The sequence below is a fragment of the Dryobates pubescens genome, chromosome 5, assembly GCF_014839835.1.
Source record: "Dryobates pubescens isolate bDryPub1 chromosome 5, bDryPub1.pri, whole genome shotgun sequence".
NCBI classification, from domain to species: domain Eukaryota; kingdom Metazoa; phylum Chordata; class Aves; order Piciformes; family Picidae; genus Dryobates; species Dryobates pubescens.
In genome coordinates this window covers 23,521,678-23,665,856 of record NC_071616.1, presented here as the reverse complement: position 1 = coordinate 23,665,856, position 144,179 = coordinate 23,521,678, and the positions used below count along the sequence as shown (strand labels likewise).

The following is a 144,179-nucleotide window of genomic DNA, read 5'->3' as shown; positions in this document are numbered from 1 at the left end:
CCCCCAAATCCCATATTTGTGCGAATTCTTTCATGGAAAGAGGTGATCCCTGGCACCTACAGGGAGCCATGACTCCCATAACAAACAGTGCAAGCTTCTTATTCACGTTACAAAAGCTGTTACTCATATGCACTTCTTCCGCTACAAATTAGAGCAGGGCGTCTTTCTTCCCTTTGTCTTTGAAAATACCTTGTGGCTTTCATTTCAGAGATATTAACCCTCCAAAGTTTAAATTAATTCATTTTTTTTGAAACTAGGATTTTAACAAAATGTTTGTTTTTCTCTCTTCAAAACAAAACAAAACAAACAAAAAAAACCCCAAACACAACAACTTGAAACATTAATATGTTGCAATTTTCCCTTAAGAACTCTGATAAAATATTTTCTTCCATTTTCTCCAACATTTTTACCATGAAGAGTCCAAAACTACCACATCTAACTTTCTAACCTTAGCAGACTTCCTTTCTGGAGACCCTCCCCAAGTCCAGCTAGGACAGTGGGCAGAAACAGGGGAGCAGGGGCCTCTAGGGAGGTGGGGACACAGAGCAGAAGCTATTCTCCTTATGCTCAGCTTTCATACCCCAGACCTTAGTGTGCTAAGAAGGACACAGATCTTTTCACCCTGCCTGACGACTCATGCCCACATGCCAAGGGAAATCTGTTTAAAATGCCTGTGATTGCAGTCACTCCAGCCATTAAATGGATGTTTGCAATCAAGCCAGCATTCAGCTTCAGCATGGCTCCTGGAGAGTGACAAATTCTCTTTATGAATTAGTCATTTAATTTATGGAACACAGGTTGGATATTGTCACCCACCCACATGTCCTCCATACCCTTGACAACTGCACCCCCACGCATTACTATTCAGTAGGCAATGAAGCCATATAAACCCCTGGGACTGGGATACTGCTGGGACATGCAGTCTGTCCCAGGAGCTGAGGAAAGCTCCAGATACCATGGTGCTGGAAACCTAAGAATAATTTATTGTTACTGTTAACTATTTGCTGATGATGATTTGAACAGGAAGAAACAGCAGAGGCACCTATCTCATCAACCCAGACTTCTATTGGGTTAGCTCTTCAGGCTGGTAAGGTCTTGAAAGTACAGAAATACAACTGAAACACAAGGGCAAACCAAAATAAGCTGAACATGGGATGAAAAAACAGCAACTCTTATCTTGCTGATACAGATCTTTAACTCATAGCTTGGGAGTGCAAGGGGAAGCAATTAGTTGGTTCCCCCCCCACCCATATGACTGAGGCTGAACAGTCTGAGGCTGAGGCTGAAAGATTGAACACAAAAATGGTCTCCACATAGCTGTGGTGTGCACTAGTTCTGGAAGCAGCATGGTTTGCCTAAATCTCAGATGTTCATGTCCATCCTGGTTGGGGTTAATCCGGCCCAGTGTTCCATCCTGGAGGCGCTGGGACAATGTCCCTTAGTGGGACAGGGACTAACCCCACTCCTGTGAAGGGTCCTTGCAGAGAGGGAAATGCAGCTTCTGGTACCTTTTCCACCATGAAGCCCTTGAGGTACCACAGGAATAAGCAGTCACTCCTACCATGCTGAAACCAAATTTGCTCCTCCAGTAGGAGCAAGGGGAAAAAAAAAGATAGGGTTTGGAAGATTTGGTGCTTAAAGCCTAACTGGAAAACATGAGCAAAGGCAAAGCAGCCATTTGACTCCTGCTGGCCTCAGCACCTTCTTTCTAGCTCAAGATTTCTCTTTGGATCAAACTCAGAGCCCTTTGGTTGCTTTAGCACAGGAGCACAGCTCACATTGAGGCTGTGCCTTCCCAAGTGTGATCACAACTGAGAAGACACATCTGAATTCCCTAGTTCACATAGAGGCTAAGGTGCTGCTTCCTATTTATAGCCAGGCTGGGTTAAATAAAGTGCCTTATTCATCCCTGAGGTTTTAAACAAATTCCAGAGAGGACAAAGGGCCTTGTGTTTCTTTCCACACCCTTTTTTTTTCCCCCTGGTTTGTACACGCAGAGCTAAGACTTGTTCCAAGAGTGATTCGAAATGAAATTACAAAATTATTTGCTGGCTCAGCATGAACGACTGTCCTGCTAGAAGTCATCTGTGTGATTTTCATATGCATTCTGAAAAAAATAAGTCATTAAAACAATACATAGTTTTTTACATGTGGCTACAAACCAGCTTTCAGACCAACTGACAGAAATCCTCTAAATTTGCTGGCATTTCTCTGGGTTCACTACAGATGAGGGGTGACTTTGGGTTCTAAGGGGAGGAAAAGAAAATAAAAAAGAATAAAATGAATTTTAAACCACTGCTTTATAGAAATATTCCACAATATATAGAAATAAGCAGAGTAAGAGACAGTGGTTATCACACTAAGCCGCTGTCCCAAGCTAAGCCAGCTCTCTGGGTCAGCACAGATTTTACTGCACTCTTCAGAGTTCTGGTTTCTAACAGTGTCTGTTCCCTTCTCACCATGCAGAGCTACAGTGTGTTTGGGTGGCAGTGCTGCCGGAGGCGCTTCGCTGTTAGAACAATGCAGCAAATTATGTTGCTTAGGTACTTGCATTTCATTTCAGCAAATCATAAAGAACTGATTCAACTCACAAACAACCCAACCGTGTAACTAACTGCCTTGTTTTTGCAATAGGTGATTTTGTCATAACCCAGCAGCTGGCTCTGGTCGTGATAACGACAAACGTAATTGAGCCAAAGCTCTCTTCCAAGTTATTAGATTTTAAACTCTGTAGGGTAGTAAATGCCTTTTAGTAGCCTTTTATTGGAAATACCTGTGCAGAGCCCATGGCAGCAGGTTGCAGTCTACAAGCAGGCAGGTCCCCTGCAGTGCGAGGAAACCAGCAGAAGAGGCCTACAGTGCCTGTACGCACACAGAGGGGTGCCTGTACCCAAGGATAGAGCTGTGCCTGCCCTGTTCTGGGGCAGCTGTTGGCATATCACCCCACTCCCAGCTGCTGCCTGCCCTGCTCCCCTCTGCAGCTCACCAAGGAGGGGCCTGCCAGCAGACACCAGCCATGTGAGGGAGCTGGTTTCTTCTGCATTCTCCATGACCGGTGCCCAGGGCCAAACTGAGAGTGGTCTGAGACCAAAGGAGGCAGGTAAAACGGTCCAAGAGCTGCCCAAAACACCTGCCCCAAAGAAAAACAAAAGCAACGTCTCTGAGTCTTTTCCTAGTTGCTCTTGGGTTTCCAGGAAAAGCATAGACAAATAAACTAATTTGTTCTTAAATGCTCAGATGCATTTATACGAAGACATAAAATGTTTCTGCCATGCAGAACTCTGCCAAGAGCTGTTCTTCTTGTTCCAGATTTACAATAAAAACTGTGTGCAAATAACCTAAGTTCACAGGGTACAGAACTCCAGAGAGGAATTGGCTAAATCCAGCACACATCAAAAAGTATATACAGTATATACATACACCGTGATGGGATCTTCCAGTCTTAATAGATGGGTGTACACAGCATTAATGCTGGAAGCTATCTTTTGTAATTCGTTTGTAACATCTGCTGGGCAAAGGAGAGAACTAAGAGCATCTTGAGATGTAAACTGTGTCCAGTTCTGGGCCCCTCAGTTTAGGAAGGATGTTGACTTGCTGGAGTGTGTCCAGAGAAGGGCAACAAAGTTGGTGAGGGGCTTGGAACACAAGCCCTATGAGGAGAGACTGAGGGAGCTGGAGTTGCTGAGCCTGGAGAAGAGGAGACTCAGGGGTGACCTTATTGCTCTCTACAACTACCTGAAGGGGGGTTGTAGTCAGGCAGAGGTTGGTCTCTTCTCCCAGGCAACCAGTACCAGAACAAGAGGACACAGTCTCAGGCTGCACCAGGGGAGGTTTAGGCTGGAGGTTAGGAGGAAGTTTTACACAGAGAGAGTGATTGCCCACTGGAATGGGCTGCCCAAGGAGGTGGTGGGGTCGCCATCGCTGGGGGTGTTCAGGGCGAGGCTTGACAGGATGCTTGGTTGCATGGTTTAGTTGATTAGGTGGTGTTGGATGATAGGTTGGACACGATGATCTTGAAGGTCTCTTCCAACCTGGTCTGGTCTATTCTATTCTATTCTATTCTATTCTATTCTATTCTATTCTATTCTATTCTATTCTATTCTATTCTAAATTAACCTGATCCACCAGCTCAATGCCTGAACTGAAATAATTTGACCTCTTGTGCCTCAGTCTTAGAAAACTAGATGAATGACTGGTTCTCAAAATGAGAACCAGATGATGCTACATTGGAGCAAAATCTTCCTACTTGTGGAACTATTCTTACTTGAGGAAAATACCACATGGAACAGGTTTTTGTGCCTTGAACACAACAGAATAAGAACTCTTAGAAGAAAGCATGACTGCAGATGGCAGGATAAGGCCCATGAGCAGAACATAGATATCACTATATTGTGATCATGCCTGGAGTGTCCATAAACAACAGAGCTCCTGTAGCAACATATGCTGTAGGTGATGCATTGCAGTAGGTAGGCTTGTAAGTACTGTACCACTGCAGAGCACTTAATTTACACAATATAAACAGGCACAAACAGAAGTAAACATACGGGCACAGAGCATAGAGTGCCAAACATTAAATGTTAAACATTGCCAGATTGACCATCACCTTTGCTCCAGAGAAAGATCTCAGAGGAAACTTTAAGAGCTCACACTCCACATATATTGGATGTTCATGTTGATATTTCAGGCTTTACAAGGCACCACTATTTATTCTGGTTTACAGCATTGCCTTCTTCTTCAGTTCCCTTTAATAAACCTCAAGATCATGACTGGAATTCACAAGAGTTGAATTTTATCAGGGCTATGCCAGCACTAATACAGAAAACTTGCACATACCAGTCTTTCTACAGACTACCAGGAACACGTAACACTCTGTACAATTAATTATTGGTAAACTGGATCTTCTCTGTGGATTTTAATTTTTTTTTCACCTAGAAGATGCCACTGCCCTCTGAGCAATGGGCTGCTACCAGCTTGAAGCAGAATGCTGTGGACATTCAACATATATGAAAAAGCAGGAGACTTTAAAGTCCAGTGTGAAAGCAGCTAATGCACAAAGGTATAAACCAACCCCAGCTGTGTCCATGAGGCTGGGCTAGGTCTGGTGTAGCTGTGCTTATGAACCTCCAACCCAATGTTCCTCTGAGACCATGTATGTACAGAAATAATTCCTTTAACTTTGTAGACCTGCTTCTAGATGGGTTATACACAGAATCTTGGCATTTGGACTCTTACTGGAGCTTACTTTCAAGTGGTTGTGGCCCTGTTCATCCGGTATGCGTTTTTGGTAGCTTTGCTGGGCCTCCACTGGGAACTTCCCTCACATGTCTTCTTGGAGAGGTGAGGCAGCAAAAACAGAGGAAGGATTAAAAAACAGGATGGGATCCCTTACAGTGCTGATGTACTTCCCTCTTCTTTTTGGAAAAGTTTGCAATAGGGCATGTTAGCCCAAGCTGGCTTCTTCTGCACTGGAGTCTGGTGAATATGGCCTACAGCCTGGGATAGAAGTCAGTTAATATGCCCCATCTTTGCTAAGTAACTCATTTTCTGTCTTTGAATTCCTACATGACAAGCACACAAAGAGCATATTAAAAATTAATGCAAAAGGCCCTGAAGATTGGAGCTTTCTGAAAGGCATCCCACAGCAGGTCTTCGTTAGCACACGAGAGCAGATGGACACACTGCTGGGGGGCTGACAGCACATGCAATGCCTCTCCACACTTTCTTCCCCAGTCTAATGCCTCTGAACTTTGTAAGTAACCTCAAAACATCCATAAATAATTCAGAAGAAGACAGATTAACCAGTGGGCAGAGTGTCACTCTGCTGTGCTGTGGGAGTCCCTAGATCGCTGTTCTGGTTCTTGCTTCACCACAAAGCTAGGTGTAGCCACTTCATCTATCTGAACCAAAGTCACACAAGGAGATTTGAATATTCAGTCCCCAAAGTCTCAACCCCTCCACCTTTACACTCTTGGGAATATCTCCCTTTCCTCAGTAAAGTGCTCTGCTACACACACCTGAGGGGTTCACAAACATTCTCTTTGGCAGAGTCTAGTCCAGAAGACAGTGTCCTTACAGGACAGATTTTGTCTGCCTCTTCTTGGGGCAGGAGGAAGGTTGCTGGGCAGTTGTTAAGCATTCCCCACTAAAGGCATGACATGGTGGTAGTACACCGGTTAAAAGCAGTGACATTCTCCTCATTCCCCACCCCCTTTCCACCCCAAACTTGAAAGCAGCAATTCATCTGCCTAGCATTTAAAAAATGTTTAAACCAAACCAAACCAAACCAAACCAAACCAAACAAAAAACCCCACCCTACCAAGTAATACTTCTGATGCCTATACAATGTGACACTAAACATTGATGTTTAACAAATAGGACAAGAATCATTGTACATGATGTAAGAGCAGAGTATAACAACAGTGGGTTTACTTGCAGGTCCTGGAGACAGTAACAGTTTGCACAAAATACAGTGATGAGGCTGGCATGAATTAGGAATTACATCTTCAAAATAAGGGGTGAAAACGTGTATGTAGTTACCAGAAGCTGTTACTCTGCAGTCTTTGACTCTTCTCCTTTTTGACATTTGCTTTCATGTTGGATTTCTGGTGCTGACCTGAGCTTTATACACAAAAAATGAAATAGCTCAAATATTCTACATTCCTATCAGCAGTTGCCTGATGTTGCTACACACCCATCTCTCCTCTCTAGGACACAGCTGCCTCTGTTGGACATAAACAGCCAAGAGAGAGCTGAGGAGCCAAATATGCAGCTGTAGCAATGATCAGCTGCTGGCAGTAACCTTGCTGTCATCCCCAAACAAGTGTCAGTGCTCAGCCCTTTGCAACTGCCACCAAACCAACATCTACAAACTGAACTGCTGCCTTTTCACATCTCACAGGTACCTAACACTTTTCTGCCCTGTGCCCTTTCCATCCGTACCTGCCAAAGGGGCTGACACAATGGCAGCTCCCCATTGCCAGAGTCATTGACAGATGCTTGTGACACCCCTGAGACTCTTCTGGAGTTAGTTTGAGCCCTGGCTCCAGACTACAGTACAGAGGGACAGACAGCAAATCTTGGCCAGTGCTACCAATGGGACATGCCTCTCATTTCTGTGTCCTGTGTATTCATGCTGAGATTTGATTTATGTGGCATTCAGCCTCAGCACTGCCCAGTACCCTGCATGATGCTGTGAGCTCTCCATCCCTCTGCTCTGTGGCAAGTCACCAGAGCTGCAAACTTGAGCAACGCCTGTTTTCTGAGCTTGCATCTAGCTTTGTGTTAACTCTGTGTCTCCCTAAATAATCATTCACCATTTATCTCCCACAGCCTGCAGCATCATGGAAATTATTTCTTTTTTCTTATCAAACATTCAGAAGAAGCCATTTTGCAGATTAAATTGTTTCCAGAACATCTAACAGTCTCCACTTTCTTCAACTAAACGTTTTCAAATGGAGGAAAAAACCAACCAACACAGCTTTGACTACTCACCATAGAAACTATAAACTAAAACAATTCTACTAGTGATTGCAGCTCAGCGGAGCATTTTAGTTAATAGGTTATTTGAGTAAGAGGGATATTCACAAAACATCGCTGCTAATCCCGCCATTTGCTGTATGTGGAAGGGCTCCAGTCAATTTCAGTGAAACTCCACCCATGCACAGTAGGCAGCAGAACAAGGGATACAATGAGCTCTTGCCTTTTATACCAAAATAAACTGTCAGCAGCCATGTTTCAATGTAAACTAATCAGGAATAAACAGGGGATTTTTTTTTTCTCCATTGCAATGTAACTATTTTTCACTCTCTGTCCCAGCAGAGTAGTTTAGGATTTGCTTTCACATCACCTATGTTGGATTGACTGTCACTGGCTGTGGGGGAGCCAAGGTTGGCCGTAAGTCATGTGGTAAGCAGCCTCTTACACTGTCTCAGGCCAGTTTATCATGCTCTTCCCCTGGTCAGTGATGAGAAAACCTCTCTGACTTTCTTAGTACACATGCAAAATAATAGAAATCCTCCAAGCAGGATTTTTTAGCCTGCATCCTATTTGCAGCTGACTCTACTCCTACTCACCCCAGCTCATACAACTTCAAGTGCCACCAAACTCATGGCAGGTCTTTTGTGCACAGATGAGTGAAGTGATCTCGATTCCACAGCAAAGAGCACATCCTTTGGACCAGATTCCTCTTTCTGAAGCAAGCCATTCCATTTAGTGCAGGCTGACTCATACCTACTTGTCCTCTGTTTCCCATGAAAAGTCATAAGCTGAGTTTTAAAGGCAAAACTTTAAGTAAATCTATAGCCTGCATCAAGCTTTTCATCTTGGAAGAAGCAAAACCATAAATTTCCCATGCAAGTCCTTCAAAAGTCTTCCCAGTTTTGATTCATTGTGTTTGAAAGCCTTTCTGAGCCAGAAAACACAGACCTCTCTGGGGTATTCATTTTGAAAGTTGAACAAAACACTGAGGTATCATTTAGGAAGTCTCTTCAACACTCCAGAAGATAAAAAACCCAAATATGCAACTACATATATTATATTCCTTCTGACTGAGCGACAGCAGCCTCTGCATCACACAGGCGCATGAATACTCCACAGGAGGCTAGAGCTTAGGAAAGTGAATGTTAAGTTACCAAGTACCTGCTCAAAGAAACTGAAACAGCTTTAACAAAACACCCTGCAAATTGGAGACACATGTATCAATCTGTGAATCTGTATCTGTGCAGATACTTGCAAAGGCTGGGTGGTCAAGACGCAAGGACCTCTGGGCTGTAGGGTTGTCAACTACAATTGTACAATTGCCTTACAAATGCGAGATTTAAAATGAGTGAATCTGGGTGTGGTGGATTAAAACTGCCACACTGGGCTTGCTAATTGCTTTCTGAAGCAGGGGAAGAGGAGAGGCACTATGTTTTCAATCGTTTCTCTGCAGCACAAAGATCTGAGAACATCCTTTAGAAAATCCCCAAATGGAAATTTTCTGATAGTCTCATGAGTCCAGGCACTGAATTTGCAGAAATAAGATGAGAGTGCGTGATCTAGTGAGCAATAAACCCTATGTTAGTGATACTGCCTTGGAAGCCCATGCTCCCACACCATTCCAAGTCTGCTCTATGATGCTAGGGCAGTTCCTGGGTCTCTCTGTGCTAAACTGTGCAAGGACTTCAGCTCAGGACCAGATTCCTGTGCAATCTGCAAAACAGCAGACTCACCAAAGGAGTCATGGAAACTCCCTGGGAGGCACATGGGAAGATGTAGTGCTTGGGAAATGGGACTCATTACAACCAGTCTGATTTGCGTGGGGAAGACCAAACTATACTGCAGGAAATCCCAAGGAAGGAGGTGGTTCAAGTTTCACCTCTCCCAGTGACTTAGACACTGATGTTGAGGGATGCTTGCCTTTGCTGAAAGCTTTCTGCCAGAAGTCCTCTTGGGGCCACCCCAGCATTTCTCTCCTCCCAGCACACAGAGGGGCATCCCTGGCTGGCAGAGAAAGACATTTCAGGGCCATCTCTCCTCCAGGTTGGTTGAAAAGAACACAGCTCAGGAGCTAGTATCTGGGAGATATGGGATTAAGGCAACATGAGACTCCAGGATTTCAACCCTTGCTCCACTGAATCCACACTCCAAAATACTCCTTCATTAACATTTACCTTCCGGCTGGCTGCCCTAAGCAGTAGTCTACAGGATCTTTCTCTTTTCTTCTCTGATGAGCAGCTGTTTGATGCTGCATGCGAAGTGCAGGAGCCTTTTTGCTTTTTATTGTGTTGAAAATAAGCTGCAGCCTCACAACTCCCTAGTGCAATAACCTCTGAGGCAGGAAATGTGGTCAAATCTCCCACAAGATGTGAAAACTCCTGAGGTTTCCTCACATCCCACTGTGTGCATTGACAGCTGAGCCCCTGGGTTGGAAAGCACTAACTCCATCCTGATGCTGCCTCCTGGAGAAAATACTGAGCTGCTCAGACAGAATGGGGACCATGCCAGTGACCTTTTTCAACTAAGAAAACCTGCAGAATAATTTAGTCTGGGAGGGATCTGTAGACTATATGTGGTCCAACCCTTGTCAAATCATGGCTACCTTTACTGTTAGAGCAGGCTGCTCCTGGCTATGGCCCATTGAACCCTGAACATCGTCATGTATGGAATCACTACATCCTCTCTGGGCTCCTCCTCTCCTGCTTGACCACCCTCTTGGAGAAGTTTTTCTTCCTTAAGTCCTATCCCTTGCTACAATATGTCACTGTGACCTTCTGCCCTTTCACTACACACAGCTGAGAAAAAGTTTTTCTCTTCTCCATAACCATCAACTGGTAATTGCAAGACAGAAAGATCTCCCTTTAGACTTCTGAGGACTGGAAAGGTAGGCTTAATAAAAAGATGAACCATTGACCCAGAGTTGGTGCTCAGGACTTCTTGGCTTAGTGATTGGCACCAACACCAGCCTCCTGGTGACAGCTAGTCAGAGGAACACAGTGCCAAAGTGTCCAGCTTCCGCAGGACTAGCTCCTCTGTGTTCTAGAGGAGGTCAGTTTCTCAGTGCTACCATCTGGACTCTTTAGAGTAGATTTTTTTTACTCACGTTGATCACCTGTCATGAAGATCCTGCTGGAAAATACAAGTGTTTCTTTGACACTAAATAACAATCTTAAAGAAATATGCTGGTTGTGATAGGTGTGGAGTAGATGGTCTGCAAGGTCTTTGTGCTGAACCTTTTCAGCCATCAACAGGAGGTTATGAGTCTCCCTTTCTCTTACCTTTATCTGTCTTCTCCAGGCACACTTTCAAGGATTTTGGGCCAGAACTGTCTCTCTTGAGTCCAGGCAGTTTTTAGTAAAAGGAAATTCTGGTCCTGTTTGGGTCCTGTGTGACACAAACCATAGAAAGCCAGAAGTTGAGACTTCATTTCCATGGTTATTGCTCTAGCAGTGTTACTAGGGACTCACAAATCAATACACTTCACTTCCACCAGGCTTTTCATTGGTAAAGGAGGTGTTTCCACAACACAGATGTGGAGGGAACCATGGAGACAGTGTGTGTAGGAGTGAAGCTCTGCAGGCACCTCAGATGATCCTTGTCACACCAACCACACTGTGCCTTGACATTGCTAAAAAGCAGTGGAGGACAATAGCTACTGATATTTACTTGTTGGGACAAGTACCCTCTTGTTTAAAAGCCCAGAACTCTGTGCACACCTATACAATACCCCAAATCATTGCAATATGTGAACTCAGATCAAATGGGTAATGCAAATATCCCTTTGTACTTGTTAAGAGGTTTAAGATCTCCCCTCCACACACCCACCCCTGTATGCCTCTATACATCTGATACGGGATTATAGAACATTGCTGTTATCCCTGTGGGATTTGATTATTTAACATTGTACTGAGCAAAGTTATCAGAGCAGTCCTGAAGGACCAGAATAACTCTTTGTTTCTGAAGTGGTATTTGCAAAATGGGAGCCAAACCAGCTATTGGCTGGTTGACTTAAAATATTGCTGACCTTTCAGCACACCCAGCAGAGTCAGTCAGCATAGAAATCCCTTTGTCCTGGGTGTGCAGAGTAAACTCCACTCATCTCTTCCATTTGACTTTGCTAAACTTTGGTTTAGTCTCATTTGCTTTCAGTCCCCTTGGGTCATGTATTGAAGGCGAAAGAGATGTCAGCCCCACCTGCCCCATTTCTATGACTGGTTTAGGTGACCCAGAGCCAGTCAAAATTGTAAATGTCTTTTGGTACTGTTTCCTCCTACACTTGTGGAGGCAAACCTGGAACTGAATGCCAGATGGGAGCCAGGAGATGATTCCCAGTTGGCCAGACTGTCCAGATTTCTGACCTATGTGCCTCCTTCTCGCTGATTTGCTCTTCATACTGCTCAGGGCTTTGCTGGCCAACATACTAATACCTAATACCTCTGAAGAGGTAAAGTATGTTATGTCTCAAATCTTAGGCCCATAAAACCCCAGTCCCTGCAACCAATGCTCCACTTCTGTTCCCCTTGTGGTTTAAAAGCCTCCCTTGATCAGAGGTAATTTTATGCTCTGTTTCATGTTGAACCTACAGTGCCATACAAAACAACAAGGATTTAAGAAAGTCCTGCATGGATCTCATGCCCTCTTGTCAGCCATGCAGATGACCATGAGAGAGGTGCCTCCAGCTCTTCTCTACTCAGTGTCTCCTGTCCATCATTACTCCTCACCATTCTCCCACCTCTTTAGATGAGAGAAAAAACCTGGGATGCACAGGAATTAAGGCACTTCACAAATCAGGGGGCAACTGATTGTACAGAGACATCAGGAGGAAATTCAGGTAGTAGCTGGAGAAATGGAGTTCTTGTCCAGGGGTGTTGTAGGAATCCTGTCTACAAATCCTGGATGCAAATCACCTTGTGATTGTATCATGAACTGAGATGTGTCCAAACAAAGGATAAATATTGCTCACCAGACTGCAGCTGCCCGGGAAATAATGGGCAGATGCCACTGCTACTGATACTCTCTGGAATATGCTTAAGACAAGATCATCTCCACCCATCAGGTACCCCAGAAAGGGAGGGTGGTGAGTCAATGGATTCACCACCTGGCCCCTGATGTGTATTATGTGTGCAAGCAGGTAAATGGAGAAGGAGGAGGCAGAGGCCCCCTACTTCCTCCTGACCCCTGTAGAAACCCAAGGAATACACAGGAATATTTCCTGGGGGACAATACCTGGACACATACCTGAGGACTGAAAAAGTGTATAAAAAGACTCAAGTGATACTGGCAGAGGAGAAGAAAGAAGACAACACCACACCTAGAAACATCATGGGGCAACACAAAAGAACTTGGACTCTGAAAACTCTCTCTCCACCTCTGACCGATGGTAATATAATCCCTTTCCTGCTCTCTCCCTCTTCTCCCTCATCTACTTTTCCCTCTCTGCCTCCCTCCTTCTGTTCTGTCCACTTTATTCTGTTAATAAATAGCCTCACTGTTGATATTTTGGCCTTGTTTGTGCCTCGAATTTCATAATATGGGAATATTCAAAAGAACTGAGTCTCTTTCCTTCTCTGGACCGAGACAGGTGTGTTCCTGCCTTGACCCATGAGACTACCAATGGGCAAGTCCAAGTGCCAGAGAAGACCCTGTAAGGCTGACTAAGTCACACTTAGAAAAAAAGCCTTGTGAGAAGCAGCTCCAACTTTTCCCTAACCACCCTTCCCTGATTTGCCACAAGGAACACTCCTCAGTTTAAAGGATACAAAATGATGTAAGAGGACATCCAGTGAAAATCTCTTTGCTGGCCATGTTTGAAGAAAACATCTGCTTATGCTGGATCATGAGAAAAGCTCCAGCATAGACTGGACTCAGAGCTCTGGTAGTGTGCAGAAGTGTCTGCAGGGAACTGGGAGTGTAACGCTGCTTTGATGGTTTTGAGGTAACCATTCCTGCAGTGCACAGAGCTTGTGGAAAGGAAAGACTCTTAAGGAATTCAGCTGTGAAATTCCTGCAAGTCTTTCATGTGCAAACTGTGATTATACTGAAGGTTCACACATTCATCTCCATTTAGGGGAGTTTTCACAGAGAAAGGCAGTTACAATACAATGCACCCATCACATTTCAAATCATTTTTGCAATTGTTTGATAAAAATGGGAACAACAGTTTTTTTGTTCATGCTTTCTTCTCAGAAACCACTTCTTTAGATTCACATTTTTACATGTACAGTAAATATCATATTACCTGTCTCAGAATGTTCTTAGTATTATATGTCAGTACAAACAGGGAAAGGCTACGAACTAAATGAAATAGGGGAAAGGGTCTTATAATCAGAAGCATCAGGCAAGAAGCTTGAATAACAGTGAGCATTATCAGGACAGCCTGTAGCAGAACACTGATGGGCTTGTCTGAAGGCCACATGGCCAGGAAAAATATTCCTAAATGTGCTATAAGAGTGTGACAGAAACACCAAAAAGGAGGAACTTGAACATATTAATCAATTTTACTTATTTGGATAACATTCTTCCTGTAATACTAAAAGAAGTGCAGAGGTTCTGGTCAGACACTGTGTAAAATATCTTACCATGAAGCTGCTGGGAAGGGACTAATCCTACTTTTAAATTAGCTTCTAATGGTGTTGGGATCAGACAGCAACAATCCCACTAGCCTATCTCAAATTTGGGTTTATGTAAAAGAGACAAAACCGGGAGAAAGAGAGCCTGAAAGCAGAAGGGGATTAGCATCTCATTTTTGAAACTCATCCAGTTTTATACCTAGTTTGATTCACATCAGTGCGGTGCATCACAGTGGCAAAGTTGCTACTCCTTGCCTAACACCTCCGCTGACACCATGACACCAATAGACATTCTTCTTGCAGAATGTGAGCAGCAATGTGCTGCAGATAGATAATTCATTACAGACCAGATCCTCCATTAACCCTTTCGAGTGTTTATACCAAATTCTTGCTTTACTGCTTTAGTGGCCAGTTGTCTTCAGGAATTATTCTCATCAGAATCTGGCTCGGACATCACTGATCCCAGATTTGACTTGCTTGTCTTTTGTTGCTTCACATCCTTATTTCATAATTCTTCAAAGACAAATGTATTCTGCCTGTAACAAGACCATCTGTAGGGGGTTAGCATACAAAGGGCAGATTACCGGAGAATCAAGAGCAAAGCCCGTTTGAGACACTTGAGCAAATTGCAGCTGAAGCAGATGGTATTTAAACAGAAAGTCTGGGTACAGTTAGGGAGGGAAGAAGAAAGCCACAGAGGACGTGGAAGACAAACTGACAAGATCTTGTAGCCTTGGCAACACCTTCTCCTGATTGCCCACATCAAATGCAGAGGATAGAGTGTAAAGGAGGTCACTAATCAAGTGCCATCTTCATTTCTGCCACTCTGCTCTGAAGGGCCTTTCTCCTAGCCCATGGAGAAGTGGTGTGAATTTGCCTGGAGGATCAGTGAGCAGCTTAACTACCAGAATAAATAACTCAGGACCTCCAAGATGCTGCATAAAATCATGCCACTGGCAGGACAGAAATATAAATGACACTTGAAGTTTTCAGATGCAGTGTGGTCAGGGAGGCCTTTATCTCTTCCCATTTTCTTTGCTCGCTCCCTGTCCCATGGTGACACACCTTGGCAGCACACTGGTTCCTGGCCACCCACTGAGCTGGAAGCACCAGCGTTCACAGGTGGCCATAGGGCTGGGGAGCAGCTCACAGCACCAGTAGATGCAAAGAGGCTGTTGCCAGATTCACCGCTCTAAGCATCAACAGGCTGGAAAGCTGAAAGTAACAAACTGGAGTGAGCTTTGCCTTCAGCAATTACCTAGGGAGAGACAGAAATAGGCTGCTGTGGGTCTCAGGCCTTATTACCTCCAAGAACATTCAAACATAGTGATATCCTTGGAGACATGGCCCCAAAACTCACACATAGCAAAGCAGAGAAAACCTCCCTCTGGTGCCTTTGGTACAACTGATGGTTGAGATGTAGAGCAAGCCCTTGGAAATCAACTAAACTGAAGCCCAGAGAAAGCAGGTGTCCAGGAAAGGAGGCAACACCCTTGCATTAACTTTTGCACACACCAAGCTATTCTTTTTGTAGTCTACAGAGAAAAGCAGAGGTTTCTAGAGAAGATCCATCTCATCTTTAAGCAGATGTTTAAAATGAAGGGAAACAAAGAGGCTCACTACAGGAGATAAAAAGAAAACTACATGCAAAACTTGTGACATTGGGGTCTTGAGAGATTTCCAAGAAAACTGAAAGAACCACAGATATATTTTCTCTCTGCCCTCTCTTTTATAATCACCTTGGGCATTACATGGAAAACCATTCATTTAGATGACAAAGACATGCCATTTCTAATTTGATGTCTTTAAACTTCAGAATAAAACTTTCTGTGTCGCCTACCAACTTACCTAAAACGTGCAGCTTCAGTATTTTATCTGCAGAAGTGTTTCTAAGGCTTTTTCTGCTAAATAAAGCAGTGGATAAACAACTTGAACAGAAATGTAAGCAATTCGTATTACCCTGGGGTTGTAGGAGGAGTAAATAAACAAGGAAGATCTACTGCAAGGGTAAGTGTTCAGGGGGGGAATGGGTGAACAAGGAGCTGAAAAATCTGAAAGAAAAAATAAAATTGGTTCTTTTCAAAAGCCTCCTGAGTTTACACAAATCAGTCAAAGGGTATGTGGATACAGGTTTTACTTGCGGGCTGCAGTGTTGCAGGACTGAGAAACTTCTGGTCTGTTACTTTGTAGCCAGCACAAGTATAAACCTCTTGCATGAAATTTCCCTGCACGTTTGTCTTTCCTCCTTCAGTGATTTCTGCCTTGACGTGCTCCTCTTCTCCCATAAGCAGCACTTTATTAGCAGCAAAGGGAAGCACATTTTACATTCTGCAACAAGTCCCAAACAGGGAATCTCGGTTGGCATCAGAACTCTGATCTTCCCTGGCACTTTAGGCTCAGCTTCTAGGACTCTCCCACTGCTCAGTTTTACACGTGCCTTACAGTGGCTGAGCACACCTGCAGCCAACATCCCCCACTCACACCTCCACACTACTTTGGTGCTGGCGCCATGCAAAGATTCAAACAAAGCCTTTAAACCTTTCCTAAGAGACAACATGGTTACAAACAACTAATTTCCCCCCCTCCTATTATGGACTATCAACACAGCTGCTCTTTTTCATCACTCAGCCTATGGAGCAGAAGTATAACTTCAATATGAGAAGAACATTAATGAAATTTTCTCCTTACTAAACTGCTCTTCTAAGTCAGTGATGTGCAGTGTTAGATTTGAACAAGTGTCAGCACTCCCAGTGTCCGGAGCTTGAAAGATGAGAGGATCTCTCCACAGACAGAAAGGTGAGGGGGAGAATAGCATGGAAGCAGGGCAGAGAAGGAGCAGCTGGGAACATTTCCTGGAGCCCAGGGCCCTGCTGTACACAGCTTTGAGTGGCTTAACACACAGGGAGGAACCCAGGAGTTGTGTGAGCAGACACAGTCCCTGTGTCCAGCTTGACTTGGGAGGTCACCTTCCTCACTCACAGCAGCAGCTTGGGGCTATGTGAAAATGGAATCAGGATGAGAGCAATAGTGAAAAGGGGGTGTTAACAAGAGGAGTTGAACACAGACCTCTGCCAAAGCAGCAAGCCAGGCAGCTTACCACTGATGGTTACTCCTGTAAGGCTGAACCACTGATATGTTCCTGTAGGTGGAGAATCCAAGAGGCTCCATGCATCCCACTCTACCTTCACTCTCCCAGCAGCACCCTGACGGAGGGCATCCCTTCATTCCCTGGGCAATTCCACCACCATATCTAGTGCCACACCTGTGTCCTTGCCCCCAAAGAAGGGTGACATCCTGGATGCCCCTGAAGAAGTAGCAGGGCTGAGCTAGCAAGGCTTTCTGGAGATCTTGTCAGACTTCTTATTTTTAAAAAAGGAAAATAATATTTCTCTCTGCCTATGTTGGGAGCATTCTGGGTGGGTTTGCAGCACTGCTTCTGGGAGAGTATCCAACGTTCTCTGCTGTGTTTGGAAAGGGTGCCTCCTACCCCACGGCCAGGCCTGCTGTTGATGACATTGGCAGCTGTGACAGATTTGGCCCATGGACCTTGCTGTCCTCATTGATTTTCATCCCACCTGTTGTGCTTTTTCCACCCAGCCTCCTCCCTCTAGGACAAAGACAAATGTCTCTCAAGCTGCTCCTTGCAGTTGCCCTCACTGTTCCCTTCAGGAGCTTGTGCCACACATGCATTCCCGAGTCCTAGCAGAGCCCTGAAGCCACCATGGCTCCTGTTTTCCGGTGTGGCAGCCAGCCGCGGGATGCAACCTGAAACCCCTAAGGAAGCTCACGCCTGTTTCCATTGCTCTCTAGCCAGGAATTGCCTGTTTTCAGCAGCTTTCTGCACTGCAGTGCTGTGAAGGTCAAGAACAGCCTCTCCCCAGCCCAGGACTGGTCCAGGATCCCACATCTCTCTGGTTATAATAGTGTGAAAATACTGATTAACTGGAGGTATACGGCACTAAGAGTAGCCCCATCCAGGCAGCAGTTAGGCAGAGGGAGAGCATTCCTAGGGCTCTGGGAGAAGACAGAGAGCAAATGTTAGTAAAGGAACCTGCAGGCCTGCCCAGGACAAGGAGCAGCAGGGAAGGATGGAGATGAGGTCCCTGCAGGCACACTGCAGTGAAGAAAACATTGAGCGCGCTGCAAACCCCTTGTGAGAGCATAAACATCCTGCCACCCCAAGGGAATGACACTGTGTCCAAGCAAGCATGTACAAGGTGTCCAAGCAAGCTCTGAGAACATCCACACCAGTGGCAGAAGTGGCCTTGCAGTCTGACTGATCAGGGAGGTCCTGGCCACCTGTAGCTGCCTTTCATGGTAGCCCAGCCTCAAATCAGATGAATCTTCAAGGGACCCTCCTAGACCTTTTCCCTACTCCAAGCTCTCTAAACAAACAAAAATTCAAGTCAGGTTTTGTGAGCATAATTGAAGAAGAACACTTCGGCATAGAGCAGAATCAAAATGAGCCAGAATAAAAGCAAATGGTGTTTGCAATTCAGACTGCTGCTTCAAAGACAGATTTTCTCCCAGGTTCCCCATCCCACCAGCTGTATCTCCCTGCTCAGAGACCAGCTCTCTCCCTCTCTCTCAATCATTTCCAAGGCCAAGCTCTGTGTCATCCCTGACCACAGAATCATAGAATTGTTTTGGGTGAAAAAGACCCTTAAGATCATTGAGCCCAACCATTATCTAACTCTACCAAGTCTGATGCTAAGCCACGTCCCTTAGCACCACATGTCTGCATCTTTTAAACACCTCCAGGAATGGATATTCAACCAACTCCAGACAAGTTTGTATTTCTCTGGGTCCTCCTCCCTACCCTTCTTGTAGATGGAGATCACATTTTCCAATCTCCACTCAACTGGGACCTCCCCAGCTAGCCAGGACTGCATACAAATGATAGAAAGTGGTTTGGTGAGCACTTCTGCCTGCTCTCTCCATGCTCTTGGGTGTATGCCACATGGCCCCACAGACTCGTGCATGTCTGTGTGGTGCAGAGGGTTACTAGCCATCTCCTCTTGGATTATGGGGTCTTTATCCTGCTCCCCATCCCTATCTTCCAGCTCCAAGAACTGAGTGCCTACTACTAAAAACTAAGGCAAAGAAAGTATTGAATACCTCAGCCTTTTCCACATCCTCAGCCACTGCATCCCATCTGCATCCAGCAAAGCAGACACTCCTCAGTTCTCCCTTTGTTGCTAATATATTTTTAGAAGCATTTATTTTTGTCTTTAATATCTTAAGCCAGGGACTTTGGCCCTTCTAATTCTCTCCCTCCAGAGCCTCACCACTTTGTGTTCCTCCTGAGTGGCCTGCCCATTCTTCCATAGACCTTAAACTCTTCTTTTTCCCCAAGCTGCAACCAAGTATCTCTATTCAGCCAGGCAGGCCACCTTCCCCTCTGACTCATCTTTTGGCACATGATGACAGCCTGTTCCTCTGCCTTTAAGACTTTATTCTTGAAGAATGTCCACTCTTCATGGACAACTTGACCTTTCAGGACTGCTGTCCAAGGGACTCTGTCAACCAGTCTCTGAAACAGGCCAAAGTCTGTCCTCTGGAAGTCCAAGACGGCAGTTCTGCTGACCCTTCTGTTTACTTCTCCAACAACTGGGAACTCTATCATTTTGTGATAGTTGCTCACACCAAGCCAAGAGAAGGCTTTCTGCTCTGTGTCATCCCTCACAGACTTTATAGCAATGTTACATTGCAACAGACAACTCCTTGTGAAAAGACCATAAATCATTTGTCACATTTTTCCAGCACCTCAGCACAGATTTAGACTGATACCTGCTGGTGGCTGAGCCCCCGTCACCAACATAAGCAGTCACTTGTGCTAGCTGCTGCTTTGAAACCACCTAATTCTAAGACATCTGCATTTCTTATGATAGCAGTCCTTGCTACCTTCTTTCCCTGGTTTGACACTCAAACCTATACCAATATATAGCCCAACGAGGTAAAATCAGCACTGCTGTTCCCCTTATCTTAGGCAGCCATTTCTTGGCATCTTCCAGATGTGACTGTAGCTGCTCTGAGCAGCTCAGTGCCCCCAGGCTCATTCCCATCTGCTGTCACAGATCTGAACTTCAGAATCATTCAAGTGGCTTAAAAAACTCCAGGTACCACTGAGTGTGATTCCAAAATATGTTGAAGTTCTTCTTTATGGTTTCTGTGCAGTTTGGAGAAGTACTTCACAGTATCACAGTATTTTATATTTTATACAATTCTGAGAGCTGGAAATTACTTTTTAATTTGAACAGAAGCTTTTTAATTTGATGCAGAAGCTTCTGCATCTAGGAACTGGGGTTTTAAGAAAGTAGTAAAGATGCAAATCACAAAACTTAACAACACTCATTAGTAACAGCCATTTCCTGAGAATATCAAATAGTTGGGTAGCCAAAGGCCAGGTGTAAAAAAAGGGGAAGTTTAGGCTCGAGGTGAGGAAAAAGTTCTTCACTGAGAGAGTTGTTCGCCATTGGAATGTGCTGCCCAGGGAGGTGGTGGAGTCGCTGTCCCTGGAGGTGTTCAAGAGGGGATTGGACGTGGCACTTGGTGCCGTGGTCTAGTAGTCATGAGGTCTGTGGAGACAGGTTGGACTTGAAGATCTTTGAGGTCTTTTCCAACCTTGTTGATTCTATGAAAGTGTCACCCTGCTCACAAAAACACATACATATGTGTGTGTGCCAGCTGAAAGGGAGCTTTTGTAAGGAGGATACTTACCCAGATTGCTCAACTGCTCAGGATTTGATTTCCAGCTCCTTAACAGATTTTTCCCTTGAGCTCAGGAAACTGGTGTTCAAACTCTGCTTCAGTTTCCCCATTTGAATGCTAAGGAAACTAGTAACCTCTCAAAAGATAATTTAAAGCAATGTATTCTTTTATTTAAGCTTCCAGAGAACTTACAAAAGGTCCCAGAGAACTATAAATTACAAAACATTATTTTTCATATGAACTTTATCTTGAACCAAACTTTTCTCTTTGACTCACTGTCCTTAGTTGACATTGGCATATTCCATCCTCCATGCCTTAATTGCTTCAATATTTCATAACTACAAGACTTATAAAAATTAATTAAAATGTAAATTAAAAGATAACTTGTGGGCAGATTGCAATTACCATGATTTCATCTTCCACTGTTATCTGCTGTGGTACCAACAGGTCTGTGCAACAGGTGTGCCAATTAATAGCACGTAATAAAGATGTCTGCAGTCATTTACCTCTCTGTGGTTCAAGTTATTCCACAAATACCATCTTGTGCAATTAATATACGAGTACCTGTCCCAAGTGTCCAGCTCAATCAGATTGAGCTCTTCATTCAGCAAGAAAAGAAACATGCCTAAAGCAGTGGACAAACCTTAAAGAAACCTTACAAGTTATTTTCTACATGGTAAGCAGGTGGCTGCAGAGATAGTTAAGTGAAATAGCATAGTAAAAGTTTCATTTTGTCACCGTGACTTCACCTCTTTCTAGATGAGAACAGATTGGCCTTTCCATTATATCTGTATATTTAGAGCTGTTGAGTTCAACATATCTTCAGGCTGAAATTACCAAGTATCAAAAAGAATGTCAGTAATGAGCTTGATTATATCACATCTGAAAATAGAGTTGAGGGGATCATGTATTTTCTTGCTTACCTGGAAATGGAAAATAAAACACTACTAACAGGGAGATAAAAAAACCCCACACTATCATCATAGCATTTCCAATGACTCTGAAATAAGGGCAGTTTATCAACAGTCATCATAAAACCCAGCAGTCTTTTTGGGGAAAAAAAAAAAAAAAAAGGTGGTGGAAACTCAAGTTGTTAAGCGTCAGAAAATCCCAGGGCTTGTGATCTTCACTGTCTGACAAGCCAGAGAAACAGCCACAGCAACAGCAGCATGCCTTCAGCAGGAAAACAGCTGCAGCAAAAGAGACCATTTTCACACAGAGCTGGCTGGAGACAATGCATAGGGGGCTTCTGGAGTCACTCACAAAATGGGTGAAGCTGGAAGGGACCCCTGGCAACCATCTGTCCAATCCCCTGCGCAAGGCAGAATCACAAAAGTGGATTGTTTAGGGCTGTGCTTGATCAGGCTTTTAATATTTCCAAGGATGAAGACACCACAACCTCCCTGAGCAACCTCTTCTGATGCTCAGTCACAGTCAAAGCAGGGAGAAATAGACACCTTGTGTGCAAGACATCTTTTGATAGAACACAGAGTTGAAATTTCCTGCTTGTGGGGTGTGGAGAAATGGAGGTTCTGAGTGCAACACGAGCACCGAAGGAAACACTGTCCTGGAGTGCAGGAGATGCAATAGTGAAACAGCAAGAGATTGAGGTATAGCTTTTGGTCACATTGTGAAAGACTAAAGAAATAAGGAGGCACAATATGCAATAGAATGAAAACTGGTGGAGTTACATTATTTTAGGGACCAATGGTCTACTGGGACTGTGTTGGGCCCCTATTACAAATTCATCTGGCCATGGACAAGTAATGATAGCAGGCAGAGACATGCTGGAAGAGTCATTTCACTACGGGAGGCTCTACTGCCCCAGCAGCAGACTGGAAAGTAAGTGCTGATGTTTGTGACTGTCATGGCTCAGAAACCAATGAGGACTGCCAAGAGCCTGGCTGAGTTAAATCTTGCACAGGAAATAATAACACAGAGGTCTTTCAGGCACATAAATAAAAAGAGAAAAAGGACCAAGCTGTTCTTATATGTGGTGAGAGCATGGTAAATTTAAAGTAAATGAAGTACCACCCCAAAACCAAGCAAATGTTTTGCTTGAGTGAGAATACTGATACTAAAAATAACAGAGAAGGTGGGCTAAGTAATGGGGATAAAGACAACAAAATGGAAATCATACCTAAAGTAAAAGCATAAATCTAAGATACTGTTGTGTGAGTGTCAGTAAATGTAGTGGGAGGAATGGACAGCAAATAAGAACAAATATTCTCTGCAGCAGCCTTCTGGCACGTGAATTCTTTGTCCTAGTAGCAAGGCTCCTCAGGGAATTCAGGGCAGTCACACCTAACTAGGCAAGAGTAAATGTAGCACATACCTATCAGGATGGTAGTTCAAAAGGCATGAAAGGTTTTAGAACACATTCTGAAGAAAGGAGCAACTAAATACATGGATAGAATGGGATAAAAATGAAATGAAATTGTTTTGTTTAACATTGGGACAAACTAACCTGACCTCTTCCATTTGTTTAAGATTTTTCAGCTATACATTTCATCAGGCTGGAGAACAGCAAAATATTCTGGCAGAATCACACAAAAAATACAGAAAATGTTTAGGGTTGACAGAAGTCAGCAGAAGAGAGGTCATTTTTGCTGAAAGACCACTTTCTTACAAACTATGTCAATCCACCACAGAAACAATCCCAACTTCTAAAACTGCCTGCAACCAGACTCCTCTTTGTTTATATTTCCTGTACTATCATAGTACAGCATCTTTATATTACCCTGAATCCTGCTTCCCAGGTTTGCAGGAAGATCTGAATAGAGGAAGATGTCTCTTTTGGGGTGTTTATCGGAGCACCTCCTGAATGAGAGAATGAAAAGGGATCACATGTGGATATGCTCAGTCACTTTTTTTTGAGAAGGGTGCAGAGGTCAGTACCGGTAATGGTCTCCTTGAAAGATAAAGGGAACCAGCTTTCTTCCCTTGAGGGATATGAAGGACCTTGCAAAAGAAGCCAGGCAGGTCAGATGAAGTGGCACAACAAAGAGAAAGGCATAGGAAGGATGCCAAGAGTATGGCATACTCAAAGCACTGGTGAGGTCCTGGCATGGCTAGATGCACCCTTTCCTAGAGATGTCTGAGTGCGTCTGTCTCGTACAGAAAGCCACAGTGCTATCTATGTATGCTGCCATTTCCCCGGTTCCTGCAGGCAAACAAGCCCATATTTGTAGGGATGCTGAAAATGTGGCCCTTAATTACCACCTTGAAAGATTAAAAAAAAAGGGGGGGTGAGGGGGAAAGGGCAGATACATGCTTAAGATTGTCTTTTATGCTGTGGTATGGTCACTTAAAATCCTTAGTGTTGCTATGGTATGAAAATGCTGTATTTAGACCTACAGAGATGGGAAACAAAGGAAGAGTGTGCCTGAGATCTGACTGCTCATCAGAGGCACCTCTATGGGAAGCAAAACCAGACTGTGGAGATCTATCCTATCAGAAGAACTTGGTCAGGGCAAAGAAAGGGGGAGAGAGGGGAGAATATCAATGCTTTCCAACTTGTGAATGTGTTTATGCTTAGCCATGCCAGAACAGAACACCTCCACTTCCTTCTCCACCTTTTAATGCATTTTGCTTTGATTCTTCCACTTGTGTCCCTGCACAAGAATGGCTCCATACACATCTTCAAAAAACCAAACCAAACCAAACCGAAAACCTAGAATTTTTGTTTTCACAGTTTTAGGGTCTTTTTCTTCCATTCTCTAGCTTCTTCAAATTGAAGCTTTGAAAGGTTAGGTAGTGGAAAAAGGAAGATTTGGAAAGACTATCTGAACATTGTACTTGGCAAGCAGATGGTGGAAAAGTTAAGGGAAGATGCTGATGAGAGTAGGGAGTGGAAAAGAAAAACCTGACTGAAAGGGGGAAAACAAGTTATTCTGAAAATTGACAAGTGAAGACAAGAATCAATATTTTCATATTTACTGAAATTTCTCATTAAATTCATGGCTTGCCAAAAAGATAAAAAAATAAACCTCTTATGACTTCCCTCCCTCTTCTCACAATAAATTATATTCCCACTGGAAAATATATATATTGAGCCCAGGATGAAAACCAAAATAATCCTGGAGCACTGTGTCCAGGGCAAGTGGTGGGTGCAGTGGTGAGCTGGGCTGCTGCCATGCCCATAGGAGAGCTGGCTGGCACCACAGGGTGGTGCAGCTTACAGCAGTACTCAATGACTATTCTCAACTGTACTCAGTGATCAGTGATTCATTTTGAGACTGGAGTTATTTACAGTCCAAAAGACATCTTTGCAGGGTCCTGCATCCCTCGGTATCTTTGTCACTAGCGTTAATAATGAGATAGATAAGATGTTTATTACATTCATAGCTTCAGCATGGGGCAGGCTGCTCCATGCTGGATCACTAGTAAATTTAAATTAACCTCAGAAAAAATCAGAAAAATACTCTGAAATAGAAGTAGGATGAAATTCCATAAGGACAAATTCAAAGTCTCAGCTGCAGAGAGGAACAGGCATTCATATTTATGGGATGTACGAAGACAGTTTGGTATCAACTGGGTAGGAAAGGACCTGAAAGTTTTAGTGGGTCACAACTTGTCTGTGAATTAACTTCACTGTTGCAAAAAAAGTCAAAATTGTACTGTAGCATACAAACAGGATTGCTGCTGATAAGGCACATGAAGTAATTCTAGTTTGTCCAGCACTGGTAAGATTTTAGCTTGAGTTGCTGTGTTCAGTTTGGAGGCAATTTAAGAAGGTCATGAACTTGCTGAAGGGAGTTCAGAGGAGACAACAGCTATCTGAGAAATGACCCAAAACCACAACTTGCAGGAGAAGGTCAGAATAAGTGGATCTGCTCTGCCTAGAGAAGAGAGGATGAGTTCAAAGGACATAAAGAAAAGAAAAAAAATACACATCTTTTTTCTGTTTCTACTGTGGGTAGGACAAAAATAATGTCTGTAAATTACAGCAAGGGAAATTCAGACAAACCCCACCAGAGCTGTGTGTTAGTAAAAGCAGCAAAGGTGCTGAGCCAAGGTATAAGGGTCTTCATCTCTGGACATTTACAAAGAGATTTTGACAATTATTTTGAGAAATGACACAAGTATATCACTGAAGATAACACATTCCACCCAGTTTCCTGTGATTTTTGTCACAGGTGTCACAGCAGTTCAGCAAGTGATGATTTTTTAAAATAGCTTGTGAAAGGCTTGGAGCTTCTTGAAGGTGCCCAAACCTTCTCTCTTTTGGCAAACTTTTCCCAGTGCCTCAAATTTCCACTGGCTTCAGTGAAGTGAGGGCTTGCTGACTGCACTCTTGGACCACATCAATGACTGCTCATAGTCAAACGTTTAATTTATGTCCCAGCCACACTCGGAGGCTCTAGGGTAAAATGCTATTTTTAAAGCCACCATCCTGCCACATTGGAACATTTGCTCGGCAGTAGAGAGTGTGCTCGAAGAAATAATGAGTGCCTTTTTATCCAAGGACTATTATAGCTAATGTTTAAAGTTCACTAAAAAACATGTTTCTGTATATTTGTATGGAAGGTATATTTAAGGCAAACCTCCCTCAAACTTTACTCAATAAGCAAAGAGCACACAGCAATACTCCACATTTGACATTTTAAAAAGCCTTCTGATGTTCTTTTCTTCTTTTAACAATGGGCCAATTTTCCCTTTCCTGGCTGCCAGCCTGCCCTCACTCTTTCTTTTAGTGCCCCTTGAAATTACCTTGACCTCACCTTTAAGCAGTCTTTCAGAAGACACTGAATTCAGACAGGGTGGGAGGTGCAGCTGATGGAGGAATGAAAGATCAGACATTAGCTTAGCGGTGAGAATATTATCAATGCTCGCTGTTTCCTGTAACGAAGGCCCTGCAGATCTGTGTGGCCACCGTTAATATTGGTCACAGACCTTGCCCTGCTGCTTTGCAGGGCTGCAAATCTCTGATGCTTTCTGCTATAGTTCTCCACAAAGAACTGACTCACAGACTGTCATGTGGACACCTATATTTAGGAGGGGAAAGTAAATGCACCCGGTTCAGTCTAAGCCCCTCCCAGACATCATCTTCATGACACAGCTTACACTCTTGCTGTCTTACTGCTGACACGATAGAGACAGATGTTGACTGCTGCTGCCACATGCTTGTCCTCACTAGACTGGCGTTAGGTGACTCTCACAGCTGGAAAATACGCAGTCTTCTCACTTAGAGGATGAAACACCACTAGGGAAAAGAAATATGAACCTCCTCCTGATAAAAATAGAAACATCATCTACAAAGAGGAGCCCAAAACTGTGGGTGTGTCTGTGCTGGAGGAGTCATGTTCCCAATTCAAGGGCACAAGGCCAGAACAAATCTCCACCCGTGGCTGTCTCACTTCAGGCCAGGTCTGCTAAGAGTTTGTCACGTCCCAGGGACACCTGGGTGATGGACTAGATAATGGGCTTTGATACCAGGAGCAAACAGCTATGCTCTAGATTTAACTGCTTCAGTAGAGCATCACAACGAGGTCATCTGCTCATCAGTAAACACTGATGCTCTGAAAAAAACCCATTGGCTTCTTGAAAAAAAGGCATAGCCCTGAAGCTTGTGAAAGATTTCTCTTTCATTGTCAATGTGAATGAAAACTATGTTTATCTTTCTGACACCAACCACCACCAATCCAGCCCTGTCAGCTCAGCCCCACTCCACTAAGGTTTCCCTCTGGGGCAACCATCTCCACTGGCTCCTGGCCTAACTTTTGGGCCATGTCTATACTTGAAAGGGTGTTATCTGTAAGTGCAATCCCCATTCTTAAATATCTCAACTCACCCACAGTGTGTTAAGCTAGAACAGAAAAGGACATTCAACCTAGAATAAAACAGATGATGCATGAAAACAGATAGCTGCTATGGAAAAAATAGTTCTGAGTTTTTCCAAACAGACAAGTTCTGAGCATGCCACTGAGCTTGGAGAATGGCATATTCATGGAATGCTGTCTAGAATGGAGATCCAGCCCATATTCACTAGACTGAAGAAAATTTGTTGGCCTGGGGAGGAAAGGCTCTGCACCTTGTCATCAATAAGTGCGTTTCTGAGAGCACTCTCTTGAAGGCAACTCCTACCATGCCAGGGCTCAGAAAAATGGGTTATACAAAATTTTTCAACACCCTGGCTCTTCTGAATAATCATCCAGGGACATTTTGTACGCACAAGTCCTACAGCTGGTCCACATGGGGTGCTTCCTCACCATCACACAGAGAAAAACATTCAGTGAGCATGCTAATGAAGGCCTACATGCACCGTTTACCATGCATGAATGTTACCCAGGGCATGGCAGCCTCTCCTTCCCACTCTCTGCAGCATGAGCCATGGCTCCAAGCCCCAGTCCTAACCTTGCTGTGTGTTCTTACTCCCTTTTTTTACAGGTCACAACTGATTCTTACTGGGTGGTAAGATGAACAGCCACAGCGGAAGGTGCTCATCCTCATACAGCTCCTTCCACACCCCAAGGCAGTAGAGCAGACTCCCCTTTCTCCAGTGCAAATCCCCACCATTTTGGCTGCAAGCATGTTCACATCAGCATCTCAGGCCTGTGAAACTCAGTGGCCTGTATGTGATACTGAGATCCTCTCATGATGTTGTAGATCCCCAAGTCCTTGTTGCTGCTTTCTCACCCAGCACTACAAACCATTTTTTCCCCTTCTGAATTTCTAGCGCAAGCACAAGCCCTGTTATTTTGGTTTGTGTCTGTGGCTACTTGCTGCATAGAAGGAAGGAGTGTGATGTATGAGCAAAGAGCTCATAGGAATTGCAAGAAGATGTGAGTGTGTCTGCTTATCACCTTCCAACTGATTCAAATGAACAAGGAGGGTTGGAAAAGCACCTAAGTACACTGCTTCAGCTGGTCCTGCAGCAGCAGTGCACCAGCAGTGAGACCAAGGAATAACCATCTCCTCTCTACGGAGAACCATCTGCACAATCAGCTACCACTGTTTCTGTGTGACCTTTTAAGCCAAGTCAGCTCCAAAGGGTTCATCATTTTGCTCCTAGGAGACAAGTGCCAGCAGCTTGTACAGCCTCTAGCAGTGTGATCTGTGCTGGGCCATAAAGCTATGGAAGATAGGAAGAAGTGAGGAGAGAGGAAGACAGACCTAGAAACTCAGGCAAGATTTTCACAACTGCACACTTTGCCATTCTCTCATCCCGCATGAGGTGCTCAAGATGCAAGGATAAATACAGTCCAACCTGTACAGAGTCAGTAGTCTCACATATGTGGAGAAGGCAGAAGACCTTGAGAGATTGGTCAGACCCACATACAATGTGTTATGCGTGGCAGTGTTGTGCTAGCAGAGATACTATGAGGAGATTTGAGCAATGAAATTCTCTGGCTTGATGAATCATTTTCTTTTCATTAGACTGAGGCAACACCCCACTCCAGAGAGCCCAGGTTAGGGCTGTGCAAATAGCTGACATTTTTTTGGCTTTAATCCCAAATAAAAATATTTTAAGAAATCAGAATCAGAACAACCTGGGGGGGAAAAAAACCAACAATACCATAAATCAGTTATTCTTTTGGGCTAAGTAGCTTGGTTTGAATCACCCATCCCTCTTTCCCTCCAGTGATAATGCAGAAATATTTGTGTATGGTTGCATTCATTTTGAGAAACTTGAAGTGAGTCAAATATTTAAGAAAGAATTTTAGGGCATTCGTTTTGATATGAAAAACAAATTTGAGAGCAAAACTTTTCTGAACCATTTTCCGTCCTCGTCAATTTGAGTAATATCAGTTAGATTATCAAAATACTGCCAGTAAAAAACTATATTTTCCAAAAATCCTTTTTGTCCTCATGGAAAAATCATCTATTGGTATTTTTTTTCAGTTTGATTTAGTGCTAGGAGTTATTTGCTGTTCTGTATGATGAAGCAGTTGATGAAGTGTATGATGAAGGCAAGTGGTTGAGTCACTGTCCCTGGAGGTATTTAAAAGACATGTAGATGTGGCAGTGTTAATGGTTGGGCTCAAGGATCTTAAAGGTCTTTTCCAATGCAAACTATTCTATTAATACACAGCACAGCCATAGGTGTGGTTATTTTTATGAATAGGATGCTGGTAACCTGGTATTTTTTTAATGTTATTAAAACAAATTTCAGTCTTCCAGAAAGCACCTTTTAATCAGCATTTACTAAAATGTGTTTATAGGTACTCCTCTAAAACATAACTGATTTTCACTTCCAAACAGCTTTATGCCCTCCCCTAAAGCAGCTATTATGGTTCCTTTGCACTAGTATCATTTATGGATCCCTTGGGATTCCTTCTAACTGCACATCCATCACCTTCCCTTCTCCTAGGCATTACTATTCCCCTTGGACATCTTGAAAGGTCTGTGCTCCTTCTCCCTTGGCACCAAAATTCCTTCCTGGACATAACTCACCTCACCTGGGACCTACACTCATACTCTGACCAGGCTTGGTTCATCACTTGCTGGTTTTGGGACTGTTGATGGACAGCTGTGGGGAGGGTACAGCTCACCTGGGGCATCTCAGCTTAGCAGCTCCTCTCCCCTCAAGGACAGCCTGGCTCTGGCTGCTTCCTGACACAGGAAGCACATTATGAGTGCCTTTATGTGAGGAGACTACCACACACAGCACCTGCATGCTTTGAATTGCACAGAAAGAAGAAAAATATTTAGCAAAATTATGTAACTGAAGTTTTTTTTAAAGCCTGTTGCCATCTGGTTGTGCTATTTTGAAGACCAAAACCTCCTCGAGTCTTTTTAAAGCCATCTATACTGTTTGCAAACTCAGCCAAAATTTTTACAAGATCTCGAATTCCCCGTGCTTGATTTACCTCTTGTCGCTGGATTTGGTGACGTACAAAGCAGCAAAAATACACACTCATGGCAAGCGGAGTCTAGAGACAAAAGACACCGTCTATTCCAGCAAAGCAACGCATATTTCTGTGTATGTTATTAGTGTGGCTGTGTGTGATTGGTTAACAAACTTTTCTCAAGATTCTTACTGGTTAGTGACAGCATTGCTATGGTTACTTGTTAAGCTAGCCCAGGTGGCTCCTCTATCTCATCTTGCGGTTTCTCATCCTTAAAACATTCAGTCCACTCACTTTCCAGATTCTCAGGGGCACACAGTGATGTTTTCGAGGTCGAACTCTTCATCAGAGCTCATCATAGTTTCCCACAACCTCTGGTGTTTTTTTAACCAACTTTGCCACACCTGGGCATACAGCTCCATTCCACATCTGCCACGTGCCTGACAAAAGCCCTGTCACATTCCTGAAATAGCAGGTGCATGTCACCAGCACACTGCAGACAAGCAAGCAAACAAACCAACCAACCAACCACAAAAAAACCCACGACCCAACACCCAAACAAAACCACACCACTGAAATACAAGCCCCTCAAACACTACAGATTAATCACTTCCCTCCACTGGCCATCAGGAGACAGATATTTTAATAGCCTGAGCTACAATGGAAACATCATTCCCTAGCTATTATGTTTGCTAAAGCAACTGGAAACTGCAGAGAGCCTGAAACAGCAGCCAGTCATGACCTTTCCCATTAAAGAGAGGATAACTCCACACCATTTGCACCCAGCTGAAATATCAGCATGGAAGGGAGCATTGCCCTGAGAAAACTCCAGGCCAGCAGCTCCCCACCACAGGGATGGAGCCAAGCACCCAGCAGTGTGGCAACATGCCAAGAGGTGAGGCTATCCAGCCTTTCCTAGATTAGCTACATATCATCATTCTTACATCTGGTATTCAAATATCCCTACTTATTACTAACTTTACCAACAAATCCCCAGAAATCACCTTCCTCCAACTGCAAATGAATCTCAGAAGTTGTGCATCAGAGACAGCAACTTCTGTGGAAGCCTTTAGCTTTCAATATTGGTTATGTCTCACTCTCCAATATATTGAATAAAATAAAGCAATGCTATCAAATGAACTCTGACATCACCTAGCCTGAACCTGAACCCTGCATCAGGGATGAAACACTCACCTGCTCTACTTTTGCATTTACCAGCACAAATCTGAGCTAGTGACTACCATGGCCAACATACCATGGAAAGACTGTTTCCCTTCAACAGTTTTGTGTGTATTGCCTTTCAGCCTCATTACATAAGGTTAATTACTGCCTGCCCTGATGATTTGTGGTCTTTACTCCTTTTCACACTTGCCTTTGAGACATGGACACAGGGTAGTCCACCACAGACCTTCAGCACACCTCCTCCACTGATGCTCACAGGGGCCCAAACCTGGAGGGAAACTTGGCCTGAAACAAAGCCTGGGACCACCCCATTCACCTCCAGGAGCCTGATTGATGTGCTCCTGCAGAAAGCATGGCCACAGAGCTGCTCTCTTAAGTTGTAGGTCAATGTTGAAAGCAAGTTATTTAATAGTGATGATATTGTCTAACTCTCTTGAAGTAGACTATTAGCTAATAATCAGGACTCCAAATGTTTGTTCCTCCACTGGAAAAATTGAGAGTCAAATTAAAATGTGTCCCAGGTGCAATTCTCTTTATTTATGGTGACTGAGTCAAAAGTCTAGTTTTGTCAAGTACAGAAGAACAACAACAAAAAAGACAGTAACAACAGCAAACAAGCCCCAAAATAACAGCTTTCTTGCAGCTTATAGATAACTAAATGGAGGCTGCTGTCACCCTGCCTCCCTTGCCATCCTTGGTCTCCGGCTGTGCAGGGCTGCCCACTTTGTTTAGGATATGTCTAGGGTCTGATCAGACTACCCAAGTGCACCATGAAGGAGATGGAGAAGATGTTAGGATGGATACCATAGGAATATCAGCTTCAGTCATCAGAAGCTGCACTCCATTACCGGGTCTGGGGTTCAAATCAGCTCTGTCCCAGATGGACAGCTCTCTCAGTCACCTGAAGCTGGGACTAATTAATCTCTATGACGTTGTGATTACAGTCCCAGAGAAAAGCCCTGACACTTACTGCTCTCTGGATAAGGTTCCCACTAGCCTGGGCTTGACTTGCAAGCTGTGCTTGCTAGTCATGTTAGCCATCAAGTGACAGTACTTGGCTGCACCAGGCTCTTGGAAAGCAAAAAAGTTGCTCAGCACATCTGTCACCCCTACCAGCCTGTGGATAAAGATCAAAGACCTGCTTGATCACAGCCATTCTAAGTCTTGCAGTGTGGTGTTTTTTCAGCCTCATTTTCCACATCTCCTAGGCATCCTAACTCCCCACTCACTGCACCCTCCTCACTACTGCTCAGAGCTGGAGGCAGCTATCTGCAGCAACATGCTGGTTTGTTTTCTCCTTGAGCTGTCACGGTTAATTGAGAAACTCAATAAAGTATAAGCACTTCAAATTAATCTTCCAATGAAATATTAGTTAGCCTCTGTCAACACTGAATTTCATCTAAGTCTCATTTGGTCCCTTGCTAATCTAAGCACTGAGTTCTACCAGCTCCATCCTCATCCTCCCTTGGAGTTTACTCATCAAGGTGATGAACATGAGCCCTTGCAGCACTCACTGAAACTCTCCCATCACTGTGAGTGGTAGTCCGCTGTGCCTAGCCACTCTCATCTTGGCTGTTCCAGTCCTTGTTAGCCACTGGATTGGAGGCTCTTCAGTCAAAGTGAGTCAGAAAAGCATTGCTCAGTGAATTGCAAGTTTAATATATTGCACTGCTTTCAGTGAAAATGTGCTGGGTTAATGTCAACAGTTCCAGAAAATAAATAAAATTTAACACAGCTTTATATTGGCATTTCCTGGGGGGGGGGGGGGGGGGGGGGAATCTAAATGGCATTTTTAGTTTGAAACTGACTGGTTCTTTTTCTTCTTGAAAAGAGAAAATCAACAGGTGGAGAACCACATGGTCAGACAGAAGATTCCCTCCTTCCATCTGTCTCCATACCACACCGTCACAGAATCATAGATTTGTTTAGGTTGGAAAGGACCTTTGAGATATTTTTTTAATACTTAAACCCACAAATCTAACACTAGCAAGTCCACCACAAAACTATGTCTCTAAGCATCACATCTATATAGCTTTTAAATACCTCCAGGCATGGTGACTCCACCATTTCCCTGGGCAGCCTGTTCCAACGCTTGACAATGCTCTCAGTGAAGAACTTTTTTTCTAGCTGAACCACCCCAGCCTTTGTAGTACGTCACCCTGTAAGAGGGAGAGGGGAGAATCTGAGCTACCCACTTTAGTTACAAAAAGTAATAAAAAAATCAAATAGTAATAAGGCACTTAACTTGGTTATGAAATACTATCTTCCCAGAAAATTCCACACTATTGATAGTGACTATTAAAGTTCCAGATGAAGTTTCCTCTTCAGCCCAGGACAGAAACTCTTATTAAAGCCAGATGGCTGTGTGACAAACCTGCATTCGAGCTGTTGTCCTCCTGTGGGCATAGAAAATCCCCAGCGTAACCAGGGTATTCTGTGCCCTGAGCTGGCTCCTCTCAGAGCCTCCCAGTCACCTCTGTCTTTAAAGGGCCTTATTTTGTTTCAGAAGAGTATCACATTTGCATTCTGCTTTCAGGCTAGATCCAGTGCGTGTGATCTTCATGGGCTGTAACCACTACATGCACTGATCCCCACTTGGTAAGGCACCATCATCTCTTCCACTTGTAATTAAGACAGATGAGCAGCAGTTAACAGTGCAGAGGTTAATGGGAATGCAATTCACAGGGCACTATGAGCAGCGAAATGGTGAGTGGATGGATGGATCTGTCATTTCCCCTCACCAAGCAGCCATTCTTAGTGAAGGTGTATGTGCAGTTTGATGCCATCTTCCCTTACATGCTTTGAATGCTTTGGTTTGGGCTCTGAGCAAGGTGCTCCAGCCAGAGCTATGCCTGAGTTGCATCCCTTCACAGTTGAGGAGGCAGGGATCTTCTCTCTATCAACTGACTGTACAAGGCAACCCTGCTCTTATATTTGAGTCCTCACTCTGTCCTTTCCCTGCAGGTAGGACAGATCAGGAAACCCAGTCACACAAGGGCTGGATGCAACATTCAAACTGCATCTGTACCGGAGCTGAACTCAATGGAAACACCATCTCACCACTCCTACTTGCTGTCTGGTTTATGCACCAGAGAATTGCATTAGCTCTCAGTCATCAGCACAGAATGCAAGCCCTTCTCTTATTGTCCATCACAACCTTCCCCTCTTCATCTCCATCAGCTTTCAGAAGTGTTGACCTCCCTAAAACTCTCTTCTGTACAATAAGCCTGAGCACAACTCTGCACCTGAAGGAAAGTCTCTGTATTGGGCTGTGCTGACATATACAAACTACTTTCTTTAATTTAATTTACCAAAACAAGTCCACTCAGCATCAAGGTCCTCTTCACAAGTTACCACTCTCCCAGTATCTACACCTCCAAGCTATCAAGATTTGTTTGCAAACTATTCAGAAAGTCAAGCAGAACAGGGCAAAGCTCCAGGACTGACTGTCCTCCTAATGTAATTGTCAGCACAACTTCCAGAGATCAGTCAACACAGGAAGACAGCAGCCACCACCTTCAAGCAGCAAACTGGAGCTTCAGAGAAAGTATTTCTGGAGAGCCTTTCTGACAGGGAAAAAAGGACCTACCACTGGTGTAAGCTGTTAGTGAAGGGGATTTTTTGCCACTGCCTCCTAAAATAATGCTGTTTCTGTAAGAATCTGTGTGCTTAGCCTGCAGATTCTCAGAGTGGTGTCTGACTTGCCCTGGGACACATATGGGAGGTGTGGGAGGCTTGGCAGGCAGCTCTATTGTTCATGGAAAGGTTGCAGAAGTCAGGCTTGAAGCAGGTTTCACATAGCAAGACCATGATATTCCAATGGGTATTTGAGGAGAAAGGAGAAAAGTAGGAGATGCTGACACTTTGTTTTCTATCAGTAGAAGCACTGTGAATTGGACATATACTCAAATCTGATATGAACCAGAACTGTATTCCCTTGCTTACCACATGCTGAAGCATTAATTTTATTTGGCAGCACCTGATCAGGTGTCTTGTTTGATGGATTCATGTCACTTTGTTAAGAACTAACTAGAAGCACTGGTATTTCTTGACCATCAGTCAAACTGTGCTTGCAGCAGCCCCATGAGGGAACAGGAAGAAGACAAGAAGATTGGAAAGTCAATCCATAGATGTTCATCAGAGAATTCTCATGCAGTCAAGCCTCCTTTAACATCCTTCAGGATGTCTTAAGACTGATAATGAGGAACAGGCAAATCCACCTCCCAAGTATATCAGCTTTGAGTTGTCTAGGATTGTTCCTGTAGCTTCAGCTGAGCAGGGGCCAGATGTGCAGTATAAGATGCCAAAACTGCTACTCATTTGTGGCTGGCAAAGGTTGGAAAAGGGTAACAACCTTCCTGGAAGATGCAGTCTTTTAGGTAAAGAAATTTGGGTGGGAAAAAGAGCCTTTGTAGGTTTCCTCTGCCATTTTGGAGCTGACATTGCCTACATACCAATGGGACAGGATTTAACTTCTCATGCATGGTAGGAGGAAAAAAACCCTGGCTGCTGCTAATGGTGGGAACCTGCAGTGAAGTTTCCCAACTGATCAGCAGGTTTTAAGGAAAAGAGTTTCTAGACAGGAAAGCAAAGCAGTAAAGGCTTTTTTTCTTATTGTTTTTTGAAGTAGTTTTACAATTTCCTGCCCCCATCTCTGGCCTGGTGTGTGCAGGCTTCTGCCCTACACACTGCTTGGTGACCCCACACCAGCCAGGATCTAACTGTAGAGAGCTTGCTCAGTTGTCCCAGCTGAGATCTCACCCATGGGCTGGCCAGGAGCCCAGTCTGCAAGCCTTTTCCATTTCCTTCATACTAATTTTGTCCACAATGAAGCAAGGAGATCAGTTCCCAAGGCCTGGGCACAGCCCATTTCACCCCAGTACAGCCTCTCCTCAATGCTGGCAAGTGACTGTGGAACTGATACTCTCTGCCTAACACCTCTGGGCAAGGTTTTGGGAAGCCTGGCCATGTTTTCCTTTGGAACAGAGTCTCCATACCCATAAATTGCATGAGAAAAGCTGCAAAATCAATGACTATGAGGCAGACCCAGAGTCTTCATGGTGGGTCAGTGGCATCACTGAAGAAGAGCTCAACCTGAGCTTCAAAGACAGGATATTGATCACTGCCAAACTCAGGAGCCTGGAAAAATCCCTGCTTTGGTGCCTGCCCTGAAGAACAGGGTCACCTTGAAGATAGCCTTGAAACTGCTTCTGCCAGAGAGCCACAAGGCTGGTGGGTAGAACATGTAGCAGAGTGCCTTGGTTGCCTCTGTGACAGTACATTTTCAGGAAATAGGGGAAGGGAAACAATTGGACTCATGCCCTGTTCTGATTCTTTGTGTATGAGAGGCTGGAAGTATTTTGTTTTCTACTTTTTTCTTACTTAAAAAAAAAATATTAAAAATGAAACATCAAATTGCGTTTTGGCAGAGGTCTCCTCAGAAGATCTAGAGAAGTGGAGTAGGAGGTTTTGCAGCTTCTGCTGAAAGAGGGAGAGGAGGAGGTGTTGAACTGCAAAGATTTTCTCTTCCAACTGTTGGTTAGGAGTGGAGTTAGATAAATGTTAGCTAAATACAGACTGCTTAAAACATTCTGTAGGAAAAGCAATTCCACTCAAAATTCATCAGCTTTTACATGCACTGTCATAATACTATTAGTCCTCCAGTGAAGAAAAAGCAAACAGGGTAGACAGGATCTGAACTGGTAATGTAAAAACAAGAAACAAAACAAGTTTTGCATCATCTTCATACAACAAAGCCCATTTGTCCTTGGCTTTGCACACTTTGCTACTTCTTCCTCTTACCTTAAGAGAAAGGAGCATAGGAGACTTGTACATAATCATAGTGCCTTGCCCTCCTTGTACTCCCAGTGCACAGGATCAGGGGGACTTTGACGGTGCCAGGGGTCTAGGAGGTACAAGCACACAGGCCATGCAAACTGGTTTCTCACACCTAGAAATGGAGATGAGGATTGGTCCTCTAGATGAAGAAGGCGGCTGATAACTCAGTCTCAGAGGACAGTTACCAGGTAGGGGAAAGAGCATGCAGATGGGCCACTTACTGGTTCTCCACTGGGTGGTTCTAACCATGCTGGTTTGGCCTGAAGTCTGGACCTCAGAGAGCAAGCTTGGAGCAATAGACTTATTGTAGATAGGTTTCTAGAATGTACCTACAGAGAGGCTAGCCAGAAAATCTGCTTGAGTCATAGGCAAGATGGAGACAGCAACAATCTGCTCAGCATGAGTGAGTGCAGACGGCCAAGAGTTGGTTTCATCAAACTGAACAACAAGAAAGTGATGAACCTCTAAGGCACCCCGTCTGGAGAAAGAGGGGACAAAGGTTTTGTTACAGCAAGGTTATCATGGCCAGCATCTCACAGACAAGACGGCTGTGAAGTAAGGGTAGACAAGGATGAAATAAGTAACACCAGCAGGCCACAAAGAACTGTTTCATTCATTAGAAATAAAGGCAGAAAATTCACCAACAATCACTGGCAACATCTAAATTTTCTCCCCCCAAAAAGTTAAAAGTGAAACATGTAATACCAGGTATATTTTCTCATAAAGAGCTCATGTGAACCTACAAGGCAGCTCTGGACAATATTGCCAGGAATCCAAATGCTTTTTCTTGCCCCCCCCCCAATTTTATAAAACCCAAACAAATATAACTTCTAAAATCAACAAGAGAATTAGCTCCAGTTCTCAGTAATATTTGCCAGGCATGAAAATGTTAACATTGCAGAGCTTTGTGATTTCCTGAGGATAAGAGGTAAAAGGCAAAAATTATGTCAGAATACCGTAAGATAACCCCTCACAAAAATAAACAGATCACTCTGGATAGTCTCACTAGTAAGAGGTGGGAGAAAAAGACTGATGAAAAACATGTTCCAGACCAATCCTGCAAAAGATCAACAAGAAGAAAGAGCTGAACACTATTGACAAGTTTGCCCTGGAGCATGAGGTGGCAAGCACAAAATGGTATGCAAGATCCCTTCCAAACTTCAGAGACCTGCAAGTGAGCCAGTTGTGATGAAAGTGGATCAATCAAAACCAGCATGGAAATATTCTCTCTATCAAGGACAACGAAAACCTTTGAAGATAATTTTAAATTCATTATGTTGAATAGATAGTACTTGAAACAAAACTCAATTTTATCATCATAAATTACACATTAATCACAAGCAAATACCACCTTAAGAGGTGAGCAAAGACCCACAGAGCAACACACCAGGGTAAAATTCCTGCCATTTCCTTCCAGCAGCTTCAAAAAAAAGAAAAGACCACTTAAAAAAAAAAAAAAAAGCTTCAAAACAAAGCTGTATCTCCTTAGCTGGGCTGGGAAAGGAATCTACCCCCAAGACTGGGAGAAAAGAGGTTCAAAATTTCCTCAGCAGATTTAAACTACTGTAACAATCAGGATGAAAGCATGCTGTTGCCTGTTACAGGGCAATTCTTTTTGCACAACAGCACCAAGCAGAGCCCTCAACACTGTCAAGAACAGGCTTCCAGTGCAACTTGGGGTTTGTCCTAGTCTTTCATTGACCTGATTTTCCATATCATTTAAGCAAATGAAAGAACAACTGCCATCATGTATCCATCTTATGTTGGCTTTCAGAAAGTCTTTGACAGAACAGACTTTCCTTTGTAGATTCTATCCAACACCAGAGCAGTCACACTGGGCCCATCTAGCCCTAGATCCTGGCTTCAACAGCAGCCAACAAGAGATAGAGTAACTAAAAAAAGCCACATATGGAATAGGCATACAGTGATGTTTTATTTTTTCCCTAGATGCAGTTCCCCACCCCAAACATCTGTGACTTAGGGTTCTATTGAGCCAGGAGACCATCATTGTATTTAATTGGCATCGGTGGATTTTCATTTTGCTTAACTACCTACTCTCTTTGTGAATCCTCATAAAATTCTGTCATCTACAACATCTCCTGGCAATGTGATTCACAGCCAAACTACATAGTGTGGAAAACATTAACCTCTTTTACATTTTGAGCCCATCTCCTGCTAATTGTACTTGATGATTTTCAGTTCCTGTAAGGACAGAAAAACGGTAGGATCATCTCACAGTCAACTTTTCCATTGCCTCATGATTTCATAGACCAGTTCCCCCTGTTTCCCTCTTCCAGGATGAAGATTTGTGATCTGCTAGAACTATTTAGTTACCTGAATCTGGAGGATTCACACAGACACCAGATGTGATCTTCATTCATGAATTAAGAAGTGTTCAGTACTACCACTGAGTAACAAAATCAGATGTTTCTCCTTCCCTATGCTGGAACCCATGCTCACTTCTCTGAAGGAATCTGCCTTTTTCATGGCAACTACAGTTCCAGGTCTGCACATCATGGTTGGTGATCTGGGCTTATGTAGCAAACTGTATCTCCTGAGTGTTAAACAGGATGAGACAGCCTAGTTTGAACCAGCTAGCAGCAAATGAACCTTAAAATCAGAGGGAAAAAAGTCAGAAGCAGAATCCTTGTAAATTTCTGAAGCATTTATTTATGTAGGCAGTAGTTTTCCTAAATCTGATGGTTTCATCCATGATGGACAGCAATTTCATATGCAGTGAAATTCCAGCACCTTCTGCACCAAGCTACAGCTCTTCAGCAATACTGCGTTAAGCATAGGTCAGAGTCTTACAAGAGAGGTAAGTTCAGCCAACAGCAGTTAATCAGCTTTTTTTCATGAATGCTTGCAGCAGATGTTTGGAATAAAGTGGGCAGCCATAATGAAAACTGCTGCGATGTTACAGTGCACAAGTCCATCCACAGCTGTACAAACAGCACAGGAGAGACTAACTGTCTTACGTAGGACCTACAAAAGCTGAGCAACAGGGTCTCTAAGCAAACTCTGTTGTAGGCAACCCCCAACCAAAAACAAACAAACAAACAGCTTCAGCAGTGATTTTGTAAGGGAACAGTTTGAGAAAATTACAAGCATTTGTCCATTGTGGAGCTGTCTGGTGGGGACAAACTCTGCTTCCTGCACCTGGCAGGTGAGATGTGCATCAGAATGACTGGAAGCTGCATCAGAACTTACCAGGAACATCAGAACCAAACTGATACCAAATATCATGATCTCTGCAGTATGAGCAAGGCCCTTATAAAGTGCCTGGATTTTCTGGCTTGGTATAGCCTTCTTATTATAGCTCTTGGGCTTCAAGATGCTCTAATAAAAAAGACACTCAGCTGTTCATGCAGCTGATCAAAAGACCTGATTTAGTTTTTTAAGATACATCAAATGTAACTTTCAAAAGTGCATCTCTGCCTTTGAATTGGTGTATTGAAGTTACTTTGACTCTTGTCTCATGGTATGGGGTTACACTTAGGAAAGCGAAGGGAGCCAAGTTTTAAAATATTTTCTATTGCAGGCTTATATAACTTCACAAGATAATATTGCTAGACAACTTCATGTAATAGTTTACAGACTTGTAAGTTCTTTAATAGCATTCCAAATTCATTGTCTGCTAATATCGCCTGACTTTGGAGGAGCCTTGCCAGTTTCCATCAGCCAGGAAATCTGTTCCTTGGGCTCATTCACAGAACATTTGGACTGTCTTTGGCAAAACACTGGCTTGAGCAAGAGAAGAAGAAGTTACTCTGAAATAAACATCAAAAGTAAGTGTATAGATAGCAGTAAGCAAAATTGCAGGCTAATTTCATCTTTATGGAGATGTACAGGCACTAAAATACCCACAACGTGACATTTCAGCATCTTTATATCCTGACACAAAGCAAAATAGAAGGTCTTGTTTTTCCCTGCAAATGGTCTCAGAGGTGACTGAGGAGCAGTGCCACTGGTCTGCTGCAGTGGCCTGAAGAGTACATTTTAAAAACAAAGGCTCCAGCACAAAAATGTTGCTTTGGTGTTCTTTTATTCTTTCCCTGACTGGTAAGACTTTCCTTTAGAATAAGCACATAGAGCATTTGATATGGGGCTTCATAGCCACAGTGCAGTCAGAAACCTACTGTGGTCACAGCTCTGTTGTCACTTTGACAGGTACATGGTAGAGAGAGAAATAACTGCCTGAGATTCTAGAGCAAAGCTGCTTGAAGGCAGACCTCAAAGCCCAGTCATGGAAGCTTGGGGCCTCCTTAAATGATGGGACATGAAGAAGCCAGCAGACCCACAAGATAGGCAGCAAAGGCACCCTTCACAGCAGCCGTCATCTACAGCAACCTGCCAATTCAGGGTTGCAACTCAGGCCCTGCCAGCTCCAAGCACTTCACCACTTCAGGCAGTGCAGTTTCAGTAGTGTCAGCCCCAAGGGGTGCAACTGCCTGGTGCTCTCAGAAAATCAGCAGATTAAACAATTAAAGCAGGCTTCCAGTGCTCTTGCCTAATACTTCAGGTATTCCTTCCTTCCTTCCACAGGGAAGATGCGACCCACACCAGACAGGATCCTACTGGACCACTGCACCAGCACAGCAGCATGTAGACCCAGTCCCAGCTGAGGCTAGAGTAATTATCTCACCCTAAGACCCTCTACTACAGCTATCCTCTCACACAGGGGTTTTTATCAGCTTTGTGTACTCACCCCTATGCTCAGCTCCTGTTTTCCTTCCCTCTGGCTTCTCCTGCCCCTCCAGAGAGCCAGAGGAACAGCTCCCACCAGAGAACAGGCAGGATCACAACCCGCCTCACCCTAACACTACATCAAAGCACAAAGTCGAGGCATCCAAGATGCACCTTGGTTGGTTTGATTTAGCAGTACTGCATGCGGCTGTAGAGAAAAGAGCAGTCCCAGCATTGACAGTAGTTAAGGTTAGCTCACGTGTGGAAATCATTAGCTGGTCAGCAACATTTATTTACCATCTACTTACCAATTACCATTAACATAAATTGAAAGAAAATAACCCTAAGGAGATCTTAGTGACACACAAAAAGTTGTGAAGAGGCTTCATCTGCTCTGTATCACTTCTCACCTTCCCAAAATAATGCAGCTTTACTGATTCCTCTTCAGTGGGGCCCTTTGCTGCCCACTGTCGGTTACACAGTGGTGTTTCACAGATGCCCATGCAAAGAGAAGAGGGATTTCTTGCTGCGATGAAATGAGGTGCAACCCGATCTAGCGTGAGGTATTCCTGCCCATGACAAGGGGCTTGGAACTGGACGATCTTTGAGGTCCCTTCCAACCCTGACAATGCTGGGATTTCGTGAGGTATGAAGTCCCTCAGCAGGGCTGTTTCACCAGTTACCTGCACAGCGCAAGTCCCTGCCAGTACATTATATCAGCAGCCCATCTCCAGCCCCAAGGAGGTGTGACATGTTGCTCACTCCCTCGTTTAGAAATGTTGGGGCTTTGGGCACAAACAGGTTGCCCATGACCTCTTCTCTGCCCTGCGTGTGAGGGGGGAAAATCAGCTAACAGACTCATGGTTCCTTTTGTTTGCCTTCCCTGTCATCACTTTGAGTCACCACAGAGAGAGCGTGTGGTGCCTCCAAGCTCTGCAGTGACATACTGAGCCCCAGCACCGAAGCACCAAGAAGTGCTCACAAGTGGCAGGAAGAGGGACCGTGATGTACATGAGTCACGATTTTTCCCCCTTGCATTACTATGTGATCTTCACAAATGAAACACAGAACACACTTTCCATCCCTCCTTTTCAAGCCCACATTTTTCTCAAGGAGGCCAAACCCACCTCGCTGTGGACAGTGCCTGAAAGTTGCCCCCTATTTCCCACACCACTGCTGCTGGTCCCTTGCTCCTGCTTTATGTGTGTTCCTCAGTGGGGTGATGGCAGGATACCAGGAGACAGGAGTACCTTACAAACACTTCTGGGGATGAGCCAAATGTTAGAAGGTTTGAAACCCATGCAAGGCTGCAAATAGAGCCTGATCACCATGGATTTACAAAGCACATCTAGAAACCCTGAAGCAGCTCTCAGGGAACATTGCTTATTTCAAACTTTCTTCACAGACTGGATGAAGAAAGGAAAAAGGTTGTGCAGTAGCTGCTTTTGCTTTCTGCTAGCCTGTTTCTCCAGTACAGACAAAAAACCCAAACCAAACCAAACAACAAAAAAAAGATAAAGTGACCTCTATAGGGAAGAGATTTGCACTGAAGAGTATTTCTGAGTCACAGTGGCTCAAGGCTACTGGAGCCTAATGGGATCAGCTGCTGGACACTACTATCAGGAGTGGAGTTTACTCATTTAAAACTCACTCATGCTCTTTGGATTGCAAAGGCCGCACACCATCAGTAAGATGTAGTTGTGTTAAGGCAGTGGTAGTCTGGACTGCAGGAAGGAGTGCAGGAAGATGTATCTTCCCTTGTAGCAGGTGGTGTGTCTGAGGAACTGGACAAACTCCTGCCCAGAATGTCTTTGAGTATCCTATGGCTTCTCTTTTTTCACAGTTTTGTTCATTTAGAGAAGGATGTAGCCTGCAGAAGCTGTGGATAACACAAAGGGCTGGTATGTGATCTGTTTGGTACTGCTTAGCTACACTGAATTAAAATGAGTACCCTTAAAGCAGCATAACTCACTTTTAAAGGCACACAGGAATTAAAAGTTTTCTCTCAAAATAATTTCCTCCTGTACATTAAAGGAAACATCTTCTGTCTCTTCTAGCACAGGACTCAGGAGCAGAAAGTGAAGTCTGCTTCAGAAAGAAGCTCAGCTTCAAAACAAGCAAAAAACCTTTTAAAAACAGCGGGTTTTCATAGAGCAGGTGGCTGTATGGGACTCCTTGCTGCATGATGTTTTGGATGCTAGAAGTTTGCATGCATTCAAGAGGAAGCTGGAGAAGGTCCTGGAAAGGAGCCTGCTGAGTGTTGGCTAAATGCATGCTGCAAATCACGTTTAGCACAGGAAGCCCCTGAGCTGAAAATGGTTGGAGGCTGGAGGAGTATCTGATGTGTCTGTTTTCTTCTTACTTTCAGAGACAGGGTGCTCAGCTAAACGGGTCTATGATCAGACTGCTATTGTCAAATTTATGCTCTTTTAATACAAGCAGCTCTGATCCAAATCAAATTTACACCAGCATGACAGTGTCTGTTCTTTGAGACCAAAATAAACTATGTGGGACCTGTGTAAAGGAAGGACTGAGGGATGCAGGAATCTAAAATAAGAAATGAAAAGAGAAGACACCTCCTAGAAGCAGCCATGCCACAGAATGCAAAGCTTTTTCTGGATGATCTCCAGTTCTTTCTCTTTCCTCTTTGGTTCCTGTTGAGGACAGCTGCAACTCACCAGCTCCTGGATCAGGATGGTCACAGTTACTTCACCAGTCCCAGAATGAAACACATATGCAGGTTCATGAAAATACAGAGAGCAGAGAAGCAACTCTTTTTTGAGCTGGGAGATGCCATTCTTCCTTCTCACAGGCAGCCTTGTTTGTTTGCCCTGTGCATTTTGTATTTGTTTGCCCTGGAGTTCCAGCCCGAAGAGGAGGAGCAGATGCTTGGAGTTCAACCATACAGATACTCCCCAGCCATATACATGGGCAAAATAAAGCATCAGTTTTTGTTTCCCTCTGTATTTTGAATACGGCAAAAAGCAGCTTCCACTTCTTCTGTCTCCTTCATTGTCCCTGTTTCCTAAACACTGAGTTCTCCCCACCTCTCCACTCCAAGGTAGTAGTGCACATACCCCGTTTGCAGACACAAAAGGGAACATCATTTGGCCAGTACCATTCTAAGGTTCTCTGTCCTGCCCAGAGAGGCTTAGCAGGAGTGGCAGAGCCTACTGGCAAATACCTGTGTGTGGGGAAGCATGCAGGAGTTCCTAGGGTCCCTGGCTATGCTGGGCAGCAGCACAATGTTCCCACCATGGGCACAGGAGAACTAATTTGCTCAGTTATCAGACCTTCTCAGTTCTAAAGACCTTTCAAAACCCTCCAAAAAAATAACAGTAATTACATGCAAACCACTGGACATGAGGTGGACTAAGACAGTAAATGTGTACCCTGGTGTCGGAGTAGCACAGATCTGTTCCTGCACTGCAGTGAGTATCACCACAGTGAGTATCACCAAGGTCACCAAGTGTGAGTGAAGCACGAAATCCAGTTGGCAATAGGTAGTCAGTCACAAGAAAGCATCTTCCTGGGGGCTGTTGACATTATTATTCTAGAGCAAGGAGCAAATCCTATGTGTTAGTTACTTAGTAGATGAAGTTACCATGCCAACTCATATGCTACCTTTTTTTTATTATTATTATTATTGCAAGAGTAGGCAGTGCTCCCTTGAGATCTCACAAAAGGGGAGGAAAAATGTCAAAGTGCCAAGAATATAATGGAATTTCTAGTCTCAACCTTCTTCCCCATAGATCCGTTTTTCAGCATACATCCCTTTCCTTCTCATAACAGCAGCGAGGCTAAGCCAAGAGACTCACTGAATGGTAATTTAGTGGCCAGGCCACAATATTGTGGTGCTACACATCAGTAATCCACAGCTCTCTGCCCCCGCTTTGCACAATTTTCAGGAAACTAATGCAAAGAGCTGGTGCCAAATGACTGCACAGCCTTCCCTCAATCTCTTCTTGACTTCCCTCCCTGCACTTATTTCTTTGTTCACTGTTTCTCTCCCATCTTTCCATCTGTCCTGTCCTCTACTGGGAAGATTTTTGTTCCTGCTAGTTTTTTTTCTCTTATGTCTTTACTTGTTTTCCTCCACAAAATTATATTCTTGTCTCTTTCCCCACTCAGTGCTGCCCTTTATCCATCACATCTAGGGCCCCCTTGCAGAGCGTGGACCTGACCCTCCAGGGGAGCAGATGTGGGTGCTACCAGCATGGTGCTGGGAGTTAGTCCATACCTGTAACAATTTCAGATAAGCACCAGTTCAGCATGAGGATAAGAAAGCCTTTGATTGTCAGAGCTGCTGTGCCAAACATTGCTGGAGGCAGAGCAGAAAGCTCTAAATTTAGTGCATTTTGCTTTCTGACTTGGGACTAAAATCCATCTGGGACCAAGAAGTGCAGGTGCTGCAGCCACTCCTGTGGAAAATCCAGTGATGTAGGACATATGAAAAGTGAGGGGCTGTGGGGAAGAGATTCAGAAGAAAATGAAACCACCAACTTCTTACACCACTTTGGGAACCTGTGTTGGGTTGGTGTTTTGAGGAGCAACAAGACTCTTGAAAGTCTGTATAAAAATAAGTGCATTCATTTAAAAGCAGTCCTGCCTGGCACTGCCTCCTGGCACAGCCAGGAGTCCTTGGCACAGCACTCAGCTGGATTGGCACAGGAGCCACTTGTGCCCATACAGCAACGGTTGGTTGTGTCAACATTGTTGTTTGTTTGGAAGACACGTAGCAGCGATGGGGAGAAAATGCCTGGCAGAGGCTATGCAGCTGCAGAAGGCAGGTATGGAAGACAGGGGTCATTGAGCTGCGCACCAAGGTGGGCTGAGAGTGTCTGGACATCTGCTGTTCCTGCAGCAAATGTGGGTAGGAGGACACCAGTTACCATTTATATCTTTTATTGTATGAAGACACTTGAGTCCAAGGTTTACATTCACCACAACAGAGCCAGCTCTGCCTCCTAAGAAGGAAAAGCACAGATACTTGAACTAATTTCACTCCTTATGTTCTTTAAAACCTCCATGAGAACCAGAATTATTTGCCACAGGCCTTTACACCAAGGAAATGTTCTTTGACAACTCACCTTGCATCAGTTTACTAGGCTTATTTTTTCACATCCCTGGTCAGTTAAGTTCAAGGATGTGATAGGAGTTGTGAATTGGTAGCTGGCTACAGCCAGCACCAAACAGGATGCATTAGTTTGTCCTGGTCAACATCCAAGGCCAAGTTCTGCTTTTTATCTTATTTAACAATCTTGGCTATTGACTATTGTATTCAAATGTGGTCCAGCATAGTGACATAGGCCATCCAGAGGTGCTCCTCATTTGTTCACAGACAACGCAGCAGGTAAACATGAACGATTAGTGTGATTCTAAGGTTATGCAATGGATGCTGACACAGCCTTTTGTGGTCAGATTTCACACACCTATTTGATCTTTCCTGTTACTACTGGACCCCACAAGATGTGAAAGCCTGACTAAAGGGATTTCTCAAAAGTGCCCAGTGACCAACAACTCTGCTCCCACCAAGGCTGGTGGGCATGAGATAAATCCACATCAACTTCACAGCACCTGCTCCACTCCAGATATAAGAAATAGTTCAGAAGTATCAAGCTCAAGCAGAAGCAATCTTTAGATGCTGGTGATGTTGCTCACAGGAATGAGGACTATCACCATGTATCAGTAATGCTGAAAGGTTGGAGAGATTGGAGGCTGTGATTCAAGAAATTACACCAGTGCAATTACCGGTTTGCACATAATGACCTGAATCACAACTTGGGGGGGGGGGTGTTTTCATCTTGGTGCAGAGCCAGAGCATGGTGGGTTGTACAGCGTGATGCAGGGTGTAGTAAATCTGAAGCTGAACTGCACTTGCACTGAATAAGTTGGAGCCCACAATCACAGCTTGAGCAGAAGGTGAATTGCATTTCAGAGTATGATGCTGAAAAAAACCCCGAGACATTTAACAGGGAAAATTGAAAAGACTTGTTGGTTATAGTCTTTCAATCTGATAAAAGTCAATAATATATTAAACATAAGTATTTAATAGGTCAAAGTAGAGGAGATGACTGACAGTCCTCTGTGATGTGGTGCAGAGATAATCACCACAAGGCCAAATGTTTTTCAGTGTCAGTTTAGCAGATGAAACCAGGGAGAAAATTAAAATGCAGAAGACAAAATGTGTGATAGCTGCAGAAGCAATACAAATTTGCCTTCATTGTTCATCCTCTGATTTTTTTAGTAGGCTGGGAAAGACATTTATGTTTGGATTTAAAATGTGGTTTTTTTCAGTCCCACTGCTATTTTGCAATCGTAGAGAGGAGGGATTTATATACTTTAGCATCATCTTCTCCCATCCCTACTCTCCCCTTCCAAGAAAACATCTCTCGAATGTCAGATTAGAAAGTAAATAACATGGAAAACTGGAGGAACACCCCTGGGCTTTTGCTAATTCAAACACATTTATGTTTGCTTTTGGAGAGAATTGCTAGAAATGGCCTAAAATACAAATTTCTGCATAATAAAGAGCCAAAGCTGACTCATACTGGTACCGCATGGTTCCAGCATGCCTGACAGACACTGACCCAGGAGGAAGGTGCCAGCCTCCCTTTCAGAGATTCCTCTGCTTTACAGCACCAGCAAAGCAGTCCCTGGTGCAAGGCTGCGCATCCCCTTCTGGCTAGGTGACCTTGTACATATCTAGCAGAGGGTCTGGCTGGCCAAGGTGTACTTGTATGACAGGGGACACCAAAGAGGAATCCAAGCTGCCACCTCTTGCCATCCAGTTCTACCCAAAGATAGCTAAAAGCAAAACAGGCAGAGGGGCAGGCAAGATCAGGCAAAATTTGTGCAAAACACTTAAAAAAAACCCTGAAAAATATAAAATTTAGTTGAGTCAAATATTGATTTCCCCCTCAGCCACAGATTGCTTGGCATGGCTGTTAGCCTGGGAAATCAGGCAGGAGGGATGCCCCATGGTGTAGTACCAGCCTGCTGTTGGTAGCGGAGCTCCTTCTGGGATTGCTAAACTCCAAGGCATCCATCCACGTGGCTATGGCAGAGCTCTGCAGCACTGCTCCTTGCATGGGACAAGGCTTTGAAGCAGCTGCATGCCGAGGAGGGAGCTGATGCTTCCCTAAGGGAAGAAGGGGAAAAAGTCCCTCTGGGAAGGGATGATAGTGACAGCCACAAGGAGCTGGGGCCTCACATGGGGCTTCATAGAAACAAGCAGAAAGCTCCCATCTGCTGACTCCAAATTTGTGGTCTTTTGTTTTTCCCTTCCCCCCCACTCCCCCCAAGTTATTTCTTTCCTGCAGTGGCAGTGGGAAAACCACCCAGTACTGGTGGCATTCAGAAGTAGCAAGGGTCCCAGGCTTCCAGGTAGGAACCAAGTCCCTGGGGCTGATGTTGGTGCTGTGGCTACAGCAATGTGCTTGTTGAGGGCACAGGCACAACTGGAAAGTGAGGGGCTGTCTGCAGAGGGCACAGTCTCCAGGCAGAAGTAATACTCCCTGGAAAGCCCAGTTCTACAATGGCGCAGCTGAAGCAGGCTGCATAGACACAGCACCGAGAGCTTCATCCATCTCCCTCATTTCTAACTAGTGCCAGGCTTTCCACCACATCCTGAGCTCAACAGTGACAACTTTGACTTTGTTCTAGGAGGGAAGTGGTTTAGCATAAGGGCTAACCTACCTGCTCCCCCAACACAGAAGTGAGGGGGAAAGTCACACACACACACCCCTCAAGGTTGAGATAAAGAGATAAGAGCTTAATGTAACATACCATAATAACCTTAGTTACCTTAACTAATGATTTAATTAATCTAATAATACAATGCAGAAGCAGCACAGTGAAATACAGTGAAAAAACCCACAGTATAAAACAGAAACCCAAAACCCAACTCCCACCTGTTCTGCTGCTATGCCTGTAGAAAAGAGCCAACATCCAAGAACCTGCAAACCAGAAGCAGCAACTGGAACAGGAAGCCTACCATGCTGCAATCTGAACTTCAAGCCCCATAATACTTTGCTCCAGTTATGACTTTCATTTTTTGAAGCTGGCATGACTGCAGCATGGTATGAATAACAGCAGTAGATTCAACTCAATCCATGACAGAAGCGAACTGAATTTTTCTGCATGTCAAGACTATGCAGTGGCTTGTAGAGCATGTCACATCCTCCCTCAAAACTGTGCCAATGGTGTTAGAGCAAATAAAACCACAACTGCTGACAAAAAGGAAGAAAGGTGGGCAAGGTTTGGTAGTGCAAAATGTGGATTGCTCAGCCTCGGTTGTGCCATGGTGTGTTTGGTGCTGCACAAACCACAGAGGGATCACTCAGAGGAGTTTTCTGTGATCACAGGGACGGAGTCATGGCTGCACCACCCTGACACTTGGCCCCACCTTGGCAGAGAGAGGTGAAAAGCAGGGTGCTGGGTTTTGCTCTTGGCAGTCATGTGAAGACCAGGACGGCAGTAAGGTCTAGGTTGGCAGGGCACAAGTACCCTGATAACTGTTGCCCTCTGAAATCTTTACATTGCCCTCTCCTGCCTCTGCATGTACTGGATTTCATCTCCTTCTAACAGGGCAGAGAAAAAAAGCAGAGTCTTAAGTCTGGTACCATGATTTGCTTCCATTTCTGCAAGATTTACTAGAATGGAAGTAAGAGGCTGACTTTCAAACACAGGAGGAAAGTGTTTCTCAACATTTTTATTTTATGCTCTGAATAATGATTTTGTGCTTTAATTCACTTCTACCAGCACTAGAGCACTGCAGAAGAAAGGAAGCAGAGATGAACATTAAAGGAGTGTGACATGTTCTCTGCAAGGGAGAAGAGAAGATGTGAAAGGGGACGTGATGGCTTGTTGTCCTTTGCTGTCACTCACATATGTGCACATGCATGAACACAACCATTGGTCTCAGTGCATGTGGACAGGTTACAATTACAGCATGCTCTGGAGTGACACAGTGGCACATGGAGATAAGTAAATACTTTTTCCAAGTTCAAAGAAAGTGACTTTTGTCTCCCAAGGTCCAGTTCTGCCTTACTGATTTTTGATGCTGGAGTAGACAGAAGCTGTGATGGCTCTGGCAGGCTTGAGTGCATGCCTCTTTACCATGTCTTTGCACCCACTTCTGCAAGAGCCCTGGTGTGGTGGTTTGAGGCTATGCCTTTAAAATTTAATTACAGATTTCAAGCAGAAAACTACAAAACCATAAATAAATTACTATTGGGTGTGAAAAGCAAATCAAAAGATTACTTTAAACAAATTAATTGGATAAATGTCTGGAATAAAATGAGCTGTACCATAACAATTCTTCCCTTTTCTCTTCTGATCTTGACTGTTTTGCTTCACTCAGGAGAGATCATCTCTGTGCTTTGGCTGGCCTTGGCTAAGTCTAACCCACTGCTTCTCTCTCCACTCCTTTCTCCCTTGGGACAGGGAGGTAGGGGGAAGCAGTGGAATGGCTTCCCTGGTCTCTTGACCCAGGGCAGGGGGGTGGTGTTGGTGTTGTGTTCTTTGCATAAATACCTGTATAATATTTTGAACATAGTCATTGCATTCCATTGCAGAGCGTAGATTTTGCTTGTAAGTACAGCTTTGTTTGCTTCCAACAGAGTTGGCAAAGTTAATGTTGGGGGTGAATCTTCAACCCACCACACCTGGAGAGGAGGAGCAAAATCCACCAGCATATGTGAGCAATTCATTGTGTCCCTGTCACCACTTCAAATCAAATGAAACTCTACAAAAAAGAAAATGGCCTTTGTACAGCAGCATTTGTTACACTACTGTAATTAGCGCTCCATTACAGCCCTGCACACTGAAAGGTTTCAAAACAGGGCTATACAAATCCCTTTGGCCTGACAAAGGAATAAATGGTAGTGAACGATCCCTTTGGAAAGGGCTGCAGGAAAACAGGACTGACAGATGGCTCTCAGGGCTGAGTGCTTTGGGCATACTCAAATTACACACCCAAGTTACTTAACTGCAAGGGTGATGGTCAGCTAGGGTGTGAGCAAGAGTTGTTCCCACTGACATCCTTGACAGCTGCTTGTGCTCCTGTGGCTTTGGGATGGGGGTTCTGGAACCATTTTCTACTGGTCTCCAGTTTTCCACAGGGATTACATATTTAGTGAAATAAAGGACAAACCTCTAGGAATTATTTAAAATAGCATCATTAAATTCACTCTGGTCAACCAGAAGATGTGCTGGATGTTTTTCAGCTTTGTGAGTGACTGTTTTCAGAGCTTAATACAAGCTATGGCTTAAACAGTTCACTCTGAACAAAGCAACATCATGATTTCCATACTGGCCAGATGCAGACCCTGCAGAAAGGTCTAATCATGTCACCATCACCACATACACAAAGTGTTGTACAGCTCACTGTTAATGATGAGCATTACTGTGAAAGTCAGATTAATCACTAGTCACCACAATTCTGTGATTTTCAAGGGAAATCCCAGGTTGTGTCTCCATGATTCTCTGCCTTAAATATGTGTGTGGTTTCAACTATTTCAGCTGCTTCAGTGGGTGCTGGAAAAGAGAGACTTCTTTCCAAATCAAGTTACTTGATTCAGGAGTCTGACAACCTCCAGTATCTTTGTTGCAGGACTCCTAACAGAGTGACCTGTCCTTTGAGGACTTCCAAGGCTGGGACTGATTACACCAGTGCTTACACCAACCACAGCTAGAACAAAACCTGTCTGTCTTTGTTCTTACCTCATGGCCTTTTTGCTTTTAAGACTTAATGATCCTCTCATTATTATCTACCACTGAGGCCAATGCATTTCACTTAATGGATTCAGATACCAGTGAAATATTTGCCTTTGAATATCTTTTACTAATGTCCTGCTCACTATCATGCTGTTTCTGTGGACTCAGTACATAAAGCCTAAGGACTGTTATCCAGGGATACTGTTCTAGGTAAGTTTATAATGTATAACTCTAGACAGGACTGCTAATTCTATTACAGAAATATTTTAAGTCATTTGAAGTCCCTTCCAACCCTGACAATTCTATGATTCTGTGATTCTGGAGGAGCCATCAACTCTCTTCCTACCTAGCCGGGGGGCCACCAGGCCCCCCGGCCTTTGTTGTCACCACCACCATCACCCAGTGTGCACCATAGGCACTCACCAGTGATGAGAGGAGGATCCCTCAGCCCAGACGGGCTCAGCTTGGGGCTGCTGCCTTTCCTGGTGGGGATTAAAAGGGGAGTGGGTGGGGAGGGCCAAGTGGCCACACCTGGGGTGGGAGGAGAGTCAAACAGAACTCAGGTGCTCTGGGGTTTGATGGGAAAGAAGGGGGAAATGGGGCAGGTGAGGGACTTTAAAGGTATCAGGTAATGATAGGACTTGGGGGAATGGGAAAAAATTAGAAATGGGTAGATTCAGTTTGGATGTTAGGAAGAAATTCTTCACCATGTGGGTGGTGAGACACTGGAATGGTTTGCCCAGGGAAGTGGTAGAAGCCTCATCCCTGCAGGTTTTTAAGGCCAAGCTGGATGTGGCTCTGGGCAACCTGATATAGTGGGAGGTGTCCCTGTCCATGGTAGGGGGGTTGGAACTAGATGATCCTTGAGGTCCCTTCCAACCCTAACAATTCTATGATTCTATGATTATACATTAAAGAGTTTGGGGCAAATCAACCAAAGAGAGTGACCGGGTTCAGATGCTTGCCCTGACCGCAGCTCGGTTATAAACCTTTGTCTGCTTCTCATGAATAAGGCCCCTCTGCCGTCACCAAACACCTATCCTTGTGGCAGCAGCGCATTGAGCAAATTAACTCCACACCAATGAGCCTCTGCAGACAGTCATTGACACAATAGATTAGAGCAGTTTCAGTAGATTTATGGATTTAGGGTTTATGGAGTCATTGATATGTCAATTAAGCGCTGACTGTCGGAGCCTAACTCTTCAAATGGAGTCATTATAATCTCTATACACATATAATGATTCCAGTGACAACGTCTTCTGTGAAACCTCAAAAGCACTTATTAAAAAAAAAGGGGAAAAAAAAAAAGGTACAGAAATACCTATTTAAATAAAGTGCTAGCTTTAAGGTTTTCCTAGACACCAAAGGTAAGGAAAATTCAGCTTTCCAGAGGATGGATATTCAGGCTGCTTCTGAGATGTTCAGTAAAAGCTACTATCCCCTTTTGTGGTGCATTGCCGTGTGGGCAATAGGAAAAAGCCACAGACTCACTGTGTTGTGCAGGTAAGAGCTAGCCTGAGCCTTTTCCCTTTCCACCAAACCAAGTGGGTTAGCCCCCTTTTGCAGATACACCACTGGTTCCATCCCACTGAATCCCATGGAGTCACCCCATGGTGATGAGCCGTGGTGTCAGCCTAATGTTTTGGAAAAGTGTTGAGGGTGGAGGCACAATTATGTAAATAATCCATGATCAGTCATGCACAAAGTACTTCTGCTCTTTGAGGTCTGGTTTGGCAGCTCCTGTGATGAATGGGCTGATAACATCCTGCTTGGTAGGATAGCAGCTTCTTTGTGAAGTCAGTGAGCTGTGACATTTCAATCTCAAGTCTGCTCCTAGGGCTGAACTGATGGGCTCCATCCTGGTCTTGCTAATGCTCACTGCTGAAAGTCTTCAACATTTTTGTTATGCCAAGAAAGAAGAAAGCCATTGTGAGAGATCCTACTCACACAGGCCTATTTCAGACCTTTTCTGAGAGGAAAGGATGGAAAACTTTGATGCTTGTCCTTCAAAGGCACTAACAGCTCTCATGGAAAGCCCTCCTGGCCCATCATCCTGCATTGAAACGAGCACTCACATGTTTGTTTCCCAGAGTAATATTTACTAATCCCGGTTGTCCCCTCCCATGACTGTGTACAAACAGTGTAAGACATCATCACACACCCATCCCTGAGTCTGGAGCACCCTCCTCTCCCAGGCAATATTATTGTACTTTGCAGAAATCTATCTTCCAAATGCTTCAAATCAAGCCTGGGAACCAGCATTCCCCCTGCAAAAGCCAACCTCCAAATCACAGCCTGCTTCTTTCCTGATAGCAGACTTTTCATCTTAGTGCTCAACTTTCCCCTACCTATCCCCTACCCCCTAAAACCAAAAAGGAAAACATTGCAGGTGAAGCAATATTTCTCCTTTCACTGCAAACTGCCCTCAGGAGGCAATGGCTGCACAGGCAGATCCAGCCTCAGAGCATGCCTTTGCCTCATCCATCACTGATGATGCTGGTAAAAATATCAGGCCAGCTTCTACGCTGCAATAAATCATTGCAGCTCCAGGGTCTCCTCTGCCCACACAGGCTGAGACTTCAGGCCTACCACAGGGTGAGTGAAACCTGCAGAAACACAGCAGATTGCAGCACAACCTGTCAAGGCCATGCCAGTTGGGATGCTGAGGCTAAAAGTGGGGATCCAGCATGGCTTCCTGCAGGTGTATCAGAGCTCTGACCCCATGGCCACAGGAGTGTTTTTTCCTCCTGGAAGTCTGAGATGGTGAAAAACTTGGGGTTGTGAGTGGTTTGTGGGACCTGCCCCTGCACTTCACCCCCATGATGGAGCAGTGCACCTCTGGAGCTTTTTGCTATGCCCCATAGGTGTTACATGGAAGAAAAGAAACAGACAGTAAGACAATAAACAAGAGTAATAAACACAGAGAAGGGAAAAGAGAGCAAATAAACTCCAAGCTAAATATTCAAAAGGGTCAGCATGCAAAGCAGCAGTGTGAAAGCCTCACAGAGGTTAGTGGATACAGGGCTTTAGGGAGCTGCTGCCCAGCAACACCCCTGCAGATCTGGGCTGTGCATGTCCTTCCCACCATGGCCAAGGAAATCAGAAACCCCTTGAAATATTCTCATAGCAAGAGATCAACCAGCATATCTCATCTATTTGACCCTCTCAGAGAGGGCAAACTGAATACCTGCATTTCATAGACAGAGAAACTAAGGCAGAGGGCACAGCAACCTGCTCTGGAGGTTATACTGCTTTGTCTATTTCAGTTAAATCCAGATTAAGCCAAAGAAACAGCAAGACAAGCAAAAAGAGGGCCTAAGAAATGGGAAAGGAACCCAGCCCCAGAGGGAGGCAGGGAGGGTAGGAGAAAGGAGGACAATGCCTTCTCCTTAGCCACAGGCAGAGAGGTATCTCCCCCTGCACAAGGCAGACAGGACAGCAAGGCAGACAGGACAGGAACCCTGCACCTAAACCATTGCTCACAGATGGTTGTCCAAATCCATCCTGAAGATCTCAGGTGGTGCAGCTTCAACAGGCAGAAACTTCCCATTGCTGACAAAGGGCAAGTTATCCCCATCCTCTTTCCCACAGCCCTCTCCATAGCTGAAATGTGTGGCCCCTCTTAACTGAAACAATCACAATGTGTTCAATTTCTCTTCAAAGTCCTTGGTTTTTAGAACTCTTAAAAGCTGATGTGACCCCCTGTGTGACTGTGGCATTTTCTGCATCTCCTCCATCCCACTTCAACCGTATTTATAGCCATTTTTATGCACCTACAACTTAACAAAACTCCTTGCAAAAGCCACATGGAGAAGTGTGGAGGAATATCACTGGAGGACATCATTGCTGCAAGACTCAAAGCTCATCAAGGGTAACAAGAATTACATTAATCCTGCTTTCACAAGAAGCACCAAAGTGTGGGAGACTCCTGCAGCTTTAGTCAGTCCTTACTTTCAGCTGCACTAAGATGACCAGACATTTCACACTGACCAGACCCTTCTCTTCTAATAAACACCAATGGAAAAACTTTGTTTTGAGGTGGATCAGTTGCAGTGTTACTCACATTTCACCCCTGCTACACCCCTGAGTTCTTGTATGAACTGCACTGGAAGAAAGGGTAAACCAGCATGTCTTTGCAGCTTAGGCTGATTTTAGTGGGTTCCTGTGTGTGCTTCTGAAGTATGCCATGTACTCAGGGCTCTACCTGCAAGCTGGTATGCATCAACACAGCAAAAGCTGGAAAGAGTCCTGCCCCATGCAGGCCACGGTGAACAATTCTGCATGAGGATCCAGCAGGGACATCTCCACATATACATCCTCTGCAACGGAATGGGCCCCAGAGGTGGGCAAGCTGGGGCTATCCCATTCTTGGAGTGAGTGGCAGCTGTGCAAGAGCATATCATAGAATCATCGAATCAGTAAGGTTGGAAAAGACCTCAAAGATCACCAAGCCCACCCTGTCACTCAAGACCTCATGACTACTAAACCATGGCTTCAAGTGCCATGTCCAACCCCTTTTTGAACACCTTCAGGGATGGTGACTCCACTACCTCCCTGGGCAGCTCATGCCAATGGCTAACAACTCTCTCTGTGAAGAACTTTCTCCTCACCTCAAGCCATGGCCATGGCAACCAGGAGAAAACATTCTGGACTTGAGGATGAATTTGTTGCAACAAAGGAAAAAGCAGAATCCCTTTTCTCACAAACTGAGCATAATGAATACATAATAAGGCTGGGTCGCCGTGGAAACCCCTAAGGCCCTGAAGTTGTCGCTTTTTCATACAGTGCAAGGAAAGCCATGCATGCTCGAAAGTCTGAGAGGCAAGAAGCCTCCATTCCACCCTAGTTTTACCCTGGCTCTGCCAACACTTCCAGAAAAATCCAGGTCTTTAGGGACAGGAAGATTGTACATCATTCTTTAATCCTTACTTTAGGCCAGCAGCTCTGCATCCCCATCAGCCTGGCATCTGGATATCAGCAACTCCTTGCCACTAATTTCTATCAGTAATTGAACTAATCCTAAAAAGACAGAGAAAACCCTTTGACACTGCTGCATGATGACATTAGAGCCAGAAAAAGGAACTGAGGTCACACATCCAAGTTGTGGAGTACAAGTCTGATTTTCCTTTAAAGCCAGGCTGCAAATTTCTCATTGAATTTCATTAAATTTTGGGCTCCCCTGTTCAAGAGAGACAGAGATCTGCTGGAGAGTCCAAAGGAGAGCTACAAAGATGATTGCAGGACATGAACATCTCTCATGAACAAAGACTGAGAGAACTGGGGCTGTTCAGTCTTTAGAAGGCTGAGAGGGGATCTTATCAACTTCTGTAAGTGTCTGAGACATGGGTGAAGGTGATGGTCTCTTTTTGGTGGTGCTCAGTGAGAAGACAAGAAACAATGGGTATGAGCTGGAACACAGGAAGATCCACCTCAACACAAGGAGCCACTTCTTTATGGTAAGTGTGATGGAGCACCGGAAAATGCTGCCCAGAGAGCTTGTGGAGTTTCCTTCTAAGAAGACTTTCAAAACACATCTGGATGCATTCCTGTGCAGCCTGCCCTAGATGATCCTGCTTTGACAGGAAGGTTAGACTCAATGGTCTCTGGAGGTCCCTTCCAACCCTTAACATTTTGTGATTCTGTGAATGTAGCTTGCAAAAATTTGCTACTGTATTGCAGCAGCCATTTGCCAAGAAACACCTGAACACAGCTCTGAGGCACTGATGCTTTCACCTCTTACTTGTGATTAATCATCACATTTTTGCCTCCTTTTCTGTTTTCTCCTCCCTGTTTTGGTGATCCTGGTGGGAAGGTCCAAGATCAACTTGTCCACTAGCCTGCTGCTAGCTCAGGCTGAGAGCATCAATATTCAAATCCCCAGAGAGTGATTAATCTGTTCTCATGACTGTGCCTGGAGATTCAAAAGACAATCAAGCTGGTGCTGCTGGGTGGAAGGTAATTTCATGGTGCTTCCTCCAGATGGCCAGATCTTTTCAGGAGCATGTGTTCCCAGTGACAGCAGGGCTGAACAACCGTACAGAGCATGGCAGGAACAACGGCAGGGAGCACCGCATGAACAGCCGCACAGCTCAGCCAGGATGCTGTGAGGCTGTTGCTGCCTCAGTGGGCGGATTAGCAAAGGCTGAGCAGGAGACAATCCAAAGCATTGCTGGGGAAAAACAGTTGGAGGCCACCTACTGCAAGGATTGGCTTTTCTCTCCAGTTCACTCATTTGCTTCAAATTAAGAGCATGCTGGTGAGTTTTTCATCACAGGGCTGCACATTCCTGGAGGTAAAGGAGGAGCACTGTGGGCCTCTGATGCTTGGCAGGGCTGGCTTGGGGGGGCCCACAGCTCACTGGGGACAGAATGGTGTCCACCAGGTACCCACGACACTAAAGACCATGAGCTTTTTAGTGCAAAACTCTCTGAATACTGACCAGCTCCACTGTGGTACTGCTGAGAAAACATACTTGATACTGCAGGGCTGTTAAAGGTGGCGTGTGAAGGACCAGGATTCTTGAACGCTTTTCTCTGTGGGTGCTATGGAGAGTAGGCAGGGATAGATGTATTATAGTATTTTATCGAACTTCATCACAGGCAGTGTTTTGTTTTGTTTTGTTTTTCTTTAAAGCCCTCTCCTGGAGTAGGAGACCCTCAGGTTTCCTTTTTAAAGAAAATTAACCCTCACAACTAGCTTGAGGGTTATGGCCTTCTAGCAAAATTGAAGGGAGATGGTAAGCAACTGCACAAAATAGCAGATTTTTTAATTCTCATGGCCTTATGGGGCCAGACTCCTGAAGTCACCATTGCCCTGATGGCATTTCCAGAAGCAGATGGGATCCATGAGAGCTGGTGTTGGGAGAGAGTACTAGAAGGGGCAGTGGGGAGAGAGGTGACTCAACTGTGGGGTGCATAGCTCCCCTGGGACTTTGTTTATTAGCACCCCAGCGGCACTGGTACTGGCTGTGTTTTGGGGTAGCTGGCAGCTCCCATGGAGGTCCAGATCAGACCCCATCTACATTGGACTTGCTCCTGCTCTGGCTACACCTCAGCAGCAGCAAGCCTGTGAGGCAGAGGAGGGAATTACTGACCAGGATGGAAAGAAGTTTAGTTGGACTTTGTGTCTGAAGGGGCTTTCCACACCTCAGTGTGTGCCTGAGTCCCTCCCTTTGTCTCCACCGTCACCCTGCCAGAGCAGTAGAAGCCTTACTCATGGTTTTCCCCTGCATTGCAGGATGGTCTCTAGCTTAAACATGGCTTTGAAGAGCAAAAAGTTCATCACTGGGCCAGCTGGCTGAGGGAGGCTTTAGGCAGGACACCACCTGCAACACCCAGACCTAAATGACGATTTGCCCAGTCCCATCTCGCCATCAGGGTATTTTCCCACCTGTCTGCACTGTTGCTCCTTCTTTTTCAGTTGGTCTTAATTATTCCCACCCCCCACACTTTCCATTACCTGGATACAAAGTATCTCCTAGCCATAGGGAAGTTATGAACCTCTCTGTTGTGCTCTGTGCAGCACAAAGTCCAAATGCCACAGAACTTTATTGCATCAGTCCCCCGCTAAACCCTCTGATCTCCCCTATCACAATGACAGGTCACCTTCTGGCAGGCTTCTAAAGCAAGTGAATGTTTTTCATGGTATGGTGGCACTTCCTGATGTAGTCCTCTTGCTTTACACCAGGGTCTTGGCCACCTCAGACTGCCCAGTGTGCCCAGTCAGACATCCTGGCTCACAGTTTTCTGGGCACCAGATGCTCCCCAGGGTTCAATTGCTTATATCATTCAGAGACAAGCCAAGTGCCTGTTGTCATGTAAACTTTCCAGATCCCTTTTTTTCCTCCTTTGCTTTGAGCTCCCTACAAAGGGCACAAATACCCCAGAAATGGAGGGATCCAGGGCCAGAATCTCCATGGAAATAAGTGTCCCCAGGGCAAAGCATGGAGCGGGGAGGTGAATATATAAGTATATAACCACAAGACACAGCACTCCCTGTCCCTCACCCACACATGGCAATCATTACTGTAACCAGGCCACCTGTGACCTCTGGAAATGGGGCAGAAAGGGGTGAGTTGCAGCTGTTCTCACATGGCAGCACTGGGGCTACTTTTGAACCCCCCCACAGCCAGATGCCACCCCATTTCTGGGGCTGGATCAGGTGCCAAAAACTTTCTCCTCCTAGCTGCCCTGGCCCAGCTCAGCCCAGCAGCTCACCCCATTGTTGAGTCTCTGGTCTGCAGAGTAAATATTTAACCTTAAATTCTTGGCACTTGTTCAGCGTTTCTCCCCCACCTGTTCCTTTCTTCCAAAGTGCCCAGGTCTAATGAAAGTGAAACAGTGCTGCAGTCTCTTCTCGGAAGCAAACAGGCAAAGGCCTTGAGCAGGGGACACACACATCTTTTTTAGCACTTCCCACCACCCTTTTCCAGAGGACAAAGGAGGATGGAGAACAGTGTCGTTCCTGGAAGGAAGCGCTCAGTCAATACAGGTGTGTGGAATGGTCCTCTAGTCAGCTGAAGTGGACAAACTCATCATGACTTCTGGCCTTCAGAGCTGCTCACCCAACACCACAGCTCCCTGAGATTCCCTGCGGCACCAAGCCTCTGTCAGTTTCTGTGGATCGCGCCTGCATTATCCCAGCTTGCTGCAGAGAAGATCGGTTCAGTCGGTACCGGGGTGTGTATTCCTTCTCTTTCCCTGCCTGTGGGCTCACGTCTTTTTGTCCTTCTTCTCTGGCTCCCTCCGCTGCACAACTCAGCTCTTTAATAATTTCTGATGCTCCACTCTGGCCACAGTGCTCCTATGCAGGGTTTGAGCTAGTGACTCAGCCCACTTCCTACTGAAATCCCTGGAAAATTAGGTGCCCTTCTTTCCCTCCCATCCTCTGCATGGGCTGTGCAGGGTGAGCTCCTGAGCAAGGCAATGAATGATTAAATAGTCCCCTGAGAGGGTATGATGCAGGGTCTGAGCCCCACTGTGCAAGCAGCTCAGCAAACCCACGGGGAGATGCAGTCCCCACACTTCATAGCCTGTGAAGTAAACATGCACAAGGGAGCAAATCTCTGGCCAAACTCAGCTCAAGGGCGAGTGAGATCTGATTCCAGAGTGCCAACATGTCTGTTCACTGCAATCATATTTCAATCACTGGTTTCTGCGAGCTGGGCGTACTTGAGACAGGTAGCTCCTGTCCTGGGTATCCTCAAGCAAGAGCTGATTCTAATGATTTTAAATTATTTAAATTGATTGCTGAGCTGCCTTGAGCCTGCTGTGGGGAAATGTGACATTTCCCATCATCAGAGCTCTGCAATATACAACATTTCCATGAGTTGGTTGTGTTAGCTGGTGACCTGGTGAGAGCCCTTTGCAAGGCATGGAAGGCAAAGCCCCCATGCCAGCTCTCAGGGTAGGCTAGGGGCGAACTAGTCTGTCTGCAGCAGGGCAGGAGCTGAGCAAGTGCAGAGTTTGTGACTAGAGCCCAGAGCAATGACAGGAGCACTTCTGTTGAAATATGAAATCTTCTGCAGCATGCCCTGCAGCTCATGTAGGGGCTGTCTCGGCCCTCAAAATATCCATTCTCAGCATGCCAGGACAGAGTCCTCTGAGGCAGAATGAGTAGTGTGAACTCTTACTGTACTGTACAGCCTCCTGCACTGTAACCATGACAATTCAGAGTGCTGAGATTGCTGTGGGTTTGATGGTAGGGGCTAGAGCAGAGCTCAGTCACCCACCAGGGACCACTCACCCCTGGGACACCTGCCAGCAGCAGTAGGTCAGGTCTTGAGCAGGGCAGAAGCAGCAGCATGACTCAAAGTTGCCATATCTACATCAGAAAGTGGCAAGATCTCAGTGAGACTCAGGAAAGGTTATCATTCCTACATGGCTGAAAATCTGCCTAGCAGAAACAAAAGCCAAAATGTATCTTGTTACCAATCAAAACTCAATGTTTACACAATTTTCAACATCTCTGATGTTTAGTGATTCCTTGACACCGGAGAAAAGCTCTCACTTGCCTCATTTATGCATTAAGTAGAGCTTTCCAGAGCTAAAACCAGGCCAGAGCTTGGTGTCTGTGAGTAGAAACATTGTTTCAGGAGCTACAGGCTAGAACAAATTCCTCTGTCCTTGCATTAGGCCAGATTTTCAGCCCAGGGCTGACTTTGTCAACACAGTAAGAGCCTTTTAGGAACATCTCATCTAATTCTGCCAATTTATGCATTTCAGTGATTACCACCAACCTGCTTGCAAAACCCATTGTTGAAAGGCAAGATGAATGGAAATGCCGAGTTAGTCCCAAAGAGCGTGACCACAGAACCAGTCTCTCAGACAAACAGTGCAAGTGAGGCAAAGATGGAGGTGCCTTCTGACCTGAGCAGCCCAGCTTTCCATGGCAGGGACATTGGGCTCATTGAAAGAGGTTTTAAAACAATGTTAAGCATTCGGAAGTCAAAACGAAGTCTGAACAAAGAGAAAGGAAAGGAAGATACAGGCACTTGGAAAGGAAAACGACTTTCTCTGCGATTCGCCAAGAACTCTGAGAACAAACCCACAATCTGTAATGGCGTGGAGGAGGTTGGTGAGAAGATAGAAGCAGCAGAGCCCATTCTAGGAAAACCTCTTTCAGGTAAGAAACAAAACCACCAGTGTAATTTGCTTGGCGGGTCATATGTAACCTTCAAGTAATATGCACTTTGCATGTCTTGGGCCCAAGACAAACTCGTTGGGGTGTTACCCAGCCCGGCATGGGTAGGTTACCTGTTGGTGAATACGCTGCTCTGTAGCCTCAACAGCATTAGTTTAACCATATCAACTACCTACCTATCAACCTGTCAGATGTGTCACCCATCATATCAGTGTCTCCTGTCTGCTGAACACAGTTTGGGAGCTGTTGTTCTGACAGTATCTAGTACTGTAATGTGGGCTATTCTTACACTATTGCCTGCATTGCACCTCTGGAGTTCAGTCTAATGGTTCCCAGACTGTTCTTGGTAGGTTGATGCAATGCTTTGATGTGGCAAAAAAAATATGGTTTGGATGTGATCTGGTTTGGCATCTCTACCTTGGTTCTTAACCTGAGAAACCACCTTGCCAAGAGACAGCTGCAGATACCTTGCTCTCTTACACTGACTTTCCAGCTGTTCTTCTCACAACAGTGGTTCTGAAGATGTTTGTTCTTTGTTTTCCTCAGGCTTGTTACTCTTATGAGTTTTGTCAGCATTATATAGGTAGGTCTTAGTCAAATCACATTAACTATCTTCAGCATAGCTCTCACCCTTCCCTAAGTGTGGGCAGACTGCAATGACTTTGATCTTGATTTGGGTCCTGTTCTCCTCCACCTTCTCATGGCAGAGGAAGTACAATGAATCCACCAGGAGACATGGGTTGATCCTTCCTCAGCTTAAATTTCCAGAAAGTAGTTCTTGATCTAATGCATAGGATGTCATGGAGATCAGATAGATGGGCTGACATTACCTCACTGCTATAATTTGCTCTCATGGGCCATGAAGTTATTTACTGCTTTGCACTGATATATTGTGAGGCTGGTAAGCTGGATGTGAGACCATCTCATAAACTTTGTTAGTCCTTAAAGGTTCATAGATGAGGAGTGACAGGAAGCATTACCATAAGCCCTTTCCATGTCCTGCAGTAAACAAACTGAAGAATTACACGATAAGGCCCATCCTGTGCCAAATAATTCCTGACTGGCCTAGACAAGAGCTGCTCTGTCAGAAACACATCTCATCCTGAGATAAATATGGCAAGCAATGGAGACTCCATCATGTGCAAGATGAAGCTGCATAATAGTTAATTGCCTTTCAATTGTCTTCCTTCAGCTACCAGCTGGCTGATCTTGTATTGCTAAATTAAAGATCCATTTAGCACCCAATATCACCTCCCTGAATAATTATTCTAGATGGTGATTAAATGATGTTTTCTCACTTTGATAAACAGAACAGAATGTATTCCTTCAGTCTCTCACTGCAAGCACTTGTGCAAACACAGGTTTTTTTACTAATTTATCTAGAAGAGACTAAATTAATTGGCACAATGGCCCTTCCTTCTGAGTGCAGAAGACACTGTAGCTCCATAGAAGCACTCAAAGCTCTATGCACTGTATACTACATCAATAGTTTGATTATTCAGTGCATTTCTGTCTTCTTATAGATACTCTTACACTGCACAGCTTACTTGGTGCATACAGTATAAAATCTGTGTGCAGAGAAGCCCAAGAGCCTAAATTATGGGCATCATATCTTCTTTGAGTGTTCTCAAATTTGCCCATATAATTTTATGTAGGTATGCCCCAGAAGCATGTGCCCAAATGATGTTCATTCCTTTCTCCTCTTTTAATATTTGCCTCATGTCCAGTATCACAGTAGGATCTCCTGTTCAGAGCATCTGTTTTGATGCTGGAGATGATGAGAACTTTCTGGGGCTCCTCAAAAGCTAGCAGTGCTCTTGGATCTCCTCAACACACAACAAATGCTCTTTATATTACTGGCAAATAGGCAGCAGTTCTTGAACCAGGAAGGCTTTGAAAAAGAAACAGGAAACTCAGTAGACCTCAGCCACTCTGGGGGTAACTGTGGGTTTTCCCTGGCCTTTGCCAGCAGCAGCCAGTACTGGTAGCAGATGCCAAAAACTAAGGAGGTCAGAAAGACCAATGTGATACCTGAACACCAGGAGAAAGCAACCACAGGCTGGATCACCTTCTAGTGCACACACTTCCTCAAACCATCCAGGAATGGCAGTGCTCACCACTTGGAAAACAAATGTCACTGGTGAGAGGCAGTGCTTGACAGCCAGGTCATCCACCCATGAACCACAACAGGTAGGTGAACTTCACCTACCTGGTGTACTTTAATGGTTCTCCATTTCCTTCTCTTGGGGCCCTGGGATCATCATCTTAGAGTGTCTGCTCAACCCCTAGCCAAAGCATTATTGCAGACTACAATAGCTGCAAAGCTGAGAAGCTATGGCTTCTTGTTCTCCAGAAGCCCCTCTTTTCAGTGCTGTCTGGAAGGGGTAAGAGACATCTTTCAGAGGCCCTCTGCTATGATGGGCAGTAGCTGAAAAGGGTGGTCAGTCACTCATGTGCTAGTATCTGGCTTTCTAGATTGGTCCCTACATCTCAAGGGAGATGCAAATCACCAGTGACACCTTCTGTAGTCTGTATTAGCATTTTGCTCAGCCCTCAGAAATGTAGGAGCTGTGACATTAGTGTCTTAGGATAACTTGATCATGCACAAAATCAAGACAGAAGGGGAGTTTAGGGTTTATCCTGAAAGAAGAATATCCCAAAAAATATATCCAGGGCATTCCCAAGCCAGTATCCTGCTCAACTAGAGTCTTAATATCTCTAGAGGACATGCTGGTGCGTAGGCTGGGAATTGACACAACTACCTAGTGAGATGTCTGAACTGGGAGCTCAGAAGTGTCTCACTCCAGCTCCTCCAGCCATACCCCTGGGCATTCTCCCTGCCTTCCTGAGCAACATACTGAAATGCCATTTCAGCCAGAGATGCCAGAGCTGAGCTGTGCTGCCATGGCCAGTTCAGCAGCAGAGGTGTGCTGAGCAAACTGGTATGCTGGAAAGAAGGGTATCCATGCTAAAGAAAATCCTGCTGGTAGGATATATGCCAAACTGTCCCCACTGCCAGTCCCACTTCAGCTGCACACTAACAGAGGGACAGAACCAGAAGCAGCTTTATGCAGCCTGAGACCCCAGCGTCCCTCTGTGCAGCCTCATTAGCCCTTGCTCTGGGTTTTCCTGCAGGGCTGTAATCAGGTTTTTGGATATTTCACACCTCTGAAAGCAGTAGTGCAGAGATGTGGCTCAATTTGCAGTGATTGTATTTTCACTTATTTCCTCTTGTGTCAAACAGGAGCTGAAGAGATAGCGGGGTAGGGATGGCAAGCATCAGTTTCAACAGCACTGCTGGGGCCTGGCCTCTCAAAGCAGCCCTACAAGCCTTTCTATGGGGTATCTTGTCTTGTTACCAACCTGTCAATCATCTAATGCCTGCCTTGTCCCAATCTCTCTCTCCCTTCTCTCTGCAGTAATGGAAATCAATGAACTTATTCAGAAAAAGCAACTTTTAGAAGCATTTGCAAGCATCAAGTACTTGGAAGATGAGACTATCGCTGAACGAGATGCTGGGAAATATGTGGATAATCCACAGGAGTTTGTGCGGAAATCCAAGGACGTGGATTTGCTTTATAACTCCATCACGAACACAATACAGTCCATTGTGGTGGAAACACTGGAACAACCCACTGTAGAGGCTACCATGCTGACCTCCCTGGTGACTTTAATTGCCCGTGAAGAAGCAGCTCATCCTAACACAGCCAGTGCTGCTGCTCCTGGATCAGACTTGCTTGGCACGCCCAGGAAATGGAGGGAGGAGTGGAGGAAAGCTATCAATGAGAGCGCTAGAAAAAGAGTCCTGAGGGTACCCATGGCATTAAAGGAAGAAGACAGTTCTTGGCTCAGTCTCCACTTAGGTTTCCTCCAGAAACACCTGAGCGAAGACTTAGTGAAAATCAAGTTCTCAGTAAAAAAGTGCTACCCAGAGGAGTACCAAGTGTGTGACACATATGTGGAGGCTTTTCACAAGGCCATAGCCTCACATTTGCAAGCTCTCTCCCACAGACTGCTGGAATTCAATGAGCTCCACACCATGCTTGACTGGGTGGCCAACACCTACCTCAGGTAAGATGCTGCACTTGCCATACTGCCTCAGCCTCCTTTGGAGAGTGGCATGGCCAGAGTGCTTTGAGTGCACCAGGCTATTGCCAGTTGTTTAAACAAGCGAGAGAGACACAGTACAGCCAGATAGATAATCTATTAATAGGTGAGGACAAAGGTTTGTGGATAATGCACTTGCTGATTTTCATAGATTTAAACTCTCCCATTTTCCCCTCCATCTCCCACTTGCTGTGCTCCAAGGTCAGGAAGCTCCTCCTAGCAGCTCTGGTAAACCTTTCTGCAAATATTTTGCTAGGTTAAGCAGCTGCTCAGTGACTTTTCCAGGCACAGGGAGGGACCTGTTGGGGAGTGCTGCTTTCTTCCTGTTTAATTAATGGTGATGTATTTGGAAACAGTCCACATTACCCACCATGCTCCAGGGTCAGAATCAGCTCGAGGAGGTGCCAAGACATTGTCGTGTGGAATTAGCCACATTAAAACAAAGGCTCCGGCTCAGACACGCCTGTTAGGCAAATGGGAAGTCTATAGTTTCTAGGATTTCTTGATGCTCCCTTAAGTTCAGGGGTGACTAAAGTGCTCTAGGAGTTGTACAGACATATCAACACCATCCTCAGGGCACCCTGAGTGTGTGGGAGTAAAGGTAGACATTTCTTACAACAGCAGTAAAAACTGTGCTGCTGGACATTGCCTCCTTTTACAGACAAAGGAGATATCTAAGACAGGCACCTGTAGATGGTCCGCCACCCATTGCCATTCTCCCTTGTGTGCCCATGCCAGTCTGATCTGGAGAGAAAGTCCTGCATGTCCTCAGCCCTTGGGACCTCTGCTGCGCCCCAACATTACAGGAGACTGGAGCAGAAACAGCTTTCAGCAGCCAGGTTCTGCACCAAAGAAAAGTGCCCCCATTGCATTTCTTTAACTTGCTGTGAAAGAGACTACTGAGAGCCTTCAGCCATTTTGGGCACCGCTTACAATCACCTTGCTGGGTTGGGGTGTTACCATTTATTTTTTTCTATTCTATAAAGGACTTCATCCCCTCTTGGGAACCATCTGAAAAATTAATTGCGTGACTCAAACTCATTATTGATGCTACAATTAAAACAAGTGAAAAATAAGAAAGTGAAGTGAATAAACTCCATGGGTATACCCTTGAGTTAGTCATGGTGGAGAGTTTGTATTTCATTTTGTGGTGTCCTTTGAAATGATCAGCAGATCCCTGAAGCAGCTGGGCTGTGCAGTGCTCTAAACACGCAGATATACCTTTCTGAGAGCCCTGAACTGTGACCGCAGGAACATTAGCTCCAGGATGCTATCAGCAGGCTGAACTTTTTTCTGCTGAGCAGTCACTATGCACCAGCCTGACCTTTTACAGGACAGTCCTCACTTGGATCCAAACCCAACCACAGGACTTAGTGCTGGGTTGGCAATGGGAACCTTCTGCAGTGTCAGACAAATGATCAGGCTGTGTGTAGGACGTTGCAGTTATGTTCCCTGATAACCAGGTGACTGCTTGCAACTTATGTCCAATGTTCATTAAGTGCTTGAATATTTTCTGCTTTCTCCTCTCTACCTTCATGACCCTGAAAGATGCAGTGGATGAACACGGCAGATTGCAAGGATAGCACATTCAATCGCACAGGCTAATAACAGGTTTCTCACCCCAGAGGGAGAAACACAAGCAGTCCCTCCCTTTCCCTGATTCCCTGCTAATCAGCAAGCCTGATTACACAGCAATCCAGAGGAAAGTGAGTGGTAAAGTCATGTATCAGCTGAGTGCACTTTGGAGTCAGACTCTGTAGCTACATGTCCACCCACCACTAGCGTTTGCAGAGGAGTCACAGTTTTGCCATGGCCTGTGTCCTGGGTGTGGGAATGCCTTCCAGAGGCTGGTCTGCAAAGAACAGGACCGGACCTGCCGCCTCTCCTTGCTAGAGATAACCCACAGGCTGACATAATGCCTGATGTGACACCAGAGAAGGGCCAAGGAGATCAGCTAACTCCAAAGCAGCACACTGCTACAGGAATTACCCTGAGAGGCATTTCACAAGCTCTTAGTGAAATGAATCAGCTTCAGGCTGTTTATTTTTAAAAGTAAATTCTCATAGCACTTTTAATGTCCAAACAACTCAGAAGTCTCATGATTTCTAAGGTGGGCTGGAACTTTAGATCACTTGGATTTTGAATAATTAGGATTTTGAATAGCAAGGAAAGATTTTCTTGTTAAAGCTTGAAAACAAGCATCTCAATTTCGTCTTTAAGTATATTTATCAGAGCTTAATAATTATGTAGCTCATGCCACATGAATATTCAATCAGTTTACTCACACTCTGAGGCAATATAATTTGTTCGTTTGAATCTTTCCAGTGAACTCTTTCTGGGTCACCCTGATCTCAAACCAGAAGTTAAGACAGAAAACCTGTCCCTGCTGCTAACACCCGCTGATTGGGATAAACTGAAAAACAGCTACATTGCGTCTGCGAAGGTGAGAGTTTTGACCTTGTCCCCGCACACCACCCACGGAAAGCACGGAAGCCCCAGGGCCTGGGCAGAGGTCTTAGATAGCTACATTGTGATTTCTAGCCCAGGTGCTGAGTCTTGCCAGCACCATGCAGAAGAGCCTTTAATCAAAAGGAAAAACAGTCCTGAATGCCATTTCAGGGACCAAAGCATGCTGTGAGCCTGAACCTGGTGATCAGAGCCAAAGGAACGGTATATGGTAGAAGCTTACAGAAAGATCATAACTGGGTTGCATCGGATTGAACTCATTGCAAAGCTAAATGTAAAGGCATTTTAGCTGCTACTTTCACAGTGCGTCATTTTCCACCTGAGGTTTGCTACAAGACAAGTTTGGGCATGTTCCCACCAGAGGACATCCCCATGGGTCAGCTCCTTGTAGGAAGTCCCTTCTACAGTGCTGTTTCTGCTGCCCTCAGCTGGGACTCTGAGTAAGACTGTATGTTTTCCTGGCTCTTTGCTGCTCTCAGACATTTTCTTGAAAACCATTTCTTAAACAGGGCACCACTCAAGGTGACCTCAATGTACCCAGCTGAATAAAATGAAATCAGTATTGCTCCACTGTGCTGGTGAAAGATCATTTTGTTTCACCAGCAACAAGATTGATTTATCAGCCAGAACATAACAGTGCTGCCACTACTCAGGTGATTGTACTGCCAGACAGGACCAGTTTGATCTTTAATCCTGACCTTGTGCATTGCATATGCTGGTTGACTTTGTAATCAAGCAATCAAACAGCTGACAATATTTCTCTGCCTTGAGTATGATTCCTCCTTGATTTGGGAGTATCTTGCCCCCACACTACACAGCTCTTGAATTTTCCCAAGACCCTCTGAAGACTGACAGGGCTTGGTGGAAGACCTTTGACTCTTCTTCCCTTCTCTCACCACACACATGAGCCTTTCATACATGCCAATGGAGCAAAACACAGCGAGCTGCATTACTCATTCTTGCTTCATTGTCCTCAGCTGCATATTTCCTTTCTGTTTAACATTTAGGGGAAAATCAGAAGCTATTTTGAAAACATCCTGAGAATGGAGTCCACAGAGAAGTGGGAGAAGGAAGATCTTCCAGAAGTGAAGGAAAATCTCTACTACTCCTCACTCTCCTTTGATATTCAAGCGGTATTTAATTAGCTGGGGCAAAGAGTGGGGGGCTTTGTGGCTCCAGGGAAACAGGATGGTTACCTTCTGAGGTGGAGGTACCGCCTCCTGCGATAATTTATGTTAGTCACGCACTGGCAGAATACATTATAGCAGAAAATGCCGTTTATTACAACTTCTAGCTCTCCCGCTTGCCTTCCAGCTGCAAATTAAACCTGCTGTCAATTGTGTCAGCAACATAATAGGCAACTGTTTTAAAAGTCCTTTTAAATCTCTTTGATTAGAAAGAAAAAAAAGAAAAGGGCGGGGGGGGAAGTAGAAAGAAAAGGTTTGTTAGGAAAAAACCTTTGGCTGAAAGAGCAACTTTGTCCAAGGGCTGCAGCAGCCATGGAAAGGCCGTAGGCTGTGACAGGCACTCCAGTTTAAACAGGGCAAAAAATGAAAAGCTCCTACTAACTTTAGGGACTACAGTGTAATAAATCCAGGAGAGCTTTGGATTCATGCACCTTACTCAAAGAGTTGAGTCATTTCAATTAAATAATACCAACAAAAAAGAGAGGGAGACAGAAAGAAAATCAAAGAGTATTGCCTGCCACCATGACTCTTTTTCCATAGAGGAATATCACACATTATGTGATCACTGGGTAGGCAGGTCTGAATTGGATTAGCAAATGGGTAGGATGCCTCAGGAAGCACCAGAGTAGAACTCCAGCCTTCCTCTATCTGGAGAGGCAGCTAAGGCTGTGGGAGTGGGAATTAGGGAGGAGCCTCGGTACTGGCAAGACTTTAGGGTGATGCCTGATTCTCTGTGCAGCCCTGGTATTACTCTTGAGGAAGGATCTTGTGTGAGTCCCAGGGATGGTGCTTATAACAACTCTTAGCCTGGAGATGTAGGAACAGCTCAGCTCGCATTGGGTATCAGGTTGGGGATTTATGCCTCCAGCAAATCCCACCAAAAGAGGAAAATGGCACCAGGGCAGCTCTGGGCTCTAGTCAGCACCCCATCTAACTCATGCTGGACAGCAGAAGGACACAGGACCATTAGGGATGAATGATTGTGTCACAAATCAGTTTGTGCCTCTTGGTCCATTCTGGATGATTATTTTCAAAGGTGCCAGAGAATAGTCAAAACTGCCTGGCAACAACTCAGCTATTTCCCCTTTTGCTAGAGGGATCATTTTTATTCACCAAAGACACGCAAGATCCTTGTGAAAGATGTTTTGCCCATGCTTATCTCACCCACTGGAGTTTTTTCATGCTCTTTTCTAGATCATCGGAGAGTACATGAAGATGTCTAGAGAAATCAGCAGAAGCTTGGAAATTAAAATGCTTGAGCTGTGCCTGGCAGAACTGCATGAATTCATACCAAGGTCATCACTGCTCCAGGCAGCACATTCCTTCCAAATGAATCTTACGTTGGTAAAAAAGTAGGAAAAAGGTCCATGTACTGGACCAGATGCTGGCACCGAGCAGGCACAAGCCTGCTTCTGGGAGAATTAAAGATCACAATAAGTCACATAGTGAGCAAGCTTCAAAATAGTGTGGAGGAAGCCACAAACAGACCTAGATAGGACACTTGAAAGTCCCAAAATTTTGGGTCACAGTTCCTGGAAGAAGATGCTGGCTGGAAAGGGATGGCACCACTGTGGTCCCATCCATCCAGGACTTTCGTGGCATTGGATGGTGCTGCAGCCACAAGGAAGCATCAGTTATGGACCACCTAGACCCTGCTTACCCAAAATGTCATCTGGTTGAGTTCTTCTGAGAGGACTTTCTCCTGCATCCCTTGGCTATAGGCATACAAATGACTGATAGGAGCCTCTCTGTTACACCCAGCAAAACATAAAGCTGGGTTGCCTTCTGAGTCTTTTTGAAATGTACCCAGTGTCTGAAGGACACAGGACCCTGCATCTTTGATCAAATATTGTTGTGCTTGGTAGCTTGGTAGTCCCCACCAAGTTACAGTCTCAGATCTTACTCTGTGTGACATGCTTTTGGTATGCTTCAGGGAAGACTTTTGGCTTGCAGAGGGTGCCAGCACAGTGACATGCTGTCCAACCCCTCTGATGGGGCTGTGTTTTCAGAAGGGTTCATGGATGTTTGCCTGAGCAATGATCTGCAGAGGAGAAAGGCTGCTCAGCATCAATCAGCTCCAAGCAAGACCAAAACAGTCTCAAGCTACACCAGGAGAGGTTTAGGCTGGAGGTTAGGAAGAAATTCTACACAGAGAAAGTGATTGCCCATTGGAATGGGCTGCCTGGGGAGGTGGTGGAGTCACCATCATTGGAGGTGTTCAGGAGGAGACTTGATAGGGTGCTTGGTGCCATGGTTTAGTTGATTCGGTGGTGTTGGATGATAGGTTGGATGCAATGATCTCGAATATCTCTTCCAAGCTGGTCTATTCTAGTCTAGTCTAGTCTAGTTTAAAACCAATTTTGCATTAACATTTGAAGTTTCACACCTCTGGCAGGGGCTGAGCAGGGAGTTTGATAAGAGACATTTTGCAGGAGGGTGGGGAGCTTTCTCTGATCCTGAACCCAGGGCATGGCAGATATCCAAAGTGCACTAAAGGTAACACTTTCCCTTCTGAACCTTCAGCTCTTGTAGACCAGAGATGTATAGTTGTCTGCCATACCCAGAGCAAGCAAGGTGGTTCAAACCAGATATTTGGCCTTGAAGTCTGCCTAGGTTTTTGAGGGAAAGACACTACTGATATTCTGGGGTTTGGTGGTTTTTTGGTTTTGTTTTTTTTCTTGGTTGTTTTGTTTGGGTTTCTTCCATGTTTTTTTCTTGGTGGTTTTTTTTCCCTTCCTCATCTTTCTTTGTGGGTTTGTTTGTGTTAGGGGGTTTTAATTATTTTTTCCTTTTTTTTTTTTTTCAGCAAAATTGGTGTAAAATGTCAGCTGGGGCAGTAAGGGCTCCCAGATGAAAGTGTCACTGAAACTGAAGCTTTTTCTTAAATGAGGCTGAGATGCAAGTGGCTGAGGCCAGCTTGAGTAGTTTTCTTTAGCCTGACAAAGAATGGGTCCACTAGGCAAAGCCTGCCTGAGCAGTGCAGACCTCTTTGTAGAACACCTGTCAAAAACATAAAACTGTGCTACAGAGAAAACAGCTACCTAACACACCAGGCTGAGAGGATGGAAGGGAAACATAGGTGTGCGCTCTCATTCCTGTCTACCTTCTGTTGTAAAATCAACCAGCAGATAATTTTAATTGTTTTTTTCTGTGTAAGAGGGCACATATTACACTGTCCTAAAAGCCAGATAAATGAAGAACCAGATTGATGAGCCTGAGTACCACAGCCACAATTAATCCCTCAGTATGAGGAACAGCCATGGATTCTGCACACCGAGATCCCTGGCATGTCTCCAGACATGCTGCATGCCCATTCAGGCGAGCACACCCTAAACACATAATTATCTGCGATCTATTCCACTCCGATGCACATGCATGTTATGACAGCTGGGAAAAACATGTCCACATACAGAAGGGACAAGTTGGGCCAGCCACCAGTGTCTCCTGCCATTGCAGTGCACACAGAAGATGAGCCATACTCAGTCCCTTCATCATTTGTGTTAACTGCTTGTCTTCTCCTACAGGTTTGGGAAGAAGTTTTCAGCATGGAGCACTGCCCAGGACAGCCCCATCTTTGCACCCTATTTCGCTGCCTACGTCAACAGCTTCCATGATCTGGTGTAAGTCTACCACCTGCAAGATGAGCTGCCATGTTGCTGGGGTATGGGAGGGAGAGAACATCTGGCTAAACTACCATAAAAACAATGACCAAGGTTTCCTGGAGTGCCCTGCTGGGAGGTCAGCCTCCAGTCCTTTCTCTCCTCATGGGGCAATCTTCCCTGAGAGAGGCACATAAAAGTCACAAGAGCAAAAACAAAAAAGTGGGGTTGGATCAGGTGCTTGCATGAAAGCTTTGAATTAATTTTCAGCCCTTATTTTCAACCTCAGAGAAGAGGGGTTTGGTGGTAGAGTTTTTTCATTTTTCCCCTTGTTTCTGTTTTTATTTGGGTGGGGGTTTTTTGTTGTTGTTCTGGAGGTTAGCAGTATAAACCAAACAACACAGTTTGAAGGCTGCTTTTGGCACTGGGCTGGAGGGAACCCTTTGAAAATACTCAACCTGCAAATAAACTCCTGCCATCACTGCTGGCAGCAGGAGCTTCTAGGGCTTTGCATGTGTTATGAATTAGTTATTTAAAGGCATGCACTGACAAGGTCTCTGATGAACAGATATGCCCACCGGCTCTGACTGCCACAGAGTGCTTGCAGGAGAGAGGCACTCTCCCCGTAAGCAGGACAATGCCAGTCAGTCTGTGTCCCAGCATCTGCTCCCTCAGCTTGGTGCTATGCGCTTCCCACCCTACCGCTGCCCATACAGCTGCAGCAGTGCTCCAGTGCCAGTACCTGGAGGAACTGGTGCTGTTTGTATAGCATTTGCCCCCTTGGGCAGCCACATGGGGACACAGTCCATCGAAGCCCAGGAGCTTTTTAGCATCTGGAGTCATCCCTGCCATGCAGATGGTAGTGCTTTGGAGGCCAATCCAGCTGATCCACACAGGACTAACACCTGGAGTCTGGGTACCAAAAATCTTGGGTTGTTACCTCCGGCCCATGCAGCTGCATTGCAGCAGGAGTGCTACATGCCAAATATTATTACTCGGGGGATGCAGAGGGCTTCTCACAGGAGCTGATGGCGGCAGCAGCAGCGAGCACTACCGTCGGGAAGTCTCTAGATGGCACGATCTCTCCAGCAATGCTAACGTCGCTGGGAGCTGGCTTTCTCTGCCTCCTCCTGCCCCTGTGGAGAATTGCTTTTCACTGCCGGGGAATGGTGAAGGAGAAGCCATCGTCAGGCAGGGAGCTGGCAGGTGTCTGAACGGTGGATTGGCTTCGCTGTGTTTGTTCCCGAGTCAAGTTAAACATTCATCAGCCTAGGGTAATGAGTTGCTGGGCAGAGGCAGATGACGTAACTGCATGATTTTGTGCATGCTGGACACAAACTTCAAATGTTCATCAGGAGTTATGGACCTGAGCCCTCAGCCTGGGGCAAGAGGGATCCTGTTGTGTGTTTTGTACTGCTGCTCGGACAGCCTCAGACATAGAAACTAGCTAGTGTACAGTGGCAGGAACTTGTTCTCTGTGATCAACAGTAGTGGATGTAGCACAACCAAGAACGTTTTGGGACCACTAGCATTCTGGTGGTACTACCTTGGTTGCCCGTGGAGCATGTTACAGAAGGGCAGGGATGGAAAGTGAGGAAAAAGCCAGGAGCTTGCAATGCCCCACACATAATGCCAGTGATTTCATTAACTTCCCAGAAGTTGTATTTTCCTCATTAATAAGAAGCCTTGCAGAAGCATGCACTGTTCCTAGGAAATTCCACAGGTTTCCACCTCCACAGTTCACTGCACCAGCTCTTGCCAGTAGTTGCTGCATGGCGTGAGTCAGCTGGGCTCCGGGGTGTGGTGGGTCACACGGGGGATGCAGAGTTGGCAGCTTTGCCTTCTTTGGCTTTCACTCTCACACCATAAACCCCTCAGTGCTTCTCACTGGATATCATTCAGCAGAAGTGTCGCTCAAGTGGAAAAGTAACCAGCCTATGCAACTGCTCCTTGTGGTTGAACTATCCCACCCGATAAGGAAATAGGTGTTTTTTTAGTCACAGTTACTTGGTTGTGATTAATTTTCAATATATAGGAATGTAAAAATAAGTCATTACTTACACACATTAAATGCTTCCAAAAGGAAGTACTGGGATACAGGAATTGCTTTTTGAAATATTGCCTAAGATGCCAATCTGGATAAAATGCTTAGAGCAGTGTAATGGCTTACAGTTTAAGATTAACCTATTGGTGCCATCTCTCTCTTTAGGTCAGGGTTAAAAACAGTGTTTAAAGTCAACACTGGGGAACTGGAGAAGACTTTAGCAGCTTTGACAAGGAACTTCACGGATATCTTTTTAGATAAATTGAGAACAAAAGCACAGGTAAGAGAATCTTGGCCACATTGAAACAAATGGTTTCAACTGCACCAGGGGAGGTTCAGACTGGATGCTAGGAAATATTTCTTTACAGAGAGGGTTATCAAATATTGGAGTGGACTGCCCAGGGCAGTGGTGGAGTCACCATCCCTGGAGATGTTTAAGCAGCATGTGGACCTGGTGCTTAGGGACATGGTTTAGAATTGACCCTAAACTTGGCCAAGGGTTGGACTGGATATGATCTTTGAGGTCTCTTCCAACTATATGTTTTCTGTGATTCTGTGATTATTTTGTAAACATAAATATGTGCAGGACCACAGCAGTAGATGAGGGCCATGGCCCTTCCCTTGTCTTGCAACCTGGGGCTGATTTTGCAGCACAAACATTACGGTCCCACCAGAATGCCTCCCGCCTGACATTTGTAGAAACTCTCCTTAACTCAGAGCAACACTTCCAGCACCCTGGGAGTTTTTCACTAGGAGCAATGATATACTGTCAAGCTGTTTACTTTAATACAATGGCAACCACAAGGAAAAGGTATTTAGTGACCTCCAGCTTCTCAGGCAAAGCATTGGGGATGAACCTTACCCATGGCAAAGCACCAGGGAAGTTAGCTGGACTCCACTGATGGGGCATTTTTCATTTTTAAAAAACATTTGTATTCTTTAGGACTTTCATTTATTTAATCATAGATCTGCCATCACAATCTGTTATCAACCTCTTCAGACAGGACAGAATTCATTCTGCTAGAGGTGATTTTCTAGGCTGTTTCTATGGTGAAGAAAGACTGATTCTTTCAGTGTGAAAATGCTGAAGTTCTGATATCAGCTGATAAAGCTCTGGTATCAACTTCTGTTAGAGGCATAAAAGACAACATATTGCAATGGAGTTTGTGATTTTGGGATCCTGTAGATGGGACTTCCTGCTCTCAGCCAGCTGGGGGTCACTACCCTTATCTGGTATAACATGGAGGAAATTAAGGCTTTGGACTCATCTCTTTTCACTCATCCCAATTCATTTTCTAAATCACCAAGCATAACTTTCAGAAACCAAGGAGTCACGCAACTTTTCCAGTCTAAGCCAAGCCAGCCTGGCCAAGGGGACTTTCCAGTGACTGCAGATCTTGTCTGGGAGCTTAAGGAGCAGGCAAGGCAGGAGGCAAGCCAAGGCATTGAGCAATAGAGCTGAAATGCCGTGAGAATTGAGAACAGCTGAGGCAAAGCAGTTCTAAACAGCCCTCCAGCAGGCTGGGAGCACAGCAGAAAGGCATGAGTAGGGGAAATAATTGGGAAGGAGATTGTCAGGAGCCTAAAGTGCAAAGGGAATGTGCCAGAGAAGAGAGATTTTGAATATGGCTATTAGAAAAATCTTTTCTGGAAGCAACCAGAAGCCTTTAGCAGATGCTGCAGTGTTCCTATGTGAAGGCACATTAGCTGTAGAGACCCATCAAGGAAAGTAGCCCACTGAAGACACTTGGTCAGAGCACCTTGTACTCAGGGTAGGTGGGAAATGGTGCCATCACTCCCACATCATCAGTGACCATGAGGCATCAAGGTGGAAGTGCTCCTAGCTGCTATTCCACCACCACTACATCAGAGCAATTGAGCAGAAGGAAAATCCCAGTCAGACTTCAGGCAGACACATGAGTCTGGAGGTAGTACAGAACAGCTCCCTGCAGGAGCTGTTAGCAAGAGGATCTTGATTTCCATGTAGAGGAGGCTGGAGAAGTGGGCTGATTTCCAACAGATTCACTACCAAGTGATTGTCATGTCCATAGCTGATCCAAACCCATATAACGCTAGTGTACATGGTTCCACACCACAGCCTGTTCTACCCATGAGTTTCCTCTGGCTAACATTTACATTTGTTTATTCTTCTATACAGTGGTGATACATATTGATTTACCTAAAGAAATATAGCTGGTGGATTAGAAGGTGGCACAGAGCAAGGAAATGAGGTGTCCCAAGAAAGGCTAAAGCATCTCCTGCTCAGGGAGTGATGCTTCTCCTGTTTGCACTGGGGCACCTGCCCAGAAAGCAGAGATGTGAATCTGAATTTCTCAGGGTGGAGAGAGAACCACAGCCCACTCCATGCTTCTGTTACCTAATTTCTGGCATGTTTTCACACAGACTGGTTGTGCTGTCAGTACTCTGTAATTTTCAGTTCAAGCCTCCTGGGCAGGCATAGAGCTGAGTGCCTTTGGCTAGCACATCAGCTAGTCTGAACATTATGGGTGCCATCAGAGTGCCAAACAAGAGCCAACGTGTGCCCAGGTGACCAAGAAGGCAAATAATATCCTGGCTTTTATTCAGGAGCAGTGTGGCCAGCAGGAGTAGGGAAGTGATTACCCCCCTGTATGTGTGAGGTCACACCTTGTGTACTGTGTTCAATTTTGGGCCCCTCACTACGAGAAAGACATTTTGGTCCAGAAAAGGGCAATGAAAGCGGCAAAGGGTCTGAAGAACAAGCCTCATGAGGAGCAGCTAAGGAAACTGGGGTTATTCAGTCTGGAAAAAGGAGGGCTGAAGAGAGACCTTATTGCTCTCTACAACTACCTGAAAGAAGGTTGTTGTGAGGTGGGGGTCAGTTTCTTTTCCCAAGTAACAAGTGGTAGGACAAGAGGAAATGGCCTCAAGCTGCACCAGGGGAGGTTTAGATTGGACAACAGGAAAAAAATTTGTCATCAATAGGGTTGTAAAGCATTAGAACAGACTGCCCAGGGGAGTAGCAGATTCACCATCCCTGGTGTTGATGTATTGCTTAGGGACATGGTTTAGTGGTGGCCTTGGCAGTGCTGGTTTATCAGTTGGACTTGATCTTAAAGGTCTTTTCCAACCTAAATGATTCTATGATTCCATTATTCTATCAGTGAGTTGGTCTTTTTTCAGCCACTCTTTAAGAAAATCCTGACCAAGGACTGGATTTTGGCAACGGAAAGGCCGGACTCGCTGGCATCAGCAGTCTCACAGTTCTCCAAGCACCTTCAGCACATGAGGCAGCCCAAGGGGCAGGTAAGTGGCTTGTCCCATGCCAGAGTGCAGTGATGGTGGAGGTGACCCACTGTCATCTGCAGGCTGTGGTTCAACCTGCAGACTCATCTCCAGCAGCGGGGGCTGTTTATAACTGTGAAGACAGCTGATGTGGGGGAGTTCAGCCATTACCGCACTTCCACATGAGAGTAAGCAATAGCTTCCCTTTCTGTAGTTTAGATACAGGAACTGTTTTCTTTAAAGAAGAACAAAAAAAACTTTGGTGAACATTACCACTGAACATTGCAATTCCACAAGTTGCAGGTTTATAAGCTCCTTTCACATCCTTGGAGTTGTGAAATAAATGGGTAGGAGACAGTAGCTCTTGAAATCTACTTAAAATCTACAAACACCATCAAAACCTACTTTCAAAACAATTCTAAATGTTCCCCTTTGCTACTGAGGAGTCAAACTACCCACACAAAATAGTGGGCTATTGCAGGGTGAGGAGTCTCTCCATGACATTTCCTTGGGCACTGAGTTTGTTCTGTGCTACAGCAAAAGGCTGAGTCATTGGCTCACTGTGGCAGAGCTGTCCTGGGCAGTGCATGCTGATGGTGTCCTGCCTTCACGTATCTGCTTTATGCCCTTGATTGATACTAAAGACCCAAGCCCTTCCCACCAGCCTCTCTCTTGCATAGAAACCACAGAAAAACCAGGAGATTTGCCCTTTTTTTTTTCACCAGGAGCTTCTACATGACATTCATAAGTATGTGGTGAGGGAATACATTGCACAGGTCATCAGACCCAGACGGAAAATGAACAGGGAGACACGGCAGATAGTGAGCAACAAGATGAGCCAGGAAGCCAGAATCCTTAATGATATGTTCATTGACCAGGTAAGTGAGTACCCTCCTGGAACCCCCTGTCTGCCCCTTTCCTGGAGGTGCAAGATCCCCACTTGGCTTCCTGGAGACAGAGATGGCAGGCTGTCAAAGATGGCAAGCCCTGAGAAATGTAGAAGTCCTTAAAAGAGAACAAGGAGATGGTACTGCAGGTTCATGGTGTGGACTTCCAGCTCGATGGCTACTCTGCAGCACTGGCTTTTGTGTGCTCAGCTGGCAGCTCTCTGAGTGCAGTTCCTATGCTGTGGGATCACACTCATCCTGTTACAACTTCTTCCTGGGCCTGTTCTCTTGGGCCATAAAGATGCACCTTGCCTCCAAAAGATCCCTGTCCTCAGTAGAGCTCATGGACAAGAGTTGTTGAGAAGGTCCATCCAGGCAAAAGACTGAATACAGGAGGGTGATGGGGAGCAGATTCTGGATGTTTGTGACTACACAACATCAGTCTGGGATTTTCAGGAAAGCCAAATCCAATTAATACATCAGATTTTGTAGGGAGTGAGGTGTTCAGGGCACTAAATCCCACCAAGGTGGTTACCTCTCAGAGAAGAGGCAGGCAAAATTATTAAGCAACAGGAAGGGAAGTCTCTGGCATCCAACTGGTGTATCAGACCACAGCCAAAATGTCCTGCCCAGTGTCTGGCTCCTGAGGTGCTTGTGGGCATCATGGAGCACAGAGCAAAGCCCCAGCAGAGCTACCAGGAGTAGGCTGCCATTGCCACCCAGTGCTGCATCGGCCAGCACCCTGCTGACCACCAGCAGCACCTTGCTGACTCCCAGCAGCACCTTGCCGACTCCCAGCAGCACCTTGCCTGCCACAGGGCAGCTTGTCCTACACCAGTAAAGGCAGTCCCCTGTTGTGCTCTGTGCTGCAGGTGAAAAGGCATTTTGCAGATGCTGTGCTCCCTGCTGATGTTCCCCTGTGCCTCCTCGTTCACAGGGCTCTGACTCTGGCTGGCTCCTTCCCGCCATACACCACATTGCCAATATCCTTGGGGAGGACAGAAAAGACAAGATCGAGGAACACGTCAAGGAGCTGTGTGAGGATTATCCAGATATCAGGTACAGGCAATGGCAGATGCCAGAACTGCTGAGCTCCATCCCAAATAGTGCCAGCTTGTGCTGTGCCTTCACCAAGCTCTTCAGCTTCTCTGCTGGTAGCCACACAGCAGAGGTCAAGGTGCCAGCAACAGGGGAAATCCCACCTCGTTTTTCTTTCTTTATGTCTGTATGCTTTCTCTTTTTTCCATGTCTGTTGGATCATATAATGTACACAAGTTACCTCAAAAGCCTTTTCATTTTAAAATTAAAAGAATGGAATGGAATGGAACGGAATGGAATGGAACGGAATGGAATGGAATGGAATGGAATGGAATGGAATGGAATGGAATGGAATGAAATAATAGAATAGAAAATAGACATTTCAGTTGGAAAGGCCCAGAGCAATTACCTAGTGCAACTGACCCCTCCAGGGCTGACCAAAAGCAGGCTTGAGTCACTGGCCACCTCTCCAGGAAGCCTGTTCCAGTGTTTGATTGTCTTTTTGGTCAAGAACTACTTCCTAAAGTCCAGCATAAACCCTGTCTAATGCAGATTTGAACCATTACTATGTGTCCCATCACTGGATACCATTTTATAATTCCAAATGAGCCTTGTTTCACTGTAAAGCTCCAGGCTGCTTTTTAGTGCATTACTAGTCTTAGCCCAGCTTGACAATTTGCAGGCTCCAGCTTTAGGCCAAATAGTTTGTCTCTGTTCCCAGATCTCAAAGTGCAGGAGACATTAACACAGTTCAGCTGCAGTTTCTGACAAGGCCTCAACACAGTCACTACATTTTTGGAATAAATTACAAATTTGTTCTTTTGCACTTTCCTTTTGCTGTTCCAAAGCAGCATCTGCAAAATTTAAGGCTGCTGGAAATGTAAACAAATTGACTAGCTCTGTGCCTGGCTAAGCAGCTACATGTCAGAAGTTGCATCCTCTTCCACAGCCCTTCCACCAACCATTGAGAAGGAATATCTGTGGTATAGCTTGCAAAAAATTCCCTTTCATCAGAGTCATTTCAGAAAAAGGCACTGGGTTACACATCTCCTGATAGGTAACATTTGTACCACCAAAATAAACCCTATAGTTAATACATTGATCAGAACACTGGATCCTCAAATAATCATTAAAAAAAAATACATTCAACATATTTTCCTCTCTCAAAACAGGATAAAAAATGTCATAAGTATATTTGAGTGGGTCAGATATGCTTCAGGCTTATCTGTGTAGGGAAATTCAAGACATGGTCTTGAAAAGGAGTGATTGTTCCTGAGTAATTCCCTAGGTGAACAAACCTATCCCACAAGGGAAAAAAAAATGAAAACAATTAATCCCAGTGGCTTAAACTAAGCTGATGAAGGAGGCAGTGCCTGTTCTGGGAAGGACTGGAGGAGGTAAATGGTAGCTTAGCTATTTCAAAACAAATTTCCAGGCTGTGGTTTGTGGAACTTTTTTATCATGAGCCTTGGATCACAGCCAGGTTTTTAGGATCATCCTCTTGGTTGATCTATTTCCTGACTTTCCATTATTGAGCAATATTATTTTTAACAATGACGTTCAAAAAATGAGGCAGAGCCTACTGGACCTGCATTGCTTCCTGAACAGGTCTCTGTTAATTCTTCCCCTGAGCTCTCAGAGACGTTGCTGAATTTGTACATGCTGAGATTACAGGAACAGGGTATGTTTCCAAGTTGGCTTTCCTATCTCTAATCTAATTAGAGCCTGTCAGCTTCCTAAATATTAGCTCTTCCATTACTCAGCTCAAAATAATCATTAAATGAAAGGTCTGCAGCCTTTCGGGAAAACTCGGAAAAGATGTCACGTGTGTGGAGATGGAGGAGGAAATTCCCCAAAGCACCAGCAGCAGGAGGGTGGTAGCACCACTACCACCAGGTGGTAGGAACTAATGCCTGCTGGCTTTGTACCTCGGGAGGCTGCAGACCAATACTCTGGTGGTTCCCCCAGCAGGGTGAGGGGAAATTCCCCAGCTCTTTGTGATGGGCTTGTTCTGTCTCTCGCATGGTTGTTGGTTGCTTACCTCTGGGCTGATTTTGCTTGCCAGGACTGTGCAAGATCTTATTTTGTTTCTGCAGCAAGAACCACATTCTTGCGGTCCTGGCGCTCCGGGGGCTGGGGCACACCAGGAGAATGGCAATTTTCCGGCAAAGCTGCCATACACCGAAGAGTCCTGATGCTGGAGAGGGCAGTACACTCTTTGCTGAAATTGATGCCCCTGTGGTCATCAGCTGCTTCTAAACCAGAACCAGGTCAGCAGGCGGAATCCTCCTTCCTCCTATGGCATAATCCAAAATCTGCTACCCACACCTCTTTCCTCTACAAACACAGCTTTCTGACTGCTGTTGGAAAAGGAGTAGTTTTCTGAGCTTGCTACCCCAAGTCCAAAGCCCAAAGGCAAAAGATGTGCCAGGACACTGACCTTGTGTGAGAGCTTCTAGGCAGCAACTCCAGCCCGGGCATTGTGCTTGTCCTATGTTCATACAGATTTTATTGCTAGGAGGCTGCACTGTTCTTTGGTCCAACAGTCACTTTCAGAGAACAGGGGGAAATGAAGGAGGAGTTCACCCAGTGCTATATTAAGGCTTGGACTGTGCATTGCATAATTACACAGCAGCAGAGTGAGAGCCTCCTTCATAATTAGTATCCCTGAGCAACCAAGGAGCAGAGCTTGGGAAGGGATGTGGTAGCACTGAAGTCTTATTTCCTTTCCCATGAATCAGCTGGCCAAACTGGCATCACACAAGGTTAGTGACGTTGTGACCTGATGCCACCAACCACTACCTCTCTGAGGAGACCTTGGAGGATAACCAAATCCCACAGCTGGGACACAGCGCACAGACCACTCTGTATTCCAGAATGAACTCCGTAGCCCTTATGGTGCTCCAGCAGATTTTCCTCATTCCTGGACTGCCTTGCAAAATTCCTATTGGACCTGTTCATCCCATCATAGTGTCTCTGCGTGGGCAGACACGTCTGAATCAGACATGCCATGTGTGAGGAGACTCCTCTGGGAAAAAGGCCACGGTGCCACTAGTCCATTTCCTTGTGTGCTCAAATGTGTTTTAACAAGTCTGGTACAATTTGAAGGCAGTATGAAACCTAATGTGAGGTGGACAGGCATAGTGCTGCATCTTGAATCCTTATCTGGTGTAAACCAACACCATCCTGTTGACAGACATAGGGCAGTACAAGTTTAATTCTGTGTGGGATCCAAAGCATTACATCCAGTTCCTGCAGGAGAGACTGCAAGAGATCTCCAACAGCCTACGACCATGCAAATCTGATTTTATTCAATCCTATTTACTTGAAAGGTTGCCCTCCACAGGAATTCATCCAAGACTGTACAGAGACATGTTTACGGTCTATCAATTAATGTGATAAATGTGGGCACGGTGTAGCTTTGTGCCCTAATATCTCTGCTTCAGATCTTAGAGCCTCAGCAGTGAGGCTTTTGAATGTCCTTTGCTCTAGTTTGTACCAGCACAATTTTCAGCCCAGGTGAGCAGCAGGCACTGATGACAGGCCAAGAAAGTTGTTCCGACGGACAAGAAATGCAGAGTGCATCTCCACAATCAAGATGATGTGTTTCTCTAAAGAGTGCTTTGAAACATCAGGTATCAACTGAGAACTGGAGGCAGGAAATCTTGGGAGGAATTTTCTGCCCTACATCTTTGCTCACTACAGCTCATGACAAGTCCTGCAAATCCTTGGCTTGGCAACTGTTTGTATTTGCTGTGGATAAGGAAATCTTTACCTCCCATTGTGTGTGCAAAGCTCAAGAGCACTTTGGAGCTCCCCATCCCTGTCCTGGGAACATGGTGCAAGCAGGAAGCCCTGGACTACACCCCCATGGGCTTGTGAGCTCCATCCTCTATCCCAGTTGAAGGGAAGGGTGTCAGCATTGAGAGATTTACATTTAGTGTCAAAAGCATTGATGAAGTGTGGGAGATAAAAAGAGGCTTTCACCTTTTGCACCGGCCTAAGACATCTAAGACTGGATTTTCAGAGGTGTGCAGGATGTGAGGCAGCAAAGTCTCGGTAGGAGTTTTTGTGCATCAGAAATTTCCCTCTGTCTGCATGCATCTCTGATCCAAGGCATCTTGGAAATTCTCCTGAGTGCATTGAAAGTACACTGGCTCCTCAATCTTGTTATTTTAGTGGTAGTGTCTCCAGAAAACAGCTGCATTTATGCAGGCACCTGCCACCTGGCCCTTGGGTTAGATAAGGCATTTGGTTTCCATTTTCTAATACAGGCAAGTTCCTACCCTGAAGTCACAGAGGGATGCTGGGCGCAATGACTGCCTTTTGTCACAGCCTCTCCTGGGACACTCAGGTCCTGCAGCCTGGTAAACCTGTGAGCCCTCAGCAGGAACGCAGCCTGCTTCCTCTAAGAACTGCTGCTGTCCTGCTGCTTGCCCTTTGGCAAACCAATTTAAGGTCAAACCCCATTAGGGTGAGGCTACAGTTCAGTCCCTATCCTGCCCCAGTGACCACACAAGCAGAGAAGGAGCTCCAGGGCAGGTGGGGAGCAGGATCCCCTCCAAAACTGGAGGGTGCTCCACCTGTGCTGCGAGAGCACCTGAGCAAGGAGAGAAGAAGGGCTGTGCTCTCAGTTGTGAGCTGCTGCTGGCCAGTTGTCCTCTGCAAAGCACTCAGTCTTCATTAGGACCAAATTCCAAAGAAAGGCCTCCCAGGGCCTTTATTGTGGAATATGTTGCTCTTGTAGGGAAGTGCCAAGGAGCTCACTTATTACCTGTTATCTCTCTGTTGTTTCTCTGTGGTTTCAACCGTCAGTCCTATTTCCACCCCAGCGCAGAGTTACATTTCCCACCAAGAGATACAGCTTATCAGGAGACACCCTGCAGGGCCCAAGCAACCAGTGCAGATCCATCCTCTGGTGAATAAGCCTTTCTCAAAAGTATCCAATGAAATGGAAAAGCCGAGCTCTCTCCAGATTTAGTTTCTCAGGGATGAACACTGCATTTTGGGGGGGAGGTGGGGGAACTGGCATAGTTCACAACATTGTGTGGGTGGTGACAGATATTTTATTTGTTTCAGAGGTCTCTGCTGTTTCACAATACCATTTGTTTCTGGTTTGGGAAGAAAAGCAGTTTCCAGTACTCTCTGTTAAAGGGAACCGAGCCTCCAGCCAGTGTAGCTCATGAGCTGGTGTTTACCATCTGAGACTGGCCTTTGTGTGCCATCTTCTCAGCAATTTCACTTGGTGAAATTTCCTCTCCTGGAAGGAAAATATGGAAAAGAGGCTCACTCCAATCAAGAAAGGAACAATTCCAAGACATTGCAGTGAAAGCACAGGAAACTTCCATGAGCTGAGGATCCTAATCAATCAGTGAAAATATTCCACACAAAAGATGTGCAGCAGTATTATAATGTTTCAATCCTTGCTGTGTGGTATCTTTCAACAAATTGCTCTCAACTAGGTTAAAATCTTGATGATGTTCAGTGAGAAGTGAACTGTAGTGTTACATCCACTTCATGAGCTGGGCAATGTGTCCAGATACTACCCAGCAAACATGTCAGGGAAGAAAAGAATTGTCTGGACATTAGTACCTCGGAGGTGTTTGAAAAGTAAAGTTGCATTAATTTTAGGCTTAAATACTTTGGTAATTATATATGGCAGTTTTGCAAAGCACCAGTGTTTGGCAAACATTTATCTCCTGTATTTTGCATATTTCTCCATGAAGTCTTGTCATGGTTGGATTTATTGCCCCAAAGCCAGTCCTTTTCATTCTCCAGGCACTGAGCAAATGCAGGAGCACTCTGCTCAGCATTTCTGTGATGTTGCTAACAATTACATGACATCCACACTGGGATTAGCTCACCCCTCCCATAAAACCTGTGCAAGAGATCAGTCAGATTGCTGGAGCATTTCTTGGACGTGACATGTTTCGGCTATTCACTATGGCAATAATAAGATAGTATTGGGGAAAGGCAAAGACTGATAAAGATTAACGTGTGGAAAAAATGGACTAAGATTAACTTTTCAAGAACTAGTCACACAGTCATGTAACTGTTTGCTTGAAGACACTGAGCAAACAAACTTTGTCTCTGTGTATTCATGTGTCACACAGAGCACTGCAAGTACCCTCTAATACTCTTCCAGTGTAGCATTCTCCACTCACATCTGTAAATTCATATCAAGTCAGTCAAATATATTATCCCAGAAAAGGAGTAACAGAAAGCAGACAAACCTCCAGGAAAAGGAAGTTGAATATTTTTACTGCCCAAGTGCAATTCTCAGAATGCCTCTGTAAGAGTTTCTCTGTTGGCTGCACAGAGATTGCACCTCCTGCTACATGAGGCGGAAAAAGTGAATGGCAGATCAACATGAGCATCTAAGTCCCAAGATATCTAATCAGGCATAGTTCATATTTGCCCATGCATGAAATTGTGTGTGGCAGCATGAGTAGGTCTGTAGCCTGAACTCTGTAATGAGCATGGTTGAGGAGCTGCTATGGGCTTTATTACAGGATGCAAGATCATGCCTTGGTTCCCAGGACTGTGAGGTCACTGTCGTCAGGCAAGGCAGAACTGCTTTTTTTTTTTTTTTTTTTTTGAGAACAGTATTACACAGAGCAGGAAAAACAAATCAAGCTGGAAGGTAGAAAGGGGTGGCTATAGAGCTTGCCAAGACATCCTCCATCTACACTCAGCCCCTTGAAAGGAGTTGGTGAAATGTAGCTGAGAGAAAGGTGCTGATAATCACAGAAAGCACAGAAAAAAGGAATGGTCTTGCAAACTGCATCCAGAGAGAAAAAGAGGTTTGCTTGACACTGAAGAGCAATGATCTTCAACTTCTTTCTGTCTACAGACTAAAAAAGTACTTCCAGTGAAGGCACAGATCACAGATAGCCATCTTCCAGTCAGGTAAAAAAATTGCTGCAAAAGGCAAGGAACAATCTCTCCTCCATTTTCTGCGGAGTTCAGGCATGGAGAAATGAGCTTCTGCTACAGCATGCAGATGCAAGTAGAATGCAGCAAAACTTCCACTAGTGTTGATGGGGCAGAAGCTCCAAGGACAGAGTGGTGTCCATACTGTCAGTGGCATTTAGCAGCAGGCTAGGCAGATGACTGCAAGAGATGCGCCCTTCTAGGGCTGTAGTGATGTGGGGGACCATGGGGCCATAACCAGTCCCAGGGACTGTTTTACTTTCAGATGCCAGCCTGCAACAAGGGGCAGCATGCTCAGTGGTCCACAGTGCCAACAGCAAGACCAAGACCAGGGAGTTTCTCTTGCCTTCACACACACACCTCCAATAGCATTTTCTGCTGACACACATTACAGGTAATCAGAACTGAAATTAAAAGAAAAAAAAATAATCAAAGTAATCATAAAAATTGGGCATCCTGAGCAAGGCACAGAAAGCTGGGGATTGTTTCCTGAGTGAGGGAGCTCGTAACTTCACTTTTTCCAAAACTGGGAAAAAAAATGTTTCCTGAAGGAACTCTGCCTTAAATAAAAGCTCACTGAGTAGATAAGAGGTAATCATGGAATTAATCATCAAGGATTCATTGAGGAGAAAAGCCAAAAAAGCTGGTAGCTTTTGTCTCCAAAAGCATGTCATTTGCACACTGTCATTTTCCCCTTGCAGTCCCAGTTAAAGTGCAAGAATGCATTACACATGCTTTCATCTTGAGAGCTCTTTAAACAAACGGGCCTTGAGCCCTCCAAAGCAGTAGCAAAAGCTCACAGTGCCGCTTTCCCACAAGGCTGAATCCACTCTGTGTGTTCTTGCTAAGCAGCCTTTAGTCATCCTGATGAACAAAGACCATTGCCCAGCATGACATGTGTACTGTCTTCTAACAGAGGCATGGAGAAAAATGACAGCCCAAGAGGCCAGGCTCCATTTTTCTGTGGTAAGAAGCTCTCCCAGAAAGTTTGGGGAGGGGCTGTTATTCGGAGGCACAATTGACTGTGGTTGTTGAAGGACGCAGGAAATTCTTCTGCAGCTGATGAACTGGGTCCTGGTGGCATACGGAGAAGGGCGAAGAGAAAATGGAAGGGTGAAGTGAGGGAAAGCACTGAGAAATAATTTGTGCTGCTCATCCCATGTATCTCCTGCCCACAGCCCAGCCTTCCACCTGTCTCTGCCCAGCAAGTGACGTTGGCCCTGGGAGAAAGGAGGTACCCATACAGCTCTGGCCTTGCATCCCTGCCTATCTCAGGAGTGCTTCTGGCCCTAAGAGTGGATATGCAGCTTTGTGGCATCACATGTGAAAAGCCTCTCTGCAGCTCTGTTTTATTTAGGAAGAAAAAAAAAAGAAAAATAGTCCTTTTCCTGGTTTTGTTAGCCACATGACTTTTGCTCATTTACCAAATAGCACACAGCCAAATTCAGCCTCAGCACAAGATAAAACAGATCCATGCACCAAGTTGTGGTCTAAATTTTAACCAACAGATTACTCTGTACGAGGAGAAAGAAAAAACAAACAAACACAAAACAAAAAACAACCACCCTTGAGAGCTTTCAGTGCTGACCACTGTATCAGAGTAGCTTGCTGCACCTTCCCAGGCTGGGGGTGACTTGTCATGACGGCACCTGGCATTGTGGTGAAGACAATATGTGCCACTGAAAGAGAGCACCTCCAGGAGGCTCCATGGTGGAGTCCCACATGTGATGTGTCAGCACTGCTGACAGAGAAGGGACTGACCCTGAACACACCATTTCCTCTGCATTTGGCCTCAACCCTTAGGTCTGGAATTTCTCATTTCTATCAAAATACCTTTTGCAAGTGATTAAATACCGAAGCAGTGCAACTTTGTTTCTTCTGAGTGAATTAATATTAAAAAATCCTGGGGGTTTTTTTGGCTTGCGACAGGGCTGGAATACTTGAATAGATGCCTAGTTTTGTTCTATTAAACATCCAGAGCGGGAGAAAATCCTGAGTTAACAGAACTGCCTAAGGAGAGGCAGGAAAACTCCCAGTAATATTGTTCAATTTTCAAGTGTAATTCACAATCCATTGCAAACAACAACTGCTACATCTCCACAATCAGTTAACCTCAGGCATTTGTGTGTGGATTTAGATGCCATTGTTTCAGTCACAACAAGAAAAATGGATTGCCTTGTTGCTGTTATAGCTCTATTTCTGGGACAATGCTTGCATGGAGTGTACCAAATAGAATCCTCAAAGGAATACTATTTTCCATAGTTAAAAAAAAAAACAACTTTAATACTATATCCTTTCAACCTCTTACAAGTGAAGCTTTTTTCTAACGCAGGCAGAAGCCTGAAAGAGTTCAAAATGCACACATAAGGACTTGCCTTTAAATACTGCCTTGATGTAAGCATTCCAATATGCAGTTTCCTATCCATCACTCATCTTTACTTACCTTAGAGCTGAGCCTCTGTACTGTAATGGGGGTGTTAGAAATACTGCAACAACCTCATCTGATGCTGAAGTGATTTAGGAAGAATCCATTTTCTGGCCGCTGTGCTGCTGGGACAACTCCCAGGAGAGCAAATATGAACAAAGCAGCTTACCCAGACCAGTGGTGCAGGCGCTGCCAGGGCGAGAGGTGGGGGAGAAAAAAAGGTTATCACCCTGAAGAGTCACCAGGATGTTTGTTGAGGAAAGTGGAATGTTTTGTTGCAAGGTCAGTGGGAATTTCAGTCAGGAGATCTGCAAATCTCATTCAGGAATATGCTGCTATTTACGAAGAGATGAAGAGCCTCTCTGTACTGCCAGTAAAGTCGATAGTAACAACTCTGTTGATTTCAACAGTGCAGGATAAGAGTGAGTTCCTTACTTAGTCAGAGGGTTTGAAACACAGGCTGTTGAGACGTCATAGCCAGTTGGATTTCCCCTGGAATCTTCCCTCTGTGTCACTCACTAAACCCGAATTTGCTTGGACACACATGAATAACCCATTAGGAGAGAGTTCAGGAACAGCAATGAGCAAACCTTGAGGACTCAGAAAGGAAGTCAAAACAGAACTTCTTGGTGTCTTGATATCAAAACTTCAAAAAGAAACACTACTTTTGCAGGTTCCCTCAGTTTTCCCCTCAGTACTTTCCACCCCACGCTGATGGGGAGATCATGGGCAGCCTTTCCTCTTGGGCAAAAAGAATTGGCCCTGGGCAGTAAGACATGGGGCAGGCAAGGTGCCTGGGCTGGGGAAGAACAACTGCAATGAAACGACATTATGATTAGTCTGGCCAGGTCTAAACATGATGCTGCTACCATCCTGAGGGGCAGCTGGGATTTGGTCCCATCCAGTGACCTTTGAGGTCAGTGTTTCATTCCTTGATCTAAAATTAGGCCTCTCATCCTCTGCACACAAGCTGTGTGCCAGCCTGAGTACGGCCATCAGTGTCTGTGAAGGACCCATGAGCTGAACTGTAGTGAGGACAGACATGCTTTGACACCAGAATTTAAACATGGATGGGCACATTTCTCCCACACCCGTGGGCAGCAGGTATTTGAGAAGCTCTGCTGACATGTCTGAGGCAGCTCTGGCTGCTGAAGAGCTGCTTTGGCAGGATCCAGCTGGCAGCTGAACGGTCTCTTCTCATAAGTAACAAGTGACAGGACAAGAGGAAATGCCCTCAAGTTACACCATGAGAGGTTTAGACTGGGTATTAGGAAAAATTTCTTCACCAAAAGGGTTGTCAAGCATTGGAACAGGCTGCCAAGGAAGTGGAGTCACCATCTGTGGAGGTATTTAAAAGATATATAGATGGGGTGCTTAGGGACACTGTTTAGTGGTGGACACAGCAGTGCTAGGTTGATGGTTGGACACAAAGATCTTTGAAGGTCTCCTATAACCTAAACAATTCTGGGATTTCTTGCAGTTTAACTGGTGAGACAGTTTTCATTTTCATTCCCTCATCCCCTGGCTGTGCTGACCTCTGAGGGCATTTGACTCAAAAGTGCCCCCATTTTAGTGACTTTGTGAGTAAAACAGCATGCATCTTGCAAGCATACACACACATGCTTACCTAGCTTCACAGAGAACTGCTCCTTGTGTGTTCATGCTGCCCTACTCAAGGCTGTTAGGAAGCTGTAAGCACAGAAGCAGTGTTATATAAAGAAACAAAAGTAACCTGGGAAAAATAAAGAACTATGGGTTAAGAAGTGCTGGAGTGTCTCAAAACCAGGATGATAGGAATAACACTGCTTTTCTGTCAGAGGATCTCTGAGGCTTCTCCAAAGCAGCAGTGTTTCCCAGAACATCTGTGGTACAAGTCAGTTGTAACTCCCTGCTTTGTTTGCCCCAGCCCAAAGCTCCTGCAGGTCTGCTCCAACTGTATTGTTCAGACCTGTCCCAGATTCAAGCCTGGTGCTGTGGCTCCACAGTATGCCCTCCATTTCAACATGGGAGTGGGATGGCAGGAAGCATGAGTTCCCACTACTCAGGAGTGAGCTGTACTGAGATAACTGAACTTCCACACCAGGAAACAGCACTTCCAGTTTCCTTCAAGTAAAAAAGCAAAAAGCTGCACCCTTCCCTGGAGGATGCCCATCAGGCTGCAAGCAGCTCCAAGCACAGGCGCAATACCTCCATTTTATGGGAAAGGGTGATTTAGCCCAGGCTATAAAGCCACTCAGCTGAAGTGGTACCCAGGGACAGCAAACTGGGAACATCCATCTGCCAGGGCTGTCAGGACAAGGGGACTTCACTTCCAGCACGTGATGTCAGCATGTCAGAGACAGATGGGCCCAGCCGGAAACCTCCGATATGGACCTCTCCTCCAACCTCCATGTCAAGGGGAAGGTGGCAGAGCAATCTCAAAAAGGCACACCTCACACAAATATCAGGCAGAGGGTGCCAGAGCAGCCTCAGAGACGGATGCCTCCTCCACCAGAAATATCATGGGGAAGGTGTCATCAACCTCATCTATGGACCACTCCTCAAGCAGAAATGTCAGGGTGGGGATGCAAACCACACTTGCATACAAGCCCTTTCTTTGACAAAGATTTAGGATGTTCCTGTCGGATTTGAATCTCTGTTCATTCCTCAGACCTACAGGATTTGTAATGCCAGTAGTCAAAATCATGAAAGCTCTGTATGCTTAATTCAGTTCATATGTGGCTGGAGAGGACAAAACTGTCACCATGTGAGGTTTATTTGACTGGTAGCAAAATTCTTAAGAGAGGTTCACACCTTTGAAGGTACCAAATAGGAGATTTGCTGCAGATTAAGCCTCCAACAGAAACCTTCCTTGACTAGATCTGGGTAAAACCCACATATTTTCACTACTTAGGGAGGAAGAGAAGTGAGCCAGAACTGATAGAAGGATGAAGTCATGCTGCAGTGGCTGTTGCTGCTGAATGTGATTAGTAAAGGTCATTCTACTTGGCTTTCACATTTACGTTCAGCAAAGCCTGGGCAGATCAACACAAGCATAAGCACAGACTTTTGCCTGCAGCAACAGGGTCCATGTTGGAAAGGATTTTGCAGAAGGAAGAGAACTTTTTGGATCTGAGAACACCAGTTTGGGTGAGTCCCTCTATACTTGAAAGCATTCTATATTGTTTGGCATTAATATATTACTAGAATTAGCCAACTTGGTGAGTCAGCTCTTTGTCTAGTGAAAAACAACCTTCACAAGGAGTTCTCTGCAGAAAGGCAGAAAGGCATAGTAGGCTTCAAAGATAGCAGAAATCTGTCCCTTGGTGTGTTCCTGTGACCATTTTGCAAGTCAAAGGGTATTGTCCTTAAAACTATATAACTTAACACATGTCTATGGACAAAGAATTAATATTATCAAGGGTTGTGGGGCACAAATGAAAATTAAGTTCAGCCAGGGAAGTGGTTCACTAAATAAGACAAAAAATGAGAGGTTATATCCTGTCATCTTATAGGAAGTGTCTCAGACTGACTAGAAACAAGTTCCCGCAGCCTGAAAGTTTGGGACATGTGTCCCACATCGTACTCACAAGATGAAGCTGGGCCCTAGGACATCTAGAAGAAGCCCAGTTAACTGTAACCTAGGAGATTCTTAGCTCATTGAGACTTAATTCCCAGTTCATTAAAAACAAAAGAAAACAAAAAAAAAAAACCCAACCAACACCTGCATGAGGAAGCAAAACTGCACCCTAGTGATTTGGGGTGTTGGCTGGGAGGAGAAGTTCTGAATTCTCCATCTCTGCTCACCACTTCGTATTTATGTGTTTCACATGAAGTAGCCATGACCTGTTGCAGGAACTTCTCCCACAGCCGATAATACTGTGTGACACAATCTACATGGTGAACTCAGATGCCCTCACGTCCCATTTCCCATGCTCTGCTTCTGCTGCTCACAATTACTTTGTTCTTATGTCATAAGGCAAATATTTGGGTGTATCATCACAACTCTTCTGAGTCTGGTAGCTGCTGAAGAAAAAGAACTTGTTTCCATTATTTACAGTCATCAAGAATACTGGAGAGGAATCAATTAAGCAGAAGTAACATATTTTGGTGACCACATAATCCAAGCAATCCTTTTGTGACCTAAGTGGTCTGAGTTAAAATGCTTGAGTCTTTAGAGCTGGATCCATCTTTAGATTTTACACCAGCTGCTTTGCCTCAGCTGCTGACCAGAGACAGTGACTTTTGAGCCAGCAAGTTCCTCCATAGCTTACTGAACTGCACATACATCCACTCAAGGAGAAAAGCAAGAGGCCCTGATGACCTAGCTGCCATTGCTCTGGCTTGCAGATCTGAGTTAGTCTTCAGAATTCTAATATTTTAGCCCTTTCACTGACCCTAAACTCCAGAAGTTTGGAGAGAGATGGATAAATGTGGCCGGTGTGACCACTTGGTCTTTTACCCTGCAGTTTAACGAGGTCCTGAAATTCTCCTCTGTTACCCCTTTATGCACATGCCCCTACTTCTATCAAATTATCCTACAGTGAGCAGAAACAAGAGGTATTTCTGTGCACATGAGTATACAACTACGACCAGCTCAGGGCACAGCAGATGCAGTCCCCATCACATGCTCCTTCATGTGCCTCCCCTAGTACTGCAGAGAAGTCAGTCACCATGGTTGGCATCCTTCTCCAACTCCCTCCCTGAGCTGCTGCATACCTTGCCCTCCAGCCCATGTGGAAAATCTGATGAAAATTACCTGACCCTGCTTTTCCAGTCCAGCTGCACACTGAGAGCAGCTTCTGACTCTCTCAAGCTCTACTTCAGGCAGATCTGCTTGGGCTTGTGCCTCACCAGCTCCATAAGATGGTCCCCAAATCACCAGCAGAAGATAACAGGGTGGTTGCCTGCTCACCCAGAGGGTTACTGCCAGCCACCTGCACTCAGACCTGCTGCTTTTCTATCACTGAAACATGCACAGCTGGTATAACTTAGGACAAATGAGTTAAGCTCATGGAAAATCCCACAGAAAGCTAATAGTTCCCCTGTCTGGTAATCAAGGTGACTAAAATAAGCTTGAATAAAAATCTCAAATACCGTTCAATGAAAAAGCATATTGAAAAAAATAATTCCAGGAAGAAAACCTTTCCCCTCAATAAAACTCTGCTTCTTGACACACCTTGAGCTGGCAATGAAGGGTAACAGGACTTCAGTAGGCTGAAAGAAGAAATTAAACCTTCCCTTCAAAAATAATTTCCTTATCACAGAATCACAGAATCACCAAAGTTGGAAGAGACCTCAAAGATCATCAAGTCCAACCTGTCACCACAGACCTCATGACTAAACCACGGCACCAAGTGCCACATCCAATCCCCTCTTGAACACCTCCAGGGATGGTGACTCCACCACCTCCCTGGGCAGCACATTCCAATGGTGAATGACTCTCTCCGTGAAGAACTTTCTCCTCACCTCGAGCCTAAACTTCTCTTGGTGAAACTTGAGACTGTGTCCTCTTGTTCTGGGGCTGGTTGCCTGGGAGAAGAGACCAACCCCCTCCTGGCTACAACCTCCTTTCAGGTAGTTGTAGAGAGCAATAAGGTCTCCCCTGAGATTCTTCTTCTCCAGGCTAAACAACCCCAGCTCCCTCAGCCTCTCCTCGTAGGGCTTGTGCTCGAGGCTTCTCATCAGCCTTGTTGACCAACAATATCTCTATCTCTTATCAATACCTCTTGTTTACAGTCTCTTCATTTTCACAGGTAAGACAAATTGTTCATTGTCTAGTGCAAAAGATTCACAACTTTTTTTTTTTTTTTTAATTAGAATTACATCCCTTTTGTAGGCTCCTACCCAGACAAATTTGGGTATTCGGACTGCTAGTGAGATAGTCTTCAATGCCCAGTATGGAAGAGGTGAATGATCCCTTGCAAGCTTGCTTTTCAAATTTAAGGAAGCATCTGCAAAATTAATTGACAAGTCTCTGAAGTACCTCCTGCTTTTAAGTGTAGGCTGCAGAAAAGAAACATATCCTGTTGTCATGGTTTAACCCCATATGGAAACTAAGACCAGCTCAACTGCTCACTCACTTCCCTCCAGTGGGATGGAGGAGAGAACTGGAAGAATAAAAATGAGAAAACTTACGGGTTGAGATAAAGACAATGTAATAGGTAAAGCAAAGCCATACACACAAACAAAACAAAACAAGAAATCCATTGACTACTTTCCTTAGGGCAGGTAGGTGTTCAGCCACCTCCAGGAAAACAGGGTTCCATCATGCATCACAGTGACTTGGGAAGTCAAACGCCATCATTCCAGATGGCCCACTCCTTCTTCCTTCTTCTTCCCCCAGCTTATTATGCTGAGTATAATGTTACGTGTGTGATATGGAATGTCCCTTTGGTCAGCTGGAGTCAGCTATCCCATCTGTGGGGTGGGGTGAGGAGCAGAATAAAGTTCAACCTAGTGTAAGCACTGCTCAGCAATAACAAAAACATCTCTGTGTTATCAACACTCTTTCCAGCACTACTCCAGAACATAGCTACTGTGTATGGTAGCGTACTAGCTGCTGTGTAGAAAATCAACTCTACAGTGGCCCAAACCAGCATACATGCATATTATGGAAGTTAAATATAAAAGTCAGGATTTCTCAAAATCTTCTTAGATACCATAACCTATAAACACAAAAAAATCAGTGTAACCCTACACAATACATTCTGAGTAGTTAAGAGCACAGAAAAAGCCCTGTGCAGCACTAGATGTGCAGCCCGGTATGATTTGGTTAGCCCCTAGCCAGTAGTATATAATAAAATACAAGGTGTCTGTCTCAGAAATGAGGCTACACAGACACGCAATGGTGTGTTGATTTATCAGCAGGAAGTCAAAGTGCAGTGGTAGGTTTGGTTTGAGATCACCCAAAGGATGACATCTAAGACTCATTTACAGGATGCCTCTTCTTCCCCTGTTTGATAGCAGAATTGCCCTGGTCTCACTGAAGTTAACTTACAGTAGCTAAAGACAAGACTCAGCAACAGATTTCACTATGCAAATCTACTTTGGATCCCACATAAATCATTCTGTATAAATGTTTATCCAATAAAATAACCAAGGATGCCCACAGATTTGCATCTACTTTTGCTAACACTAGCCATATCTGGTGAGCTCCCCCTTGGGCTCTCAGCCCACATCAGCCTCCTTGGTGCCTCCCACATCCATTTGCCTCCTGCACCAGAGGATCATTGGGTGCAGCATCAAACTCACCTCCAGCACACTGTGCTGACCCCAAACCAGCTGCAACTGCAGAAGGCAAACTTTGTGCCTCCCCTTCACAGTGCCATTGGAGGAGGCAATGAGGCGCAGATAAAGTTACTGTACTTTCAGACTGACATGGCACCCAACATTTCTGTCCTGGGACAATGGCTGGTTTTGACCACTGTTTGTCAAGCAGCAAGGGAACCCAAGCCAGGGGCAATCCCAGAGGGGGACCTTCCACCCTGCTCAGCTGCAGGCTGGCCTGACAAGAATCAGTGTTTTCCAGAGACCAGAAATCATCAGCTTGCCCATTGGGGTGGCCACTCTGTTTCTGCTTCCTGGCAGGCACTGTTGCAGGGGAGGATTTTCACTCTGCTACTATGGTCTTTCTGGGGAAAGAGTCCCAGAAAGGAAAGTAGCAGCCCTCAGTGGGCAGGACACCTGCCAAAAGGCAACAACTGGGGAGCAGCATCCTTCAGCACCAAGCCTTCTTAGCCAGGCACCTCCTTCTAGCATAAACCTTGGCCCCAGCCCACATCTGCTGCTGGGGGATGCCATCATGCTGGGTCTGTAGCCCCCCTAAAAATTGTGCAGCCACAAGCAGCATCATGGAAGCTCACAGTTCACACTCACCTTCAGGTGTCTGGAACATTTTTAGAAAAAAAAATAATATTGCATTAAACCACAGCTATCAGGTACAAAACAGAAATCATCCCAGGCACTGGGACCTCCTATCTGCTCCATGGCAGCTTCCCAGGAAGGAGAGAGAAGGTAGGCTCTGCAGGACCACAACAGTTTGATTTTCTGCCTGCAGGACAGCTGGTGAGCCCAGGTCTCACCCATGTGTGTACAGATGTTGCTCCACATTGAGACTATCTAAGCAAGTGACAGCATAGCCCTGGCATCCTTCACAGACCATCTGCAATGTCCCATACCCCACCCCAGACATCTCCTGGCTGTCCTCCAGCCACCCCCTGTGGTGGCAGCACCTGTTTCCCCAATGTAAGGGACTCACCAAGCCTCCACAGCCAGGGACACAGGTGCCTAGTAAAGGAGGGACAGAAATCAGGAAGCAAATGACCCTTCTGTAAGTGGAAGATAACGGATTCAGAGACTTTCGTGTGGGGAAGGAAGCCTGAGTCTCGCAGTCCTAGGCAAGGACCTAGCCCACTGCACTGAAGGTGCCTGACGATGCCAGTCTCTCCTGGGAACGCAATGAGCACTCCTCTGAGGAATCTACTTCACTCTGGGCACACTGCAGGACCCTGGTACTGCAGCTGTGCTTTGGGCACACACCTTACCCCTGCCATCCGCCCGCGACACTGCTCTGCACAGGCAGCAGAGCTTTGGGAGACACCTGCTCCATCCTAAGGGTGTTTCCTACCTCGCATGAGGCACCAACTAGAAACCCTCGGGGCAGTGAGGCCCCATCCAACGGTCCTTGAGGCCACAGGGCGCTGGGGCTCAGCTCCCCTGAGGGACCACCCGGGGCAGACGCCACCACTGCCCACGCCATCCATGCCCGCTTCGCAGGGACTTCGGGCCCATGGGAGGGCACTCTCGGAGAGAGGCGCAGCCGGACTTTCCCGGACGCCGGGGCTCCGCCTCCTGGCTCTTTATAGCCAGGCCGGCCGGAGGCTCCGCATCTGTCACACGCCGCCGCCGCCCCGCGAGCCCGCCCGGGACCCGCCGCCGAGTAAGTCCTCCGTGCCGCCTGTCCGTGCTGCGAGCTCGGGACTTTCCCCTTCCCCGTAGGGCCGCTGTATGTCCCGCTTCTCCGTTCCTCCGCTCCTCCGCTCCTCCCGCTCTTCTGCCTGCCTCTCGGCTCACTCGTTACAAGGCTAAGCGAGCACGACGGCTGCCGCTGTGTCTGAACGAGGGGAGCAGTGAGTGGAAGGTGCTAAAGGATGGATTCCTGGGCAGAGCAGCAGACTTCAGCCTCACCTTGTAATTACCAGAACAGAGAATAAATCTAACTGCTGCGGGAAGGACAGCAGCTCCAGGCACTTCCCAGGCTAGGGACCGCAAGACTATGTGTCTGACAATTGCATTGTGACAGCTGAGTCCAATTTCTGTTGCTCATCTCTCAGATTTCAGGGCATGAACACGGGCTGTGAGCAAGAGTCACACCTCTACCCCCCAACCCCTTCCTCAAAACCCAGAGGCTGATCTTGGGCACCAAAGTATCCTACGCCCAGATCAGGCACTGAGATCCAGTTTCCCAATGGCACTTCCCACCTCCTCCTCTTGTCTCTGTTCAGAAGGAAGTGGTTTTCTCACAGATCACAGGAAAATAATAGGATTATGATTCACTTAGCCTAACTGCACTGGGAAACCACTGTTTCAATGCCTAGATCCTGTATGGAGTCAGGCGGCCTCTGTACCAGGGTCACTGCACCAACCTGGCACATTTCTGCATTGCCATTCTTGCTGTTCTGTGACTATTTGTTTTTCCTGATCAGGGAATTCTCACTGCCCCTAGACCTGCCTTCTCCCAGAGCACCAAAGTGCCTGTCAAAATTCCTTTCTGTCCTTGGACACCTACCCTATATCCACCACCTCAGCACCTCAGGCACAAATTGGAGGATTTAACCTCAGGGACAGGTGTTTAAAGCAGGATTTCTTCTTGAGGCTGCTGTGAAGTCAGGAGGAGACTTTCTCTGAGTATATGGCTAATTTAGAAGCTGTGGTCCCTCACCATCACACCTAAATTCAGAGCAGAAAATCTGAAGAAACAGTCCTCAAGAGCTTTCAAAAACCTCCCCCATGGAGGAACTTCAGGGCTTGCCAGTTCTAGTGGAGCTGATTGAACAGGAGCAGAGAGTCTTGGAATCTAGTTTGGGTTTGCTTCAGTCACCCTATCTGCAAAAACAGGCTTGGAAAGTCAGAGTTTGAAAGAGCTGGCAGAGGAGAGTGCTCCATGAACTCTAAGTCTGGCTCCTGGGGAATCTGTGCATATTCTGTCACTGTTGGCTCGAGCAGTAAACTTTGCAAACTCCAGGCCTGAATGCAGGATTTGGGTTTGGGAATAGTAACATGAAAGCTATCCTAGACAGTAGCAGCTGATTTCTCTTTCATCATCAGCAGTTTAAAATGATACTGCTTAGGTTTGAAGCAAGGAGAAAAAGAATATTACACTGCATTTTCTGGGGCTGGTTGGGTGTTGGTTTTTTTTTTTTTGGAGAGGGGGGTATTTTGTTTTTTCTTCTCAATAACTCTGTGTATGTATGTATATATATATATATATATATATGCAGTTTTCTCCTTCGCTGTTTGCAAAATTCTCACTACCAACAAGAGATGCCAGCTAACAGGACTGTTTTCAGTTGTGCTTCAGTAATTTAGGGGAAGCAGAATAGGAGTAGTTAGTAAATCTCTCTGGCATGCCATGAGCAATCCCTTGCAGCATGAAAGCTCTTTCCTTTAACGATGGAAAGGAGAAAACAGGAAGCTACCATGCCCAGAGCCCAGGCTTTGTCCTTCTGTTTCATGGCTCTGCTCCAGGTGTTTCCTTTGTCCTTGCTGCCCACTCCAGAAAAGCTCCAGCTCAGGGGTGCGCATGCCATACAAAAAACTCACTGAATCCCTCTCCAGCCATCACTGTCCTAACGGTACAGGGCCTCTGTATGGGGTAGCAGAGGATGCTCTGCAAGCCATGCTGCTCTTCTGGTTGGAAACGAGATACTAGTTGACCATGTCAAAAATATTTACAACTGAATACTCCTCTGGCACAAACTATTGTGCCACATAATGATGATGATAGCAGTAAATTAGTAACAATGATCAGGTGGGTTCTATCTCAGATCTTGACTTTAAATCATTGCATTTTCCATTACTTGAATCTGAGCTCTGTGCCTGGGAAATGATTCAGCATTTCCCAAAGTACTTAACTGCTACAATAATTAGAAGCCTGATGGAGTTTTAACAGGCTTTCATTCGTGAGCAGAACATGAGCATACAGGAGCAGCCCATGCCCATCTGAGCCAGAGCTGAGGACCAGTCCTGGCATAGCATTTCCTGCCAATGGCCATCAACCATAACAAGTGACAACTCCTTTTAGCTTAGGGTTTCTTGTTCAAATACTGGTTTACTGTGAACTCCTGAAGATACAACCATCTGCAAAACAGCAGCAGCAAACTGACAAACACTAGGCAAGCATTCAAGCGGGCCAAATGTGAGTGAGCATGGCAGCTACTGCCTTGGCAGCCTTACTCACATGCTCAACTCCTTTGGTGTTTATTAGTTCAAGGTGGAAAAAGCACACCTTGAAATGCCAATATTGTCAACAGTTGTCATGCTGCTGGTGTGCAGCCCCTGGGCGAAAACATTGGAGCTGATTTTATCTTTCTTCTAATTCACCTGTGGGATATTTTTAGGCAAGTCAGGGCTGAGGATGCACTGCAGATGTTAGCTTTGTTCACTCTCCCAGGGGACCGCAGGGGCTCACTCAAGTTGCAGCCCCTGACAGCACATGCCCGGTTGCTTGCTTCACTCCAGGGCATCACAAAGCCCTATGCCTGGCCCTTTCAGAGCATTAGTAGGACAAAGTTCTGCCAGACATGAAAAACTACACTTTTAACCAGCCTCATCACTCCCTTATGGACTGTTTTGATACCTGATGTCATTCTGATGGGTTTTAAAGATACATGACATTGATTTTAATATTGAAGAAGAAGTAAAACCATTTTGAAATTCACCTTTCTGATCATCATTCATCAAAATGAAAGATTCTGAAAGTCACCTTTGGCCATAGGAAAGGGAGAGGTACTTTGTTTAGAAATAGGTTTTTAAAAGGGAACAAGAGAGAGAAGCAAGGTCTCGGCTGAGTCTGTGCTTGAACAAACCGGAAGGAAGAGATTTGGCAGAATGAATCTAAACACAGCATTGTATTAGGAAATACTGGATAGGAAAATATCCCTGCAAAAAATTAGGAAAGTCCCAAACACTTTTAAAGAATCTCTGTTACCATGACTTCTTTTGTTTGTTTGTTTTGTAATGGAAATGTAGCAAAAAGAAACTCTTTTTCACTTTATTTAGGATTCTAGTGAAGTATCCTGACCAAAGTAGCCAGAGTGACTAGAAGTTTTCCTCCCTCCCCAGTAAGTGTGCTAGAAGAAGAGGAAGGGGCATAGCTTCAGCCATGGCTCATTGCTGCCTAGCAGCTCTGGTCACCCATGCAAGCCCTGGGGCATGAGGGCTCTGCTGAACAGTGACCCAAGGCAGCAACCTGGCACCCCTGACAGCCACCTTTGTCCTGGCATGGCCATGGCAATACCTTAAGCTCAGCTTTGCACTTTGCCCTGTGTCACAGACCACCAATGCAGCTAAGAGCCAGCCAGATGATGCACACACCCCTCCCTTTCTCTCCCTCCTGAATGAGTTTTCATCCTCATTGTATTTTAAAAGCAATAGCATTACTAATCCTGCACATGACCTGGCAGCCAAAGCAAGGAGAAAGAAAGTAATGTCAGGCTCTAACTATTCTCTATACCATCTAGCTGCTACCACTAGCTTCAAAGCTCTGGGAGTCAGCAGGAGGAATCACAATTAAAACAAAGCTTCTGTCTTCCAACCAGTTTACCCAGAAATAACTATCACAGCTTTGTATCAGCATGATACATATCAACAGCATAAACGTAACAGGGGTATTTGAAGATCACCACATTGTGGCCTTATACCTGAAGCAAAATTCTTCCTTTATTTAAAGCCTGATTCCTCTGCCCTTACACAGTACAAGTAAAATTTTTTTTTCATGCAGAAGTGCACTGGTCTCCTAGAATGTCACTTTAAAAAAAATGTTGATGGAACAAGGATCGGAAACCATGAGTCATTTTGTTTATTTACAACAGTTATTAATTCATACAATTATTATAATTATATATAGTTATGCAATTAAATCCATAGCAATCTACTAAATGATACTTTATACATAAATAATTCTAAACGTGACTTTCTAAAGAAGATGTGTTTCAATACCACATTTCTGTCATTAGTTATTTGTAGTGCAGGAGTGTTAATGGTGGAGCTGGGCTCTGGCAGGATAATATCTGTTTAAACAAGGCTAAACCACCCTGATCCTTCTGCCCTGTCGCTATTTCCTCCTCAGACAGGTGAGGTCAGCCTGGAACTGTGGCAGCACTGGCCACCAGCACCAGTTCATTCAGCAGCTCTGGGGAAAATCTAGTTTGGTTAGACCCTGCTATCAGAACTTTCCTCCCTCCACCACCACATTTCACTCATATTTCTTCCTGCACAAGTCATGACCTACACTACAGCCCCACATTTCAACCCCCCTCCAAGTCACGCTACAGTTGTAACAAGCTGCACTGAGCTCACCTTGTCTTGGGATGCCATAGTCAGGCTGGGACCATTTTAAAAATGAGATTACATAGATTGAGTGGGTTTGGAGGGTCTGAATGCATCCCCAAGCCATTGCAGGAATGCAGGCATCACAGAGAGCAGCTGAACCGATGATTCTAACTGGGATTTGAGGACTAAATGGATAAGATTCATGATGCTTATATCAGGAGATACTACTCTGCTTCCCATACTCCCATCCTTTCAACCAGGTTTTCACATCTGATATTTCTGAACTTTCAGCTACCTTCTCTGGTTGGTGTCCTCAATAAAGCTAAGAATTTTATTCCTGACTTAAATGGGGACCCAGTTAAACCATCAGAACTTTTGCTTAGCAAAGACAGATGTATACCTGACTTGGCAGACTCATCTCATTTTCATTCTGTACTTGCAAACTCAGTGTGCAGCTACATGGATGCTTCCACAGATTTGCAACCAGATGAGAAGAGATCAGCAAAAATCAGGCCCTGAGGAAGGTGTTTCATGGTTGCTTTGAATAGGGCACAGGACTGTTGTCTCATCAAACCATGTCATTCATGTGCAGCACCTGTGCTCACATATGTACTTCCACAACATCCCATAGAAGAGCTTCCAGACAAGCTTGAGGTGTCATATCAGGCCATCTGAATCACTCTCAAAATCACCTATCCATTTTCTCTAAGTTATTTATTAAGGCAGAGATCTGCTTCCATCCTCTCAGGTACCTGAAATGATGTTGCTCGGGATCTCTTCTGCAAAGCTGTGCTTATACCAGATATGTGCAGTGTGCCTCACACTGTCCACACAGGGACAATGAATTTCAATGTTTGTTTGCCACATTGTGCCCTGGCAGTTTTTATGCAAACTGCTGTAATCTGAGCATTCTTTTCTGAAATTACAGGCTAGAAGGAAAATGATGAAAATGCTGCCTTTTTTCCAAAGTGGTCCTCTTGGAATACGCAATGGATCAGAGGGTTGTATTGGTTCAAACAGGCAGCTTGAAAACCCTTCAACATCAGTAGCTGCCTGTCCTGAACCTACTGGAGATGAAATCTGGTCCAGGGACAAGGAGAAGATGAGTGAAAGGCCAGAGGCAGCCTGCAGGCCTTCGCGTGCATCTTCCATCACAAGCAATGGGAGCTGCATCTCGGCTGGGGACAGCCCTGAAAAAGGGAAGAAAGGCATAAAGGGAATCCTCACAAGTGCACTTAAGAAAATGAAAAAGAACAAGCCTCCCAGTGGTAAGTGCTCCTCTGTCCTCCTTGTACCACCTCATAGGCCATAGTTACCTCTAGAGGACCAGGGCAAGGTGGAAAATTGTCCCCTTGAGAAACAAGGGCCCTGTTTGATTGAAGTGACTTGGCCAGGGAGCCCAGGGAAGGATGGGAAGAGGAGGACATGACCCCATGTCCTAGTTGCCTGGTACCAACCACACACTCCTTGAGAATGTGCCAGTTTGCAGCTTTTCTGTCTAAAACAAAACCTACTTCTACCTCTTGTAGGGGCACAGAGATCTGTGGGTGGGTGAGGAACCAAGGAATCCCTCTCTGCTCTGTTCCTCCATGAAACCACCACACTGTGAAATCTATTTTCCCCCTAGAGACAGCAGTGAGCAGCACTCATGGGTCCTTCCCAGGAATATATGAACATACAGGTCCTACAGTTGCAGGCACCCTGCAGGGTGCTTAGAGGTACAGAATCATAGAATCAATAAGGTTGGAAAAGACCTCAGAGATCATCAAGTCCAACCTACCACCCAAAACCTCATGACTGACTAAACCACGGCACCAAGTGCCACGTCCAATCCTCTCTTGAACACCTCCAGGGATGGTGACTCCACCACCTCCCTGGGCAGCACATTCCAATGGTCAGTAACTCTTTCTGTGAAGAACTTGCTCCTCACCTCAAGCCTAAACCTCCCCTGGTGCAGCTTGAGACTGTGTGCTCTTGCTCTGGTGCTGGTTGCCCGAGAGAAGGGACAAACCCCCACCTGGCTACAACCTCCTTTCAGGTAGTTGTAGACAGCAATAAGGTCTCCCCTGAGCCTCCTCCTCTCCAGGCTAAACAACCCCAGCTCCCTCAGCCTCTCCTCAAAGGGCTTGTGCTCAAGACCCCTCACCAGCCTCTTTGCCCGTCTCTGGACATGTTCAAGTGTCTCAATATCCTTCTTAAACTGAGGGGCCCAGAACTGGACACAGGACTCAAGGTGTGGCCTAACCAGTGCTGAGTACAGGGGCACAATGACTTGCCTGCTCCTGCTGGCCACACTATTCCTGATGCAGGCCAGGATGCCATTGGCCTTCTTGGCCACCTGGGCACACTGCTGGCTCACGTTCAGCTGGCTGTCAACCACTACCCCCAGGTCCCTTTCTGTGTGGCTGCTCTCCAGCCACGCCGACCCCAGCCTGTAGCACTGTATGGGGTTGTTGTGACCAAAGTGCAGCACCCTGCACTTGGACTCGTTGAATGCCATCATGTTGGACTCTGCCCATGTGTCCAGTCTGTCAAGGTCCCTCTGCAGAGCCCTTCTACCCCCTAACAGATCAACACCTGCTCCCATCTTGGTGCTGTCTGCAAACTTACTAATGGTAGACTCAATCCCCTCATCTAGATCATCAATAAAGATGTTGAATAGGATTGGGCCCAGCACTGATCCCTGGGGGACACCACTAGTGACTGGCTGCCAGTCAGAATATAGAAAATACCTGCTCAAAGAAACCCAGAACCAGAGACAAAAGTGTCCCTTGGCACTTCTAAGGCTCACCTTCTACCTCTCATTACCTGGTTCATAAATGTAGCAAGCTGCATCTTAAAATAAGTTCATTTTCAAGTCCTGCCTCCTTGTCTGGGGGGCTCTTACAAAATCTCACTGGTTTAGTACAAACTATCTCATTTCCAGGCAGCCCCTTATCTGGCTAGTTGGCATCTCTCTCTCCACGTGTCACATTTTCCCAAACTGGTGAGTTTCCTTCTTGACCTGGAATTTCCTTGGCTAAATTAACTCAGTCTACTGAAAACAAGTCCTTCCTGCCTTTGTTCCTGCTGCTTCATTGCCCCAACCTCAATGTCTTTTCTTTTTAATAAAACAACCAGAACTTGTGAAAACATCCAGATGAGATACCACCAATTCCTGGTACAATATGCTGCTATTTTCCTATCTCAGCTGGATAGTTCTCACTAGGTCATATCTGGGATCACACCTGATATTTTCACCATCATGTCACAGTAATCATTTGCCAGTTCTCCAGACATCTCTCTTCCTCCTCCATCTCAAGCTGATTCCCATTCAACTTGCAGAAGAAAACCCTATTTGTTGCTAAGTAACTTTTGTTCTACTGAATTTGATTCTTAGAGTTTGTGCTATTATATTTCAGCCCTATTTTGAATGTACTATTCAAGTTATTCCGTTGTTCCTTTATAATGCACCAAGCCCTGAGTTTCGATGTCTCTGAGCTTTGTGTGATCACCAGATTAGCACTCCCAGCTTTTGTGCCACAGTCTCTATGAAGAGTATGAAGCAAGATGAGTTTCATGAATAATGAAAATTTCTCCACCCGGGGTTTTCCATACAAACCTTACACACCTAACAAAACTTTTCTGGGGACATACCTTCTAAAGTTTAACTAACAGTTTCCCAGATTGCCCCATATTAAGTGACTATCTGTAATTCAGATAATATAGGTCATTTCTATTTATCTTGCTTGATAAATGTGTCCTCCAAAAAAATTTCACGGGTCAGACTGTGCCAACCTATTTCTGGAAAACCCATGTGGTATTTCCTCTAGCACTTCTCATTTAGCTACATCTTTCCATCTGCATTTTTTCTAAAGCCATGCTTCTGACCTGAGGTCATAGGAGAAGTGAGATAATAAATAAATAGAACTTCACAGATGTCAATTTTGGAAAAAAATTATAGGTAGTTCATGAAGAGCTGCTCCATATGGAACACACTGGGATGGGGATTCAAATTTCCATTGCCCCAGTTAGAGGCAAGCTAGAAATAATCTTATCTCTAAATATGTAGAAATATTTCCTGTATGGTGAAGATTCCTAAGATCTAGTGTTATAGAAATGTAAACATTATTTTTTTGCAAAACAAAAAGTAGTGCAGACATTATATTTTATAAAACAGACATTGAAATCTTCGCTATTGGGTAAAGAAAGGCTGTTCTTTTCTCATCAGTCAAACAAGTCATGGATGTCCTTGAAGAGCAAAAGCTTTGTGATGCTGCTCAGCTTCTGATTGTCCTGGAGAGGAGCCTGTCTAGCAAAAGTGAGGAGGGATTAAACACCAGCCAGCAAGACATCGAGTCCGTCCATGAAGTTCTGAAGCACAAAGTCTTCAGCATCCTGAAAGACTCCATACAGCACGTGAAAACAAACCCAGAACTGCTACAGCAGGCAATAGAGGCACTAAAGGAGCAGGAGAAAGAAGATCAGAACTACACATCAGAGAATCCAGCTGACCCAAACCAATTTAGACCTAGAAAATGGAAAGAGATTTGGGTGGCTACAGTAAAGGAGTCAGTAGAGTCTCGAATGAAAGACACGAGCCGTACTCCTAGAACTGAGAACCTCTCTACAGTTGGCCAGAACCTCCTACACATGGGAAAGACAATGAAAGAAGATTTGACAGTAGTTGCAAAGTACATTAAACAGCTTTATCCTCCTGAGTTTAAGGTGTTCAGTATGTATGCTGAACTGTACCACAATTATTTTGCCTCTCAAGCAAAGAAAAATGCTGAGTCTTATCTGGAAGACAAGGATATTTACCTTCTCCTCTCATGGGTGCACAATATTTATCCAAAGTAAGTGAGGATTTTACACATTTATTCCTGCTGGTCAACACAGGTTCCCTGGCTGCTTGATTTATGAATTGGCATCACTGTGATGCAGTCTGGCACCTGGCTAGGTTTTGGTGTCATTGGCATTGTGCTGATGGACACTAGCTAGTCAGGACAGCCAGAAGGGGTGCACTCAAGGCCGCTAATCTGTAAACCAAGAGCAAACACAACCATTCAGGCTTCTAGACAACAGATATGCGTGCAGATGTTTAGGGCTTCATTTGTGGGGTCAGTCAGACATGTTCATTGCCTTGATCTCTATTCCAGTTGCAGACTTGAATTTATTTTTGGAAAATTCATAAATTTCAGCCATCTGGACCAGAGGGCAGCCAATAAATAGAACAACCTGCATGCAGTTATCCTGGGCATGGAGGATGTTGCTTAGGTGTTACCCACAGTCTACACTTTCCTGTCAGTTAGAAGGTAAAAGGGTGTACCCCAGTGAGAGGATGTCATCGGCCAAAGGTCACCTTCATCTTCACAAGCTCTGTATGTTATAGAACTGAAAATATTCCTTGTTGTGCCTTATAGTACTCCATGTAGCGTGGAGAATTGAGGGATCCCACTTCTTAGGTGAAAACCGGTAAATACACCAGCAGTGCTTCCTCTGCTGTTGTAAGGCGATTCAACCTTCACCTCCACTGTTTCCTTCTCATGTTTCATTGATGGAGTATAATTAGTCAGTGTTGATCCTGGAAGTTTTCCAGAGCCAGTGCTGACTCTAGGTCAAGATATGCAGGCCTGAACCAGCAGGTGTTTGGAAATCAGTAGCTGCAAGGAGCTGGGCTCAGCCAGAGCAGTGCAGCCTGGAGCTGGGGATGGTGTTGGCCAGGGCAGTGTCTGCTTTGTGGAGTGTTCCCAGAGGCCACCTCCAGGTGACTGGTGAGGCACCCCCTCTCTCCATGGTAGGCAACAACGGGAGCAACAAAGAGGATGAGGATGGCTGCACAACAGCCTGGCTCCAGCTTCCAGTGTCGTATCAGAAACAGCCTATGTGCAGAAAGTACAGTGGTGTACCCATGTGGAGCTGGGTGATGTGCAGACGCGTGACTCAGGTGATGTTCAGGGTTATTCTCTGCAGCTCCAGAAGGAGAAGCTGCTTCCAAATCAGTCTCCACACAACTGCTGGTCTGAGCTTCCCATGGCTGGCAGGTCGCTTTCCTTGAAGCTGGTCAGGAGCACCCAGCTCAGCCAGAATATGGTAGGAACATGACAGCAGGGTATGAATTGCTCCCTCCACTTCCAACTGGTCACGAAACACCAGTTTTCAACTGATCGCCTCTTTGTATTGATGGACAAGGTTTGTGTCCTCAGGCTAGACCCTCCTGCTTCAGGTCTCCCATCCCCACTAGAAGGCAATGTTCAGTGCTTAGGAGCTTGGCAGAACATGACTCTCTTCCCTGGGATTGCTTGTGGTTCCACCCTCATAGGTCTCACCCCTGGCACAGATTCAGCTCCTCAAAGTCCTGCCTGGACTAAGGACAATTTACATTTCCTTCTGTTTTTTCACTGATAGCCTCAAAAAGTGTTAATGATTTGCATCAACAGCTGTCTTGAATTACACTGTCCTTGGAAAAAATGTGATTGTTTGGCTTTTTCATTCCAGAGATATGAGAAAAGATCATGTTTTAGCGGAGGAGTTGGAAAAAGTTAAGCTTGGAAGCCTTTTGCCATCAAGTCTGAGCAAAGACCTTGAAAAGAAATACCTTGACAGTGAAGAGGTGAGAATCTGTTCAATCCCTGAACTCCTCAGAGGAGCTATCACTTGTCCTGTGTACACGTTTCTGTCCTGTGAGCCACACATCCTTCCACAGAGAAGCAAAAGCAAGAATGCTTTTATTTCTTTCTTGGGGACAGATTGGCTTTGTGCTTAATGGGAATTGCAGAGCAAAGTTCTGCTTAGCTCTGGGAGCCATCAGAAAATTACTGCTCTCTCCTCACAAACCTTGTGGTAGGAAGTTGAGGAAAAATCCAACTACAAATCTTCATGGGTAACTTTTCAGTCATCTGTTATAACCCCAGAGGAATTTATGCTCCCTCTCACAGACCATTGATTCAGAATTACTTCTGGTCCCTTCAGTGGTGCCAGACCTTGGGTGAGCACAAAAAATGTAGGCCTGACCTTTAATAATCTGTTTCTTTGACAGAGAATTGCCTGGTGTGTAGAAAATAATTACTCTGAGTTTTGGATCGCTCTTGCTTTAATGGAAACAAGAAGCAACTTTTATAGTACTCCTATAGCTTAGTGCTTTTGGCATTTGGGGCTGAAATTCCTGGAAAATGAGAAGACAGGTTCCAGGTTTAGCTGGAGCCCATTGCTGTTTTGCACATGGGAGATGTAGGTCTGCACAGACAAGGCACTTGGAGGTCAGAAATACATGACAGCCACAATACAGGCCATTTCCAAAGCCTACTTGCACAGTGTGCATGGGAAAGGTCAAAGCAGAAAGAACCCAAGAACATCTCATTTCACTTTCCAGCATTCAGAAGTGCTTATGGAAAAGGATTGCAAAACCAGGCCCAGAAGATAGTGTGACACACAGGCAGTGCATGTCTGGGGGAATTTGGGCACATGTTGCTGCTTGCAGCCTGCAACCTACCCACCACTCCCCTGCTCTGCCCTCCAGATCACCACTGATGCAGCAGGGTAGAAGACAGGGACACAGATTTTGATCTTCATTTCTGCCCTGAAATATTAACTTGCTGTTGCTTGGGTGGATATAGGAAGAGTGTTGTCCTTGCTGCTGTGAAGCAATGCGTTGTAACAAAGAGCCTTTATTTCTCAGTGAGGGTGAAGGAAAATGAGCCAGACAAATGGTGTGAGGACAAGTAAAACCTGTATAAGACAGCAGGTACTGCATCCACTTAGTGGTAAATGCTGTTGTTTTTCCTTCCCTAAAGGCTACTATCAAAAATTCACTGACCAAATGTTTAGATAAAGAAATCCAAAGATGGAAAGAAGACCAAGAACCAGAGAAACTAAATGGCCATTTTCAGAGTGAACTACTAGCAATATTTGTCATCCAGGTAATACAATAACTGATTGCATCCTCTATGTATTTAGGATTTGAAACCAGCTACAGCCAATGCAGGAAAGCAAAATGCTGGGTCACTTGTGTAGGGTGGTCATGGAGGTGGGTGGTACAGGGGAGCCCAAACCCATGGTCTGGCACACTCCTGGTCTACCATGTGCTGGAAACAAACATATCTGTAAGCAAAATGAGCAGGAAAGCTGCCTTCATTTCTCCCTCTGCAGTCTCTTCTGCACCCCGAGCCAATGCCAAGCCATCAGGCCCTGGGCAATGTAACAGCAGAGAGACAAGACAGGTTCAGCTGATCGAGGAAGCAGCATGGTGCTATCGCCCTGCTTTGCTCCCAGGGAGACCCTCATGGGCAGAGCTGCTCTGAGTGTTCACACTCTTTCCCCAAGCTCAACACATTCCCTTCTCTGGCTGTACAGGGTTAATGGAGTTTGTTTTTTTTAAGAGATGGTTTCATCTACTGAGGGGTTTGTGCTTGAATTGTTTCTTTAATGCAATTACACTTAGCAAAAAAAAAGTCCAAAAAAGTACACACGTGTCATTTCCCTACTCTCTCAGACAGTCTATGGACTTTCTTTAATGCTTCTTATTCACCTCTTTCCTCATGTGAAAAGGGAGTTCCAAATTAGCTTGAACCCACCAAATAAGTATAGTTGTTCTTCATGGTCCATGGCCTGACCACAGGCAGGTATGGAGGAGGGCTGGGTGCAGGTACTGCAGTTAAAGATCTGTACCCTTTTTGGAGCAGGCAGCATTAAAACTGAACTTGTTTGCTTGTTTGTTTGTTAGAGTATCTACAGTGGCCAGACACGAGCCAAGGACATCAGTGCCTCGGTGGGTGAGGAGCTGTCACGTCGGCTGTGGAAGGAGCTGCCTGCCTTCCTGAAAAGGTGTAGTAAGATGGCATTGGGCAGCAGGGCTGGCAGAGCTGCCTGAGACACACATTCATCCCCATCTCCTCTTCCTATCTCCTTTTCAGCTACAAGGATGCTTTTGAAGACTTTAAGGAGAAGAGCAAGAAGCACAGATACTACAAGCCTACACTGATTGCAAATATTAACAACTGCTGGAATTTTAGGTAAAGGTCCAAAAGAAAAGGCTTTCCTCCTTCTTCTGCAGGCAACTGATAATAGCGTGATAGAGGGGAGGGACTCCAAAATACTTCCACAGCAAGGTCCATCTGCCTGCAGAGGAAGATTGGGAGACCTCTGAATTTCTTTCTCTCTAATTCAAGGGCACATTATTCTGACTTTGGTATTTCCTTGCAGAGACTATGCAGAGAAAAACATGTCAGAAAAGGACAACAATAAAGCCATTATCCTCAGCACTCTAGGTGACATCGAAAGCAGTGTCTTTGATGTGCTACTTCAACAGCTGTTCGTCCAGCTGAAGGTACTGGATCTACACTCTACACTCCCGCCCAGTGCCAGGGCTAGGAATGTTCTCCCATTGATTGCCTAAACCTCTGATTCAAGAGCAGCAAAGTTCAGAAGGGCTCCAGGCCAGGTCACCTCTCAACATTGGTTCTAATTTGTACTGCTGCCAGAATACTCACTCGTCTCTCCTTGAGCTGGTCCTCAAGCCTGCAGGCAAAATGGGAGCAGCTACATAAGCATGACTGTGCAGGGAATATAGAATGTGCTGATCACATCTTAGACAAGGAGTCTCAACCTGCCAGGGAGTGAGTCTCAACCTGCCAGTGCCAGTGTTTACACTCCAGACTGTAGGAAGCAATCATAAATGACACCAGCTGCAATTAAGCAGCTTTTGGCTTCCTTGTAAAGGTGGCCTGGAAGGCACTTTTGGGGGTTTTTTTGTTTGTTTGTTTTGTTTTTTTACATATAACATGCAAAAGCATGGTAGAGGGGAAAGTGTAGGAGTCAGGACTGCTCAGACACAATCTCTCCTGCTTCCTCTGTAGGGCCTTTTGGAAGGCATGGCAGAGCAGGGGTGCTTTTTTTATTTTCATATTTATTTACTGTGTTCAAGAAAAATTGTGGTTGAAAAGTCTCAGAATGATTCCTTTTCCCTAATGGTTCCATAGATCGCTAATCCAAGGTGGTGTGGACAAAACATTAAAAATGTGAATAATAATAATAATAATAATAATAATAATAATAATAATAATAATAATAATAATAATAATAATAATAATAATAATAAAACAACCACACATACAAAAACCAGTCTTCAACATGACCTTCTCAAGCCCATCACAAGCAGCCAAGAAGGGAAGACAGCCCCTTCTTCCCCTACAAGTCATCATCACATATCCCTGCACAGGACTGTATGCAGTGATGTTGCCATGCAGGATACTGTACAGATAAAAATGCTAACTATACACATGCATTGAATTTGTTTTGAGGCAACTGAGCAGTTTTTCTATTTTTCAGCCAATTTATAAGAAGTTTACAGAAAATAAGTGGGACTCCAGCAATGAAGTTATGAATGAGATCATTAAAACCACCAGCAAACATATTTCAGACTTCCGGACCTTAAAGGACCCTTTCTATCATGTAAGTCAAAGATAAATACGGGAGGGATTCTGGGATGCCTCATGTGTTCTCAGACTGTGATCCTCTGTGACTAGAGTTGCCTTGACCTGCACTAAGCTGACAAGCTGGCCTGGCATTGGAGAGCCCTCTCAGGTAGGATATCCATCAGCATGTAGTTTAGCTAGATTAGCCATATAAATATTACTCTTCTCCAGCAGAAGCAGACTCCTGTAACTCTGCTGCAGTGTTTTCAGAGAAAACCACCCCTGCTGTAGAGAAAGTGCTCTAGGGATCACCTAAATATAGCTTTATTTAACTATGGGGTTGGTTTAGCAGCTTTGAAACATGGATACAATTGCACAGTTCTGTCTCATGGCTCCTTTGATTGCCCCAAGGACTGGGGGAGGTGCATGCAACTGGGACAAATCCCAGAAAACTGAGCCACAAGCACATCTTCATTGGTACTGGAGTATGTATAAAACATCACCACAGAAAAATAAAATCTTTGATTTCCTGCCTTTGTCTTTTTAGTAGCTGAAATAAAATTATGATGTTTTGTCTGTTGGAGAGAGGAACAGGAGGAGCAGCATGAATTCCTGTTTCTCTGGAGCACCGTTACTTTTCTAACACATGAAGAGCTTTTCTATGCTTTAAACTCTTCCCAGAAGGAAACTGCATTTGGAAATTCCCACACTTCATTAGTTTGAGTTTCTCGGCACCAGGGATGTCGTGTAACCAGTGGTGGGAGCATGGCAACCAGTGCCATTCCTAATGTGTCAGCAGCAGCAGGCATTTTGTGGGGCAGCACTCAACATGTTTTTGTTCCCACTTCCCCCACCCCCCAGTATTTTTTTCTCCCCAAGCAAAAGATAGATGAATTATCCCTCCTCTCCTTCCCAACAGGCTATCATTGAGAAGATCCATGCTCGTTTGGTTAAAGAGTACATTGTGAGGCTGCTGAAGAGGAAAGTCAGCCTGAAAACTCCAGCACAACAGCAAACCCTGGCTCAACACATCTCCAAGAATGCTGCTGACCTGGAAGCCTTCTGCACCAGCAATGTACGTGAGTGCTCACTGCATGAACAGCAGCGCAGGGCACAGGCACACTGGAAAACAGGAAAATACATTTTTTCAGGGCCTCTCATTAACCTTTCCAAGTCAGCTTAATTTCCTGGAAAGCAGAGCCTGAGGCAGAAAGATGGTCTCAAGTGCCTGCAGGCAGGAAGACTCCCCTGCCACAAGCCTGACCCTCTTCTGGATGGAGAGCAATTATTTCATCCTCCTTTGTCCTGTAGGCAATGGCTTCCTCTTGAAGATTTATATTATTAGAGCCAGAAAATTTAGCTAAACACTGCATTGCTGTGGTTTCAGTACAGCCTGCATGGAGTCTGGGTTTTGACTCTTCCCCTTTGCCCTTGATTTCCTCTGCTGTTTTTAGGTCAGGCAGGAGCTGGAACACACATGAGGGTTTTCTCCACCAGAGACTCTTGCTTTCTTTGCATGGCTGAAACACCCTTCCCCATCCTCTGAGATCACTTCCCTCCTTTCACACTTCTAAATTTGGCTGCAAAAGAGCTAAGATAAGTCATGTCCTCCACCACTCCCTGTATATTTGACTGGAGAAGGAACAAGCCTGAGCATCACTTGGCATGGGTGGGAGATCAGCCAGCTGGTGTCTTGGGATATCCAATGGTCAGAAAACAGGTCAGGTGAGGTGAGTAGGGAGAGGAGTTTGGCAGTGCCGGAGATGCTAAAGGTTGAGTGCATTGTTGGGAGAGAGCAGCATGCAGCAGTGCCTTACCTGGCCCATCAGTCCTTGTACACACGCTAGGAAGCTTAGAAACCCGAGGAAAGGAAAACACGGTAGGGGTTAGAGCAGAGGGAGTCTGTTGAGGTGGATGCAGAAACCTCAGTCTTACAGCAAACCTTACACCACTTGTGTAAGAGGATTAGAAACCATCACAAGACTAACCCAGTTTCTCCAAAGGCTGGTCCAGGCTAGAAGTATCAATGAAAACAATGAGGCACTTCAAATTGCTGCCATGTCCTTCCCCTCCTTCCCCACCACCAGGAAACAGCCGCAGGAGTCAGCTCAGCTGCATCCTCTGTGAAGCACAGCTCCTGAGCTGGTTGGGGGTTTGCGCCTCCAAGATGCCCTGCTGACCACTTTCTCTTCTAGCAGGGGTCTCAAGCCACGTGGCTGAATTCAGCACTCCCCAAACTGGCTGAAATAATCCGACTTCAGGATTTAGGTGCTATTAAAATTGAAGTTGCAACACTCGCCACAATATACCCAGATATCCGGTAAGAGTCGCTGAAACAGATTTGCAAGTGCTCACGTGGAATTTTAACTGAGCCAGAAAACAGTCAAATATGGGTATAGGTGAGGTTCATACAACCTGAGTATATAAACATGGGTGGGGAGCTTCCTGCCAGGCTGTGGCAAACCCTGGGCTGTTAGACAACAACTAATTAAAAAAAACCTATTTATATATTCCAAATTCCATTACATTTTTCTCCTTTGCCTTGGAGTTTCTCTACCCCAAACTTCCTGGGACAGTGCTGGGGCCTGTGTAGCACTGCCAGATGCTGAGCTGGCATCTGGCAGGGACCTCAGTGCCCACTGTGGTTTGGGGTCTGCATCCTGGCGCATGGGAGATCTGTCAGAGGGGATAACATCTGCCCATTTCTCTTCACAGCAAAAGGCACCTCGAAGCGTTCCTGCACATCAAGGCCAATTTGTCACGCAGTGAACTGAAAAGCATCCTGGGCTACTTGGCAGACAGCACAGCATCTGCACTGCCTGAGGCTCCACTCTTCTCCAGCATACACATGTCCTAGGCCAAGGCATTGCCTGGCACCTGCTTGTGCTGGACTGTTGTCTAAGCTGAGTTGGAGACTGTCCCCTGAAGCACAGTGCATACTGCTGCCTTTTCCAGTGGAAGGTACTCTGCCCTAATCTGGTGCTCAGCACCTCTGGGTAACACTCTTCCATGAAGGGCTGGGAGGAAGGTGCACCTGCAGTAGGAGTAGTGCCCATAAGGTCCAGGGCTGCTACTCAGACCAGTCATGGACTCCTTCCATGTCCTCCTTAGTACCACCACATTCTCTGCCTGGACGCTGCCATGGTGCTCTGACCTCCTTCTACCTCACAGGATGCCATGAAGGCCACATTACTGATTCCTCAACTAGCCCAGACTGAGCAGGCACCTCCTGTGTAATATTTTGTCTTCTAAGGAAATGGAGGGAAACAAAAACTGAAGACAAAATTTAGAGATGTTGGATAAGTCTCATGTGAGCATGCTTTCACCCAAACTGCTTTCATCTGAGCCAGAGGTGGTGGCTATGTTAGGCTGATTGGAGAGGCACCAAGTTCTTAGGTCAGGAGGAAACACAGCTCCAACCATGGCAGGACTTCTGCTGTCCTGTTTCCTCCCCCCCCCCCGCCGCCCCGGACCTTAGGTTTGGAGTTGCCCCAGCTGCACAGAGTCACAGAATGGTAGGGGGTGGAAGGGACCTCTGGAGATCATCTGCTGTGCCCCATGCAGCAGCACTGACCAGGGGCATTGGGCTTTCTGAACTGGCCCTGGAGAGCCCTAGCTGGCCCTGCAGCAGAAGCCCAGTAAACACAGCATATGCTTCCTTCATCTCTGTGAGGTGGGGATGCTCAACCTCTCTGGCAGCAGTCAGCCACTCTGCAGTGACCTCATTCAGTGCATCTGCACCAGAGTGGTAACCTGCTAACAGAAGGTTAGGAGAAGCTGCCTGTTGCAATGGATCACGTGGGCTAAGCCCCAGCATCTAGTAAAGCACTTTGGATATTACTTAAGCACTTCCTGTAAAGGAGAGGACTTTTCCAGACCCTGTTAATGACATGGGCTTTGAATGGGTGCTGGAACTGGTCTCAAATGGCATTAAAATGTATTGAGCACCCTGTACATGTCACTGTTTCTTTGCTCACTCTTTCTCCTCTTGCTGTGAGGTGTGGATATGATGTGAAAACAACAAATGCATCTGTTGTGAAACTGTTTTGTTTTTACAGCTTAGTTTTGGGGGAAGCAACAATGTGTTTAGTTGAAGATCTTGCCTTTCTGTTTTTCTCTGTTTCAGCTTTTGTACCAGTCTGTAGAAAGTTGGTCTGGAAGGAAGATGCATAATGACTGTGCAAAACATGCAGCACATTTATATGCATAGGCAGTATACCATTGGTGTATTTTTGCATCCAATTTTATTTTTTCTCAGTTAGAGATATTCATTTGCAATGTTTATATTTAAACAGTATTCAAATATGCTAAAAAAGTGACTCATTCATTCTGTCTCTGGCTGTTGTTTACTGCGTTACCACATGTAGTCCTACGTACTCCTTCAAAGGGCCAATTTCCACTCTTCCCAGCCTGCTCTGGTGATTGCCACCCACTGGTTTGAGGTAGGAGAGGCCTTTGTGGAATATGGAATACAGATAAGCTGAAAAAGCAGAGACACCCTCGGTTTGTGCTGTATATGGGTCTCATATCCTGGTTTTCTTTGCTGCGTGGAGCAAGGACTGCTGTGCACAGCGTATTTATGGTATCTGGTATAACAAGGTCCAAGATGCCAGCCTCCAGGCACTGCCTCAATCTCAATGTTGAATAATTTTTTAAAAAATACATATTCAACATACATCTCACCCTTACTACTCTGTTATGCCCCTTTTTCCACTTCTCTTGTCTCCTCCTGTTCATAAAAGTCTTCATCAGACACATCCCACAAGAATTTGGCCCCAGGTGGCCCCGTGGCTCCTTTTAACTTCCTGCTATTAAACCCGTGGCTTTGCTGCTGTCCACAGTAACATGGAAGCAGGAGGAGTCCCCTGCCAACAAGTAATGTTACAAAATTGCACCCCGGGTGAGAAACAATGCCTTGTCTTCAACCTGGCTGTGGGTAGCGCAAACCTCCCCTTCCTTCCATAAGCACACTCGTGCTCCCACAAAAGTTCAGACGCATCATTTAAAAGCTTATCACCCATTATTTAAACATTTAGCCCAGTTAAAATTTAAAGCCAAATGCCAAAATGACTTCTGACAGTGCTGAGCACTCACGACAACCGTCGCCTGTTGTGCAACATTTCCTTTCCCAATTAGTGAAAGGTCATGTTATTGCTATAGAGAACTGCATTTTGATTCCGAGAGAGCTGCTAAGGGCCTACAGCAGTGCAGCACACAAGCGACCACATTGGTCTTAAATTAAAAAAAATAATCCAGCTAAGTAAATGCTCAAAGAAAAGTAGTGTTTTCTGTTGATATATCGTCATTAAGAGGGACAAGAGAAAAATGCTTTGCATACACATTTCATAAGCCATATGGAACTGCATTCTGTGACCCCCTTCGTCATGCTATGAAACTCCAGCTTTCAGCTCTAATGAGCCCAGGAAACTCCTTTATTTATCTTGATATGTGACTCGACATTTACCACGGCATTTATTTGTATGTGGCCTATTACACACAGTCAGGTCCTTTCCAGACCTTGCACAAATGTCTTCTGATAACAGTCAGATCCATACTGATAAATAGCACTCCTAAAAACTAAATAAATACAAGTTTCTGAGGTCAGTGTGGCAAGACTGTCTTTATCATGCAACCTCTGCTGATGTTGGTGTCTGCCCCTCCTTGGAGGCAGCACAGAAAGCCAAGATGAAAAAAAAAAATACAATTACCTTTATAAAACAGTTAAGAAAACTGGTTCCAGGGCACAGTTGCTGTGGCATTGCCAGCATTCCCAGTCATCATCATTCCCACCAGGACATCAGCCTGCAACAGCCACTGCGCTAGACACAGGATGAGCTCGCACATGCACATACACACACTCCTGGCCCCCTATCCATCCATCCCACCGGGCACTTCCATAACTGGGCAGAAGACTTGCAGTTTGCAGTGAAAAAGACACAGCAACGTAAACCACTGCAGGCTAGAGGGTGGACTGAGGTTTTAGTTGCCTCTTCGGCTCCTGCAGGAGCAGTTTGCTGCACACCAGGTCCTGTGGGATAGGTGGGGAACATCTGCCTTTGCTGCAAGGAAAGTCAAAGCCAGCCATAAAGCTTCTGGACTCCTTAAGTGTCAGCATAATGTAAAAAAGCAGAAACCTTCTGTTAGAGCCTGTTGAAAAACTTTGTGGTCTGCAGACCTGGAAATGAAGTGTTAAGAAACCAGAATGCCTTCAATTCCTCCCCTTTGAGGCTGGATCCTCTCACCAGGATCTCCTGAGAGATGACAGTGCTAGACTAAAGGCCATAGGATTTACTGATGTTCTGATTTTAAGTGAGATGCAGTAGACCAAAGGGCCTTGGTAAATGGGCCTTTCCAAATTCAGCCTACTTCTCCAGGTGGACAGTCTTGGCTTCATTGACAAGCAGGTGACAGAGTTGCTCACTCACTAATCAATGTAAAGCAGGAGGAGTACATGCAATTACATATTCACAAAGGGCATGGCAGGAATTTGCTGATTTCCATTTGCAAATATTGTATTTATATAGAAGAAAACCTGGAAAGCCAAATTCAGTGGAAAGAAACTGTTAAGCCTGGCAATGTATGGAGTATCCCAAATGAAAGGTGGACCTGCAAGTAAGTGGAGATGGCAGAGCTTCCTTCCTCTGGGATATCAGGGCACACAGGCTGCACGTCCTGCATCTCTCAGCATGGTTTCATGTGCTGTCCCATCACATGTGCCTCTGCTTTGCACTGCTTGGGTTATAACCCAATGCTGGGAACCAAATCATAGAATCATAGAATGGTCTGGGTTTGAACTGACCTCTGAAGGTCATCTAGCTCAACCCCCTCTGCAGGAAGCAGGGGCAGGCTGCTCAGAGCCCTGTTGAGCCCCACTTTGAATATCTCCAGGGATATAACAGGTCCCTGGGCAACTTGTTCCAGTGTTCCACCACCCTCACAATAAAAAGCCTGTTCCTAATATCCAATCTAAATCTGCTCTTCTCTAGTTTGAAGTTGTCGCCACTGAGCACTGGGGAGGAAAGGTATTTTGAGAGCACTAGAGGCTGGGAAACTTGGGTGTGACACTAGCAAAATTATGCTTTGTCAGTGTAGATTGTAACCCACAACAGTAATTGCTGCCTTCCTGCATGACTTAAAGGAGGCAACACTGCACACTGAAATACCAAATAGCTTTTCTGTAGCCACAATAGAGATACCTAGCTAATGGGTGATTTCAAGAATTAGTCATCAGTGCAGCAGCCACCCATAGCAAATGTCCAACTCTTCAGTGCTGAGGAGGGAGAGAGATCTCACTTCCTGGGGGAAACCAGAGGAAATGTGATGGAGCAGATGTGCACATTAGGCCATTCAGGTGCCCATTACTTAAGGAACGTTAATTGTGGTTTTTAAAGCAACATGAAGTCTTTAAGGCTATTGTGAAGTGAATGCTCACATCTGCTGGATCATTCCTCCTTGCTACCCAGGGCTTTCTCCTCTAGAAACAAGTTTTTAAAAATCTTTTTTTCAACTGACAGAATGGAGGCTTTCCTACAAACTCATTTTTTATGTCTTGCCTGGGTCTTGTTCCTTTAGAGATTTTCAGTTATTTCTTTTACTTCTTCACAAGCCTTAGATGTTCACCACATCTCCCCTCTCAACACTACTCAGTAGTGCCCTTGGACCATGTTCTCCTAATCTGCTTACCCTTCATTCAGCAAATGGGACACACCAAGGCACATCATGTACCAGCACGCAGAAAGACCATCATTTAAGGATGAGAAATTCATTGCTATTTATCTAAGTAGTTCTCATCAAAGTTGGACAGCACATTTGGGCTGTAATGGCTCCTAACGCACTAACAAAAGAGCAGGGAGAATAAAAGGGGGGAAAAAAGGACAAAAAAGCTCAATTCTCTAAAGTACTTGTTAATGCTGAAACTGCTGTGGTGGGGAGAGATTAGGTCTGAAAGGGAGGAGGTTATAACAAACTCTCGGGTAGAACAATATTGATCCTGGAGTCATCAAGAGCTTTTGAGCCCTATCCAAAAGGCTGGAGCCCTATCCCAAGGGCTGGAGTCCAAGGTCAAGTCCCACTGGAAGGAGCAGTGCAGGCTGTAATCTAAGTGTACAGATTAGAGAAAAGGTCAGGATAAGGTTAACAGAGATGTGTCCTAGTTTACAGGGGACTGTTTCTGCAATTTGGTTTCATTGCAGTCCCTTCTATACTACACCAAGGCTACAAGAAGTGGTGACAGCCATCTGAGCTGTGGAACAGGGACTGTATCTTCTATTTTCCTGCACAGCAGACTCCTCTCCTTTGGCAAGGTCCTGACTTCAACTTCACAAAACGTGGCACAAACCCTTCAAAATCTGCATGGGGCTATGCCTGGTTGAAGCTACCCACTCCCTCTGTTTAAAGTGTGGGGGGCAACTGAGTTATTTCCAATACTTCGACTCTGCAGGATCCTGGCAACCACTCACTTGTGACAAACTTGGGTATATAATCCTGGGCCACAACAGCCTTAGGGTCCCTTGCTCAAGCAAGAGCAGCTGTGAAAGTGATGTGATCTGCAGAGCCCACACTTCATTCAGAAGTGCTATCACTGTTCTGCCCAGGCACAGGTGGTGTGCAGAAAACATCTCTGAGCAGCCTTGTGTCTCTCCCCGCCCCAGATGCTTGGGAAGGGGCATTCCATTCAACCTTTGAGGGATCACAGGACTTGGGGTAACTCAGAAAAGGCACAGACTCACAGACTGGTTCTGTGATCTCACAGGGCAAAGAAACCCATAGGAGTCAGAGAAAAAAAAGTGCAAACTGAACTCTTGCACACCCTGGGTGGCCTAGACCTGATCCTGGAGGAACCCTGACAATTTATGAAGACCTCACAGGTAACGCTGTTAATCCTTGAGCTGGCAAACACAACACAACCAGTAATCAAGATAACCTTTGCAGTATATCAGTAAGAAAAATATAGGAGGTGCCCCAGAGAGACAAGGCGGCAAAAGTAGAAACTGAGAAGGTAGGAGAGCAGCCTTCAAGTAACCGCCATGCCTCAGGTCGAAGGCCTTCTGTTGGTCTTTGTTTAACTGTCCAGCTCAGCATCTCCTTCTGATCCACTGAAATATCAAAAAGACTAAAGTATTATTGTGGAATGCATGAACTGCCTGAGCTCCCATTTTTGTTTGATTTCATTTCTTTACAAGGCCTCTCTCAAGAAGCTCAGATTGCATTTACTTGGGGAACATTTTGTCACATCAGCACATACAGCATGAAATCAATAGCAGCTTATGAAGAAAGACCAAATTCATCTGCTATCCAGAACAACCTCTTAAGCCAACTTTTCTTGGATAGAAAACACAGTTAGGGAAAGGAAAATGTTCCACCTTCCTTCCACTTAACTCTAAACCTCATCCTCTATAACCTTCTGTGCCTGAGGGGGAAAAGTCCATCCCTCTGTGTAACACTATTTCTGTACAAAAACCTATTTCTGTACAACGTAACACTGTTTCTATCCAGGTATGATGTTCTTCTCTCCAGTCAAAGTTTCCACCATCTCATACAAACAACTCTGTACCACAAGCTTCGGTTTACTATTCAAAATCATACTAAGTGCACATTTTCATACATTTCAATACAGCTTGACTTGAAAAATAAACTTTAGCTTTCAGCAGTGCATGAGCAACCCTTCCATGTTAATGTGCAAATTATCATTAAGAGAATCAACACACAGCAAATTTCTGCAATCTGTTATTTCTCTCCATACACAGAAAAAGATTCTTCATAGAGGTGCTTTCAAGAATGACACAGAGGCAATAAAATCTGTAAGGTTTTGAGAGCTGATGCCTGGAGTTGTCATGGATACTCAAGTCATTTCTTAGTCTAAGACTCCTGCATCACACATGCAGACAGTGCCCTCACACAGCTGCTGCTACCATAACCACTGTCTTTCTTACAGACATGCTGTATCCAGCTTTATGCCCAGCTTCAGCCCTCCAAAGAACACTCTTTTCTGGTAATTCAACTTCCACAGCAAGTGGCCAAATCAAGGTATTTTGTGGGCAAATTCAAACCATGAAGTCTGAGCCCCAAGAGCTGATTGTGCCAATGTCTGAAAACTCCTTTCTTCTTCCCATGCTCTGCCACAGCATGTGCTTAGACAGTTCCCAGCATGGGTTTTGGTCATTATTCCTTCTCTTCAAGGAAAATATCAAAAAAATCAGGCCATGCAAGTTCACAATGTTGTAAGAGCTGTGACATACTATGAAAGAAATAAAAATAATGTATAGAGGAGTTCTCTGTCTTCCCCAGGTTTGTGACACATCAAGAACATCAGCAGTTTTGGTCACAAAATTCCCACCTGATGTACAAAACAATTGAATATCCAGAAAACAGGTTAAAAATCTCACAATCTTACTTCTACCCCTAGTAGTCAGGACTGACAATTTAGGAGTCCTGGAATTTTAATTTCTCTGAATTCTGAAGCTTTTGGTGATCAGGGACAAATATATGCAGAGGATGCCCAAAAGGAGAAGGGTGGGCATCAGCCCCCAGAGGTTGATGTGACTGGTCTTAGGAGCCTTGTTGCATCATTGTTCTCTTTAGGTGTTTCCACTGTGTGTTCCTCTCTAGGACAGGTTAAGAAGCCACTCAGGAGCTGGGGGCTGTGTCAAAGCTGCTTGTCAGACAACTACTGCAGGATGAAAATTCCTGCCTATGTATGTAAAGATGGGAGATGACCACTGCTGTAATCAAATGGTTGTCTATCTCCTGGATAAGGAGGGAACAGGAACAGTTCCCAGAAGGAAGATGATACCTGCTTGGATGTCCTGGGACAATGTCAGAAAAGGATGGCTGTGTTGTGAAATGGGAGGGTGCCCTAGCACCAACACCAGAAGGGGGACCCAGAGCTGGCCTTGGAGCAAATCTCTTTAAATAATGCCTCTGTCAGAGGACCCTGACAGGCATAAGCTAGAGCACAGGAGCAGGAAGAGGCAAGGAGCCTTGGTGGTGTAGCTCCTTGTTAGTGCATGCAGAGACATTTGACAGGCAGTTGAACATGAGCCAGCAGTGTGCCCAGGTGGCCAAGAAGGCCAATGCATCCTGACCTGCATCAAGAATAGTGTGGCCAGCAGCAGCAGGGAAGTCATTCTACCCCTGTATTCAGCACTGGTTAGGCCACACTTTGAGTACTGGGTCCAGTTCCGGGCAATAAGCTGGTGAGAGGTCTCAAGCACAAGCCCTACGAGGAGAGGCTGAGGGAGCTGGGGTTGTTTAGCCTGGAGAAGAGTCGTCTCAGGGGAGATCTTATTGCTCTCTACAACTACCTGAAAGGAGGCTGTAGACCAGTAGGGGTTGGTCTCTTCTCCCAGGCAACCAGCACCAGAAGACACAGTCTCAAGCTGTGCCAGGGGAAGTTTAGGCTCGAGGTGAGGAGAAAGTTCTTCACAGTTATTTGCCATTGGAATGGGCTGCCCAGGGAGGCAGTGGAGTCACCATCCCTGAAGGTGTTCAAAAAAGGATTGGATGTGGCACTTGAAGCCATGGTTTAGTTAGTCATGAGGTGTTAGGAATTAGGTAATAGGTTGGACTTAATGATCTCTGAGGTCTTCTCCAACCTTGTTGATTCTAGGATTCTATGTCTTCATTTGCATCTGTCAATGAGCATGTGAAGTGGTCTTCTCAAGTGAAAAAAGAAATTATGAACACCTGACTGGGCTTGTGTTCTTTAACCTGGATTGGGTGACTGTAGTGTGAGGTGACTGGGTAGCAATGGGTTATCCTGACAGACCATGGTATCCTCCTCCAAAGATATGGCAAAACCACAATCAGGGACAGAAGTACCATAACTGAAAGAGGGTAGATTTATTGTGAGGGTGGTGAAACACTGTTGCCCAGATAAGTTGTGGATGCCCCCTTCCTGGAAGCGTTCAAGGACAGGTTGGGTGGGGCTTTGACCAGCCTGATGGTGGAAAGTTTCCCTGCCCACAGCAGAGGGGTTAGAACTAGATAATCTTTAATGTCTCTTCCAACCCAAACCATTCTATGATTCTATGATAATGCAGTGATCCAGCTCTACCAAATACTCTTGGCCATGGGCATGACATGCCAGGGCAGCAAAAGCATCTCCTGTTGTCGTGATAGGGCTAAATGGGCCCAGCACAAACCCAGACACATCCTGGAATGTCTAGACATGGTCCCCCTCTCCCCCCTCCCTCTTGCAGGAGTTGGGGTAACGTGGGAAAAGGGACAAAAGGACAGGCCCAAACATGTCTGGTAAACAAGCCTCCTCCCAGGGTAAGAGCACATGTACTGGCCACTGCTTCTCCCCAACCAGGCCTAAGTTTCTGCCCTTTATGGCCACAGCCTGGCAGAGTCCCTTTTCATTGGGTAACTGTTTGCTGGTTTTGGTTGCCCTATTGGTCCAACTGACTCTCAGGCAAGTGATAAATATGGGCTAGTTTGTAGTTGCCTTGCCTTGCCTTGCCTGCTTGGACCTGCCTTGCTTCAAGTTGCCTTGTCCAAGACCTGGGATAGAAGCCGTGAGCCTAGTCACTGTAAGCTGAGAATCCATGAGCCTTAGGATCCCAGCCTTGCTTCCCCTTGCAACTAGAATTCGAGCCATGCCTCAGTTTACCCAGGAAGAGGCAAGAACCCTTCTCTGAACGTGTCATATCAGCCATCATCCTGCTGGAGCCAGACCAGCCATCAAAGACCGCGCGGTGTTCCCTCTGGCAACCAGCCGTGCCTGGTGCATGAGAGTGCCCCCAAAAGCCTCAATGGCTAATATAGCAGCAGCACCCCCCCTGTTTGGGATAGAACCCTTTATGAGTAATTAATTCATTGCTTCCTTGGCTTAATGGTTCTTGTCAAGTTTCCTCCTGCCTTGGTCGATGCCATTTTGCACCAGGGAGTTCTCTCTATTATTCCTTCCAGTTTGCTAAAAATTGTTATATTACCTGATTATTGTACATTTGCACTGTAACTATATATTCTAGAGGTATATCAAACATGTTTCATATGTTTCTGGCAATTTTTCATATTAATAAAAAGTTGTTAATATTTTTATTATTATTCCTATTTGCCATATGGTTAATTTTATAACTTCATAAGACCTGGGAGCCTGATGGCTCTCCAGTACACAGCACAAGCTGGGAGCTGAGTGCCTGAATGTGGGCAGAGCCCCTGAATGTGGGACATCACAGCTGCAACTGAAAGCCAGAGAGGCACAGTCTTCAAGGTTAGATGACGACCAGTTTAGGGCCTGTCTCTATATTTGGCAGTGACACATTTAGCTAGAAGCAAAAACTAATTTTCTATTGATCTGTAGGAAAGACAACCATGAGTGAAGGTCACATGAGCGCTGTCAGTGGTAAACCATATGTTGCCAAGGTTCAGACTGTTTGACTCTCCTGTGCTCAGCTCTGAAGAGAAGGAAAACTCTATAGTCAGCTTGGGTACCAATTGCACCTTTAGCTAAAACCTGCTCTTCCTAAGGGCTATCAAAAGAGATTGTTGTGTGTGAAGAGGGCACAGAGGTATGCAGAGACCCCACAGAGGCTGAGCGTCCATCAGAACAGCAGCTGGGCAAGTGCTGTCCTCAGCCTTCCTCCGGCCTCCACCACAGAACCGTGGGCACTTTGTTTACCCTAACAGAAGCAAGACAGATGGTGATTTTGTCAGCCCAGGAATACACATGCCCTACCAGTCCTCAGTCTCATGTTTCCTCTGCCCTCAGCTCTCTCACTTTTGTCTCCCATCCAACATGCACTTTAGCCTATAACTCTCTGGGGAAGAGGCTATCGTGTGTGAGACTGGCTTGGTGCTTAGCCAAACTTGCTTTTCAAATATAAGTGGAGCTGTCAAGTATCTCCAATGGCACAGTGGAGCAATGCACACAGATTTCAGTGCCTCGGTCCAGCTGACACAGTCACAATGTGTGTTTACAAGGTCAGCCCACATTAAGCAAAAATAAGGACACCAGGCGTTATTTTTATTGGCCTTCCTCCATGCAATTCAATTGTGTTTGCTTCAGTTTTTGTTTGCTTTAATTTATCCCTCATTACAGGAAAATATCAGCAAGAGAACTTTGAGCAATCTCAAGTCTCATTAAGTTAACAATGACTGGCAGAAATCAAGCCCAAACAGACTTCTCAGTTCCATCAAAACCCATTTTGCTACACCTATACTTTTAACTACATGAGATTTTGAGTCATGTGTTTCTGTGTAGATTTAAGCATGTAGATAAACTGGACAGGACTGAGCTTCAAAGGCCTTACTGGAACATGCTTTCTGCTTTATATCTCCAGTATAAGGCACTTGACTGCTCCCATTGAAGCATGCTTCAGTTTGCAATGTAAATGGAATTGAATCAGGCCAAAAATATTCTTAAAGAAGTGAACTGCATTTTTTTCAGGGCAGATGAATAGCAATAACCCTGGAGAAACCACACTGTGTTCCAACTGACTCAAATCACACTTCTCTTTCACTGGGGGAAGAGGTATTTGGCCTTGTTCCTCCTTGGAGGAGCCATCTACTTAGTAGGCCCCTTGTGCCCAGGATCACAGCCCAGTGCTGAGTATTTATTCTTTCTGTGTGCCAGAGAAAAGAGCTGTGCAACATTTTACAGACTGGGAGATGAGATACAGATGTGGCCTGCCCTTGGACACAAATTTCAGCCCAGGCCCTGTGCACCCTTCAGCCACCAGACCAGCTTAGGTTTTCAATCAGGCTAAGTCAGTCAGTTGGGAAACAAAGAATAGTCTCCTGCCATCTCCCTTTCTGCCATCTGTGTATGCATTGCAAAAAGCAGTAGCAGGATGTCCTTGTGTTGCACGCTGCTGAGCATTGCTGTGAGCATGTCTGGGTTTCACATTCCTTCCCTGGCCACTATTAATGGCTGATTCTGTTTCAGTGCTGTCTTGATTTTTCTCTTTGACTGTTGCAAAACTTACGTGGCAAGGATAGCAGTGTGCAGGAGGAATAGGTGCCTCATGAATCATACAAGGTAGTTTAATCACATACCACACAGATGGTTTCAGTTGTATTGGACCATAGTCATTCCATGATTTACATGGGATTATACTGTTACCATATATTGTCACCATCCCTGTTACTCTCCTGATTTACCATCATCTGTGCTCAGATTCATGGTGGGGTCTATGTCCAAAACAGAAAATCACCACTCCAGCGTGGTTACCTATATCCCACTGCCCTTGCAGAAGGACCTAGTTGTATTTTCCTTCTTCACTTGCTGCCCTACACCCCACTGCTGCATACCTGAGGCCTCCCAAAGAGCCAGTCTTCACCCTTAATAACAGTAATATCCAGGGAATAACAGAAACAATGGACACAGGAATCAGAGAGCATGTAAAGGTCTTACAGTATCCTGTTACTGCAATGAATCCACAGCTCTGTCGCAAAAGCTTACTCCCCTTGTATTTTCCTCTGTGCCACTGTCATGGACTGCTTGGTGGCAAACTCTTAGTTATCCTCTTTGCTGTCTCAACCCATTTCCCTTGCTTCAGTTCTTCTTTACTTGAAGCTCTCTGACCTCAAGCAAAGCCAGTGAACTATTATCACAGGATTTAACAGCAAATTTCCCATTTCCCTGGCTATGTCTGTTCACATTGAACTGGGATGGCTGCAGCACCCCTGCACTGCCAGACACAAACTGACTCTGCAACACAATCAACACAGATTAAATGGCCACATGGGCCAGGAAACATGCTCTACCTGTCTGCACCAGCGAAGGACCAGGGTGTGGACGGCCATTAGATCTTGAAACACCATCTTTTTCCTCAAAAGGCTAGCTCCAGACAGTTAATGTGTTTTATTTTCTTCCTGGAGTACTTTGGTGTATTCCAGCAAGAGGTAGGCTTGCTAAGGGCTCCGTTTCACAGCCTTGCAGGTTTTACTTCATTTGTAAATTATGTTTTGCAGACTGGAACATGCAAGTTTTTAACTACCTTGCAGAAAATGAAAGACAGAGAAGAGTCACTGTATTCTCGGCCAGGGAGAACACATCAGCCAAGCCAGGCTGGGCAACATGCAGAGGCAATAACCCCAACTGTACCCTGAGCCCCAGGGTAGCTGCTCACCTTCACACCTTCCCAGGACCTCAGATGACAGCTTTTGCAGGTGATACCAAGCGACTTATGGCCAGCAAAGGTGACCTTATGATGATGAGCAAACAGGTGTTGAAGTGGCAGAGGAGATCTGTGGAAACAGAAACAAAATTCTTGTTTTATATTCAAATTGGAGGAGCCAAATGAGATCTTGGGCAGATAGCTCTGTGGAAATGTTGGTTAATACAAGGAGGAGAGAAGAAATCTCAAATTAAATGTGAGGAGTTGATAAGGAGGGAAAAAGCAAACAGATCAGGGACAAGAAATCATGCCATAACAAAACTTCATGGCAACTCCAGCTTGAGGACTGTGCATAGTTTGGGTCCCTCTGTCTTAAAAAGATGGTAGTAGAAGAGCAGAAGATCCAGAGCAGAGGCATGGAGTTAGCAGAGTCATGGCAGAGCTTGTGGGTAAGCAGGACGGGACTCTTCAGGATGGAAATGGAACAACTGAGGATGGCAGTCTTTGGACTAATGGAGGACTAAAGAGCGTAGAAAGAGGAAATCTGTATCATCCTACATGATAAGCATCAGATGAAGCTGATAGGTCCATGACTCAGAACCATACTAGTGAGGCTTTTTTCACTCAAGGTATAATTAGACTGCAGCAGCTCCTGCTGCAGGATACTGTGGTTGCTAAAACCTACACTGGATGCAGAAAGCATCCAGTCAGTGATGGAGAGGGGGCAAGAGGAACTAAAAAACATTGAAGGCTCTTAAATACAGACACTGCTCTGGCTCAGGAAATGTGCATGCCACAAATTACTGTGTCTGAGAGAATATATAGGGGTGGATCATGCTTCTTCCATCCCTCCTGCTTTTCCTGAGAATCTATTCTGACCACTGTCATGAAGAGGCCACTGGGCTGAAGAAATGTTTTTCTTGACCCATGCATCTATCCTGCACCCGCTTCCAGACTCCCCAGCTGTTTGAGGCTTGTGGATTGTGTCATTTGGCTCCATACTATCTGAATTTTTTGTTTATTTTAATATTTTTGATGTAGTGCCCAGAGGTTCAGGAGAAGCACAGAGTGCCTCTATGAAAGGTCACCCTCAGACTCTGCCAAACCTCAACCCCACTCATTTTGAATCCCAAAAGTAGTCTGAGAAATCAGATTGGTAAATCAGTCTTTTCATAGCTCTTTCCCAAAAAACATCTTCTGTGCTCTTTCTTCTTGCCACCCAGCAGAAAAACAAAGTAAGGCTGGTACTATGTTAAATCCAAAAAAGTCTTCAAAAGAAAGGCGCCACACTTGTAAATTCAAGTTCAAGTTAACATTTGCTCACCAAAAGCTCCCTAATCTTTTCACTGGGGAGGTCTGCTTTCACAGAAGCCTGGAGCTCTGCCTCACATCCTGTGTGTAGCGAGGACATGTGTTTATGTTCCAGTCATGTCAACAAGAACAAACATCCCAAGTAAGCATCACTTCTTGGTTTAATGCCTTGAGAAAGCAATGAGTTGTGGGAAATTTCTCAGGCTCTTGGGAGCCTGACTTCCCAGGAAGCAATACAAAAATGTACGTCCTCAATCCCAACAAGCTTCTAACTGGGAAGGACCATCCAGTGGCACAAGAAAATCTTTTCTGTCCTATCTGGTCTCATCCAGGCATGGTGCAGAAAATAGACTCTCGACTTTGGGGAGATACAGACTCCTCTAGTTTACACTTAATTATGTTTTCCATCTCTTTGTTTGCTCTTTCTCTTAGTACAATAGGTCAGTGTTTAGAAAATATAGAAAAATAAGAGTGTTCTTCACCCCAGTTCTCTGCTCCATCAACCTCCTTGTTACACCATGCCTGGGAACAAACTCTTCAGACAAAGACCACAGAGCCTTCAGCTTCTGTTTCTTTTCAGGTGGGTTAGAAGTGATGACCCATTACACATAAGCACTCAGATAAGCTGTAAGTAAGCTTGGCCTGGCCACAGGGCTCACAGGATGATGACATTGCTGGAAGGGGGCTCTGGCCCCCCCAGTTCACCTTCCCATTCAGTGCAGGACCATTGCCAATAGCAGCTCAGGTTGCCCATAGTTTTCCCTAGCATAAACTTGAAAAACCTCTGAGCAGAGCATCCACTTCCTCTCTGGGCTGCATCACCAGGGAAGATGTTTTCCCCTGGTATTGAATCTGAACTTTCTAAACTACAGCCTGTGCTGATTTCCCTTGCTGTATCACCTGCTGCTACTGTCACCCTTGTAACCACCCTTCTTGTAGGTTACAATTAAATTGCCTTTTATACCCCTTTTGCCAGCTTAAGCAAGCCCAGCTTCTGTAACTTCTGTTCATCAGCCACATGATCTAGACTTCTCCACTCAACCCTTTCCCTGACAACACTGAGACAACGCTCTCCTTCATGTGTTTTCAGAGTGGAGGACTTCAGTGGGGATTTTTCTAGTGAACAACTGTGGTTTTCTGAAACTAGTGGCTGCCAGGACAGGCTGCTGACCCACTGAGCCATCTTGATGTCATCTCCCAGCACAACCTTGGTGGAGCTGCAGGAGAGCCAAGGTTCAAGGACAGCTTTTGATGTTGGTATCTACTATCAGCACCTCAGTGGTGCAGCAATGCTGCTCTGCCTATGCTGGCAGAGCTCAGCAGCTCCAAGAGAACCTGACAGCAGAGGAACTTGTCCCCAGTCCCCACTTCTGGCCAGAACAGAGGTATCCAGCTTCATCCTATCTGAGGCAAAAGAGGAATTTCATCAATCCTGAAACCGTAAGAGTCCAGCACTGTGCAAACATCTGAGGCTAACATAAACTTCTCTGCATTTATGAAAATGGAAATCAGATGGTGTCTAAGTGAACACAGGTCCCCAGAGGAGCAGCACTCTCATTTCTCCACAGGCAGGGGAGCAAGTCCTCTGGGATCTGTTAGACTTTTCCAAGCAAATGACTCAAGCCACACTACAGCCTTGCTTCGACATACTCCTTAAAGCATGCAGAAACATGAGCTTGTGTCGTGCCTGGCATGCCTTGACTGTTTTTAAGGGCTTATGACAACACGTGATTTCTCAGAATCGCTGCTTTTCCCGCATCCTTTCAGCCAGGCCAGCCCTAAAATAAAAGCCCAGCACTCTGATGAGATAGGAAAGGGAAAGCCCTAAACACAAGTCTTAACCCCAGAGCATTCAGCTCGACTGTGGTGAAAACCAGATCACACATGAGCAAGACAACAGCTTGGGTTTGCATGCACAGCCTTGCAGCAAGATGGGACAGACAAACCCACTGCTCTTTCCTACAGCTAGCACACACATGACAAAACATGACAGGGCATGTGGCAGTGGTGCCACAGCTTTCAAATGGAAACCGAGTCACAGTGTTGCTCCCTGACAACTCTTCCCAGGACCATATGCTAAAGTTTCCCTGGGCATCTTGCAGCCTTTTCAGCCTGATGTTCAGCTGCAGAAGTGATTTATCTGCAATTCACTCACTCAGGGTAGTTATCAATCCCAAAACAGCCCTGTGCTGCCCCAGTGGCACTCAAGTGAGTGAGGCAGCCTGGTTGTCCTCAGCGTCTGGACTATCCTCTTTCTTAGATCTCATATAAGTCCCAGGCTGCTATTCTGGGGAGACACCCTTTTCCTTCCAGTGCCCCCCACCCTTCTGCCCCACCACTGTTTCCAAAGAGGTTTGACCTGTGCAGCCCTGCTTCAACCCTGGGAATGCCTTTTGTGAGCCTCAGCCTCCATGGACACCCTGGAAAGTGTTCTTTATCCATGCAATTAGTGTGTAGGGCACACTGCTTTCCTGATCCCCTTCTTCATGAGCTGAGAGAAGAGATTGGCCCTGGGCAGAAGGCGGCACCCGGGAATGGGGAGACCAGAGGGATGCTGCCTGTGTCTCAGGACAGGAGCTGGAAAAATTAAATTGATGGGGACAAGTTGCAGCAGATACAGATACAACCCAGAGCAGGTCAGCTTAAGGAGAAAGTGGAATTTAGAGGAGCATGCACTTCCTCACCAAACAATATTAAAGGCAGGAAGAAATCTCCCAGTGCAGAGGGAGGATGTGTAGCATGATCAGAATTCAGCTGAAACATACATTCTTTAAGCCTTTGAAGTTTAAGAAGGAGTTACAGAGAGCAGACAAATTATTCAGATTCCAGGAGCTTCATGTAAAACTGTGGCACAAGCATGTGGGGACCAACTGGAAAGCTGAAGCGCAGATGCCAATACCAAGGGATAAGAACCAGCAGGGAACCATAACTGTAAGCACTGGGAGGTGCATCTGCTCCAGCATCAGCCTTGACTTAAGCAGCTTCTCTCACTCCCCATCATCACCTCCCCCTCCCCAGCCCCCAACAGTTGCAATAGCACCAAGGGAGGGAGACACAAGTAGTGGGAGTTGCTTATGCTAATGACCCTGCCAAAAAAAATTAATTAAATAAGATGATGCTAACAAACTGTGTGTCCAATTGCAGCCCAAATAAATGGGAGGCTTCCAGAGGAGGATTTCATGCACCCAATTTGTCTCAGGCAAACATGTCTGGAAAATTGGTCAAAGCCATCTTGCAGCCATCCACCACCATAGCCAAAAGCAAAGTGGCTCTCTAGGTAAGGGCAAGCAGTGCTGATAATAAAAGAGGGAGAGGTGTAAGCCCTGGGGTTGTTTTCTAGAAAAATACTGTTAGCATTAAAGAGCTTAAAGTATGAGGAAAGTACCAATACAATAAAATGAGATTGTTTTAATTAAATTTGTTCTGCATAAATCTATTTGCTTTCTCTCCATGGCAGGAGTTTCTTGTCCCTGACAGCAGAGAAGCTGCAGATGTTGTATTCCTTACTTTAGTAAGGTTTTGGACACCATCACAAGTAACATTCATGTAAACAAGTGAGGCAGGGACTGTGGTCCCTGCCAGTGCCGAACACCGCCCCTGAAGGTAGCAACAGTGAGGAGGCAGTGGAGCAGGATGGGTGACACTGTCAGCCATGGCTTGGCACAGGTCTGAAGAGCACCACACATCTGTCTGGGTGTACAGACCTTGGGCTGGGGGTTTGGTCTTGCAGAGCTTCTTGAAGATAGACACAAAACTGGATGGAGATTCATGACCAGAGTGAAACTGCATGGTGTTTTGAGTGTGAGTCTACAAGAGTCAAGTCTTGGTCAGGTTCATTAATGATTTGGATGCTACAATGCAGAGGATGCTCACAAGATGTTCAGGAACTGCAAGTGTGGTAGCCAGGGATAGGGGACAGTATCTGATCTTGGAGTTATCTAAAAAATAAAAATAAATAGGATGCAATTCAACCAGAACAAGCACAGCAATGACACAGAAGCAGACAACTGCACAAATGCAGGGAGAAAATGGCCCGTTCTGTAATAATGCTGCAAAACCCCCAATAGTCTGGAGTAATGACAGGTCATGAATGGGTTGTATCAACACAACAATGTGAAAAGGGAAACCTCTAGTCCCTCTAGCTGGGACTTGCAAAGAAAAGTGACGCTTGGACAACACAGAAAGAAACTCCCCTGCTCCAACTGTCATAATCAGGGCTCAGCTACTGTACAGTGTCTGCTCTTGGCACTCTGGAGCACAAAAGACAAAGAGAATGGCAGACAGTCCAGAAATGTGATGTCCAAGTAAGCACTGAAGGAATCAGCATAGCTTAATTTAGGAAAGATGGTGGGGCTAGACAAGATGTTCCTCAAACAGGTGAAAAATACTTCTAGGAAGAAATGCGATTAGGGGAAGGAAGAGCAAGGCAAGCACTGTCCATGGAAATTCGGCTCTGATACCAAGCCCTGGCCTTATGATGGCAGTTCTTCCCCAGTCACTCAGGGAACCACTAGCTCAAGGATTCCTCATATGTTTTGAATTCAGAAGGTTTGCCAGCAGCTCCACACTTTACCTAGGGCCCTGGTTTTGAGCAAGCAATAGGGGAAATGTGCCAGAGCTCTGCCCCTCAAGAACCCGTCTGTCCAACAAGTACATGGGCACTTGGGTCCTGCAGTCATTGTCACCCCTCATCCCCCACTGTGACAAGTGTCTGATAAGCAGAGACATTGCCCACTGTGCCCACGCAGTAATCCTGGGAAAAACACCTCGGTCATAAATATTTTTGTTTATGATCTTGTAGCCTGACTTCTACCTTCCTGGGCTTGTTTTGTTTTAAAACGAGCTGCTGACAGGGCTTGTTATCAATGACCATGCAGGACATAGAACAAAGCGGGAAGCTCCCTGTTACATGCCCACAGCCACGGACAGTCCCTCTAAAGAAATCACCATAGGTTTGGAGTTCAACTTAGTGCACCCTGTTTCTCCCTTTTCAGTGTTACAGGACTCTCCTCAGGCCTGAGACACCAGCAGCAAGTGCCATGCATTGGACACAGGGCTGAGCCAGGGCTAAGGGCCAGCCAGGACGGCCACAATCTAGAATAAGCAAACCCCGTTGTGAAAGGGGACCTTGGCTCCCCAGGCTTTCCCGGGGTAGGGAAGGCACAGGCTCCAGCTGGGGACCCTCTAGGATCAGTTGGTGTTTGGCCACAGGGCAAGACCAGGATGCGGACAGAGCTGGCTCAGCGCGTTCGCTGTGGCGCAGGCCCCAGCTGGCGGCGAGCTTGCAGAGGGCGTTCCCGCGGGTTTTACCCCCATCTAGTGGCCGGTCCCACCTTCACCCGCGCCTCACCCCCGAGCAACGGGCGGCCTGGCCCGGGCGGCCGCAGCTGGGCTTCAGCAAGGGGCAGCCAGACCTCTCCCCCACCCCGGGACGGGTCTGGGGTCTGCCCTGAGAGCAGGCAGCGAAGAGCAGCCCCTCTGCCAGGGGAGCCCCTGATGCGGGGCTGAGAAGCACAAACGGACCTTAACAGAGAAAAGGAATGCTGGGGGGAGGGAAGCTGCGGTGTCTCCAACCCAGGGTCACACCTTGGGGGAGGTCTCTGTCTCTGCAGTTCCATTTGTGCTGCTGCTCCAAACGAGAACCAGCAGAGCCTGTCATCAGTGTGCCCTGGGAGCCAGCCTGGGGCCACATCCCGGGCACCTGGACAACCTGCACAAGACGGTTCCTCACAAATGGGTCATGAAACTTGGTTACAATAAGGCCCCCAAGGCCATCACGACGGGGGCTGGGGGGCCCTGGATCACCCATACATACCCATGGCAGGCAGAAACTGCAAGGGGTGTCAGAGGATGTCCTCTACCCCCAACAGTGATTGTTCGAGTTGTCTCTCAGAGTACAGAGAATGGAGGTCGTCACTTTCCTGTTCCAAGGACCAGGCTGCAGACAAATGCTGCAGCTGTGGTTGTCCTGCCCATTGCAGTGTGCTTTAGCCTCATGCCCAGGCACCATCACCACTGCCTCACCACAGCAGCACATGGGGCAGGCAGCAGCCCCCTGCCTCCCCAGCTCCACTTACAGACCAGCTTCAAAACAGATTCTGGCTGCCCCGTCCAAACAGCCCAGCCTGGAGCTACAAAGGGGAGACCCATGGGTGCCTGGCTCAGATCTGGGAGGTCAAGGGTGCCCTGGAGTGGCTACAGCCCAGAGCTGCATGGGCAGATGACTGCTGCCACCCACACCAGGCCACTCCTGGCATGTTGTCACCCATGCATCAAGGGTGAGGCCACTGACATATGTGTCAGAACAGCAAAATGCAGTCTGATGCAATGCAAAACTTCCTGCACGCTGATGGTCACATGGGGGCTTCACACCAGGCAGAGCACAGCCCCTAGCCTGCACACAGAAGGGTTTTCCCCTTTCTGCAGAGCTCATGTATAGTGACTTCCCCAGATCCTTTTCAGGCTGCAACACTTCAGTGTGGGCTCATTCACCTTTGCCAGACTCAGCTCTCTCTCCTAAGTTTGGTTCATGCTGTATGACACCCCAGCAGACATAGGGTCTCAGCCAAACAAAAATGGGTCATGGATCATGTGGCAGCCTCTGCAGGAGCCACAGTTAGTGCCTGAGAATGGGAATTCAGATCTTTTTCAGCACTGGGCAGTGTGGAGGGGAATAAAATGACATCATTCAGTGTAGCACAAGCCCATTTTGTTAGGCACAAAAGATCAGTGTGGAGAAGTTCAGGGGATATAATGCAGTGAAGGAAAAAAATTTGATACTCTTTCTGTGAACCATAATTTGTTTTACATTTTTTCTGAAACCTTTCAAGGAAATACAATACAAAAACCACCCAGACAGTCTGCTCTTGCAAAACTCCTTGCAAAAACTTTGCCTTAGTCCTGCAACACGGGGATTTTCCCAGCAGCCATTTTAAATCCAGCCTGTTTATTTTAACTGCTGGCAGACTGGCATCCCTTTCAGAACAGCCCTTGCCCAGGATGCACAAGCCAGAGTGAGCAGGGCAGGCAGGCACAGGCAGCAACACAGCCTCATGCTCTCCACGGTGCTGTGGGCAGCACCAAGCAAACTGCCAGTGAGGGAATGGCTTCATCTGGCATGGGCAAGAGGGCAGCAGGCAAGGGGGCAGCTCAGGAAAGGCATCTGGGAACTAACTGTAACTGCAAGGTTTAGGATAGCAATAGGAGACAGGAGAGTTAATAGGTGTGGAGCTGACATCTGGAACTCAGAGAGAGGTAACTGCTCCAGAGCCTCTGAGGAGGAAAAAGGAGAGGCAAACCCATGTGTAACTATATATTTTGGCTATTAATTTTCTGTCACAGAAGTGAAACTGACCCCTGGAGCAAAAGGAATGGAGGTGGTATGGAGGCACTCGGGGGTGAGGACAGGAACTCATAATCTGATACCGATACGGCCTTAGGTCATATTAGTCAAATTAAAACCCAGATTAAGCCATCTAAACCCTTGTCCTAATGGCCTTCACTGCTGCAGGAACCCTGACTGCTGCAGAGGGAAGAAATCAGTTGCTTGGGTCCCCACTCTGCAGCACAGTCTCCCTGCTTCTCCTCTGTGCTCTCACAAGCTCCAGCTGGTTTTATAAAGCACAGAACAAATCCTGACAATTCTGCTCATCACTTTTCTTCACAATCTTCCCACAAAACTCCAGGTTATTTGGCTAGCAGAAATATCTACATTCTCTGTGCATCCTATTTTACATTAGAATTCCCAACTTTTTGTTTTCCTGCAAGTCTCACACCCTGGTAAAGGGCCACTCAGAGTTCACACAGCTGATATACCACGCAGCATACACCCCTGTAATACACCGTCTTAGTAATACAAATAATAGAGATAAGAGCCGCGGTCCTTCCCATGTCCTAGTGCCACTAGATGGCACCAGGTGCGTACCCTTCCCAGCCCGGGGTGTCCCCGGGAGAAACTGGAAGAAGCGAGGGAAACGCAGCCCAGCCCCTGGTGCAGAGCCTTTGGTGCTGAGGCACATGCCCGTGCCTTCTGCTCCTCCTTCCCGCAAGGACCATGGGCTGCTGGGGCAAAGGCATACATCTGAGCCTTGAAATCGAACCTTCATCATTGTTCTGGGGTGTTTCCCCATGAGAAAATTGCCTGTGGTGGCATTTGCTGTGCTACCAATCGCACACAGGCACCCATCCCCAGCTCCCAAGGCTGGAAAGTCTCAAAGGCAGATGTAAGTTATTCTGGTTAATTCTAGGATCCCAGCATGAGTTTCCCAGCATTGACAGGCTCCTCTTGGGACTGGGGAGGAAAGGGAGTATACCACAATTTATCTTTCTCTGATCAGCAAGTGGCTTGCTCTGAGGTTTCCTAGGTTTAGGGATCGATTCTCCTCATGACCATTTGTGATCCAACAGAGCTCAGCATGTCCCAAATCTTCAGTATTACCTGCTTATTCATCATCAGGGCCTTCATTAGCTGTTATACAATCTTGGCAAACCCACTAAGTAAACTAGGAAGCGCAGATCACATCTCAGCAAATGTCTGAGGTCTTTCCGCAGAACTTGCAGCATAATTGAGGAGCATTTTCCACTGTCCTCAGCATCAAACATGAAAGGTGACCCTCAGAGACAAGAGCTACTGAGGCTCTGCCACACACAGCACTTCAAAGCAGACAGCCAAACCCCAGCCCTGAGCAGTGTCAGGGACATGGGTGACAAATCATTGCTCACCACAAAACCTGTTGGCCAAGTGCAGAACTGGAGAGCTGATGGACAGAGAGCAGCTCTGAAAAAAAGCCAGAGTATCAAATTACCAGGAGCAGCATGACACTCTGCTGCCCACATCCTGGCTGGCAGATCACAGTAACAGGTGAGCATCACAGTGGCATGACCCTGGAGTCAATGGGATCTCTGTGAAACCTTTCATACAGAGTGTGGGAGAGGTTCTTTGTGCAAAGAGCTCCTGGTGCTGACCTCCGAGAGATCCTGTCCTGTTCACAACAGTCGAGCTGCTGGGCCTGAGGGCAAGTGGGAGATGCTCAGCATGGTCTTGTGGCGGCCCTGGCAGGCTGCCCCTGCCCACATTTGAGGCCACAAGATAATCCTGCAAAAGGATCCTGAGTGTGACCCTGCTTCCCAGCCCTCTGCAGAGAGCAGCACAAATCCCACATGAATGTTTTGACTTCAGTTTAAGGTGAAGGCTAGAGAGGAGGAGGCTGCATCACTGGGGAAGGTGAGGGCAATAGCAGAGTGGGGGGCTAAACAGGGGAAGTCTCTCATCCCCTTTCCCCACAGCCTTCGCTCCCTCATCACCCCAGATAGCCCCAGGGAGAGACCAAGCATCTCCTCTGCTACTGCCTCCCATACTGAAGACCCACCGGAAGCCTCTACACACACCATCTGTTCTCCCCAGGCGACTTGCAGGTGGCTGAGGACATCCCTCCTACACCATCTGCCTCCACACCAGGTGGCTTACCCCCCATCACTCCCTCATGCCCACCCCATCAATGTCCTTGGGCTCTGGAAAACCTGACATCAGCCACCAGTACTAAACCTCATGAACAAATTCAAGTTCTCAGTTGCCCTCTCTAGGGCTGAATGCTACAAACAGGGTGCAGAACCTTTCTGCTTAGAAACCTCACTGGAAGCAGTGCTTCTTTGCACACAGAAGAGAAGACGCTGCCCATCCCCTGCCCACCCAGCAAGGACAGGCACAGCAGCAGGTGTGATAGCATGGGGCTTGTCCTCAACCATCTCACCCACAGGGTCAGTAATGGCAAATCTGGAGTCCCCCATGGCTCCCAGCCATGGATTGCAATCAGAATACAGCCTCATCTGACTGCAAATGTCAAATGGCAGAGACGTACATAGACATCAACACGGACGTGGCAGGAGCCGCCGTGTGCTGTGGGATTATTTTTAGCCCAACCATGACTGAAATGTCAGAGAGGTTTGTATTTGTTTTCTCTGGAAGGCCTGCTGCTTGAAATGCCCATCAGCAGAGGCTGAGTCTGACCCTGATGTGGCAGTTGGGTCTCTCATACCCTCCCGCCCTTGAAGAAAACATGCAGTTAGGTGGGAGAGGAAGGTGGCTGGCCCAGTGTGCTGGCAAGGCTGGCACTCCTCAGAGGGCAGGTATCTAACCACACCCACAGTCTGACTCATGCCCACCCTGCCAGGCTGCAGCTTTGCCAGTTCCCCCCAGTCTCCCTGTATCCCAGGAAAGGTCTCACCAAAGTTGCAATAGAATACATAGAATACATAGAATACATAGAATAAACCAGGTTGGAAGAGACCTTCAAGATCATCGCGTCCAACCCATCAACCAATCCAACACCGCCCAAACAACTAACCCACGGCACCAAGCACCCCGTCAAGTCTTCTCCTGAAAACCTCCAGTGATGGCGACTCCACCACCTCCCCAGGCAGCCCATTCCAATGTGCAATCACTCTTTCTGTATAGAACTTTTTCCTAACATCCAGCCTGAACCTCCCCTGGTACAGCTATAAAATGCAAGGGAGACAGGAGCTGAGGCTTTGAGGCAGACATGCCATCAGGAAGGGCAGGCGGGTCACAGGATGCTCTCACTGCCTTTTAATGATTGTGAGGGACAGAATGTAACAACGACAAGGTCTCATGGTGGTCTGAAAGTCCACAGATGGCTCCCTGGAGATGAAGCAGCCTGTTCCTTACTATTTCTCTGCCACTTGCCCCATGTTCAGTGCTGTGCCAGGAGCAAAGCTCATGACATTTATAAACCTGTTCTGAGTCCTGCCAAGTTCACAGGACCTCGCCTGTGTGAAATGCTCTGGGCAAGGAAGCTGTCCCTGAGCCAGAACACCCTGGAGTGATGGTAAAGCACTGCAGAGCATAGCAGCACCCACTTGAGTCTGCACTTTCTGCTGCTCCCTGGTCCTGATGTGTCCCCCACCTCACACATTGATGGGTTATGCACAACTTTGCCTCTTCTTTGGGGAGAATGGTTGCTAAGAAAAACACTGGCACATCTGAAGTAGTAGAGCTTTTTGCTTGTTTACATGGGCAGAGAGGAGCAGTAATGGCCTATATTAACACAATAGCAAAGGAGGGCCTTGAACCAGATCCAGGCTGGGGATTGCAACTAATCCATAGATAACTGGGAAGAAAAGTCAGTGTTTTCGAAACTAGAGCTGCCTATTTACATCTGAAAACAGCACAGACCTTGCCCAGAGGCTGGGACAAACAGCTCCTTTCAGTGCCTGCTTCCCATGAGGCATTCCCCTCCTTCTCCAAGAGGAAATTTCCAGTAACTGAGGTATAAAAATGAATGCAAGACTCTGCTCCAGA

At 45.6% G+C, this 144,179-nt stretch overlaps 2 protein-coding genes across 2 annotated transcripts; both read left to right on the top strand.

Moving 5' to 3' along the window:
- The first annotated feature begins 63,240 nt into the window (after window positions 1-63,240).
- On the top strand, window positions 63,241-84,469 carry EXOC3L4 (exocyst complex component 3 like 4). Its single transcript, XM_009905357.2, has 11 exons — window positions 63,241-63,595; window positions 67,033-67,684; window positions 70,046-70,163; window positions 71,194-71,319; window positions 72,568-72,668; window positions 74,898-74,993; window positions 77,182-77,296; window positions 80,179-80,301; window positions 81,006-81,158; window positions 82,105-82,226; window positions 84,302-84,469. Exons 1-11 carry the CDS (start codon window positions 63,241-63,243, stop codon window positions 84,462-84,464), a joined length of 2,124 nt encoding a protein of 707 aa, XP_009903659.2. The 3' UTR covers window positions 84,465-84,469.
- A 15,962-nt stretch (window positions 84,470-100,431) lies between these two features.
- Window positions 100,432-118,868, top strand: TNFAIP2 (TNF alpha induced protein 2). Its single transcript, XM_009904965.2, has 12 exons — window positions 100,432-100,483; window positions 106,025-106,364; window positions 109,307-109,931; window positions 111,574-111,688; window positions 112,869-112,994; window positions 113,798-113,898; window positions 113,988-114,086; window positions 114,277-114,400; window positions 115,402-115,524; window positions 116,407-116,562; window positions 117,686-117,807; window positions 118,203-118,868. The coding sequence occupies exons 2-12, from the start codon at window positions 106,037-106,039 to the stop codon at window positions 118,342-118,344; spliced, it is 2,061 nt and encodes a 686-aa protein (XP_009903267.1). The 5' UTR covers window positions 100,432-100,483; window positions 106,025-106,036; the 3' UTR covers window positions 118,345-118,868.
- Window positions 118,869-144,179: the final 25,311 nt, after the last annotated feature.

Excerpts from the sequence above, each read along its gene's own strand:
- EXOC3L4 (XM_009905357.2), top strand. The coding sequence starts at position 63,241 with ATGAATGGAAATGCCGAGTTAGTCCCAAAGAGCGTGACCACAGAACCA. Across the intron at positions 63,596-67,032 it reads TCTAGGAAAACCTCTTTCAG|TAATGGAAATCAATGAACTT; the intron begins GTAAGAAACAAA and ends TTCTCTCTGCAG. Across the intron at positions 71,320-72,567 it reads TCTCCTTTGATATTCAAGCG|ATCATCGGAGAGTACATGAA; the intron begins GTATTTAATTAG and ends GCTCTTTTCTAG.
- TNFAIP2 (XM_009904965.2), top strand. The coding sequence starts at position 106,037 with ATGATGAAAATGCTGCCTTTTTTCCAAAGTGGTCCTCTTGGAATACGC. Across the intron at positions 115,525-116,406 it reads TAAAGGACCCTTTCTATCAT|GCTATCATTGAGAAGATCCA; the intron begins GTAAGTCAAAGA and ends CCTTCCCAACAG. Across the intron at positions 116,563-117,685 it reads AAGCCTTCTGCACCAGCAAT|GGGTCTCAAGCCACGTGGCT; the intron begins GTACGTGAGTGC and ends CTCTTCTAGCAG.